Source organism: Canis lupus, chromosome 10 (assembly GCF_048164855.1).
Source record: "Canis lupus baileyi chromosome 10, mCanLup2.hap1, whole genome shotgun sequence".
NCBI lineage: Eukaryota > Metazoa > Chordata > Mammalia > Carnivora > Canidae > Canis > Canis lupus.
The window spans coordinates 13,750,830-13,867,205 of record NC_132847.1 but is presented as its reverse complement, the minus strand read 5'-3'; the positions used below and the strand labels follow the sequence as shown (position 1 = coordinate 13,867,205).

The 116,376-nt window shown below is 37.2% G+C and overlaps 1 protein-coding gene, 1 long non-coding RNA gene and 1 pseudogene across 3 annotated transcripts; 1 reads left to right on the top strand and 2 right to left on the bottom strand.

Moving 5' to 3' along the window:
• Window positions 1-5,882: 5,882 nt before the first annotated feature.
• Window positions 5,883-63,377, bottom strand: SNX2 (sorting nexin 2). Of its 2 annotated transcripts, none has more exons than XM_072840762.1 (15): window positions 63,217-63,377; window positions 40,155-40,272; window positions 35,244-35,407; window positions 33,656-33,722; window positions 33,371-33,414; window positions 31,877-32,018; window positions 26,795-26,873; window positions 18,667-18,742; window positions 17,420-17,533; window positions 17,072-17,165; window positions 15,677-15,882; window positions 9,260-9,403; window positions 7,964-8,044; window positions 7,776-7,847; window positions 5,883-6,040 (listed from the first exon to the last, which is right to left on the bottom strand). In XM_072840762.1, exons 1-15 carry the CDS (start codon window positions 63,322-63,324, stop codon window positions 5,990-5,992), a joined length of 1,560 nt encoding a protein of 519 aa, XP_072696863.1. In that variant the 5' UTR covers window positions 63,325-63,377; the 3' UTR covers window positions 5,883-5,989. The 2 variants fall into 2 exon arrangements, with proteins under 2 accessions (XP_072696863.1, XP_072696864.1); XM_072840763.1 differs by lacking the exon at window positions 63,217-63,377 and adding an exon at window positions 62,894-63,027.
• A 23,853-nt stretch (window positions 63,378-87,230) lies between these two features.
• LOC140640865 (ferritin light chain pseudogene) lies at window positions 87,231-88,000 on the bottom strand (annotated as a pseudogene).
• Window positions 88,001-101,314: 13,314 nt separating this feature from the next.
• On the top strand, window positions 101,315-106,476 carry LOC140640864 (uncharacterized). The gene is made up of 3 exons (XR_012037465.1): window positions 101,315-101,401; window positions 102,812-102,884; window positions 103,934-106,476. It is a non-coding gene; the product is annotated as an uncharacterized lncRNA (long non-coding RNA).
• The last annotated feature ends 9,900 nt before the right edge of the window (window positions 106,477-116,376 follow it).

Sequence of the window (116,376 nt, the reverse complement as noted above, 5' to 3'; positions counted from 1 at the left end):
TGTCCCTAGGCTTTTTTAAAGGTCTCTAGCTCATTTTCTGACAAGGCCCATTTGTAGTAGGGATAGTTCTGAACTTTTGTTGGCTGGATATAAACTGATTTTAACTGGAAGCCGTCAGTCCCCTCCACCACTTCTAACCCTCAGCCCCAGGGCTCCAAGAGCAGATCTCAAGGGCAGGGTTCCAAGAGGAAACCCTTCTAGTAAGCCCATTTATCTCATCAAGCATACACCCATTTTATTAAAGAATTCCCAGATACTGGTGAAATAACCAAAATGCAGATACTTCGTTCAGATGGAGATATTAAATACTGAGAAAACATTTACTGGATACATATTAGCGAATACTTATTAAGCACTTGCTAATGCTAAGAAATTCACATCAATTATCCTAATCCCCTTAAGGAGCACCCAAACAAGTACTATATATTACTTTCCATTTTACAGATATAGAAACGTTTTATAGAAAAATAATGGGCCCAAAGTCAATGACACAGACTTTTGAGCCAGGGTTTAAACTGGTGGGCTGACTGCTTAATTATGTACATCTTGGGGCTGTACCATACTAGATTCTACGAGAACTAACAAGGGCATAGTCATTCCTCAAGGGGCATGCAGACTAGTCAAAGCAGTAAGACCAGGCAACTATCAGCTATAATGCAACACAGCCATCAATAAGTACAGTCTGAAAGGCACAAGGTGTTACTAGAATCCTTCTAGTCAGGTTCTAAAAAGGATATATGGAAGATGTGGACTTTTAAAATCTGGCCTTAAAGTCTAAAGAATGAATAGGATTTCAACAATTGCTGGTAAAGGAGAAAAGGTTAACTCAGACAAGGTAACATCAACAAGAGCACTGACCCAGGAAAGCTTTGGAGCATGCTCACAAGACAGGGGCATCATGTGATGAAAGCAAAGGTAAAGGGTAGGATCAGGACAAGAAGTTTGAGACCAGATTTTGTATAATTTGGAACTTTATCTGTAGTCTGTAGGGAGGTCTACTGAGGATTTCTGTGCTTGCTACTGTGGTTAAGAATTCTTTAGAAAGGTAATTTTAGTAGCTGATAGAAGGACTGATGGAATGGAGGGATTGAAAGAATGCACTTCATAGGAGACTTAAGATAGTTCTGGCACATGGTCACAAGATCTAGACCCTGGGAGAGAAACAGTAGAAATGAGAAGGGAATACATTCCAGAGAGAATCAACTCAAGTTGGTCTTGGAAAAATAATGGTACCTAAGAAATGTAAAAGACAGCATAAAAAGTTTGTGTCTCAACCACTAGAGGCTGGGAAACATCTTAAACTGAAATTTAGAAACTAAGTTGTTTGAAAAGTCTACTGTGATGCATACAAATATTTATGTACACATACCAATGCACACACACTTCATATATATAGTGAGAATACCTGAAATAAAGATCTAGAAAATAGAAGTTAAAACCAAGAGGTAACTTGAGACTTGACTATGGAAGCAGTAGGCAATTTATTGTTTAGTTTTGTTAAATTTTGCCTGATTTTAGTTTTTATTAAACAGTTACATATATATATATATATATATATATATATATATATATGTAAATTTAAAATAGAACCTTCGTTTTCTCAAAGTACTCCCTTAAAGCAGTTTATCCCACTAACTGGCCTTAATTAAAAAAAAAAAAAAATCTGTGTATTTCACCTTAAATGGCTTAAATTACAAAGTTTCCATTTGATCCAGTTAATAAAAAAAAAAACAACTTTGAATTATTCAATCCTTTAAGTTTCTTTTTAAGCATGTGACAAGAGAAATGAAGATGAACATTTTTAATTCCTTCACATACGTTAAAAGATTAGACAGCAAGCTACAATTTTCCTGTTTTGTACAATCTTCTTAGTCATTTCTGAATTGACAGTTTGAAGAAATAAATCCTCTGTATCCCAAAGGACTTCCTAGAATTATATGTTAATGATTAGAACATGAATCTTGAAAAGCTTATCACGTATTTTCAAGGAAGAATGTTCACAGATGGTTAACAAAGAAAAAAAAATAGGAAAAACCAGTCCTTTTAAGCTCTAGACCTGCTCATCAGTAAGAGGAAGAAGTTGTACCTCACAGTCTTTAAGTGGCTTCTAGCAATACAGCGCTACAATTTATTCATAGTGGATACGGAGTATCCATCATCTGCAAAGAACTGTGCTACAAAGATTAGATTGTACCTGCACTTGAGAGCAACAGCTACTAGTCCCTTTTATTTCTCTTCAAATTCTTCACTGTTTGTGAGATGGTAAATAAACCAGCTGTTGGGACTTAGCCTCCATTTCCACAGGCATTGTTCAAACCTGCACTGTCCAGTACTACAAATATTAGCCATGTGTGACGATTAATCACTTAAAATGTGGATACAGTGTGAATGGAGAAGTGATAAAAGTGTAAAATACCCAATGGCTATCAAAGATTTAACATGAAAAGCAAAATGTAAAATACCACAATAATCCTTGATATACCGGATTACACGTTAAAGTAATAGACTGGGTTTAAACATTTAAATTAATTTTGTTTTTTATTCAGTAAAATTTGGCTATAGAAAAATCATGTAGGTGGTTCACATTACATTTGTATTGGTCTAAACTCTTAAGGACTGCATCCACAGATTACCAGGACCTCTCTTCATAGCCTTGGTTGTAAAAAGCATAATAGTCATCAAGTGTTCACATCCCTTTTCTTGCTAATTCTGTCTGGCCAATCATCTACCTTCATTATTATTTGAAACCGTATCCTTCACTGTGAGGGTTAGTGATATTTATCAGATTCTGGATTTTGGATAGGGAAGGAGATGTGATTCTGTTCAAAGCCTTTTTCCAACTTTGAAACAGACACAACATCACATGGAGAAATACAACACTTCCAGACTAATGAATAGGACATGAAAATGCCTCCAAACTCCCAAGTCAGTGACTAGACTCTTCACAAGTTCTCTTTCCTTCTCACTACGTTTAAAACAAGATAACTTTGTTCAGCCTATGTGTAGTTACTGTTACTGAATTTCTGCTGTCCATCCTTGATTCCTGTCAATCACAGAACTACTCAAGCAGGGAGCCACAACCAGAAAATTGAAGTAGCCATTAGCTTTATAACTAGTCATAAGGTTTAAGACAGAAAAATGGAAGTCGGGGCAGCCCCGGTGGCGCAGCAGTTTAGCGCCGCCTGCAGCCCAGGGTGTGATCCTGGAGACTGGGGATCAAGTCCCACTTTGGGCTCCCTGCATGGAGCCTGCTTCTCCCTCTGCCTGTGTCTCTGCCTTTCTCTCTCTGTGTGTCTCTCATGAATAAATAAAATCTAAAAAAAAAAAAAAAATATATATATATATATATATATATATAATACACATATATTAAAAAAAAGAAAAAGAAAAATGGAAGTCTTTATAATTCCCTTACACAATAAGAAGCATTTTTTAAAGGAATATAATCTTACTTCTCTATTTGTCTATATCATTCCTTCAGAAAAACCTGATTTTGTTGAGGCTTATTAAAAAAAACCACTCATGAAACAACTTGTACAAAGAATCTGTAAAACTTTACTAGATCTGGATAATAAAATATAGAGAAGAGCAACAATGAAACAAGGGTATTTTGAGGCCAGTATAAATATATATGCATGTATAAAACGAGCTAGATAGTTGAAAATAGCTTGTCAAAAAATACCATCAGGATAACACCCTTTTAGGTTTTAGAAATCCTCTTTTTACATACATTTCTGTTTTAGTCTTGTTTTATTAATAGGTGATTTTGATTAGAATTTGATTTTCTAATAGATTAATATTGATACTGAAATTTGATATTTTAAGCAAACTATTTTAAAGTGGAAAGGCACTTCAGGAATCAGTCTTATATCCTTGTTTTATAGATGAGTTTTATGTGATTAAGGCCAAAGTCACATAGCTAGGAAGTGACAAAGGAAGACTGAACCCATGTATGTTGACTCTAGGTTCAGCTTGTTCCCGTTTAGTCTTCTTTAACTGGTTTAAGAAAAATAAATTCAGATCTATACAAAAGACTATGTGATCAGCACTATTAATGCCCTGGTTCTATTTACTGGAGTGAAAGAATTTTAGTAATATGAATAGGAAATGTGAAGATTGATAGGTAGAGGTGGGCTGAGTGCTGAAGATACTAAAAAAAGGCTGGTAGCTATCCAGAGGCTCATATAATTTACTTGACATTTTTAACAGACTCTTTTTTTAGTGAAGGTTGTTAAGGAAAAAGAAATCTGGAGCGGGGTCTGGGTCTGTTACTCTCTTCGGTTTGATCAAGAATAAAAATATTTATTATTTTATTTGAAGGTACTGAATATTCTAATAAATGTACCACAGAAGAATGGAAGATTTTGACTTGAGTAAGTTATTAACCTATGTGTAAACTGTATCTTTGGAAGTAATCTAATTATGGGTAATAGTAAGACATCACTATAGATTTTGCTCAGTATTGATGGGGACCAAGATAGTAACTGATATATATTACTATGAATTGCTCATTTCTCAAAAGTTTCTAAGTTATCTCTAACAGAAGCAACAGGAGAAGTCCTATTTCTGCTTTTTAAGAGAACATATATTATTTTGCATCTTTCCAGATATTTTTTCCTGTTCAAGTCTTTCTTATTAACCTATTATGTGTCAGGTACTCTTCTGAGTTCTAGGTGTCTAAATATCAGTAATGCCTATAGTAGGCTTAAAACTCCAGCTAAAACAAGTGGAAGCAAACATATCCCGAGAATACTTTGATATATTAATTGTATCCAGTAAACTGCTAGAGAGGACTCAGTTACACATACACTTCTCTGGGAGATGTAGCTGGAAAGCTTAAGAGGACATCTTTAAGAACACTTTAAATACTGAAAACAACTCTCATACCAGTCACAACTTAAACTTTCGTCAGCATCAAGGATTAGGTAACAGCCATCTGAACAGGATACAGTATAGGTAAGAAGAGTGTCAAAGATAAATTTCATTTTACTTCAAATGTGCTTTACGTTATCCTTGGTTATTCATCAAATCATGGGGATTTTTAGCACAGTACCATTCTTTGTCAGTTACGATTACAGATGATCTTACCTTCAGTTTAAATTGAAAAACAAAGGAAAGGCAAAGAATAAATTAAATATATGCAAAGTCTAGGACTTTGAAGATAGAAGATGAGCAAAATCACAGGACTTGTAACAGAAGCACATTAATACATTTTTTCCTAATTCCTAAACTGGACACTGGTAATACGGATGGACTAAAACAAGCAAAGAAAATTATTCATTCTCTCTTTTAAAAAAGACAAGAGCATTCCCCAGAGTAGAATCAAAAGATAAATGTTCTTTGGTTTATGAGGACTTCAGAAGAGAACTTAACCTTCATTAAGTAATTTATAATGAAAGAGTTCAGCTTTTTCTGTCAACTAAAAAAAATTAATGGATCAGAGCATCACCTATGTACATCTAGAGGCAAAAATTTGTGATTAAAAATGGTTTTAAAAAGATCTCTAACATGTTTACATACCCAAATAATTTGTTACTAATATTTCACAAGGAATATCATTTTATTACTGTAATCACAAAATCATAATTTCTGTACAGGAATGTATAAGTGATCATTAATCAATGCATTGATAATTCACTTCATAAAGAGGGCGAACACACTACAGAATGTATTGTAAAGAAAAAAATATTGTAAAATTTTCTGGCCTTGCAGCGCACTTTTTAGTGCAAGTATTTAAGACACAATAGTGTTCAATTCAGCAAAGTATTGCAGAATGTCATGCCACAGTCCGCTTAATTCAAAGAGGGTCAGGACATGCAGCTTGTAATAAAATGTCAGAGTATATATATACATATATATGTATATAAAAAAACCACATGTAATCCATAAAATATAGAGTGGTTTATTTAGATGATTTTAAATGATTTCACTGTGGAATTCAGCATAACTGGAACAAACATCCAAGATCTTCATAACAGAAATCTTCTTGCTAGGCAATGGCTTTGGCTTCAGGCAGGAATGCCTCCCAGTATTTTATCAGCTGTGGATCATAACCAAAGATATTCTAATTATCTTTTTGCCATTTATATGCATTCATTCTGTATAGTCTTTATGAGTAGCTAACAATGATTAATATTTACTAAAGTCTAGTTCTAAGAGGAAAAATTTTAATTTCCCTACCTGAAGTCTGTCAATATAATTCATGTATAAATTACTTAAGATGTTAATTACTACTAGCTAATTCCAGTTTTTGAGGTAAATTTTTTAAAAACCTTAAAATTTAATTTTCTTTGTTTATGCAAAATTACATATAGAAACGGATTGTTAATGCAAATTAAATGAGACTATCTTAAGTAATAAACTGCAATGAACTTTTCCAATATAAAGTTATAACATATCCTAATTTCAGAAAATATTCACATTTTATGTTACTCTAGCCAAAAACCATGAAAAAAGGAGGAAGAAAACATTAGGCAAGAAATGGACATGTAGTCTTCTTTTGAGAGTGGAAGGAATTAACTGCCAGTGTTTCTTCTGTATTCCATAAAATTAATGAAAGTATAAACTAAAGTTACATTTAAAACAATTCCTTTAAAAACAAATTCATATAAATTATTTCATGAAGTATTTAAAGCCTATAATTTGAAGACATGTTATCTCTTTAAAAAAAAAAAAAAGAGGGGATCCCTGGGTGGCGCAGCGGTTTGGCGCCTGCCTTTGGCCCAGGGCGCGATCCTGGAGACCCGGGATCGAATCCCACGTCGGGCTCCCGGTGCATGGAGCCTGTTTCTCTCTCTGCCTGTGTCTCTGCCTCTCTCTCTCTCTGTGTGACTATCATAAGTAAAAAAATAAATAAATAAAAAAAAAAAAAAAAGATTTTATTTATTCATTAGAGACAGAGAGAGAGAGAGAGAGAGAGAGAGAGAGAGAGAGAGGCAGAGACACAGGCAGAGAGAAGCAGACTCTATACAGGGAGCCCGATACGGGACTCGATCCCAGGACCCCAGGATCACGCCCTGGATCGAAAGCAGACACTCAACCATTGAGCCAGACATGTCACCTCTTAATTAAAAAATCAATATATTTATTATATATTATATAATATTATATAACTTACATATATTATAAGTTCCTAACCCACATATTTTAAGACAAACTGAAAGAAACCCTTCTTTTTAAGACATTAAATAATTTGATTATTCAAATTATAAATATTTGAGAATAGACAAATATAAATAATTGAGGACATAAATATAAATATTAAAACATAGTATATTGTTATAGATTTTAATTAAAATCCATGGTCTTCTGTTTTCTAGTTAGGGAGACAAATGTCCCTGTGGGAAACAATCACCGCCAACCACATACAAAATAAAACAAAAATCAAAACAATACAAAACCCCCCACTAACCTTAAAAAAGCTAGTTCTGTTACAGAAGAGAATTTACTGTAAGAATTCACTCAAAGAGGTGTGATCACTAGAGAAATAAAACTAGGAAGACAGGAAAAGGGAAACACTGTTGAGCATGTTTCTCTTCACCTTAATCTGGGAAAAATGTATCTTAACTGGTATTCAGGAGTAGAGGCAAAAACCATCTGAGAAGTACCAATTTAACTACCATATTTTTCTTTGTGGTCACCAGTTTTCTCTACTCCATTTCTTACTCCTCCTTAAGTTTAAAAACTCCTACCGCTGACATCTTTAAAGTGAACCAAAAATAAGTTCTAGAAGAAGTCTGTAAGTTACAAAGTAAGTCATAAAACAGTTAGCTTACCTGTTGTTGTGTTTGTACTAATGATTCTAAGTACTTGATAATAACAGTTTTAAAATCTTTCACTCGTTCTTTCTGTAGTACAATACATGAAGAAGAAAGCCCATCAGTACAAAACTAAATCTGATTTTACTACAAAATCACAGCAAAAAATGACCATGGTGTTGGGAAAAGTATAAAATTACACTTACCTCAAATCTTCCCACTTCTTTTCGAATTGTTTTAGAAATCTGTTCAAAATCTCTTTCTCCTTGTTGTACTTTTGCCTCCCACTAACAAAAACAAACAAAAACACACACATTTTTAATTCCTGCAAGGAAAGTATTATAGAACTAGCTGTCACAATCACTCATTTAATTTAAAGTAACATCTGTAAAACCCGAGGAAGCTCAATATTCGCAAATATCAATTTAGGATCTCATTCAAACTTTTATCTAACTTTTCAGTACTAGAAACTCTTATCAGCTTAATTTGCACTAATATTTCATTGTCAGATATACTCAAGATTAGTATATTTTAGTATTTAATCAATTACAACCTCCATAGTTTAATTAAATACAACTAAGACAGTGAAAAGATTTTGAGTATAAAATTCACTGTCAAACAATTTAATAGTGTTGGGGTAGCTTTATCATTTCTTTTTGATATCATCAATTATTCCACAGTGAATCAACAACATTCTACCAAGTTCAAGAATACATGTTCACCACATTTATATGCCCATGGAAATACTTTAAGAAAACTGTTCAACAAACATTTAAAAACATTTTTTAATAGTATAATGTTTGAATTTTTAAAAATGTGGAATTACAGTCTACTGAAGACTTACTGGTAAACATTAAGTTCAGTACAGAAACAACAAAACATTATGATTAGTGATCAATGGAGCAGCTAAAATAAAATAACTGAAGACTTAAAGCAATGAAATGATATTTTCCCACTATGTAACCAAAACAGTGGTACATACTCTTCAAAGAGCAGGTACATTTACTTTTAGTAATATAAAGGTTGTCCTACCTCTTCAATTTCCTTATTGAAGCATGGCAAAAAAAGTGTATAAATTATAATAAACTTATACAAATTTACTAAAATACCATATATAGTACATATATATGGGGGATAATGTTGCTTAAAAAGCTAAATGTGGGGCAAGTCTATGCTCTAAAACTATTTTCAGACATAAAATAATTATTTGAAATCAAATTAACCATCTCAAAAGAACTGTGTAATTATTAATTAAAGGTTAATTTAAATCTTTTCCTTTTGTGCTTCTTTAACCATTCCATAATCATGTGAAACTAACAAAGGGCTCTGGAGATTTTAATGATGATCAAAATGTTGAAGTAAGTCTAACACAGTTCATAAAACTATGGAAAAATGGCTAGTGTTGATGGTTCAGAAAAAAACTTATGAAAAATTATGCATATATGAATGATTCATGGAAAATTTTGAGTAAAGCGATAAGTAAAGCATTTTATATTAATCACCTCTCTTATTTCATTTTTAGCTTGCTGTATTTTATCTGGTTTGTTAGCAACCATCATTTTTGCCTCAGTTTCACGTTTTTTGAGCAAAGTAATTTGAGCATCTTCCCATTTCTGCCAGCACTTCATTCGATGGTCAAACACACCCTATAAGTGAATGACATAATGCTAGTAAGTGACAACACTGATATAATTTCAAAATACCAGAAGTGCTGTGATACTGAAAACGAACACACACACACACACACAAAAAAACAAGTATTTTACACACTATTATCGTATATTGGCATAATGAAAATAAACATGTCAATACAGAAGAAAAACATCCATATTCATTTGCTTAAAAAAAAAGAAAAGCCCCTGGACAAATCAGAACAGTTCTGAATAAACCAACAGACAAAAACTACATACAAGATGGATTTCACTAGACTTCTGGGTTTTAGATTTGACTTATAATAAGATTTCTAACAGAGTTCTATGCTTTGAAGAAAGAGTTCTTTAAAAGGAAAAAAATCTGGTATCATAAGTTTTCCTACCAAATAGTATCAGAAGCAGATTTGAATGTTGAAAATAGGCCAGAAATTGCAAAAATAAAATGAGGAAAAACTTGTAAGACAACAGGAAGTGAAGAAAAATGTAGAAAAGAAGACCAACAGCAAAAACAAAGGCAAAGCAATTAAAAAGTAAAGGCATAACAATTCAAAAAAAAAAGAAAAAAAGGAGAAAGAATTCTATACAAAATCAACAGGGCAAATGGGCAGAGATGCACTTGTGTGCATACAAGTAGGTATATGTATGTGTCAATATAAACATAAATATATCTATAACAAACACACACACCACACCTATCTAGGAGGCAAGACCAAACAAAGTACTGGACAAGAAGACCACTATAGACCAAGTCAACCAAAACCACTAGTTGTTTCATGGGGTTTGTTTGGAAAAGCAAGAGCAGGTTGATGGAAGAAAGAAATGAAATATAAACATGAAAGTAATTAAAATCTCAGGAAAAAAGGGGATGGACAGGATGAAAGAAATCCAACAGTAATTCCTTTCCTAATCTGATGCTGGGGATATATTCATATTATGTTAGTATTTACTAACTGAACACATGAAATAAGTCTTAGTAAACTGGGTGAACCAGAAAGCACTAAACCAGAGTTATTTTCATTACTCCAAACAGAACTTTTTGGATCAAGAAACAGTAAATAAATACATGTTATAGGAACTTGCTGAACAGAAAAGTATGTAGATAATTTATTTTAAAAATGTGGGATTTTGGGGTGCCTGAGTGGCTCAGTTGGGTAAGCATCTGCTTTCAGCTCAGGTCATGATCCCAGGGTCCTGGGCTCCCCGCTCAGCAGGGAGTTTGCTTCTTCCTCTCTCTCTAATAAATAAATAAAATCTTTTTAAAAATGTAGGCTTTGGAACTAATCAAATTTGGATTCAAATATAGCTTTGTCATTCTATGATCCTGGGTAACTTAATTTCTTTTTTTTTTTTAATTTTTAATTTTTATTTATTTATGATAGTCACACAGAGAGAGACAGAGAGAGAGAGGCAGAGACACAGGCAGAGGGAGAAGCAGGCTCCATGCACCGGGAGCTCGACGTGGGATTCGATCCTGGGTCTCCAGGATCGTGCCCTGGGCCAAAGGCAGGCGCCAAACTGCTGCGCCACCCAGGGATCCCGGTAACTTAATTTCTATAAGCCATTGTTTTCCCAAATATAAAAGGAAGAAAATAAGATCTATATTAGTGGATTGGAAATAAAATGAAAAAATTTAGCGCAGTGACTGAACCTAGTGGATGTTTAACAATTAGTAAGTATTATTATGGATTACTTCTAAACATACACATATAAATTACGAGTTGATTAACTCTACATTTTTACTAAAAGTGCAAACAGTAACAACTCAGTAACATGGAAAAAATCATAATCAGACTGCATTCATATTACATATCCTTGCCCCTCATCCCTTACAAACAACACCAAAAAATAAGATTTTTTTTTTTTTTAAAGATTTTATTTATTTATTCATGATAGTCACAGAGAGAGAGAGAGGCAGAGACACAGGCAGAGGGAGAAGCAGGCTCCATGCACCGGGAGCCCGATGTGGGATTCGATCCCGGGTCTCCAGGATCGCGCCCTGGGCCAAAGGCAGGCGCCAAACCGCTGCGCCACCCAGGGATCCCAAAAAATAAGATTTATATTCCTAATCTTTAGGGGAAGAAAGCCATATCAGCTCCTTGTTTATAAACTCCACCGTTTAATAACAATTTAATTATTTAAAATATGTACCAGTACAGGGCAAAAGCTAGCCAAAATGCCCTTTAATTTCAATATTTGCTAAAGTTCTCAATACATATATAAATTTGGTTTTTTTGGGTGATAAACTAATTTGTCCCTGTCCAATTTATTATCTCATAAGATTCCAAAACCATCACATGTTTATTATGGCAAAGATGTAGGAGGTATAAAATAAAGGTAAGGGGGATCCCTGGGTGGCTCAGGGGTTTGGCGCCTGCCTTCAGCTCAGGGCATCATCCTAGAGACCCAGGATGGAGTCCCACATCGGGCTCCCCGCATGGAGCCTGCTTCTCCCTCAGCCTGTATCTCTGCCCCTCTCTCTCTCTCTGTTATCTCTCATGAATAAATAAATAAAATCTTAAAAAAAAATAAAGGTAAAACTACTAAAGTCAGGTTATTTCTGAAAGAAAAAAATCAATCTCAGCTCTGTAAGAAATAATTTTTTCCTCATTTGTTTTCCTACCCTTGGAACACAAAAAGGGAAAAAAGAATCAAAAGCATATTCCATCTAAAAATGCTACCCTAAAGATCAATTAAATCACAACTGTATGTTAAGATGCTAGCCTGCTCCAGTAGACCAGCCTCTCCTATAAGAGGGGCAGATTTACACTGATGATCCACTTTGGACTTCCATCCCTCTGCCAATTTATGTTATACATATGTATGCAAACTGGTTTAGCTTAGACAAGGCTGCAGTTGTGGAACATTTTTCCTGGCCCATCAAAACACTGCAATTGTAATTTTAATTAATATCACATTCCAATTTAGTGACTCTGGAAGTATGCTGCTCAGCTTCCTGGAGTTCTGAAAGGATGCTAATTACTTACAGTCGAACAATGAAGCTTTTCAACTCCTTGGGGAACCCACCTACTAACTGGTTGAAAAAATATTTGATATGTTTTATAAATTTAGATTCCCTGAGAAAATATTTTATCAAGTGCTAGTGCTAAACACATTGAAAACCTTTATCTCCAATCCCTGACCCTACTCTAGTGGTTCAAAAGGCCAATTTATGAGAATGCACGCAATGAGTTTACTATATAATATGTTAGGGAACAGTGCTACCCAAAATATGGAGTCCTAGATGTGAGAGGTCATGCACTGCACAAAGAAAGTAGGAGTTTCCTGGATATGAGGCCAGGCCTAGGTAATATTATAGATGGTTGAAATTCATCCTTCTTTAGGGCCCAAATTTCAATTGGTCATAGTTCCTTTCCCACTTTGGCTCTGTACTCTAATTCTCAAGTACTCTTAGTTTCAAATTTATCATCAGAAAACTATTTTTGGGAAGCCACGGTGGCACAATTGGCTAAGCATCTGACTCTTGGTTTCAGCTCAGCTCATGATCTCAGGGTCGTGAGATGGAGCCCTGCATCAGGATCTGCGCTCTGCAAGTAGTTGGCTAGAGTTTCTCTCTCTCTCTTTCTCTATTCCCACCCCCTCACTGTGCTTGGATGCACAAGCTCTCTCAAATAAACAAATACTTTTTTAAAAGGAAAGTATTTTCAATATGGATAAAAACAAAGGGCTAAGTAGTATTAAATAGCTATTAGGAATATATAAGAGAAAACACAAAAGAAAATTGGGCAAAGGACATGAAGAGTTCACACACACACAAAAAGAAATACTAACGGCTCATCATCCATACAGATGCTTAAATTCACACTAACTAAAGAAATTTATACAAAAAAATACCTTCATCATTGGGTGGGAGAAGAAGGAACAAGTATGCTGATGGGAGTATAAGAATAATAATCTCTTTGAACAGTAATATGAATATATTTTTTGAAATTTAAAAAATTCAGGTGGCCAGGTGACTCCACTTCTATGAATTTTATGTCCCAAGAGTTATTTTCAAAAACCAGTATTTACAACTAGACTGATTAAATAATTTAGGGTATTTTTATATGCTATCTAACAGAATACTATGCAAACATTAAAAAGAACATAACATATCTATATATGCTAACATGGATACCTCTCTAAAATATAATGGGTGAAAAAAGTAGGCAAAGAATAGTGCATATAATATGTTCCTTCGTCAAGAAGGAAGACATGGAGGGAAGGAGGAAGAAAGAGAAAGATGGGAAGAATAAAACAGAAAATCAGCTTCATACACGTGCACAGCTGATTCTGTAAAGACACACAAGAACGTAATAGCATAAGAAGTACTAAGTGGTCTTTGGTAGAGAAGAACTTAACCTTTTTGGGCTGTAAGACTGATGATGTCCAAGTATCACTTTTTCTAATACAAATGAATCAGTTTAAAAAAAAAACCAAACTGAATATCAAGATCATAAAAATTCCCTGTCATGCTACCCCCTAATATCTCAACTCCTTGGTGTGGCTGACCTCGGTCAGGTTTCAGCAGAAAACACAAAGCCAACGTGAAAGAGCTTCATCTACGTCAAGCTCTAACTTGAGCAAAGCTCTTTAAATCTCTTGAAATCAATGAATCACTAATTCAGTTCTTCCCAAAGTCTGTTCCATTTATGTAAAAAGATATTAAGTGGAAAAGAACTCCTGTTCCTATGAATTTGGAAGTCTCTGAATTAAACAAATTTAAATGTTTTATTTTATTTTTTTACTCATAGACAGTTCTGAGCATTTCAATGTTCCATGACTCTATAAAACAGGGATATTGTACAAAATATTATCTCCCAAACTCAGCTGGTTGTGATACCTCTTTCAGTGTCACTGTCATTCTGGGAAACATGAATCCAAGTACAATTTCTGAGAATGTAAAAATCCAGCAGGAAGATTTAAGTAGCATGAGGCCGGCCAGCCCACGTGAGAGCTCACCACCCAGGACACTAGCAGGCCGTTCCTGCCAGGGACTGTCCTCCCAGATTAGCTCTTCTCAGCTGGTACTCCTCCTCACAGATACTGCCCAGCTTCCCTTTGTGGACCCAGTTATTTTGCAAAGTGCTCTACTTTTTTACAGCAGCCCTCATGCTTGTGGGAATTCTGAAATGAGGTTGAGAGTGGGTGGGAGAGAAGCAGGAACCATTAATTGTGAACTGGATTTCTGTTTATCATAAGTTGCCTGATATATAATGAGTAACTGCTATATATATTAACTTCTTTAAATAATCAAAGAGAAAATTTAACTAAAGAAGGAATTTAAAGAGTAACACCTAAGAGCAGATACAGACAAAACTGGTAATTTTTCCAAACCCAAGATAGCAACATCTGAAGTACTAAGAATCCTCTAGCCATAATTGCCATGGTCAGCTTGAGAACAGGATCATAAAAGAATACGCAGTATACCAATGACTGTAGATGAATACTGATTTCATCATAGACTTTAGCTGAAAAAAATTTTGCTTAAGAAAGCAAAGAACAAGGTCTCATTAACTTTCAGTAAAAGATAAACTCCCAATTCTTCCGCCCTATGACAATTCTTGCTCATAACAATAACTGAAAAACACCCTAAGATCTTAAAGTACCTTCTGAAACACTGGATAGATAAAATAATACTTAGTTTAACTGTTGGAATACTGGAGATAACCTGTAGAATACCAACTGTCATTTGCTAACTTGATTACTTTCCTAACTATTCAGAAACTCAACTGTTTATCCTTAAACATTACCACTAGATAACACAATTTATTATCTAGTCTCGTTTGATCTATAAATAGTGACTACATATTTCAGTGTATGCACAGAATGTTTGCTTATAGTCCAAATGCAGGCTAAAAGCCACCATTAAACATACTCATGCAACCATCAGCTCTATTTTTGTTCTGCTTCTGTTATACCTTTACTAATGGGAACAGAGGCCAGGCTAGTTTCAGTTCATGTTAGATGAACAATAAATGCTACCAGTCGGTTGTAAACTTGTATATGTCAACACAGAAGTGAATGTGTGCTGGTTTTATCTTGTTTGGCACTTCTTAGAACTCTTAAAAACATTAATTTTATCTATTGTTCAAGTCATAGTGGAAGAAAATATTAGGCTATGAGTCATCATCTTGATGTCATTTTATATGGACTGGTAGAATAAAGAACTTACACTCTTAAATACATGCCTTCTAGCTAACCAAATTCTTCTAGAAGCAAACCACAGAAGTGAGATGATCTGAAGGAAGACTGCAAAATAAGGCTTACTTTCACTGCAGCAATAAGACGAATGTAGTCACTAAGTAGTTCTGAAAACATATAAAAGTCAGCAAAAGCTTGTTCTTGATGTAACTGGTCTATCTTCTCCTCCACCTCCGCAAGCTGAGACAAAGCTCTAGATAAAGCAGTATGGTCCTCAGAGTTACCTAACATGGCAGCACTTTTAGCAAAGGCAGCTGTGTTGGCCGAAAGTTCTGAAACAAAAAAAGGATTCATTTTTAGTATTCACTAGTAAAGTTTTTAAATATTGCAATGATTTTTCTACATTCCCTCTAAATTGTATCAATTCGTGTATCGCTCAAATAATTGTTTTAAAATAATTAATATAAAATCACCAGCCATTAAAATGCCTTTGGTATAAATGCCAATTGCTCAGAGCTCTACTGAAAGTTAAGAAGAACATTAAAGAAAAATTATGAAGAACCACTGCCTATATTCCCAGGGGAGGAACTATGTTTAATAATTTAATATAATAATCTGCCTCCTCTTTCTTCCTAAAGTGCTCATTGCTTTTGTGTATTCCTGCAGAAGATAAAAGATGTTTTTTTAATATGGAAAGCAATGAGAACACAATGACTTATACTACATTTTTTGGCCTTCAAAGATTTAAATGAAATGGAAAATATCTATAACTTTTAATGAATATATTATTTAGCTAATAAGAAAAAGCCAGGTAAAATACACACAATTCATAAAAACCTTATTCTTTTTTCTTTGCATACAATGCTTTAACTATGCTCAACTGAAATACCAAAATTTCTAAAAGAGATTTTTGAACAGTATCATTTCTGATACTTCGAATAAAGAAAAACAGATGTTTACAGAAATATATTGCCTAGAAACTGCTACATTACAAAAAACTCTCTAAGAACCATAAAGCTATTCCCTAAAAGATACAGTACAAATGGCAGTACAAATAGCTGTTATAAACTACTTTCAATAATGAATGTATTGGTTTATTTCCGTAACTGTTTTACTGAAACGGATTACTGGTAATGGCACATACTAAATGGCTTACTATGTATTTTAGAAACCTAACATTAAAATCCTTGTATTCTTAAAAAACACTAAAATTCTCATGATAGAATTAAAAAATTATAACTTAAATTTTCTGTCAATTTTTAACAAACCTCCTCCCTTCAGACTTTTAAATATGGTTGTTCAAAAATGAAGAAAATAACTCAAGAGATTTCTATGAAATACAGGTACACAATTTTTTAAAGATAAATTTCAAGTATCAAATTTTTAATGTTATTTTAATTATATCAGTTACCAATAAGACATCTTCATTCATTAAACTGTAATGTTCATTTTAATAAAATTTAAATAAAATAGTTGAATTAACTTATGGTGTTAAACAAATAAATAATAAGGCAAACAAACCTTTTCTATGACAGACCAAGGCTTCGACACTAGCATGAAGTTTCCTAAGTTGCTGATCCAGATTTTCAAATTGTTGCTGCTTTTCTTCAAACCACTAAGAAAAAAAATGAAAAATGGAGCTAATTTAGCAAGAACAAACCACTGTAAATTAGGTTACCAATAGCAAGGCACATTCCTTGTTTTAAAGCAACAAATTAGCCATGTATAACCATGGTAGTCAACTGATGTGGCTGAGAACTAAACTCAATAAGCAAATTAATATCCTATTTTCTACTTGTACAGCTTTAAAATGCAATTGTTGGGCTCATTAATTCATCTCATTATTCAAGTCGAAAAATCAGCTCTTACTGCATCCGATTCATTCATCTTGATTGTCATTTTGTTGACAGCGTCGGCAGCCTTGTTCACCATCCTCAATATTCCTGCTCCACTCAGAGCCTGTGTGTTAACTGCTCTAGGCAGCTGGAATTGAATGACAAATAAGGGCAAACAAACCGGTTAAAAGCCTGGAGGTTTAACTGGGCACAAAAGGGACTGCACACCCCCACGAAAAAAACGAAAAAAAAGAAAAAAAGGAGGTTGTATTTTCTTCACTCTCATACATTTCAATAGTGAGATCTAATTTCTCAAACACACTACTTGTACACTCTCAAAGGAAAACTTAAAAAATAGACTTTCCATTTGCTTTTCTTCTGCACGTTTACATTTAGATGGAACAACACTCTGTTTGTCAAAATATATTAAGAAATTGCCAGGTACCTTAACATTGGCCACCTGTTTGCTTGCAGAAATAAACTTGTTTATAAGGGAAGAAGAACAAAGTCTTAAGAAAAATCTCCTTATGCTGTTAAGACAGTGTGATTCCATATTTTTCAAAAATTCTGGATTCAAATAATTTTTTTTAAGTTCAAAGGGTAATAATTAAAACTCTAAACTGTTATGAGCCCCAAATGTACCAAACATCTCAAATAGAAAGAGTAGCACAGTTAGAATTTAAGCTCGTTTAAGCGACAAGTTTGCATTTCAGAACCTTGGTAAAAATATAGAATGTAGACATACAAACTGTGTTGAGTTGTCTCCAAAAGGAGGCCCAAATAAACTTATTTCAACACGATGCCTAAAGCAACAACTTAGGCACTGAAAGTCATTCTTTGAAATGTGGTTTAAAATTTTTGAAAAAGATACTGATCATTCCACAGTTATCAATGCAAAGAAGATCATTTGCTAGCAATTTATTTTTTATTTTTTTAAAGATTTTATTTATTTATTCATGAGAAACACAGAGAGAGAGAGGTAGAGACACAGGCAGAAGGAGAAGCAGTCTCCATGCAGGGAGCCCAACATGGGACTCGATCCCAGGTCTCCAGGATCAGGCCCTGGGCTGCAGGCGGCGCTAAACTGCTGCGCCACCCGGGCTGCCCAATTTGCTAGTACTTTAAATAATTAAAGCTAAACACTAAGCCAAAAAAATAATTTCATTCCATTTACTAATACAACTATTTACTGAACATATATTTTTATAAAAATTATTAAAATGACAAACACAAATAAGGAGAACATTAATAGCCTATAAAAATTTAAAGTAAAAATAATACCTCTGAACTTTCCAGGAATTGCCTTAAATCAGGATCCTGTAGTAAAGTTGGATGCTTCACTGTTCTTTGAAGATACCTAGATTTAAGAATAAAATTTATCCTTTATCAATACCATTTATTTTAAATCTTAATTCAACAGAAAAATAAAAATAAAGAATAATAAAAACTAGGTAAAATGATGTCCTCCCTTCATCTTCACTTTAATTATTTAGACTCATAGCAATGTTTAGACTCTTTAAAGCTTTTTATCTTTTATAAATTCATAATTATGTAAAAAAAATGGTAGGTCATGAAAGTAGGATCATGAAAGTAGGTCATAGGAGAGGTTAAATAACTTACCAAATCTCATACTGCAAAGTATTAGAGTTGTAAAAGGAAATATGAGTTTGGTGCATAATTTTATCTTTGGGTGGAGTCACCATGTTCCCAGCTATTATTTCAGAGTCCCAACACACATATCACTGTAAATATTCCAATCAACTATTTGTTGTTACTCCTATTACCAAAAAGGAGAAAAGTCTACCAGTTTTTCTTGTCAACAGATTTAAATGATCAAATCAGCTTTGATCCTTATTTGACACAGTAGCTAAATTTTCTTTAAAATTCTATTTTAAAAAAGATTTTGCTAAAAGTTAATATTTTCTTTTTTTTTTTAAAGATTATTTATTTATTTATGAGAGACACAGAAGAGAGAAGCAGAGACACAGGCAGAGGGAGACGTAGGCTCTATGCAGGAAGCCGACATGGGACTCGATCCCGGGGCCTCTAGGATCAGGCCCTGGGCCGAAGGCGGTGCTAAACTGCTGAGCCACCCAGGCTGCCCCATATTTTTCTTATATGACACCACATAAAATAAAAATGAGAAGTAAAGAGAAACACTATTATTAATCACTATTAGCCCAACTTCAGTTGTTTGCCTTTAGGAGAAAATAGGAAAGCCCAAATTTCCATCACTTATAAAAAATTAACAAGAAAAAAGGCCCACTATTTAATGATTCTTGATTACTTATCTAATCCCATTTTTCAAAAAACTGTACTTTGCTTATTGATTACATGTGTATTTTGATTATTTTACTGTATTTCAGTTAATATACCTTTATCCTATTTTTGCAGAATAAACGTAACCAGTAATTTCTTCTACCTCATTATAAGATTATAAAATATGCCTGAAGTTTCTTTTTTTAAGATTTTATTTATTTATTCATGAGCGACAGAGAGAGAGAGAGAGGCAGAGACACAGGCAGAGGGAGAAGCAGGCCCCATGCAGGGAGCCCGATGTGGGACTCGATCCCGGGTCTCCAGGATCATGCCTCGGGCTGCAGGCGGCGCCAAACCGCTGCGCCACCGGGGCTGCCCTGCCTAAAGTTTCTGAAAACAATGGTAACCTTTCATTAAGTTAAATTCTATTCAATGGTTAAGATGATTAATTTATCATGGCTTACATATTAACTTCTTTTTATGTATTTAAATAAATTAAACTTCAAGTCATTAGCCCACATAAGAAAACATTACCACAGAAATAGAGCATTTAATAGATGGTGCAAAACAACTACACTGTGGCTTAGGAAAATATATACTGCCTATATTACCAAGCTAAAAACAAGATGCAACACGAACTCTAAGTCTGTGTTAACAGACTTTCTTTAACTTTTAACACTAAGTCTGTGTTAAAGAAATGTTGGTATCTTCCCACTGGAATTGTACTTAACATTTTAACACTCATGTTCTCCAATACCGTCAGGCTGTGTACTGCCGAGAGCAGTTTGCATAAGTTGTTCATGAAAGACAAAACATGTCATACCCAAACTTCAAAACATCCCAGTACTTCAAACCTAAATGTATTTACCTAACACCACTTACATTTTTAAAAAAAATTTTTAAAAAATAATTTACTTCTTCATGAGAGACACACAGAGAGAAGCAGAGACAGACATAGGCAGAGGGAGAAGCAGGCTCCATGCAGGAAGCCCGATGTGGGACTCGATCCCGGAACTCTGGGATCCCAGGTGTCCCATACCACTTACATTCTGAACAACTTCCCAAAGTGAGTTCTGTAGAATACTAGTCTCATGCAATATTCTAGGAAAAAGGATGGTTCTACAACCAAAAAGTCTAAAATATATTGCATACATATTTCTGAGTCATAATGAACAGCAGCCTATTAAGCACTGTATGTTGTCCTGCAGGAAAGAAACCTGGTTTAACTTTGTTAAACCTTATGTTAACAAGACTCCACTGTCTACAGTCTACAGACTTTCCTTTTCTCACCCTACCACATACTAGGATTCGGAGGAATCATTCTGGAAAACAGTATTCTAGAAGAGAGTAAAACTTTACTTCTTAAGGCTTATACAGAAGTAAACAGCCATCAACCATTTCTTTAAAACTATTAAATTGGGATGCCTGAGTGGCTCAGTGATTGAGCGTCTGCTCAGGGTGTGATCCTGGAGTCCCAGGATCGAGTCCCACATCAGGTTCTTTGCGTGGAGCCTGCTTCTTCCTCTGCCTGTGTCTCTGTCTCTCTTTCTCTCTGTCATGAATAAATAAAATCTTAAAAAGAAATAAAAAAAATTAAATAAAACTACTAAATTTAGATAATGGTAAAATTATAAGCAGAAAACTAAAAGATTTTTTGTTCCATAGGATAATTATCTTTTAATGTTTTTTCTAAGAGTGTGAGTAGGTACACACACAAACTCACAGATACTTTGGTTTTCACAAAAATATAACAATTATGCTTGTAGTCGTGTATCCTTTTACGCACAACAGTATGTTACGGATACCTTTCTGTGGCATTAAATATTATTCTCTAATGCCATTTTTATTTACCACATGAAATTCTAGCATACATATGTAGTATATTTATTTTTTAATACTACAAAGACCACTACTTGCTTTCTTATCATTTGCAAAGTACTATCACATTCAATGGAATTTTATTCTTTAAATTGGTTGTACGTAATGTCTACTTTGCTTATCTCAATAGCACATTTTACTTTTTTTGTTTTTTAAGATTTTTATTTATTCATGACAGACACACAGAGAGAGAGAGACAGAGGCAGAGACACAGGCAGAGGGAGAAGCAGGCTCCACGCAGGGAGCCCGACGTGGGACTTGATCCTGGGTCTCCAGGATCACACCCTGGGACAAAGGTGGCACTAAACCGCTGAGCAACCGGGGCTGCCCTCAATAGCACATTTTAAATGAAAATTCCCTTTTGAGTAAGTGGTTTGTGTTTTTAAATCAGAAAATAAAGGAATGGATTTGCATTTTTCCTCCCTTCACATCAATCTTATTTTTCATTCTTTTCATTAGGTTTTTAATCTTAATTCCATTATAGTTAACATACAGTGTTATATTACTTTTGTGTACAATATAATGATTCGACAATTCTCTACATTGCTCAGTGCTCACCATGTTAAGTGTCCTCTTTAATTCCCACCACCTATTTTACCCATTCCCCACCAACCTCCCCTCTGTGAATCATCAGTTAGCATACAGTATAATAGTAGTTTTAGGTAGACAATTCAGTGATTCAATACTTCCATACTCATCAGGACAAGTACAATGCTTAATTCCCATCACCTATTTAACCCAACAGTCCACCACCACCCCCTCTGGTATCCATCAGTTTGTTCTCTATAGTTAAGAGTCTGTTTCTTGGTTTGTCTCTCCTCTCCCACCACGTTTGCTTGTTTGTTTTGTTTCTTAAATTCCACATGTAAGTGAAATCAAATAGTATTTGTCTTTCTCTGACTTATTTCACTTAGTGATATACTCTTCAGCTCTATCCATGTTGTTGCAAATGGCAAGATTTCATTCTCTTAATGACTGAGTAATAATCCATTTTACACCCACATCCAATCTTCTTTATCCTGGACACTTGAGCTACTTCCATAATTTGGCTTTTATAAATAATGCTGCAATAAACATAAGGGTGCATATACTCCTCTGAATTAGTGTTTTTTGTATTCTTTGGGTAAATATACTCAATAGTGTGATTCCTGAATCATAGGATAGTTCTTTTTTTAACTTTTTGAGGAACCTCCATACTATTTTCCAGGGTAGTTGTACCAGTTTGCATTCCACCTACAGTGTAAGAGGGCTCCTTTTTCTTCACATTCTTGTCCACACTTGTTTCTTGTGCTTTTGGATTTAGCCATACTGACAGGCGTGAGGGGATACCTCAATGTAATTTTAATCTGCAATTATCTGATGATGAGTAACGCTGTGAATATTTGTAAATATTCGCCAACTCAGTATTAAGGTCAGAGAGGTTACAGAGATATAAAGGATGGATGCAGAACAAAAAAAGGAAAAGAATACAGGAAGCAGACATGAAAAGGATCATGAGGAGAAAGAAACACTCGAAGGAAGAGAGAAAAGGAAGGCACAATGGAAATGGTGAAAAGTAGTATCACACTCAATGAGAGGTAGTTGTAGTTTTTCTGCACATTTGCTCTAAGGAAAGGCTGCTGATAAAGTTAGAAAAACCAGAGGATCCCTGGGTGGCTCAGCGGTTTAGCGCCTGCCTTCCGCCCAGGGCATGATCCTGGAGTCCCAGGATCAAGTCCCTCATCAGGCTCCCTGCATGCAGCCTGCTTCTCCCTCTGCATGTGTCTCTGCCTCTCTCTTACTCTCTCTCTCTTATGAATAAATAAATAAAATCTTAAAAAAGAAAAAAGAAAAAACACTGAAGGTTTTAAGCTCCTGTTTATTCATTTAAGATAAAGTAAAGCAGGTTATCCAAAATTCAGAGGAACAAAGTTAGGATTTCTCTTGCTTGAAACTCAAACATGTGCTAACAATGAGGGAGTAGAAAGGCAGAAAGCCTGAATCTTCGATGACATTCATTTGTTCATCCAGCAAATATTTAGTAAGTATTTACTACATGTCATTTTCTTAATGTGAAATTGTATTTTAGTAAGAGAAGGCTGATGATAAACTCTAAATATAATAAACACATAAATTATATACTATGGGAGAAGCCGGCAAAAGTTGTGGAAAAAAGAAAGGATAGAACAGTAGAGCAAATGCAATCAAGTACATAAGGTATTGTTGGTGGCAATTCAAATATAATAGGTAGAATGAAGCCAATCATCAGAATAGACTTCATTGGAAAGATACTTGAACATCTAAACTTGAAAGAGATGAGAGAATTAGCCATGCAGATACCTGGGAATAAAAGCTTTCTAGGCAGTGGGAGAGGCCAGTGGAAAAATCTTAAGGTGGAAAAATGCTAAGGATCTTTGAAGAGCAGCAAAACATCAGTGTGGCCTGGAACAAAGTGATCAAGGAGCATACAAGATCAAAGAGTAACAGAGTGAGCAGTGCATGTCATGTAAAGTTCTGTAGGCCATTATAAGGACTCTGGCTTTTACTGAGTGAAATGGGGAGAAAGGGACATGATCTGATGTAAAGGGATGACTCTGATTGCTATATTAAAAGAGTTGGAGGCTCAAGGATGGAAACAAAGAGGTCAATTAGGAGCTTACTGCAGTTAATTCCAGTATTTGGACTAGTATTGTAGTGGTGAGAAATGGTTGTATTACAGATATCGGAAAGAAGCAACATGATTTCTGAATGAAATGGATAATCCTAAATACTTCTTGATATGAGAGAGTAGACTAATTAACCTACGTTGTTTAGGCCAAGTCAGTCATGTTTTTGGGTACTTGGAGTGCATAATCCTGATATATTTTAAGATAAGGAAAAGTGTATTTAAGTAAAATAACTTGCCCAAAGTCACAGAGTGTATATTGTGTAGTGGATTCTAAATCTTTTTCATGACACTCTATACTTCTGTCTATATTTGCAGAACTGTATTCTTACCTATGAAACAAATTCAACATGGTCTTAAAGTAAAATGTGAAGCACTCTCAAGAAAATCTAGAGAGGGATCTTAGGGACACTCCTCCCAAAAGTAGTTTCAGCTTACTTTAGTGAGAGTGCTCAGGAGAGTATCTTTCTTAACCACTCTCTTTCTCTTCCTGTCTTTTAACACCAGATGTTCACCCTTTCATTCAAGACAGTCACCTAGATTTTCTGAGTGGAGCAAACAAATAAATAAATTGTTATCATAGTATATACAAAGAGAAATACTTCCTGACCCACCAGATTCAACGAGGCTGGGTATCTCACAGATAAGCCTGCCCTAATTTTTAAGCAATGCCACAGAAAAAACTCCCTTTATAAAAAGCATTCCAATTCCTCTGCTTCTAGACCTTTATACCTATATTTTCTTTAGTCATAATTTTTAATGCAAAATGAATTTCTCCCTCATATTATTACACTGTTTCTTCTTCTTTTTTTAATCTGCAAAGTCCACTAAGGTAGCATGTAACAAGTAACATTTATCACTAAAAAACCCGTTTTTAAATACCCAGTAGGTCAAGTCTCAGTATTTCCTTACAGCTCTCCTCAATGTTTCATACTGCATGATGTTATAGTAAGTACTATGCAATGCATTCAAGTTGCAAGAAAGGTGAATGTAGAATCAAATTATATGTCCTTGGTACAATAAATCTTCATTAAGTTCCTTATCAAGCATGCCATCTGAAATATTTCAAATTTACTCATAGAAAAATAGGACTTGAAAGGTTTCTCAAAGGGTCATGGTTACACTTTCAGGAAGAACTAAGCAGAATCAAAACAGAACATTATCTACCTTTACTCTTAAAAACATTGTCTATGACCTCTTTCACAACACAAACAATTCTAATGCCTAACCTAAACTTCTCTTGATGCAATTTAAATCCTTTTCCTGAGTAATTGCATTTCTCACAGACATAATCTCATCCTTTAAGTCCTCCCTAATATCAAGTTGCATATTTTTTAGCTTCCTTGCTGTAAATTGTTCAAATCTGACTTTTTTCTGTGGCATTTTCTTAAAATGTAAACAATTTATAACTAAAACCCAGAAATAAGGTGCTTTAAAAATAGTCTTTAAAAAAATGTGTACCTGAAAATAAATATACTATTACTTAAAATCTGTCCAACCTACCACAACCACTGGTCTTATGTCAAAAGAGAAAATAAAGAATAAGCAAATTCAATTAAGATAACAAACAAAATTCAATTAAAAAAAAAACAAAAAAATCCTAAGCAATTAGAACATTTATATGCCTAAGCGATTACCAACTTATGTTCTAAAACTTGGGTTTTAAGATAGTTTCAAATTTATTTTCTCAATTTTCAGCATAACAAGTAAGGAATAAATGTTGAGATTCTGGGCTTGGGTTCCTCCTATCCATTCCTCTTTTTGGTCTGCTACATTGAAGACAAGTCTTCAAAACTATAGGAAATGTGTCAAGTATTCTAAAGGAAAGCAGAGCAAATACATCAGACTTTAAGTATACAGTTAACTCAATAAATGACTAATACTACTCTGCACTCATGTCAAAATCAATTATACAAAAATAAAGGACGGCACGCAAACCTAATTTCTCATTGTATTTAATAATGTTTCTAACCAAGTAATAATTCAAAGGAAAAATTACCTTCAGTGAACTATAGCCAAATTATCCAACAAAGAACTTGAATATGGGTAGAATTTCCTAAGAACCTAAACAATACTAAATATTAAAAATCCAAATAATTTTATCAATCCTTTCTTCCCTTTCACAAGTTTCATGGTTATCTTTTTATAAGCTTGCCAGTTCCTTACTTCTCATGCAGATTACAGCTATGATACATAAATTATTTTTTTTAAGATTTTATTTTCAGTAATCTCTATACTCAAATCGGGCTCAAACTCACAACCCCAAGATCAAGAGTCACACACGTTACCAAGCCAGCCAGGCAGGCACCCCCATGATACATTAATTCTATCTTCAGCTAACTGATATCTTTATAGTCGTCTTATAGCATACAAAAATAGGTGTTATCCCATTAGACACATTATATGCTAAATATTGATCCACTTATGAGAATTAATAAAAGCAGACCACAGTATTGTATTGTTAAAAAAAGTATTTTCTTAAAGTTTAATGCATTCCTAGCAAAGAGTCATGAAATGGTACTAATGAAAAAATTAATCATTAAAATACAGTGTGCCATATAATGGAATTAGACTCCTATCACTAAAGTAAGAACATGAGAATAATAAAGCATAGCTGTTTAGAATTACCTTTCAAGAGCTGCTCTCCGTTTTTCTACAAATTCAGTGGATGATGAATCTTCTTTACCCACTTTGACCTTGGTCATGCCTTTGAAAAAAATTAAATGAGATTCATAATTTTATATTATTGTGAATATCTATTATAGTCATTTCAGCATAACTTAAAACATACTTCAAAAGGTTGAACTTGACCAAAAAAAGGCTCCTAAATTATCACCAGTTACCATACATCTGAGGAATTAACCCATGATATACTAACATTTCAACCAGATAAAGTAGAAGCTGAGCTCTGTCTGCAGTTTTCTCACCTCTGTTTGGGTTTCTCATCTGTCTGTGATACACTATACTCTTAGTAAATTAAAATGAGTTTGCATTTCAATATGCATAAAGAGATTCACATTAGCAAATTTAAGCTCAGTATTTTCATTTCTTATAAACAATACTTAAGGTTCTTCAGTTTGGGGACTAGAAAAATAAGTGTAAGCCATGAATTTGCTAAATATCTCCCCCAATGTAGAGTCGAAGAACATGTTGTTTATCATAGCTGGTTTGGTTATAGTTGAAACAAGTGCTTTCATAATTTATAAAATAAAAATCATTAATCATCTCTGTAATGGCAGTTTCAATTTTAATACTCATGTACCAGATTGCAGAGTGGTCTTTTTTTCCTTGTTCTTTTTCCTTCAACATCAATTCTGTAGAAATGAAGTACTGACATATCCTATGACAGGGATGAACCTTAAAAATATGCTAAGTGAGGGCTGTCTGGGTGGCTCAGTTGGTTAAGCATCTGCCTTTGGCTCAGGTCATGATCTCAGGGTCCTGGGATCAAACCCCGCATCCAACTCCCTGCTCAACAGGAAATTTGCTTCTCCCTCTCCTTCTGCCCCTCCCTCATGCTCGTTCTCTTTTTCTCTCAAATAAGATCTTAAAAAAAAAAAAAAAAGTATGCTAAGTGAAAGAAGTTTGTCACAAAGGCCCACTCATTATCTGATTCCCTTTATATAAAATGTCCAGAATAGGCACATCTACAGATAAAGAAAGTAAATTAGTGACTGCATAGGGCTGGGAGTTAAGGGAAATTAGAGGATGATAGCTAAGGGGTAATAAATAAAAAATATTCTAAAAGTGATTGTGGTGGTGTGAACACAATTCTGAATATACTAAAAGGCTTAAATATTACATTGAAATTGATACACTTTATATTTAAATAAGCTCTAAACTCAATATGGGGCTTGAATTCACCATCCTGAGATTAAGAGTTAATGCTCTAAAACAGAGCCAACCAGATGTCCTGAATTATATTCACTTTAAATGGATAAATTACATGACATGTGGATTATATCTCGACAAAGCCATTAGAAACAGGACTATGTAAAACCATGTAATTCTTATTCAGGCTGGTACATCTGGTAAATAAACATTGCACCTATGAATGTTTTGTTTAACATAATATTTCTGAAACACAAATTTGAAAAAGAAAACTCAAACACCTAAAATTATCTACCCTGAATGGACTACTAGAAGTGGAATGAATGTTAATTAGTTCACATATTGTTTCCCTGAAAATATCTTACCACTACGCAGTTCTTTGCATTTTTCTCTTTAAGGATCTTCTGCTCATGCTAACCAATACAGGCCCAAGCAGCAAATAAAAAACACTCTAATCCCTTAGCTCTTAAAACTTCACAACTTAGTTGTTATTGTTACTCTTTCCTAAAAGCTTAGTGAAATGTTTTTTATTTATTAATGAGAGAGAGAGAGAGATAGAGACAGGCAGAGGGAGAAGCAGGCTCCATGTGGGGAGCCAGGGACTCGATCTGGGGTCTCCAGGATCAGGCCCTGGGCTGAAGGCGGCGCTAAACCGCTGAGCCACCAGGGCTGCCCTGAAATGTTGTTTTTAAGTTAACTAATCTTATAAACGGGTAACAATTGTGGACTAATGAAAAGACTTCTCTTCCTTCAGGGCAGTTCCAACTTTTCAGCAAAGAAGACAAGTTACTATTCCTTTTCTGCTACCCCACCTTGAGCATTTATCACTTGAAAACTACTGCCTATGTAATTAATAAGGCCTCCCATATTTCAACAATTTCTTAGCCTATTCATTTTTCTTCAAAAAAAACTGATGGACAGTATGAAAAAATGACAGCTTCTCTATTTGGTTGGCTTTCAGGAGGTTCACAGACCAATTTGTTACCCACTTAGTAACTGTTCAGACTTTATGCATATATTCTGAAGAAACTGTTTCACTTGGTTTCACCTTACTATTTCACTATGTTTATTTTTCCCAATAATTTTTTTATTTTGATCTTTAAAAAAACCTGCATTACATGTAGTTGCCTCAAGTCCTTTCTAGAATAAAGTAGTATATAAATAATCTTAAAACAACTCAATCCACCTTAAATGTACATTAGATAAGTCTACAATAATGTAGCATTAGATTATTTTTAAAATTGGAAAGTTTTCTATTTTGAATACAAAATAAAAACAAACCATAACCATATTTTTAAAATCATACCAAAATTAGCAGACCAGAATAGTGATTAAAAGTGTAAGCTCTAGAGTAAGATGGCCTGCAAAGCCCAGCTCTGACTCTTACGAGCTGTATGGCGTGGGCTACGTTCTGTAACCTTGATGAACCTTAGCTTCCTTACCTATTAAATAAGGAAAACAATAAGCTAACGTCATAAAGCTACTGTGAGGATTAAATGAGAGAATGCACATAAATTATTTAGTACAGTACACTCTAAATAAATGTTAATTATCTCTATAATTTAATGGATAGTCTTACAATGTAAAGGGCTATCTATCTTGGTCATGTATATAGATAATGCAAACAAAACCGTGTGACTGTCCCCTAAAAACCCTTTGAAGGGGTTTTTTTTTTTTTTTGAAGGGTTTTTTTTGAAGGCTGTGAGGATCAGTATCAGAAAACGGTGCTCTTGGGATTTAGTTTCTCATTTCTACTTTAAATTTACACATGCTAAAAAAATAAAAATAAAAAAATTTACACATGCTATTTATTATACTGTAATAATCTGTGGAAGGTTGCAGATAATTAAGGCAAAATATTAGCCTGAAATATAATAAACTTGGGCATTAAAATTTACTTTTTTCAATTTTGAGGGGGGACACTCACTATTTAAGAACTAGATTAGCATGTTAGTCACCAAAATGAGAAAAATAGTTTTTTTCCTCTGATACATAAAAAGAGCTGCACAAAAAAGAAAAAAAAGATAGTAATAATTTGTGATGCGTGAGTTCCCTACACAGATAGTATGATGCCAAAAGCAAACGTCTTGAGGTAAGAGAAATAAGATTATTAACTAGGTTAGCAGTTTTCAAAGTATGGTCAGAATACCAGAAAGATTTCCGATACCCTTTTTGTACAAGTGTGGGGAAGTGTGCACCAAAGGCTACTTTCAGAATAATATTAAACTACTGTCTTTTTTACTCTTACTCTTTCATGAGAGCTCAGTGGAGTTTAACAAAGGTTATGTGGTATATTATATCACAAGAGACAGGATGCAGAAACACACATGAGAACATCGCTATTTTGTACTAAGCTAGAAGTTAGGGATTTGGAAAACTATAAAAACAAAAACAAAAAGGAAGCCACCATTATCACTAAACATTTTGTCTTACAAATACTGAGTTTATTGGCATTTCAATTTTTTAAAGTTTTTTTTTTACATTTAATTTCATTAATTTTTTTTTTTTTAAGGAAACTCTATGCTCAGTGTGGGGCTTGAGCTCACAACCCCAAGATCAAATCACAAGTCACCAACTAAAGCAGCCAGGCACCCCAAAAAAAATTTTTATAATTAAAAAAAACAGAGTATATAACAAATGCATTTAAATATATCAGGTTTCAAAATTATTAAAGATACTATTAGGTGCTTTTCAAAAAAAATGTCTAAAAACAGTAAAAGAAAAAATTAAAAAAAAAAAAAGAAAAAATTTAAAGAGTAGCAGAATTCATTTTTATATTTTCTGAATAATCTTACATATAAAGAAAAATAAATTATGGTAAATAACTCAACAAATGGGGAAAAAAACTAGAAAAATTTAAGAGAGGACAGATGTCTTTTAATGGGACAATGAAAGTTACCCTCTTTTGTAATTTTTTGTGTATTCTCTTTAAACATTTTAAAAGATTTATTTTCTTTATTTTAGGGAGAGAGAGCCTATACACATGCACAAGCTGGAGGTGGGACAGGAGAGGGGGAGAGAGAATCTCATGCAGACATCACGCTGAGCAGGGAGCCTGACTACAGGCTCTATCTCATGATCGTGAGATCATGATCTGAGTTGAAATCGAGTTAGATCCCTAACCAAATGAACCACCCAGGCACTTCCCTCATCCCTTTCTAAAGTAAGCTCTACACACAGTGTGGGGCTTGAATTCATGATCCTGAGATCAAGAGTCACATGCTCTATCAATTGAGCCAACCAGATGCTCCCTTCTGCATATTCTTAACTTTAGTACTTGTACAGGTAGAATTTTTATTTTAGAGATTTTATTTTTAAGCAATCAAGCTCTACATCCAATGTGGGGCTCCAATTTACAACCCCGAGATTGAGAGTTGCATGCTCAGGCATCTCATAGGCAGAAATGTTTTTAAACATTAAATTTAGGTATGAAATATATTAACATGATAGGTCTTATAAAATCTAGACTGGATGGAATCTTTTTTGGGACAATGAATAGCTGAAAGCCAAATACCTCCATCCCTTAGAAACATGTTAGTATGCTACTAACATAAAATATCTTTTGAGTGTTTCTCAGTAACATGACCCTTTCAACTGCTCTCAACTTGGCAAATCCTGATCCAGTATTTAACATTATATTATATAAATCAAATCTTAAATTGATCCTATATAAATCAAAGTTCTAAGATGTTAGAAAATAAAACTATTAGCTTATACATTCCTTAGTTGATGGGTGATTATCATAAAGGGAATATTTATTAAATTCAGTATTGCTAGACATTATGAGTTATCATGATAATGATCATGGTATCCTAATCTGTATAGTTAAAACTGAGCTAGAAACAGGAACAAGTTTTTAAAAAAATTATTCATACTTACCTACTATACTCTTTTCTGGAGCTGGTGGCACAATATAACCAACATGTAAATACTTGCTTGCTAACTTGCTATGCAAACCAAGAAAGTCACTGAATCTTCTTTTCACTGAAAATTCACTCTTACTGAACATGGAAAGAGAAGTCTACAAGTAAAGAAGAGGCATTTCAAATTCTGAATACTAAGCAATCTTTCAGAAGTTAGTATCACATATTACCATGAACATATACACATATATACACACATATACACATTGGTTTATTTTGCAAAAGAACGCACAGGAGCTAACTAATGTGGTAGACACATTTCTGATAAAAAAAAATCTACATTACACATTTTTGTTTTGTTTTTATAGAAACTTAAAAGGACAAAACGTTTCCTTGACGCGTCTCATCAACTCTAATTGCATTTATGTTAATGACTCTTAAATCTTTACCTCTGGCCCAGATGTCCTCTGAGCTTCAGTCTAATATATCAAAATGCCCAAGGGATACTTCTACTTAAATCTTGCTGCCACCTCAAATTCACCCAATCTCTTGCTGAAACATAATCTCCATGTGGGAAGGGCATTTGTCTGTATTGTTTCCTAATAAACCTTCTTGCTTGGAACAGAGCTGGACCCCATGTTAAGTGTTTAATAAAAATATGTTCAATGAAATAACAAATCTCATGCCAATCCAAACTGTGTTGCTTTTTCTCCGAGCTCACTCTGATAACCGTGGAAATACTCTAGTCAGTAACTTAGGCATCTCTCCTTCACTCCTTACATTCAAGCTCTACTGATTCTACCTCCTACACAATTCAAGAAGCCATTATTTTGGCTTCAGAATCAATTCCTGAGTAAAAAATATTATTTCTCGCAGACAGGATTGCTACAGATCCTCTCCCACTTTAAGATCTAAGGCCTACAACCCTTTAGGAATTCTGATGGAATTAACTGGAAATCCTGACCTCTACTTTGCACTCCCAACTTAGTAGTCAGATCTTTCTAAAACAAAAATCTAATTGTGTTATACTCTTGCTTGATCTCTTCAAATGCTCTCCATTATACCATTATACTCAGGATAAAGCCCAAATTCTTTAATGTGGCTGTTCATAACGTAGGGAGGCTACCGCCAAACAATTTTAAGTAGGCACCACTTTCTGCAGATCCTGGAAAGCACAATGCTTTCTTGACTCCTGGCCATTAAAAAAGCAAACCCCTTTGCTTGGAACGAGCAATCTTCTCCTTTCTCTGTGTCTCCAACCCCCCGTCACTTTCTCCTACCTTTGTCTATATTAAGTCCCTTCCTGCATACTTTCACAGAATATTTTACTTATACTTTGGAGAACATTACATTTAGAAAATGCTCTTAACTCAATGTAACTGCTTATTTGAAATCTTCAATGAATAGTAACCTTTGTAAAGACAGGAAATCCTTATACTTTATTTGCGGTTATAAACTCATACTACACATGGTGAGGGCTCACTATGTTTTTAAAGGAGCAAAGGCTCACCTTTGTTGTTACTCTATATGCCATGTAAGCATTCATGCCATCACCTATAAGAAAAGTCAAACAGTACTATTAAAATTAAGCTTAGCCACACACACAAAAGGTAGCTGTGAAGTAATATGCTGACCAACTTGATCGTGATGAACAATTCATAATGTGTACATATCTTAAAAATAAAGGTACCATTTTAACATTCAACACTGCACTTAATAAAGAAAAACAGCATATTAATAACCAAGGTACTTATCACAAAGAAGCAAATTTAAAATATTGTAAATACTGACTCACCAACTTTCTCTGGATCTGATACACCAATTTCTATATCAAAAACATCTCCATTTGCTTCTTCTTCAATCTAGAAAAGACAATTCTTTTCATCTTAAGACTCCAAATTACATCACTGTTATAACACTAATAACTTCAATTTTTACCATCTTTTATTAGAGTTGTCATAATAATTTAAAAAGCCACTCAGCATGGTTTCTGAAAAATAAAAGCTGTCATATTTCCTTGACTTTATTTATTTATTTATGTTATGTATTTATTCATGAGAGACAGAGAGAGAGAGAGAGAGAAAGAGAGAAAGAGAGAAAGAGAGAGAGAGAGAGAGAGAAAGAGAGAGAGAGAGGCAGAGACACAGGAAGAGGGAAAGGCAGGCTCCATGCAGGGAGCCTGACGTGGGACTCGATCCCAGGTCTCCAGGATTACGCCCTGGGCCAAAGGCGGCGCTAAACCGCTGAGTCACCTGGGCTGCCCTCCTTGACAATATTTAAACACACACACACACACACCAGGAAAAGGATCATTTGGAGAAGTTACAGAAAATCTTGTGTTCTCACAACTCCTCAGATTTGGTTTTCTGTAGGAATACTGTGGAATTGTTGTTCTCTAAACTGAGTCTTCAGATTCAGATAATTAAATACTGATACCTTAATTATTTTTTAATATGAGCACTTTTCAAAGTTGTATCTCTACTCTTTTCAACAGGAGGTAGCCATTACTTTTGCCAATAGAATCCTCCATATCTGTAAAAATAACCATACTGAGAATATCATGATTTCTCTGATAAGCTAGGAAACACATGCTCTTCTTGAAACCCATGAGAGCACTATAAAGCACACTAAGTAGGAAAAATGATTAGCTTGTAAGACTGCAGAGAAGCACTTTTTAATGCCTTTATAAATAAGCAATCCTAGGAGCAGCTCTGCAAGAAAGTCCTGTTACTCTCAAGAAAAGAACACAGAAATTGTTAAATCTGTAAACTATTTTAGAGTAATATTAATAGCTCAAGATTATCTAAAAGTTTTTCTAACCATAATCTTTTTTTCTCCAAAGCTGCCCTCTTGTACAGATTTTTAAGAAACTAAACCTTATTTGAACTATAACATAAACTAAGTAAATCCTAAGTATACAGCTCAGTAACTTTCACAAACACAATCATTATTCACAGGAAGGCCCTCTCGTGCTTCCTCTCCATTTACAACCCATCCTGTACCCTGCCAACATAACCACTAATATTTACTGCATGATTCATCAAATAAAATTACTCAAAATATCACTTAATTAAAGTTTTCAAAGAACTTTCATACATTTTTCTCACTAACACAGAAACGCTGAGAGTCATAAATAAACATCATGAGATCATAAATGATAAAATCTTTGACTTAAAAGGAAAGTAACATGCCCACGTCACTGGGTTAAAATGTGATAAAGATAAAATTAGAAGCCAAATCAGCTGACTTCTTTAGTCCAATACCTTTCCCTCAAAGTATCCAAAGGCTTTGATTAGAGATGACTAACAGGAGAGTGATTCTGTGGGGGAACAAAAAGCTTACTATTTACATATTAACTTAAGGGTACAAACATTTTCCCATACCTCCTCCCTGGATCTATCGAAGATCACAGGAGCAGACATACTCTTTGATTCAATTCTGGGAGCAATGAGTGTAGTAGGGGTCACAGGTGTGACTGCAGGAGAAGGTTCTGAAGACAGGATAGGTTCCCTTTCTGGACTATCCAGAGAAACTTCTTCTGTGGCTTCTAGATACAGATTAAACAAGTTAGTTAAGGATACTGATAACAAACTTCAATAGCCTCTATAGCAGTTAATGAATTATAAAAAATACTTTTATAATACCCACCAAAAAATCAAAATAATGTTACTTAAAAATCGTTGTTATAGTTTAATGAATCCTTCCTTAGTTGTTTATCAATACTTTAAAATCAACAGCTTGTTGATTTTAGGAAGAATTACAGTAAGTCAGCTTAATTATCTATACTAGTGGTAGGGATAAAGCTAGTAGAAAATCAATGATGTGGATAATTCCACATTCATTTGTGCTGGGTTTGTAATAGATCTTATGCTTGGGGTAACTTACCTTTCAATATCTTTTATTCAGGCTAACATTATGATTATTTTATACATACAAACAAATTTTATGACAACAGGCTGCCCAGAACTATCCCAGTTGGGATTAAAAATCTGTTATGCAAAATCCACAAAGTTAGTAATCTAAAGCAATTAACTGCTAAAGATTACTGAGTATTAGTTGAATACATAAACATGACGCGAAGCAAACAGCTGTTTAGGTTTTAATTTAAAATGCTCATCCACTTGAAAAATCTAAAATTAAACATATTTAAAACCAGATCAAATCAATAAACTGATTGTCTACAAGCTATTTAACATTGTGCTAAATGCAATGGAGAAACACAAAGAAATGTAAAATATCATACCTGCCCTCAGGGAGTTTATAATCTAATTGGGAAAACAAGACACAAGGATGTGGAATGTTAAATAATAATAAAAGACAAATAATAGCCAAGAGAACAATAAAAAGAATGTTATAAGACATTTAACTGCTATATGAACTACAAAACAAACTACCATTTGAGATGGGAGACAGTACTTTAGGCTGGGGATATCTGCAATACTTTATGAAATTGATTTGAGAGGATATGGATGGGTAGAGAAAAAATGGAGGAAGAATTCTAGGAAAACAAAACAATAGAACAAACAAAAAGCAAAATCAGAAAAATGAAAATTACAGTCAATGGCCATAATGAAAACCACGGTTCTGTGGGATTATAGAACTGTTAACAGTAAAAGAAAGGCAGGGCTATAAGGGAAACAGAATCAGACCAGTGGTTTCTAACCTGAGATTCTTAGATTCCCAGAGGTTTGGGAAGGTAGTAATGGCAGTCAGTGATCCATTTTAATACCTCAAAAAGTATAGCAGTAACAACATATTTACCTGAAATAAGGTAAATAATGTTAACATTTACATTTAAATGTAAACAGGGTAAACAGGTTAACATTTCATCAGTCTATTCTTACTGGTTTTCTCATATCAATGAGATCCTTACTTGACATAACTCTTTACATTTTTATATTAAACCAGAAATTTTTCCAACTGTGGTAACCAGAGAAGGAAAATAGACGACAGATGTAAAATAGAGAGACAACAAATGACCTCAATATAAAAAATTAAAAGCTTTCTGACTATTAAGACTGCTAGTATTTATTTGTTTTTTAAAGAAATGAAACCAATGAACAACATAAGAAAATAAGAAAGCAGTGAATCAAAGCTAGAAAGTGTGAGATTATCTACAAACAGGCAAAACAACAAGCAGCAAATAAAATCTAAAATTCTTGAGAAGAGGTACTGCTATTGGCAACACAACCAGAGAGACAAAAGGCTAAAGGCATATTAACTTTATTGATCTATCAGGACAGATATGGTAACTTTAGGTTTTCTATCACAATGTACTCAATAATAGCAGATTTTGTGTTCTTTGCAAAGACAAGTTGTTTCATAAATAATATGAAACCTCTATATAAGAAAAGCTAAATATGAACTAAGTGGCTAATCTGAAGGAGGAAAATGAAAATAAATGGGTAGAGATTTAGATTTAGCATACTAATATACAGTCTGCCTTAAAGTCTTCTCATGACTTTTAGCTAATACTACAAATTCACAAGTCTTAATTTAAACCAGACCTAAAGGTCCAGGAGATGCCTCAGACGTTTTAAGTACAAAGATGAACTTTTCCTGGGAAGAAATAATATACGGACAAGTATAAATCAATTATGTCAATGCCAGGGAAGAAATATTTCACTCATACTGTAGATGCTAGAGAATTTTTTAAACAAAGGAATATTCATGAAACTCACAATTTGGTTTTTTTTTTATTTGAAACTTACAATTTGTATTATTTGCTGAAATATTTAAGTGAAATAAGCTAAGGACCCTGCAGAAATAAGATTCAAATGTCCAAGACAATTTCCAACTTTAGCAATTTGCTTACCCTCACTTATTCCTCTATGATAGCTTGATGTTCAGCAAAGCTTAGTGAGAAGGATCTAACAAATGGAGGGGCTCTGTAGTCAACCATATTTGGTGAATGCACTCCAAGTAAACTAGTAACAGGAACATGTCACACTCCAACTCTTTCCGGTACCATGTTTGACAAAACAGTACCTGAAATGCTACCCAAAATGTATCAGTACTAATCTCTTCATGGTTTTAAAATCAAAATGGCTAGATCCCTAGAGAATTACTGATACTCTTTTCTCTAATATAGAAGTACATGTTCCTATTGCTTGACAACAGTCTTCATCATCCTGGAAACATATGCTGCTCTTTATTATGGTTTCCAATCATATTCCTCCATAAAAGGAGGAATGATATACCAGTTTAAAAGCATTAAAATAAGATGCAAGTGTACTATTAATGCATTCACATAAAAATGATCAAATTAGGTCTTAGAATATCTAATGATATCATTTTTTAAAATTTTATTTATTCATGAGACACACAGAGACAGAGAGAGAGAGGCAGAAACACAGGCAGAGGGAGAAGCAGGCTGCACGCAGGGAGCCCGACATGGGACTCGATCCCAGGTCTCCAGGATCACGCCCTGGGCTGAAGGCAGGGCTAAACTGCTGAGCCATCTGGGCTGCCCTAATGATATCATTTTGAAATGCAGCTGAGTTTAAGATAAAAGATGAACCATAAAGGGTGCCTGGGTCGCTCAGTCAGTTAAGTATCCGACTCCTGATTTCAGCTCAGGTCATCATCTCAGGATAAGATCAACCCTCCCCCTCCCCCACACACACCGCTGGAGTTTCTATGTTTGAAACAGAAACAGATGACTATATTTAGTCCCCGTCTCTCTCTCTTTTATGTTTTTTAAAGACTTTGAGAGAGAGAGCACCAAGTATGAGTGGGAGGAAGGGCAGAGGGAGAAAATCTTTAAGCAGATTCCCCGTGAGTGGGGAACCCAATACGGGGCTTGATCTCATGACCCTGAGATCAAGACCTGAGTTGAAACCAAGAGTTAGACATTTAACCGACTAAATCACCAATGTGCCACCCTCTCTCTCTTTTTCTAACAAATAACAGCGGTGACAATAATTGAATGACAATATTTAGTACAGATGCTAGGTAAATATGAGTAAGATTTTTCTCATCAAGCCAAGTAAGCAAATATTGTATAGTCCTCACTTGGCAAATCAATTAGTGTGCATACTGATAAAAAAAAATACAAAAAAAAAAAACAAAACAAAACAAAAAACCTTCACATAGTTCTGTTGTTAGTTTCTGCATACTCCTTCTGTATGAATTCTGAGACTTCACAAGGTGAAAAGCTCTTTTATAAAAAGAATAATCTGAAACTTCTATGTATAACTCTATACATACACACAATTTTAGATTGGTATCCATTACTCAGGAGAGAAAGGACTTCTATCATTTTCTAGTTTAACACATAAATGCCATAAAAAAACTTTTAAGAGCTGACTGGGAAAAAGTCCATAAAAGGAAACAAAACGGATTGTTACAACTTTGGTTAATTCTAAGCTGTTAGGTAGCAAATAAATAAATAAATAAGAAACATTATTGGTATTTATTAGTATGGTATTTTAAATTCTGACATGATAAAATACATGAATTCATCTGTAATAAACACTTCATAAAACTGATCAAACAGGAACTTGTAAGGACCTATGTGATAGAGAAGCATATCTTCAAAACAAAAAATATTTATACAAAAAATACAGAATGGTTCAAATATGCAACTACTATGAAACCTGAGGACACAATATTAAATTTTAACTCAATGAAAACCAGTTGAGGTGAATTAACAAAGGTTTACTACTTTAATTTTCTGTGTCATTAATTCTAAAAAATGATTTGCCTTTCAATATCCAAACATTAACTTTTACCTAAATTTAATGTTAAAACAGATGTAACTGTTTTGAAAAAAAATTCATTATTTTAAAGGTAGGACTATACCAAATCCTGCCCTGTAAAACAAATTTCTCAACCATCAATTTACTCACCCAGAAGTGAATCAAAATACAACAGGTGGTAAATACTGAAGTATTTTATTAAAACAGAAAGATTTTAAATGATTTTAAAATCCCGAGTTAATTTTGCTGTGACAACCTGTAAGTAACAAAGATTTTAAACGCTGATATTTTCCAAAGTATGAATGCCACAACCATTAGTTTTTTGAGTGTAAGTACTGATCAAAACATCAAATTATAATATGTGATTTATTTTCAAATGCTTAAAACCAGAAAGGATCATGGTTTGCTTCTCTCAACAAACTATATTTTTCACAAAGTGATCTAATTGGAAATTTCCTATCAAGTTGTTAACAAGAAGAACTACCACTAACTAATACCTTACACAAAATTTCAGTTTTGCTTTAGAGAATATCTTGTAACAGGATATATACTACAGTGGACTATTACTAAAAAAATAAAGATATTTATATATACCTGCAAAAAGATCTTCTCTGTCATCATCTAGCACCACCTCTGCAGGTTTGGGACCATTGGAGTTTGTACTAACATCTTCTGCAGGAAGACTAGCTGGTTCCGGAGATGATGGACTTGACTGTTAAAAATACCAATATTAGATAAAGGATTATCATGTTTAATTACGACTCTACACATCATAGAAATAGAACATTCTCTTGATAGAAAGGGAATAAAGAACAAGGACAGTTATTTATAGCTACTTTAAGGGAAGAATAAACCAAAACCACATTTTTACTCACTTTCCTTCTTAACAAGTCACTTAAGATTTAAAAAAAATCTTTTCCAGTCATCCCTTTAGATACACTAACTTGTCTTGTTGAGATAAAATTAACAAAGATTTAGTGTTTTACAGCCATATACAGTAACACTGTTTACTATACAATACTAAAAGAAATTCAGATTTGAAAACATGTTGTGTGTATAAGTTCAAGTATTCCTTTACTGTAAAAGTTTAATACTATTTGAATTAAAATACTATTATTCTAAAATTGTATGGTTTAAAACTAAAAATATGCCTTCTTCCCAAACATTGTATTTCAACTGAACTTAGGGACTGTTTTTGCACTTCTTAATTTTAAAGTATAACGACCAACATAATAGAAGCTACACTGTGAAGCTTTTAGCTTTATTACAGGTTTTCGTATAATAGTTAAAACCAATACTCTTTTTTTTAAAAAAAAGACATAAAAATGAACGTGTGTATGTCAAAAGCATACAGCTAGGTATTTTCGCAAACCAAACACACCTGTGTAACCAGCACCCAGATCTAGAAAGAGAACATATCAGCATGGATTAGTTTTCCCTGTTTTTGTTCATAAAACGGAATCATACAGAATATTCTTTTGTTTTTGTTCTTAATGTTATGTTTTAAGACACATCCATACTGTTGTTATAGTAATAAATTACACATTCTTGTTGCTGCAAAACATTCCATTTTAAATATACCTCAATCAATTCATTCTATTACTGATGGACATATGCGTAGTTATCAGTTTTGTGCCACTATCAATAATGTTGTATAAACTTCCTAATATATGTGTCTTTTAGTAAACATGTGAACAAATTTGTGTTTGGTATATATGAGTAGAACAGCTAAATGACAGGGTAGGTGAATATTCTGCTTTAGAAATCTAAAGTGGCTGCATATTTTGTGAAAAAATCAATTGCTCCACAACCTTGTCAACATTTTGATATATTTTATCTTTCTCATTTTAGCTATTATGGTGGTATAAAGTATATCTTATCGTGTTTGAATTTGCATTTCCCTGATGAACAATGATGCTCAGCAATTTTTCATGTTAAATGGCCTTTGAACATCCTCTTTGAAAAGGTTTAATTCATTTACAGAGAGAGAGCATGCATGCATAGGGTGGAGGGGCTGAGGAAGAGAGTATAATTATGAATATGCCTAAAAACTGGCCCCAAGTTTATCAATCACATTATCTATAATACTGAAGAATTTGAAATAACCTAAAGCATATCTACATAAAAAATGTAGCACAGTAGTCTCAAAAAACTAAAAATACAGGGGAACTTTCTCAATTTGAGAAAAAATAGCTACAAAAACCCTACATCAACATTTTTTTTAAAGTAAGCTCCACACCCAATGTGGGGCTTGAGCTCACAACCCTAAGATCAAGAGTTACATGCTCTACCCAATGAGGCAGCCGGGCACCTCCTAAATCAAACTTAATGGTGGGAAACTAGAAGCTTTCTCACTAAGAATAGGAACAAAACAAAGATGTTAACTCTTACCACTACTTTTCAACATTGTACTGGAAGTTCTAGCTAATGCAATAAGACAAGGAAAGGAAATAAAAGGCATAAAAATTGGGAAGGAAAAAATAAAACTGCCTTTGTTAACAGATGACATCAGTGTCTAAGTAGAAAATCCAAACAAAAAAGCCTCCCAGAACTAATATGCATTTACAGCAAAGCTGCAGCATATAAGATTAACATGCAGAACTTAAGTCACTTTCTTACATAGCATCACTGAAAAATAGAATTTGAAGTTAAAAACAGTAACATTCCCCCCAAAATGAAATACTTAGGTATACTCTCATAAAACATGTAATAAGATGTGTATGGGGAAAACTCCAAAACTCTGATGAATGAAATAAAAGACCCAATAAATGGAGAGATGTTCATGTTCATGAGTAGGAAGGCTAAATACTTTCAAGATGCCAGTTCTTCCCAACTTGATATAGAGATTCGATTTAATCTCAATCAAAATTGGAGACAGTTATTTTGTGGATATCAATAAAATAATCCTAAACTTTATAGAGAGAGGCAAAAAAAACAGAATAACCAAAAGAACACTGAATGAAAAGAACAAAATTGGAGGACTAAAGCTACTTGACTTCAAGCTTATAATAATCAATACATAATGTGGTATTGGTGGAAGAATAGAAAAATGGAAGAGAAAAGCCCCAAAATACATAAATATAATCAACTGATCTTTGAAGAATGAACAAAGAAGAGAATAGGGAAAAAAACAGTCTCTTCAGCAAATAGTGTTGGCTTAACTAGACATTCACATGCAAAATATGAATCTGCAGAGACCTTACACCCTTCACGAAAATCAACTCAAAATGGATTACATACCTAAATGTAAAGCACAAAAGTGTAAAATTCCTAGAAACAGGAGAAAATCTTGATGACCTTGGATTTGGCAGTGAGTTTTCAGATACAATAACAAATGCACGCTCCATTAAAGAATTGATAAACTTGGGCAGCCCGGGTGGCTCAAGCAGTTTAGCGCTGCCTTTGGCCCAGGGTGTGATCCCAGAGACCCAGGATCAGGTCCCACGTCGGGCTCCCTGCATGGAGCCTGCTTCTGCCTGTGTCTGTGCCTCTCTCTCTCTGTGTCTCTCATGAATAAATAAATAAAATCTTAAAAAAAAAAAAAAAAAAAGAATTGATAACTTCATTAAAATTAAAACTTTCTGTGAAAAATACTGTCAAGAGAATAAAAAAAAAGCCACAGTTTGGGAGAAAAATGAAAAGATGCCCCACACCATATATAGAGAAATGCAAATTAAAATAACAATGAGATAACACTATACCTCATGAAGGTGTATCTAATAGGTGTATACCTATTAGAATGATCAAAAATCTTTAACTCTGACAACACCAAATGCTGGCAAAAGGAACTCTCATTCACTTCTGGTGAGAATGCAAAATGGTACAGTTAATTTGGAAAACATTTTGGGAGTTTCTTTTAAGACTAAACATATTCTTGGGGCACCTGGGTGATTCAGTGGTTAAGTATCTGCCTCTGGCACAGGTCGTGATCCTGGGGTCCTGGGGTCGAATCCCACATCGGGCTCCCTACAGGGAGCCTGCTTCTCCCTCTACCTGTGTCTTTTCCTCTCTCTCTGTGTCTCTCTCATGAATAAATAAATAAAATCTTAAGGAAAAAAACACTAAACATATTTACCATATAGTTCAGCAATCACTCTCTTTAGTACTTATCCAGAAGAGCTGAAAACTTATGTACACACAAAAACCAGTACACGATGTTTACAGCAGCTATATTCATAACTACCAAAACGTGGAAACAACCAAGATGTCCCTTAGTAGGTTAATAAGTAAACTGGTGCTTCCAGTCAATAGAATGTTATTCAGCACTAAAAGGAAATGAACTATCTAGTGACGAAAACATACAGGGAAAACTCAAATGCATATTAGTAAGTGAAAGAATCCAGTATAAAAAGATTACTGGAAAAAAAAAAAAAAAAAGATTACTGGGATACCTTCATCTGCCTTCAGCTCAGGTCGTGAACCTGGGGTCCGGGGATCAAATCCTGCATCAGGCTCCCTGCAAGGAGCCTGCTTCTCCCTCTGCCTATGTCTCTGCCTCTGTGTGTCTCTCATGATAAGTAAATAAAATTTTTAAAAAGATTACTTATCGCATGATTCCAACTGTATGATAATCTGGAAAGTGCAAAACTATAAAGATGGTAAAAAGATCAGTACACTGGAAGGGAAGGAGGGATGAAGAGGTGGAAACACATGATTTCTGGACAGTGAAACGACTCTGTGTGATATTAGGGTGGATATACAACACGTCCTTACACACCTGTCCAAACCCACAGCATGCAAAGCTATAAACTATAAAATTTGATGATTACAATGTGTTAATGTAGATTCATCAATCATAACAAATGTACCATACCACTTCTGTGGACGAAGTTGACAATGAGGGATAACGCATATATAGGGGCAACATATGGGAAATCTCTGTACCTTCACTCAACTTTGCTGTAAGCTTAATACTGTTCTGAAAAATAAGTCTATTAAAAAAAATAATAAAGCAGAGTAGCACAGTAAAAGGCTTATGTCATTATATGGAAAAAGTGGGTACCTACACACGATTCAACTTTCTGATAATATTCATTAAAACTAAGATATACTTATATTGAATAAGATATAAGCACTAAAGTCTTATATACAACTTGTTCACTAAACTAGAGCAGTCAGTCACTTACTAAAAGCTGTAGGAACTTGTCTTTGCTCCTGCCTCCCCATGCCTCTTTAGGTTTCCTAGTAAGTGCAAGAGGTGTGCAATGAGGAAGTGATGGAAGGGAACAAGGATGACTTAATTGCCTAGAGCACAAGTTCTGGGTGATCAGAACTAGTTCTCCAATATATGCAACTGTAGACACATCAGCATTTTTAATAAATGTGTATTTGCCCCCCTACATCATCACCTAGTAGTGTGCTGGAAATTATCCTTATAAAAAGTTCCAAGGTTGTTGTGAATGCCTTAGTATTTAAAATCCCAAACAAGATTAAAGAAGCCCACTAGAGCCCCTTTCTCTCCCAGTGATTAACACTAAAAGCTCTGGATAGAATACACAAAACAAAATCCTAAAATTAAATGATGACAGGTAAACTGGAAAAGGAGACAAAAACGCAAGGGTGAATTTTATGATTTTTTTTTTTTTTTTGGTCCTTCTTTTCTCTTTCAGCTCCCTGAGAATGGCTCTAATTGTAGAACTATATACTATAGTGTGAATAGCAATGAGACCAAGAAAAACTTTTATCTTCTGATTGTCACACCAGGACTGCTGCTACCAAGAGAATGTAGGTGGAATTTTTTTTTCCCCTTTTCCTCCTCTCCCTATCCCATTTTCTTTCCCGACCCTGCCCTGAAGCCAAACCCAGTAGCTTATTAGGTGCAAGAAACCAGCAAGAATGAGAGCACTGACTTCTAAAATCCAAGAGAAAATTTACTTTTCTGGCCAGCTGAGTCAGGGAAACAGGACCTAGAAATCTGAATAGGAGGAGACAGACATCCTCCTTTGTATTTATTTTCTCTCCTTCCTTTTACCACTATTCTCTAAGTGACCCAAGCTGAGTGGAAGTGGGTGACAATGCAGCAGGTACAACTCTGACAGAAGACCAAGCTCCTGGGAAACAGACTTGGAAAACAGAGGTCACTGTGGGTTTCCCAAAGAACAGATTTGTTTTCTGTCCATTATAATAAAATGTCTTCTCTAGAACAAAGAAGAGGCACACTTATTGCCTATTTTAAGGATATGGGTTTTTCAGCTGTGACACAAACCGAAGACAGATGCAATATCAACCTCCCCTTCTCACCCCATCACATCACCCCATCAAGAGAGATAGAGAAAACTGGCACAAATGTGATATTCATGCGGCTTGCTATGCTTTGAATAAAAATGTTTAATCAACCATAAACCAGCAACCATAAAACATTTTCTAGATTAGAAAATAAAATTTCAGACTCTTTTCAGTTTCTGACAGAAAAAGCCAGTGAACGTGAAAAGAAAATATCCAATCTGAATAACAGAGAAGGAAAAAAACAAAACAAAACAAAACAAAAAGCAGAAACTCAGGAACCTGTGAGATAGTATTAAAAATTCTAACATTCATGTCACTGGAATTCTAGAAAGAAGCATGCAAAAATATTTCAACAAATGATAGATAAAAACATTCCAAATTCGTTGAAAGACATAAATTTACAGAATCAAGAACAAGCAAACTCCAAATGGACATTGTTGCTATAAACATTGGGGTGCCGGTGTCCTGCTGTTTCACTGCATCTGTATCTTTGGGGTAAATCCCCAGCAGTCCAATTGCTGGGTTCTAGGGCAGCTCTATTTTTAACTCTTTGAGGAATCTCCACACTGTTTTCCAGAGTGGCTGTACCAGTTCACATTCCCACCAACAGTGCAAGAGGGTTCCCCTTTCTCCACATCCTCTCCAACATTTGCTGTTTCCTGTCTGGTTAATTTTTCATCATTCTCACTGGTGTGAGGTGGTATCTCATTGTGGTTTTGATTTCTATTTCCCTGATAGCAAGTGATGCAGAGCATTTTCTCATGTGCTTCTTGGCCATGTGTATGTCTTCTTTGGTGAAATTTCTGTTCATGTCTTTTGCTCATTTCATTATTCGATTGTTTCTTTGCTCTTTAGTTTAATAAGTTCTTCATAGATCTTCGATACTAGCCCTTTATCTGATAGGTATATCTTCAAGATTTGCAAATATCTTCTCCCATTCTGTAGGTTGTCTTTTAGTTTTGTTGACTGTTTCTTTTGCTGTGCAGAAGCTTTTCATCTTGATGAAGTCCCAGTAGTTCATTTTTGCTTTTGTTTCTCTTGCCTTCATAGATGTATCTTGCAAGAAGTTGCTATGGCCAAGGTCAAAAAGGGTTTTGGCTGTGTTCTCCTCTAGGATTTTGATGGATTCTTGTCTCACATTTAGATCTTTCATCCATTTTGAGCTTATCTTTGTGTATGGTGTAAGAGAAGGGTCTAGTTTCATTCTTCTGCACGTGGCTGTCCAATTTTCCCAGCACCATTTATTGAAGAGACTGTCCTTTTTCCGCTGGATAGTCTTTCCTGCTTTTTAGCATATTAGTTGACCACAGAGTTGGGGGCCCATTTCTGGGTTCTCTATTCTGTTCCATTGATCTATGTGTCTGTTTTTCGTGCCAGTATCACACTGTCTTGATGATCACAGCTTTGTAGTACAACTTGAAATCCGGCATTGTGATGCCCTCGGGCTCTGGTTTTCTTTTTCAATATTCCCCTGGCTATTCGGGTTTCTTTCTGATTCCACCCAAATCTTAAGACGATTTGTTCCAACTCTCTGAAGAAAGCCCATCGTATTTTGATAGAGATTGCATTAAATGTGTAAATTGTCCTGGGTACCACTGACATTTTCACAATATTAATTCTTCCAATCCATGAGCATGGAATATTTTTCCATCTCTTTGTGTCTTCCTCAATTTCTTTCAGAAGTGTTCTATAGTTTTTAGGGTATAGATCCTTTACCTCTTTGCTTAGGTTTATTCCTAGGTATCTTATGCTTTTGGGTGCAATTGTAAATGGGATTGACTCTTTAATTTCTTTTTTCTTTTTTTTTCAGTTTCATTGTTAGTGTATAGAAATGCCACTGAATTCTGGGCATTGATTTTGTATACTGCCACACAGAGGAACTGCTGTATGAGTTCTAGCAATCTTGGGGTGGAGTCTTTTAGATTTTCTATGTACAGTATCATGTCACCTGCAAAGAGGGAGAGTTTGACTTCTTTGCCAATTTGAATGCCTTTTATTTCTTTTTGTTGCCTGATTGCTGAGGCTAAGACTTCTAGTACTATGTTAAATAGTAGTGGTGAAAGTTGACATCCCTGTCGTGTTCCTGATCTTCGGGAAAGGCTCCCAGTGTTTCCCCATTGAGAATATTTGCTGTGGTCTTTTCGTAGATGGCTTTTAAGATGTTGAGGAATGTTGCCTCTATCCCTACACTCTGAAGAGTTTTGATCAGGAATGGATACTGTATTTTGTCAAATGCTTTCTCTGTATCTATTGAGAGGATCATATGGTTCTTGTTTTTTCTCTTGTTGATATGATCTATCACATTGATTGCTTTACGAGGGCTGAACTAGCCTGGCATCCCGGGGATAAATCCCACTTGGTCATGGTGAATAATCTTAACGTACTGTTGGATCCTATTGGCTGGTATCTTGTTGAGAATGTTTACATCTGTGTTCATTAGGGATACTGGTCTATAATTCTCCTTTTTGGTGGGGTCTTTGGTTTTGGAATTAAGGTGATGCTGGCCTCATAAAACGAGTTTGGAAGTATTCCATGCCTTTCTATCTTTCAGAACACATTTAGCAGAATAGGTATTGTTTCTTCTTTAAATGTTTGATAAAATTCCCCTGGGAAGCCCTCTGGCCCTGGTCTTTTGTGTCTGGGGAGGTTTTGAATGACTGCTTCAATTTCCTCCTTAGTTATTGGCCTGTTCATGTTTTCTATTTCTTCCTGTTCCACTTTTGTTAGTTTGTGGTTTTCCAGAAATGTGTCCATTTCTTCCAGATTGCCTAATTTACTGGCATACAGGTGCTCATAATGTTTTAAAAATCATTTGTATTTCCTTGGTATTGGTTGTGATCGCTCCTTTTTCATTTGTGATTTTATTAATTTGAGTCTTTTCTCTTTTTAATAAGGCTGGCTGATGGTTTATCTTATGAACTCTTTCAAAAAACCAACTCCTGATTTTGTTGATCTATTCTACAGTTCTGGTCTCTATTTCATTGAGTTCTGCTCAAAACTTTATTAACTCTCTTCTTATGCTTGGTGTAGGTTTTATTTGCTGTTCTTTCTCCAGTTCCTTTGGGTGTGAGGTTAGCTTGTGTATTTGAGTTTTTTCTAATTTTTTGAGGGATGCTTGTATTGCAATGTATTTCCCTCTTAGGACTGCTTTTGCTGTATCTCAAAGATTTTGATTGGTTGTGTCTTCATTTTCATTAGTTTCCATAAATCTTTTTAATTCTTCTCTAATTTCCTAGTTGAGCCTTTCATCTTTTAGCAGGATGCTCTTTAACATCCACGTGTTTGAGTTTCTTCCAAATTTCTTCTTGTGATTGAGTTCAAGTTTCAAAGCATTATGGTCTGAAAATATGCAGTGGACAATCTCAGTCTTTTGTTATCGATCAAGACCTGATTTGTGACACAGTATGTGGTCTACTTTGGAGAGAGTTCCATGTGCACTTGAGAAGAATGTGTATTCAGTTGCTTTTGGATGTAAAGTTCTGTAAATATCTGTGAAATCCATCTGGTCCGGTGTACCATTTAGAGCTCTTGTTTTGGGACGCCTAGGTGGCTCAGCAGTTGAGTGTCTGCCTTTGACTCAGGGTGTAATTCCAGGACTGAGTCCCACATCAGACTCCTTGCAGTAAGCCTGCTTCTCCCTCTGCCTATGTCTCTGCCTCTCTCTGTGTCTCTCATGAATAAATAGATAAATCTTTTAAAAAAGAAAAAGCTGTTTCTTTGGAGATGTTCTGCTTAGAATATCTGTCATTTGCAGAAAGTGCCACATTGAAGTCTCCTACTATTAGCGTATTATTTTCTAGTATGTCTTTACTTTGGTTATTAATTGATTGATTTACTTGGCAGCTCCCACATTAGGGGCATAAATATTCATGATTGTTAGGTCCTCTTGTTGGATAGATCCTTTAAGTATGATATAGTGTCCCTCCTTCATCTCTTACTACAGTCTTTGGGATAAATTTTAATTTATCTGATATGAGGATTGCTACCTCAGCTTTCTTCTGAGACCATTTGAATGGCAAATAGTTCTCCAACCTTTCATTTTCAGGCTGTAGGTGTTCTTAGGTCTAAAATAAGTCTCTACTAGACAGCAAATAGAGGAGTCTTGCTTTTTTATCCAGTCGGGGATACCCTGCATCTTTTGATGGAATCATTAAGCCTATTCACGTTCAGAGTTACTATTGAAAGATATGAATTTAGTGTCATCATAATACCTATTCAGTCCATTTTTGTGGCTTATTTTTTTGGGCTTCCTCCTTCTTTTACAAGGTCCCTCTTAATATTTCTTGCAGAGCTGGTTTGGTGGTCATATATTCTTTCAGTTTCTTGGAAGCTCTTTATCTCTCCTTCTATGCTGAATAAGAGCCTTACCGGATAGAGTATTCTTGGCTGCATGTTCTTCTCATTTAGTATCCTGAATATATCCTACCAGCCCTTTCTGGCCTGCCAGGTCTCTGTGGAGAGGTCTGATGTTAATCTAATATTTCTCCCCATATAAGTTAGGGATCTCTTGTCTCTTGCTTGAAGGATTTTCTCTTTATCTTTGGAATTTGCAAGTTTCACTATTAAATGTCGAGGTGTTGAATGGTTTTTGATTTTTTTTTTTTGGGGGGGGGAACCTATCTCCTGGATTTGAATGCCTGTTTCCCTCTCCAAATTAGGGAAGGTCTCAGCTATGATTTGTTCAAATAGGCTTTCTGGTCCTCTGTCCCTCTTGGCGCCCTCTGTAACCCCAATTGTACATACATTTTTCCTTCTGAGGCTGTCATTTATTTCCCTTAACCTTTCCTCATGGTCTTTTCATTGTTTTTCTCTTTTTTCCTCAGCTTGCCATCAACTTGTCTTCTATGTCACTCACTCTTTCTCCTACCTCATTAACCCTCGTCATTAGAACCTCCAGTTTGGATTGCATCTTTTAATTGGTTTTTAATTTCAGCCTCATTAGATCTAAATTCTTCAGTCATGAAGTCTCTTGATTCCTTTATGCTTTTTTTTTTCCAAAGCCACCAGTAGCTTTATAATTGCGCTTAATTGGCTTTCTGACACCAAATTGTAATCCAAATTCTATACTCTGTGGCAGAGAGTATTGCTTCTGATGCTTTCTTTTGTGGTGAGTTCTTCTTTCTAGTCCTTTTTCTCAGTGAAGAGTGGCTGTATGAGTGGGCTGAGTCAAGAATATCAACCACGACCTAAGTAAATTTTACCCTAGATGATTCTGCTGAGGTCAGAGACCAGAAATTGAAACCAAAGATCAGAACGAAATAAAACAAAAGGACCACTAAAATGAAAAACAAATTTTAAAACAAAGTAGCAAAAAATAAAAGGCCAATAATTGTAAAGAAGAGGGGAAAAAAAGAAAACAATAAAAGAAAAAGAAAGAAAAGAAAAAAAGAAGGGGGACTAGGAGATGGTGGAGGGAGAATGTAGTCTACCTGAGGGATTCTAGAGGGTGATCCTCTTGTTTCTGAGTATATTAAGTTCTGTATGTTAGAAGATGCTCAGTCCCAAATTTCTGTAAAGCAGAAATACTTGTAGAGGGCCCCAAAATTGACCACCAAAACATAAATGAGATAAAATAGGGGGGCAGAATGCAAATGAGGAATCTCACAGAATGAACCAGCATGGTATACCACTTGGTTCTGGATGCATACTGGTCATGTTTTAGAAGGTATTCAACTTCCGCCATTGTAGAACAAAATGAGGCAGAGAAAAGAAAAAAAAAGCCACACACAAAAACCCGTATCTTGTGTATCTCCCAAAATTAAGTTGAGTATGTTGAAGGGAATCCAGAAGTGGAAAATATATCTAGGACCTTGTTAGAAGCAAAAACCCTTCTCTCTGTAGTGTTCCAGTTCATAGATTTTCAGGATGATTTGAAAGTTATCTAGGTAAGTTGGTGGGGCCCAGTGATTTGAGGACCCTACTCCTCTGCCATCTTGCCCTCCCCCCATAAAAGTCTTACTTTAAAGATACAGATAGTTAACAGTAAAAACGTTAAAAATAAAGAGACCATAAAGAGCAATAAAGAGACAAATCATATGATAAAAGGATCATCAATTTACCAAGAAACCATAACAATGTTATAAGTCTATGTTTCTAAGAACAGAGCATCACTCTGAAGGAAAAACCTAACAAAAAATATAAATAAAAAATTAAAAATCTACATTACATTTGGAGACTTCACCACTCTTCTCTCAGTAATAGAATAGATAAGTAACAAGGCAAAAAATTAAGAAAGCAAAAGCTGATTCTCTGAGAAGATCACAAGATGTCCTGTAGTAAGACTAAAATAAATGAATAAATAAGTAAACAAACAGAAGAGATAAACTATCAATATCAGGAATGAAAAGGCAGGGGCATCACCCACAGATGCCACAGACATGGTCACAGGATAATAGAGTATTTTCTTTTAAAGATTTTATTTATTTATTCACGAGAGACACACAGAGAGAGGCTAGGCAGAGGGAGAAGCAGGCTCCTCCTCATAGGGAGCCTGATGTAAGACTCCACCCCCGGACGAGAATCACAAACCAAAGGCAGATGCTTAACCGCTGAGCCACCCAGGCATCCCAGAATAATAGAGTATTATGAAAAACCTTATGCCCATAAATTTCACAATTTAGACTGAATGGACAAATTCCTTGAAAGACCCATACTACAGAAGTTCTACAAGAAATAACCCTGTATGTATTATGAATTTGAAGTTAAAAGTCTTTCAAAAACAAAACTACATGCTCAGATGATTTCACTAGTGAGTCCTATTAAGACATAAGACTAATTTTATACAACTTCAAGAATATAGAAGAGGAATAAACACTCTCCAATTCCTTTAATGAGACCAGTATTTCTTATACCAAAATTAAAGACATTACAAGTAAAAGAAAATACTACACAAATATCTATCATGACAATAATTGCCTAAACAAAATACTATCAAGCTGAATACAGCAACATATAAAAAGGTTAAGCACATTTATGATTCTATGGGCTTATTCTAGGAAAGCAAGGTTTATTCAGTGTTTTAAAATCAATCATTATAGGGATGCCTGGGTGGCTTGGTGGTTGAGCATCTACCTTTGGCTCAGGTCGTGATCCTGGAGTCCCCAGGAGGGAGCCTGCTTCTCCCTCTGCCTCTCTTTGTGTGTCACTCATGAATAAATAAAATCTTTTAAAGATAAAATAAAAACAAAAAGATAAAAATCAATCATTATAATCCACATTATAATTAACCTTAGAAGGTTACATAATCATCTTATTAAATGCAGAAAAGGAATTTGCTAACACCAGCCTTCAGTTGTGAATATAAAATTTCAGAAAACTAAGAATAAAACTCCTTTAATTTGATGAAAGAAATCTAGAAAAAAACTTAAGGGGCAACTTGCTGGCTCAGTCAATAGAATATGCAACTCTGAATCCTGAGGTTTTGAGTTCAAGTCCCATGTTGGTGGAGAGATTACTTAAAAAATAAAATGTTTAAAAAACAAAAAAACTTAACAGGTAACATCATATGTAAGAGAGAAAGAATATTACCCTCCTAAAGTTCACAAAAGGGAAAGTGATACCCACTTTTACTACTCCTATTCAATATTATACTAATGGTCCTAGCTATTACATTAAGGCATAGAGACTGGAAACAAAACTCCAAATCACAAACAGCATGATTATATACATGAAAATCCCATGGATGCTACAAAAAAACACTACTATACCTAATGAGTGCTTAGTACAGTTCCTGGATAGAGGGTCAACAGGCCACCAATAAATAAATGTAAAAGAAATTGTGGGATCCCTGGGTGGCGCAGCGGTTTGGCGCCTGCCTTTGGCCCAGGGCACAATCCTGGAGACCCGGGATCGAATCCCACGTCGGGCTCCCGGTGCATGGAGCCTGCTTCTCCCTCTGCCTGTGTCTCTGCCTCCCTCCCTCTCTCTCTCTCTCTCTCTCTGTGTGTGACTATCATAAATAAATAAAAATTAAAAAAAAAAAAAAGAAATCGTGAAATAAGTATAAGCCAACAAAATATGTGCTAGATTGGTACGCTGAAAACTACAAACAGTGATGAAAAAAATCAAGTAAATCAACAAAATGTAAAGAAACAGTAAATCTATGCCTTAAAGGCTCAACATGTTAAATCTCCCAAAATTAATCTATGGATTCATCACTATCCCAAATAAAAATCTCAGGTGGAAGTTTTGGTAGAAGTCAATCAATTGATCCTAAACTTATATGGAAAGGCAAAAGTAGAAGAGCCAAAACAATTTAGAAAAAAGTCAATGGACTCATACGACTAATTTCAAGACTCAGTTACAGTAAGACAGCATACAACTGGCAAAAGGAAACAGTAAATCCGTGAAATAGAATGGAGTCCAGAAATAGATGTATGCACATATGTATGGTTCAACTGATCTTTGAAAAAGATGCAAAGATAACTCATCAAGAAACATTTTAAATCAAGCCTTTTTTTTTTTTTAAGATTTTATTTATTCATGAGACACACACAGAAAGAGAAAGGCAGAGAGACACAGGCAGAGGCAGAAGCAGGCCCCATGCAGGGAGCCCAATGTGGGACTCAATCCCAGGACTCCAGGATCACACTCTGGTCAGAAGGCAGGCGATAAACCGCTGAGCCACCCAGGCGTCCCATAAGTTTAGCTTCTTAAACTTAGCACAGAGCATCTGAAATTCATTGATGATGTTGTATACACTGCAAAATACAATCAATCAAATTTGAAGTAACATTTACTGGACACTCCACTTATCAACATCTGACTATACATAACCTTTTGAAATGCAAACAAAACATTTACCACAAGGTCCATACTTTGAGCCATAAAATAAACCTTAACAATATGATTATTTTTCAATAATTGGTGCTGGAACAGCTGGGTATCCATATGCAAAATACCCCATATCGTGAACTTACATGTAAACTCAAAATGAATTGGAGGCATAAATGTTAAGTTGAAATTACACATGTCTAGGAGAAAGTGTAACTAAAACCTTTGTGACCTTGGGTTAGTGTTAGGAAAGGATTTCATATGTGACATCTAAAGTACTATTGATCACAACAACAAAAGGATAGCTCGAAAATAGCATAAAAAGAGAAGGCACGGACCGGGAAAAAATCTGCAAAACCACAACTGGCAAAGGATTTGTATCGAGAATTCATAAAGAATTCTCAAAACTTAATAAAGAGATCCAAATTTTTAAATGGGCAAAAGATGTGAAAGGACATCACCAAAGATGATTTTCAGATGGTGAATAAGCACATGAAAAGCCACTCAACATCACTATAACAGAATGTATATTGAAGCCACAATGAAATAACACTACAAACCGGTTAGAAGGGCTAAAAATCACTGGTGTGCTGGAAAATATTTAGCAAGAAGGTCTTTGAGAGGGAAGACTCATTTACAGCTTTTGCTCAATGCCTGCTGTGGCTATGTACCCCTCACTGAAAGTGGACTTGGAAGATATGTAAGTTACACTGTACAAATACAATAGACATATAACCTCAAGAGCACAGGAAATAATAAAATGCAGTAAGAGAATTCAGAAGTGACAAGTTTTTAATATTTATTACATTTTTTTAAATTTTTTTTTTTATTTATTTATGATAGTCACAGAGAGAGAGAGGCAGAGACACAGGCAGAGGGAGAAGCAGGCTCCATGCACCGGGAGCCCGACGTGGGATTTGATCCCGGGTCTCCAGGATCGCGCCCTGGGCCAAAGACAGGCACCAAACCGCTGCGCCACCCAGGGATCCCTATTTATTACATTTTTAAAAAAGATTTATTTATTTGAGAGAGAAAGGAGAGGCAGAATGAGAAAAGAGAATTAGTGAAGCAGACTCCCTGCTGAGTGCAGTCCAACACTGAGCTAGATCCCTGAATCCTGGAGATCATGACTTGAGCCAAAATCAAGAGTCGGCTGTTTAACTGCCTGAGCCACCCAGATGCCGCACCTTCATTTTCAATGTAATTCATTTAAATATGTTTGTGTAACTTAATTTTAACAATGGCTTTAAAAACCAGCTTACAAATTCCCAATTGAACAATATTTAACAATCACTTCTTTCAATCCAAAATAAACCAACCTAAAGCTCACCATTACCCAAAATCAAAACCGACATTAGCAAGAGCAGACAAGGTGTGGAGCAACCAGTATTCTCATTCATTGCTATGGTAATGTAACAAAACATCTCCTTTAGAAAAGGGTTTGGCAGTTTCTTTCTTAAGTCCCCCCCACCCCCACCCCGTCCTTTTCCTCCTTGCCTTCCTTCCTTTAAACCTTTTATAATTTTATTAGACTTCAAAGCAGGAATGAATAAAACTTGACCAGAGACTAAAATCTAGCTGCACAGAAGGTTCCCTGGGGCTAGCTTTTCAAGATTACAACATTCAATAATCATATAAAGCGTGACTCTGAATAAAGGTAAAGTTTCTGTATTAAAATGACTTTGATGATGCCAGGAAATACACTGACATGCTTCTGTATTGAAGCATCGTGTTTTTTAAAAAATGAAACCATAGCTTAACGATTCTCCGACTGGAATAACACTGTCCTAATGGGTAACACTGTCCTCAGTTGTATTAGTACTAGAGCCATTAACTCATGGGATGAAAAGCAAATGACTTCACTTCTTGTAAAGCGTTCTGGCAGAAGTACAGCAGTTTCTTACAAAGGCAAACATACTTCCCATACAACCCAGCAATCCTGCTTCTAAGTTTTCATCCAAAAGAAAACTGTGTTCATACAAAAACCTGCACGTAAATGTTTATATTAGCTTTATTCATTAATGCCAGCAGCTGGAAACAATGGAATGGCCCTTCAACAAACAACTGTGATATATACATACAATGAAATACTAAATTCAGCAATAAAAAAGTAATGAACTATTGATAATGTACAACATGAGTCTCAAACCATTCACACTAAAGAAGCTACACAAAAAGTTTTATACTGTATGATTCCATCTATATGATATTCTGAAAAAATACAAACTCTACACACATCAGTGGTTGCCAGAGATTAGGACTGGGAAGGGTTGGGGATTCCTGGGTGGCTCAGCGGTTTAGCGCCGCTTTCAGCCCAGAGCCTGACCCTGGAGACCCGAGATCGAGTCCCGCATTGGGCTTCCTGCATGGAGCCTGCTTCTCCTTCTGCCTGTGTCTCTGCCTCTCAATCTCTCTGTGACTCTCATGAATAAATAAATAAAATATTAAAAAAAAAAAAGGACTGGGAAGGGTTAACTATGTGAGAGAATTTTTTTTAGATGAAAGTGTTCTGTATCTTGATTGAAGTGGTAGTGAATTTTACTAAATTGAGGTTAATTTTGCCTCAAGTAAAAACTATCATCACAGAAAAAAAACCCATAGCAGTGCCATTTCATAGCAAAGTGGCTACTTGTAAAATTAACATCAAAAGCAAATTTTGTTCTTTTTAAGAAGAAAGTTGCAAAAAAAGTGATTAACTCTGCCTCAAGCAACTTCATATAATGACATTTTTTACAGGTACTAAAAGTAACTCATTCTCAAAAAACAGAATTTAATGGTTTTAAGGGAAAAGTGGTCAACTTGATCCTGCTTCATTAAATCTTTCTAGTAATTTTCAACGCTCACCCGCTTTAAACACTTGATGACAAAATGTCTTCTCCCTAACAGAGGTAACTCACACTGAAATTTTCAAAAAAATGAGTACTAAATTGGAGGTCTACCCAGAGATCAAAAAACAGAATTGAGAAAATTTCTACACTGTTACTACCTGTTGTATAGGCACAGCACATACTAATTTAGAAGCTTTGTAGCAATAGTCCCCTTGTCTTACTCTATTCTCTTGATAATTTCACCCACTTTCCAGATTTCAAAGATCATTTCTACGCCATCAAATCACTCAGTCTTCTATATCATTTTTGTGCCATGTGTATATTTCAATTACACATTGATCCCCTGGCATTGCAGGCAACTGTTCACACAGCTATGTTTATTATACTGACTCTCCTTGTTTCATACATGCCTTAGGACACGGACTTGATGTCCACAGCCTGGTTTAATGTAATCATTCAATAAATTTATGACAGATTCCTAAATCAACCTTCTTAGCCCATCCAGTATTTCTAACTACTTAATGTTCTTTTCATTGGTGTAAAGTAACCACAAATGAAACGAAACTTATAATTCCTGTGTCTAAGTAAGAATCACTCAAAGAGAGGGAGACATTTTAAGTCTCTAGATATCTAACTTTTCATCTACTGTTCCATCAATTCCTTTTCTCCTTTATTATTTGTGCTTTCTTTCTTGAGGTCTTTAACCTCAGACATAAAAAAAACCCTCCAACTCATCAACTTACCAGTAATACCTCCTTTTCAAATTTACCTCTTAGGCTGTGGCACATTAATCTTCCCAGGTGATCATGTTAACTGCCATAAAAATCTTTCATAGCTCTCACCCACTTAAATAACAAATTCCAAAGCCCTTCACAATCTCACCACATAGTAAACGTGTAACATCCTATATTCAACAACTCACACAGATTTTTTTATGGCTCCCTAGAATATGGACTGACTCTTGAGTGACCCTTGTTATTCTTTACTTTGAAATTTCATTACCCCTTCAAGGTCTCTCTTATATATTATGTCTTTAATGAGCTTCTCCCAGCCAAGAGAAGCATTTACTATTCATCTACTATGTGTCAGAAACATCGATAGGAAGGAGAATCTCCCCAGTGTTTCAATGGTATTTTCAGTGGAAACTGGTATATTTTCGGACCATAGAATCACAACCTGTACCAGAGTTTTCTGAACATCTCTTTCTTCTCCACTAGAAATTTTCTGTTCTTAAAGATTTGCAGTAATTTGCTATTTGCACTGATGATCACCTAAACAGTATGGCAAAGAGTAAATACCCAAGTATTTGGAGGGTGAAGTCAATGAAGTCAGATATCTTCTGAGCATAGGGTTAGAGAAAAGGAATTTTAAGACCATCTGGAAACTCAATATGAAATGCTCTATAATTTCTATCATGTGACACTTGGGAAAACTATGGTCCTCATCTTAACTTCAACTGACCCTTATATTTAAGTTTGGTATGAGAACCAGTGTGAACATCTATGGTCAACTGATTTTTCAACCAGGATGCCAAGACCACTCACATGGGGGAAAGAATAGTCTTTTCAACATATGGTGCTAGGACAATTGAACTGCCACGTGCAAAAGAATAAACCTCATGCCAAATTCAAAAATTAACTCAAAACAGATCAAAGACCTAAAAGAGCCAAAACCATAAAATTCTTAGAAGAAAAAATATATGTAAATCTTCACGACCTTGGATTTGGCAGGGAATTCTTAGATAGGACAGTGAAAGTATGAGCAACAAAATTTAAAAAATAAACTAGACTTCATCAAACAATTTTTAAACTTATTAAGGATGCCATCAAGAACATGGAAAGACAACCCAGAGAACGGGAGAAAACGTCTGCAAATCATATATCTGGTAAGGAACTCGCACCCAGAATACATAAAGAATTCTTATAACTCAGTAATAGACAATTCAATTAAACAATGAGCAAAGGATCTGAATAGACATTCCTAAGGAGACATACAAATGGCCAACAAGCCTATGAAAAGATACGCAACATCTTTAGTCAACAAGAAAATGAAATCAAAACCACACTTCAGGGCAGCCCGGGTGGTTCAATGGGCCTTCAGTTCAGGGCTTGATCTTGGAGACCCAGGATCCAGTCCCATGTCAGGCTCCCTGCATGGAGCCTCCTTCTCCCTCTGCCTGTGTCTCTGCCTGCCTCTCTCTCTCTCTCTCTGTGTGTCTCTCATGAATAAATAAAATCTTAAACACACACACACACACACACACATTCACACCCACTAAGATGAAGAGAACCAAAAAAAAAGTCACAATAACCGGTGTTGGTGACGATCTGAAGAAACTGGTACCTTCTTCATACATGGCTGGTGGAAATGTAAAATGGTGTGGCCACTTTAGGAAACCGGTCTGGCAATTATTCAAATGATTAAATGTAGAGTTACCATAGGACCCAGTAACTCTACCTGTACATAAATGTGTTTATTGCAGTATTATTCATAATAGCCAAAATATGGAAACAACCCATACATCCATCAACTGAGGAATGGATAAACAAAATATGGTATAGCCACTCAATGGAGCAATACTCCATTTCATTCCATTTTGTAAAAAGGAATGAAGTACAGACCTTGAAAACATGATGCAAGTGAAAGAAGCCAGTCATGAAAAACCAATTACAGGATTTTATTCATACAAAGTCTAGAACAGAGAAGTCTGTAAGAGATAGAAAGTTAATCAGTGGTTGTTGAAGGTTGGGGTGTGGGGGCAGGCGATGATAGTTAAAACATACAGGGTTTCTTTTTGAGGTAATGAAAATGTTCTAAAACTGTGGTGATGGTTGCATATATCTATAAATATATTAAAAACTATTAAGTTGTACACATTAAATGAGTGAAATTGCATGGTATGTGAATTATGCATCAATATAGCTGTTTAAAATAGAGAACAAGGGATATAATATAAATTTTCTGACTTTTTTTTATTAAAGATTTTATTTACTTGAGAGACTTGTTGGAGAAAGCAGACTTCCTGCTGAGCAGGGATTCCTAGGACCCTCAGATCAGGACCTGAACCAAAGACAGATGCTTAACGGACTGAGCCACCCAGGCATCCCTTTATTTATTTATTTATTTATTTATTTATTTATTTATTCATTTTCAAGGTGTTGTCTCCATGCTGTTTTAGTGTAAGCACCTTTTAAGCTTAGGGTTGTAGCATTTAAGGAAAAAGCAGTATCCCTAAACAATTTAAAGCCTTGCCTCTCAGGTACCAAAAAGAACGAGCTTTCACTGGATTCTTTCTCCTCATTCCATTCCCTGCCCCCTAATGCCAGCTTTCACCAATTTCTTGTTTCATAGTCAAAACAGAAACAAACAATAGGATTTTTAAATATGCTTTGTTTACTGAATTTGGCTTTATGTGATTATTCTTGATTGTGAATGGAAAAGAGTCTTATATTGTGTTAATAAAAATATACATATGCACTAAGCTTATGGTCATTACAAGCTTAACAAAGATGACAATGAAAATGTCTGTAATTTTATTTTCACCTATATGGATTTCAGTTGATTTTTCCCTCCAAATGCTCTCAAAGGAAAGTTTCTATATAAATAAATTTTTTTTTATAAATAAAATTTTTAAAACTGACTTACTTTTGCTTTAATTAAAAGACATTAAGTTATATGCCTTTCAATTTACAGCTTAGTAATAACTATTTAAAGCAGATAATCTGCATCAGAATCATTTGGGGCTTAGCAACACATTACTGTCTATGGACCAGAAGGAAAGTCATGAGGAGTTTATTAAAAATGCATAATAATAGACTTATCCCAGCCCTACAGAATCATAATTCGTACTTTAACAAGATTCCTAGGTAACTTATGTATAAAGTTTGAACGCCACTGTTCTAGAGCATTTATTACACATGCAGATTCCAGTAAGTTTGAAATGAGGCATCTGCATTTCAAACTAGAATCCCCCCAACACACTGCTGTTTGAGAAGCACTTTTGAAAACAGAAACAGAGTTCATGGAAAAAAAAAAAAAAATCCCTTCAGAACAGTTTGCTATACTGAAAAGCACTGTTGTATATCCTTCCTGTTATAGTTTGGAAACCAAAAGAAGATTCTGAATTTACAAATCTCAGTTATACCACCTTAAAGTCCTGAATGAATCTATAAAATAAGGGATGTACAATCAAAACCAACTTTACAACTTGCACAGTGCACTAACCAAGATTAAATTTATTCATACTCAAACTTCTGTAGACTTCTATTGAAAAAAAAAAAACCTTATGAAAAAGTCCCATCCAAATGAGAAATACAGATTATAGTTCTTTGTACTCAAATCTAAAAAACCTCAATTATGCAGAATGCTTAGTGTTCACAGTATTCTGGTTTACACTACTAGGTCAATAGTTTGTTTTGATCCTAGCTGGTGGAAAACCTTTGCAGCCCTCAAAGGAAATACAGGCCTTTGAATCCTGGATAGATATTCTCATTATTTTTAAGGAAAGCCTTACAGTACATTTAAAGAGTTAAAAAGATACTAAATCCAAAAGGTCAATTCGTTATGCAAGAGAATTCTTACTAATTCTCAGGAGATGCTATTTTGACAATGAATCAAGCAAACATTTACTAATTGGAAATGTTCAAGCCTGGGAGGTACACAAAGATGATCAAGGCACTATCCCTAGCCCCAAGAAGCATAGGATCTGAGGGGAGGCGGGGTCTGACTGGGAACCTGTATACACAATTTGCAGAGTATGGTCAGTGCGGAAAACGGTTCCCGGAAGTTTCCAAGAAATGAATTTCAGATGATGAGTATTTGAAAGTAATTTCCAATTGATCTGGTGTCGAGCTGCACGAACCAAGAAAGCTTACGGGGAAAAAAAAAAAAAAGCACTTTATAAGGAAATATAGCCCAAGGTAAACAATCTTCCGGGCAATTTGCTTACATTCTAATACACACACACACACACACACACACACACACAAAACCGGGCTAGGAGGTGTGCGCGCCCTCAACAAATGCAAAGCAATTCAAACCCGAAGTCGATCTAGGAGGCCAATGCAGTTAACAGTGTTTCCTTTTACAAAAACAGGAACACTCAACTTCAGAGATCGCTGACCATGCGAGAAAAGAGGAAAAAGGGAGTGAGGATCTGCTATTTCTCCGTGGTAACTTAAAAAAAAAAAAACACCTACCAGCACTTTCCTGGACTACTCCCTCCCAACTTTATATTTTATAAACACTCTTATTCTTAAAAAGTCTAGGAACTACAGAAGACAAAAACCAGTTCAATGCATCTAACAGTCCCCGAGCCCCTCCCTCCGGGGGAACTGGCTGTCGGCGCGGGGCCGCGACTGGGAGAGCGCTCCCCGGGGAGCCACGGCCACTCAACGCCCCGTTGCCTGCTCTCCCGTTCCAGGGGCACACCCTCCCTGGGGAAGGGAACCGCGAGCGCCTCTCCCAAGGGGCTGCGGAGGTCGCCGGGAGGGTGGTGGGGAGGCTCACCGGGACTCAGGGTAAGCCCCTCGGTGGTCTGGAGAGGAGGTGCAAGTGACACCGAGGAAGGCCAGCTGAGCGGGGAAGGGTGCTGGGATGCTCGGGCGAGGTCCCGGCCCCTGAGGCTCAGGTCGGCCCCCGGCGGCGGGCTGGTCTCCCCAGGAAGCCTCGCCGTCCAGGTACGTGAGGTGGGGCCCGCGTCACAGGTGTCGCCGGGACCAGGTCCCGCACACCCGGGGGGTGGGGAGGCACAAGTACGGCCAGGGGAAAGGCACCTAAGGGGAGACGCGCGGCGGCAGCGGAGCGCGGCACCCACGGCGGCGCGGTCTCACCTCTAAGGTGGACACAGTGCTGGTGAACAGGTCCTCTCCGTCCTCCAGCTCCTCAAAGTCGGTGGGCTTCGCGTCCCCCAGCGGAGGAGGCTCCCTCTCGGCCGCCATCTTCGCTCGTCCAGACGACTGCGCGAGCGGGGCCTCGCGGGCCTGTCACGTGAGCACGCACGGCAGGGCTGGCGCGCCGGCCGCCCCGCGCCCCGCCCCCGGCCCCGGGCCCGCCCCCGGCCCCGCCCCCGGCCCCGCCCCCGCGGGCCACCGCCCGTGGCCCCGCCCCCGGCCTCGTGACCGCGAGCGCCGCGCTCGGCTCCGCCCCTTTGCCTCTCCCTCCTTCCGCCCCGCGTCTGGGTCGCCGTCGCCTCTCGCCGCCCGCTTGCTGCTGCCCCGACCTGGGTGGGAGGCTCTTGGGCTCTTCTCACCCTCACCCTCGCAGCACGTCTAGGCCAAGCGATGTCTCTCGCTCTTGCCAGTTTTAAAGCTGGGAGGACCCCTGTTCGGATCTGCTCTAGGAAGTGGAAGGGTTTGGGGACCAGTCTTCGCGCTTGGATTATACACAGATCGAGGGCAAGATTGAGGATTGATGGAAAAGAGCCGGTCCAGGCTGTCCAACGGAACCTCCGAACGTGATGGAGATGTTCTTCTCGGCGCCCTTCAGCGGGGTAGCCAATGGCCACGTGTGACCACTGAGCCTTTCACGTGGCTATGATTGAGGAGCTGAGTGTTAAGATTTTATTTTACTCACATCTAAATAGCCTCCTGTGGCTACAGGCTGCCTGTTGGCCAGTGCAGCTCAAGATAACAAAAAAGCCCTGAATAATTTGTTGTCTGAGGTTTACCCCAATTTCATAATGAGCCACATAATATTTTTCCTCCATAAAGGAAAGGAAAGGCTGGGCAAATAACAGGAAAATCAGTAGATGATTGGTAAGAGCATCATACTCCCATTCCCTCTGCCAATTACTGACGCTTCATCATGGAACCATTCCTTGAAGACTTGGGAGCTTCAATTTCCTTAGCAGCAAAATGTTACTAATTCCCCACTCACTGCATTGCACGGGTTGATTCTCAGGATCATCTGAGAAACTATGTGAAAAATATTCTGAAAGCTAAAAAGTGCTATGCTAATGCAAGGTATGCTCATGGAAAATTAAAAGAGGGCATGGCAAAGAGCAACCTGAGGTTATAATTTTGCTGGAGGAATAAAAAGCTTTGATGGGCTTCTTTACAAATTTAGTACAAACTCTCAGCCTTCAGGAGCCCGGGGAATTATGCCTGGCTTCTACTGGCTTTGCGCAAAACTTAACTTAGCATCTCTGGACTTATTTTTTAAACTGCGTTGGAACGGGTTTTTCTGCTTGCTAGGATTTCTTTGACTCTTAAATGTCTAAATTTCTATGATGACCATCAAGAAGCATTCGCCCAAACCATGATTAACTTCAGTAAGTATACCAAGATTCAAAAGTTGCTTGCATCCGTTTGATGCATAAGCCAGTTGTCACTATCGTGCTACCATCATCATTGCTATCTAGAACCATTGCTATGTCCCTGTCTGGAAGAATCAGGTTGTTTAGGTGTATTCCCTGTCCTGCACCACACCAACGCACATGCAGTCTGGAGTCTGTCACCGATTAGACACTTCGACCTCTCTTGAAAGCTCACAGCGTTGAAGTGATTCTTTCCTGCATCCCTGATTTTTACCTGTGCCTCTGTTTATTGCTTACTACTCCCTATTTTCTGCTACAATCATTAATATTCCTAGCTAAATTTTTGTACTGCCTGTCTGAATTAGTTGAAATACAGGTCCAGGCACTGCTGACAGAGAACCACATTAAAAGTGGCTGTTCCGCAAAAGGAGGTATATGCAGAATAACCTCCAAAGGCTAAAGGGAGCATAAGACCAAAGAAAAAGGCCGGACAAGTCCAGCTTGACAAGAAATGGTTTTTTATTAAGGAGACTTACAGACAGCAGCATGTCTTCGGTGGCAGCAAGACGAGCAGATTCCTGCAATCCCACCTCCCATAAGACCTGCTTTTATAGCCCTAGAGGCTGGGCAATACTTGCTGGGGGACCACCCAGGAGGAGAATGTTTGAAAATAGGTGTGTATCATAACCATATCTCCAAAACAGATCAAGGACATTATGCCCTGAGGGTGTACTTAAGGGTGTGGTTAAACAAAAAGAAGAATATGGTGGGTGTTTGTGAGGCTGTACTTAAGAAGGCTTCAGGTCACAGAGGGGTCATCATGACAGATTTGTCCAAGATGGCATTAGTCTGGTTCACATAGCAGCTTTAAAAAATGTAGTTTAATTATCCCTCATATAGGACCATGAAGGCTCTATGAGATCATTCAAGGATTATAGGTTCCTTCTGTTGTTCTATCCTCCCTAGGATATAATCTCTTCCTCATGGTCCAAATTGGCTCACCACCACAGCCACTTTCCAGCTGACAGAAGAGGAGTAAAAGGGAAATGGAATGCTATCCCCTTCCCTTTAAGGACTGAGTCCAGAAGTTGCACACACTTCTGTCCACATCCCTTTGACCAGCTAATTAGTTACATGGCTATCCCTAGCTACAGGAGATGAGGAAAGGCAGTTGTTATTCCACTTCCTAAAAACTAGAGGTTCTCATACTCTGGAAGAAATGGAAATTATGGTAGAGAACCAGCAATCTCTGTTATAAAGCATTCATTCAGTCTTCATGGTAGCATAACTGCATTTCCTTCTGGGTAACCATTCCTTTCCCACACTCTGTTGGACGTCTCCTCCCAACTCAAGGGTGGAGGGCATGACCTATGGCTTAAACCCAATAGCACAGACTCCCTTAGTCCTAGTGATTGGTGGGAGAGCAGAATTGGCTGTTTTTCCCATAAACTCTCAGAAGCTTCGATTGTCTTTCTTTCCCTATTCAACCTGGATTCCATGAACCAGAACTATAAAAATTGTCTTATTTTTCTCAGTTTTTTTCGTTGGTTTTTTGCTCTTCTGTTTAATCTTCCCTGAAGTCCCAAATTCAACCAACAGCCTTTTTAATCTTGTATCTGTAGCACTAAGACCATTTGATATATAAACCCCAGGCTTGACTGAAAGTTCTGAAGTCCTTAATCTTCAACCCCAACTCCACACTGCCTAGATACCATTTTTGTTTCTTTGCCAAATCCTTCAACTGTTGTTTCCAGAAGAGGTTCTGAAAATTTATTTTCTCTTAAGCAGGTCAAGCTACTAGCACAGAAAGGACCCAGTCTGGCAGCACAACCCTAAGGATCATTTAAGAAATAGGCAAAGGGTGGCTCAGTGGTTGAGTGCTTGCCTTGAGCTCAGGTGGTGATCCCAGGGTCTTGGGATCGAGTCCCATATTGGGCTCCCCAGGGAGCCTGGTTCTCCCTCTGCCTATGTATCTGCCTTTTTCTCTGTGTTTCTCATGAATGAATAAATAAGTAAAATCTTAGAAGAAGAAGAAGAAGAAGAAGAAGAAGAAGAAGAAGAAGAAGAGGAAAGAAGAAGAAGAAGAAAGAAGAAGAAGAAAGAAGAAGAAGAAGAAGAAGAAGAAGAAGAAGAAGAAGGAAAGAAGAAGGCCGCAAAGGAAGAAGTGCTATAAAGGAAACTGAAAATTGGTGGTCAGAGAGACAGAAAGCAGTCCAAGAGAGAGGGTTACAAAGGAAATGAAAGGACAAAGTATGTGGCTGTATCAAATGCCTTGAGTATATTGATAAGGTATTGATTGAAAAGGGTAAATCAGGGCAGCCCAGGTGGCTCAGCGGTTTAGCGCCACGTTCGGCCCAGGGCGTGATCCTGGAGTCCCAGGATCGAGTCCCACGTCGGGCTCCCTGCATGGAGCCTGCTTCTCCCTCTGTGTCTCTGCCTCTCTCTCTCTTTCTCTCTCTCTCTGTCTCTCATGAATAAATAAATAACATTTAAAAAAAAAAAAAGAAAAGGGTGAATCATTACTGAGTACAAAAGAACCAATCTAGCAAACTGTGATGGTTACTTTTATACGTCAACTTGCTCAGACCATGGTGCTCAAATATTTGGTCAAACACTTTTCCAAATTTTCCATGAAGATGTCATTGGGATGAAATTAACATTTAAGTCAACAGACGTTGAGTAAAGCAGATTACTCTGTACAACATGGGTGGGCCTCATCCAATCAGTTGAAGGCCTTACTAGAACAAAGACTGGCCTCCCCTAAGCAAGAAGGAATTCTGCCACCAGACTGTCTTTGGACTTGGACGGCAACTTCTTGCATCTCCAGCCTGCTGGTCTGTCTATCTATCTATCTATCTATCTATCTATATTTATATTTATTTATTATTTATTTTTTTGGACTCACCAAATCTTCACAGTTCTGTAAGCCAATTCCTTAAAATAAATCTTTGTATGTATAATACATCCTGTTGGTTCTGTTTCTCTGGAGAATTGAGACAAATATACGAGGATAGACTATTCTTTCAAGACATATAAGTAGAAGGAAGGATAGAATAGGTCAGTAACTTGCCGAAGACACAGGTTTATTTTTTGTGTGTGTGTGTGTATGTTGTTTTATTTTAGGGAGATTTACACATGTTTATATATTAGGGAAAGAAGTGAAAGCAGAGCAAGAGGTTGAAAATATAGCATAGAGAGATACCATCAGAAAGGAAGAGATTTGAAAGTATACCGGCAGGAATGGGATAAAGAGCGAGAAGTAGGAATTTGCCTTAAAAAAATGTATACTTCTTCCTCTGAGAACAGAGAAAGGGAGGTATTAATTATTGTGTATAACAAACCATCCCAAATTTCATCAATGAAAACAAAACTGGGCACCTGAGTGGCTCAGTGTTTGGCTCAGGTTGTGATCTCAGGGTCCTTGGATCAAGTCACACATCAAAGTCCCTGTAGGCAGCCTGCCTCTGCCTCTGCTTGTATCTCTGCCTCTTTCTCTGTGTCTCTCATGAATAAATAAAATCTTAAAAAAAAAAAAAACCCGCATTTGTTATTTCTAATGAGGCAGCAAGGTAGTTCTGCTGGACCAGATTTGGTAAATCTTGCCTTAGGGACTGTTTGTATTACATCTGTGGTCTGCTGAGGGATTGACCAGGGGCTGGTAGGACAAGGCTTGTCTTGACTAGGACATTTCAGTTCTGTAGCTTGTACTGTCATCCTTCTAGACTGGGTTTCTTTTCAACGCTGTGGCAGGGTTCCAAATAAAGAAGGTGGAAACACACAAGAACTTTTCAAGCCTTCAGAAAAGTCCCATAGCCAAGCCTAGGGTCAGAATGGGAAGGGACTACAAAATTGCAGGGCAAAAGGTGTGGAAAAGAGAGGCCAATAATTTGGGCCGTTGATGCAATCGGTTTACCACAGGGTGGATACATTTCTAGGCTTATTTGTAAATACTACAGGGGCAGGAAATGGGAAAAAGCAAGAGCAATATGGTTTTTTTTTTTCTCTATGGGATAAGAGAGGTTAATTTCTAAGAGAAAAGAGGTCAGTATCCGCACAGGTAGCATGAGGAAATTGAAGAGTATTTTCAATAGATCTGTGAAGATTTGGAGAGAACATTTACCAGGGACATATAAGGAACTGGCACACAGTACTGGAAGCCTAAATGAGGTGGAGACCATATGTTTCTGGTGGCAATAATCCCAACATTTGTGTTATTTTCTCCTGTAGTCTAGCATTGGAGGTGTAGGAGTGGAGGTGGATGGTTGGATTGATTCAAGGTTAGATATTTTGAGAATGAGCTTGGTGGAGGGCTGAGGCAGAGAGAATTTTGAGGCCCCTTAAAAGAGAGTGTCCTTGGGGCACCTGGGTGACTCAGTCAGTGTCTGCCTTCGACTCAGGTCATCATCTCAAGGTCCTAAGATCTAGCTCGGCATCAAGCTCCCTGCTCAGTGGGAAGCCTGCTTCTCTGCTCACTCTGCTGCTCCCCCCTGCTTGTGCTCCCTTGCTTGCACTCTCTCTGGCTTTCAAATAAATAAATACAATCTTAAAAAAAGAGAGAGGGGGAGGGTTCCAGAAATAGGTGGTTTCCAATGACAAGGAGCAATAGCAGGTGATATGCATCTAAAGAGAGAAGCACTTTTTTCAAGGGTATTAAAAAGTTGTAGTATAAAAGTAATATTTAGAACCCAATATGAGCTATACTTTTGGCAAAAAGTAACCTATTACTCAGGGCAAGGAGGTCAACAGAATTTTCTGGGAAGAAATCAATGTTGTAAGAACATTTGTTTGCATGGGAATTGTGGCTGCAGGACCTTGGTGAAAAGAGAAAATCAGAAGCCGGATATGGATGGAAGCGTGTATAGGAGTGAGGCCAATAGATCAAGATCTGGAGAGAACTTATGCTTGGACTTAACTTCCGGTGAGTGAGGTGACATCTAGTGTAGCAGCTGGGAGCAAATATGATTCATTATGATCTTTGCAATTATATTGGGAAAAATAATCATTTGGTTGCTTACCCAAATAATCCTTTGGTTGCTTAACTTTCGCAGTTGTTTGGTGAAAATATTTAAGCTCCTTACTGAAAGATAATGAAAGACTTCACATTTGTTGGAGGAAGGAAGGAAGTTGATCAATCAAGCATGGCGTTCTCTTTCTCACAGATCACAAATGCAAACAACCTACCATTACTCAATGTGTCAGTGTTCCTTAACCTGTGAACTTTACTAATAGCTATGAAATGGATATATAGCTGTAACCCCTGTGTCTTGGTCCCTAAATGGCACCAAGTCCTAGATACTAAACCATCCTCTGAAAATAACTGTTTCTTCAATTGTATTTCCTGAACACCATAAAGGGAGACATGTAGATCATAACACTTAAAAGAACAAAAGCCCAGTATGTCTTCCTCTCCATTTTTCCCCTCGTACTACCTACTGACCCCATGCCTCTGACACCCCGGCAATACCCCCGCTAAACCCCTCACCTTATGTTTCTAGATGGTACTTTCCTACTGCTCACTTCCCTGGCCACTGCTACAGTCAGGGTTGGCTTCACAGCCGTGAGATGTATGCAGCCACACTGCATCTTGCGCTCAGAAGTGCCCCATTCTTAGTGTAATGCTTTGATGTCACTGTCTGCAAATTCTTAGCAATTTGGAACAAGGGGTCCTGCATTTTCAGTTTGCAATGGATCTTGCAAATTTTATAGCCAATTCTGACTCCAGTCTGCCAGTTATGACAGCACCAAGAGGATGTAGTGGGATTGGGTATCTCCTGTCCCGCAGGGCAGGGGAAGACTAGCTTGTGCTCCACCTCAATGCTTTTCTTTTTTTAAAAAATTTTTTAAAAAAGAATTTATTTATTTGTTTGTTTGTTTATTTATTTATTTATTTATTTATTCGAGAGACACAAAAAGAAAGGGACTGGGGGGTGGGGGGGAACACAGGCAGAGGGAGAAGCAGGCTACATGCAGGGAGCCTGACATGGGACTTGATCCCAGGTCTCCAGATTCAGGCCCTGGGCTGAAGGCGGCACTAAACCACTGAGCCACCCAGGCTGCCCTCAATGCTTTTCTTAAGAGAATTGATTAAGTGGCTTTGGTGGCTTCACCCTTGGCTCTCCACTCTCTTCTTCTGGGAACAACAAAGTGAATGCTGTAGACACTTAGATATTGATAATTCTTGTCCCATCAATACATTCTTTAGAGGATCATAAGTCAAGTTCAAAGACACATGGTTATAAGGTTAGCTTTCCAAGGACTGGTGCATGTGAAGAAAGGCTTAATGCAATTTTTTTGAAAAACAGAATGTTGGCAACAAAATAAGAGAATATTTAATATTTCCAAGAGATGTATTTATGAATACAGAACTTCTTGGGACAAAGTTATTTACTTGGGTGAGCTCAAATAGGAATGGAAACCATTAAACATGAAAGAAAGACATAGGGAATTAAGGTGGTATTGGAGGTCAGGTGAAGAAACTGGACCAAAATGAAAACAAAATAAAATGAAACTAAAAACCAGTTATTGCAACATCTTTTTTCCAGTTTTTTTGTAAAGCCTGTGTCCTACATCAGAGACTTTCTTGTTCCAAGGAAAGATTATATCTTTTTGTCCTTCATTGCCCTTGATACAGTACCTTACACATTGTGTTCTATCAATATTTGCTGTTTAATTGAAAATAAATATAAAATAGAAACAGCCAATTCTTTTAGATCAAAGGAAGCAAGCTGTCAGCCTGTGGGCTTGACTCAGATGGGTTTTATTTGGCCCACACTGTTTTTTGTTTGTTTGTTTGTTTTTTTACATTTCAGTGAATTGGCAATATTTAAAAATCAGGAATTTCATGTAAAAATCCAGATTTCTGGCTTGTCTTTAAAAAATTAAAAGATCTGGCTACGTATGGCCTAGGTTTCTATGGGTATATGCTCTCCAGGTCTCTGAAGTTTCCAGTTCACCCTGTTGCCCTCCCAACATAAACATTCCCACCTCCCTGCACCCTCCCCCCCCACCCAACAAGTGACTTGATCCCCCAAATCCAGCCCTATCCTATTGTTCCTTAGAAGTAAGCATTAGGTTTCATCAGGCATCATGGCAACCAAGGAGAATGTTTTCTCCTTCCTTAGAGCCAGGGTTGGCCATGTGACTAAAGTCTGGCCATCAAATTATTTAATGTCAACAGAGTTTTATGTACTACTTCTGGGAAATGTCTTAAAAGGATGAGACCTACTCTTCCCCCACTTTCTTCTTCTGTGGGTTGGAATTCAAAATTAATTGCTGGCACCCTGACAGACATCTTGGACCATAAAGTACACTTAGGTCCGGTATAGCAATGCAGTAGAGGGGACACCAGTCCTTGGCTCTGAGAATCTGCCTTGCCAGCCCAGAGATGTCTGCCTCCACCGTTTTCCATCAGACAAACACAACCATCTATCTTGTTGAAGCTACCATTGTTGGGGAATTTCTGTCACTCATAGCCAAACCCAACCCTAAATAATACAACTACAAATTATCTCTGATAAGCAGGAGTTTTCTATATTTTTACTCTTATGAAAAGTTAAATATCATGAAAAATCATAGTCTTTGGAAAGAAGGATGTATGCGGTAGAGCCCATGGTTTCAGAGCAGTGTACATTGCATGAATATAAATTGATTGATCCATATCTAAAACTACTCTGTGGTGGCAAAGTTTGCAGGCTTTGCATTTTCTGATTATTCTTTTCCTTCCAACTTCATCTATAAGATGAGGATAATAAAAATAGTAACTTCCTTAATAGTGTCTTCAAAAGATTAGATGAGATAATGCTCATAGCCAGAGAAATCTCATTCCTTAAATTCTAGGCAGATGAGGCAGGATGGTGGCCTGGAGGCAGTAAGGCATATGGAACTAAAGAGAGGCACATTTTATTTTCTGCTTACTCTGCTCTTCCCACATCAAGAAGTAGTACAAAGGGTGGGAGGAATAGTGAAGAAGTTTTCAGCAGACCATGAAAGAGCTATGTTGTTACTTCAAGCCAGCATATATATGATCTATTTAAAGTTAAGACTAATGAGAGAATCTCAAACCCTACCATTTTTATATCACACTTGAATCATCCCTAAAAGCAGTACATCTGATGTTGACATTTGAATGGGAATTATATTTTCTTTCAAAGCACCCTTAGTAGATGAGCAAATTCTCAAAAGAACCCTGAATTTACTGAGAAACTTAATTCCCTCTGTTAGAGTGAGCTTCTGGTCAGAGTAGTTCTCATGGAAAAGGAACACTGTACATACAGAACATAGACATTTATCCTTCTGTTATGGAACAATTTCCATACATTTGCATAATACTTTTTTTTTTGGGCGGGGGGGAACCATGTGCCAGCAAACTAGAATCAGAAGAAATTCCATCCATTTGGTAGGTTTTTATTTTAATAAAATTAAAAAATTTTTCCTTATGCCAATATCTAACCCCTTTCTAAAATAATCTCTAGTGAAGTCTAAAACTTTAAAAATATCTTTAGTTGAAAGTAAATATAGGGCTTAGGAAAAATAAAGAAGACAGTATCATTTTAAGGAAGTAATTTAAAAATGGTTTTATCTTGGCAAACAGAGCATAAATGGAAACTATTTGCATAGATGGAAAAAGAATATTATACATACAGTTAATATGTTATTTACAGAGCTAGATTGTGACACTATCGTTCATTATTCAGTGTCCAAAATGAGAACATCTTATTTTTCAGTGTGTTTTTATATTAAAATCATCATTTTACCAATGAAGAAGCAGGCTTCTATCATTCCCTGTTGCCCCACATTTATTTTTTATTCTTTTATTTTTTAAAGATTTTATTTATTTATTCATGAGAGACACACACAGAGAGAGAGAGAGAGAGAGGCAGAGACACAGACAGAGGGAGAAGCAGGCTCCACACAGGGAGCCTGATATGGGACTTGATCCCAGGTCTCCAGGATCACGCCCTGCACTGAAGGCGGTGCTAAACCGCTGAGCCATCGGGGCTGCCTTGTTGCCCCACATTTAAAGGAATATTCTAATTAAATTAAAAAGCTAAGACTTCTTTATATTAATAATGATATGATATTTCATGAATAAAATATACAAAATGACTCAGATTTTTAATCTGAGAAACCATTATTGTAATTAGTAAAGACTATGCTAATAATTTTTTTCTCACAGTTTTTAAGCTCCATGAAGATGTGATTATGGGGACATTCTTTTTTTATAGTTGTCTATTTATTTTTGTGTGGGTAGGATCCTTCAGGTAAATAGCTATTATTATTATTATTATTATTATTTATTATTATTATGAGGGGGGGGGGCATGGAAGTGGGGAGGGGCAGAAGGAGAAGGAAAGAGAATCTTAAGCAGACTTCTGAGCTCAGGGCCCCATGCAGGGCTGGATCTTACAACCCTGAGATCATGATCTGAGCTGGAATCAAGAGTCAGATGTTTTACCGACTAAGCCACCCAGGCACCCTGGTAAATAGCAATTATAATGAGCCTTTCTGTCTTTGATGCCAGATTCTCAAAGTATTTGAGGCCTTTAGATATCAAATGGTCTGATAAAACTAGATTAAAGATAGAAATTTAACTTTGGATACCAATGGTCTCTTTAAAGTGTTAGTGCATTATTGATTTTTTATTCTCCCTTTATCCATGATTTTGCTTTCTGCTGTTTCAGTTAACCTGAAGACAAACATGGGCTGAAAGCAGATGATCCTCCTTCTAACATAGTGTTAGAAGATCAGTAGTAGCCTAACACTTCGCTACAGTACCTGTGTCATTCCCCTCACTTTATCTCATCATGTGGGCAATTTAACGTCTTACATCACCACCTGCATTCAGCACAGAGTCTACTTGAGGATTCTGTCTCTCCCTATGCCTGTCTCCCCTCTCTCACACATGCACACACACACTCTCTCAAATAAGTAAATAAAAGATTTATAAAGAGAGGGAGAGAGAGAGAGAGAGAGAGAGAGAGAGAGAAAGAAAGAAAGGCAGAGGGAGAGGGAGAAGCAAACTCCCCGCTGAGCAGGGAGCCTGACTTGGGGCTTGACCCCAGGACCCTGAGATCATGACCTGAGCTGCAGGCAGATGCTTAACTGACTGAGCCACTCAGGAACCCCAATATATAAATCTTTAAAAAAATAAATAAAAGAATTGGAGGGTCCCGTTTGCCTGGCAGCCCCTTGTCTGAATGAATGCCTGGCTCCCATTGATATGATTGGGCATTCCTATCTCTGTCAATAAGAGGGCTATATCCAGCCAGCCCAATGGGAGGGATTACCCCTGATGACCACCTCCCTGGGACAGCATGATGCATTAGAGCGTACAGACTTCACGCTGCTAGTGTCACAGCCACCACTAGTTCATGTCAATCTTGTTTGTTGGGGCAAAGTCAAATGCAATTTTCCTGCAAGATTTGTTGACTGTATGAATGTCTTTACCCACTCATCTCCTTCACCAGCCTATGGTAGCTGGAGAAACTAACTCTTAGCTACATTTTGGCTAATGATCCTTTCCTTTCTCCCTCACTTGGTCATGAGAGCATGGGAGATGACAATCATTTTGTTTATGCTTTTTTCACTCTCTGTGGGACTATGTCTTTGTGTAAAAGTCAATTTATAGACAATAGTGATTCTCAAACTTGAGTGTGCAACAGAGTTCTCTGGAGGGCTTGACCAAATACAGATTTCTGGGATCCACCCACAGCATTTCTGATTCAAATGGTCTAAGGTGGGGCCAAGAATATGCTTTTCCAAAAACATTTCCATAATATTGATGCTTTGGTTTAGAATAGCACATTTTAAGAACCACTGCTCTAGAAGAAAAAAAGCCAATTTTGGCTCTATTTCTAGAACTAGAAAGTTAGTTCTTAAATCAGCTGTTACGTAGTTTTATGTCTTCCAGATCTTTGGGTATTTAAGTATCATTTTGTTTATTGTCATAAAATACATCAAATGGATTCCTTTGTGTTATTCAAATAAGTGCTCTTTGATAATGTTCAGATCCTAAGGCTCTGGATACAGACCTGGGTGCAGGGGGAGCAAACAGCCACTCTCAATGATTTGCCTCTCTCTTCATTGGCTTTCCATTTGGTTGCCTGCCTGCAGGGTGTAAGCTGAATTTTCTACAGCTACTTTCTACTTTATTTTTTTTTTTTTTAAGATTTTATTAATTTACTCACGAGAGACACACACACAGAGAGTCAGAGACACAGGCAGAGGGAAAAGCAGGCTCCATGCAGGGAGCCCGATGTGGGACTCAATCCCGGGTCTCCAGGATCACACCCTGGGCTGAAGGCAGCGCTAAACCACTGAGCCACCCGGGCTGCCCTACTTTATTTGTTTTTTAAGACTTATTTATTTGACAGAGAGAGAGGGCACATTCATGTGAGCTGGAAGGGGCAGAGGGACAGGGAGAAAGAAAATCCTCAGGTGGACTCCCTGCTGAGTATGGAGCCTGACCTGGGGATCTATGGAGGGATCGATGTGGGGCTTGATCCCCAGATCTGGAGATTATGACCTGAGCCTAAATCAAGAGTTGGCTGCTTAACCAACTGAGCCACCCAAGTGCTCTGCCACTTTCTTCTTTAAATAATGAAGGCCAGAGCAATTGCCTCCAGAAGGATAAGGTCAAAAAGAAAGGAAGAAGTAAAGGAAGGAAGGTGGCTGCAAAAGGAAGGAAAGAAGAATGAAGGAAAATGAGGAAAAAATGAAGGAAGGAAGGAAGGGACAGGGAAGAAAGGAACACAGAAAGCTTTAATGATTTTTTTAAAATGTTCTTAAAATAATATATTTACAGACTATCTGAAAGGAACTATATTGACATTTTATATATATATATATATATATATATATATATATATATATAAAACCACATGTACACACAGGTGTATTTCTCAGCCACAAAATGGATAAGATCTTGCTAGTTCTGAAAACGTGGATGGACCTATAGGGTATTATGCTAAGTGAAAAAAATCCAATGTAGAAAGACAAATACCATCTGATTTCACATATATGTGATTTCCAAAATACAAAACAAATGAACAAACAAAAGAAAATAAAAACAGGCTTATAGATACAGGAAACAAATTGTTGCTGGTTATCAGAGTAGAAAGGTGGGAGGGGGCAAATGAGGAGCATTAAGAGGCATGAACTTTCATTTCTAAAATAAATAAGTCATGGGAGGTAATGTATAGCATAGGGAATAGGTACAGCAGGTAATATTGTAATAACTGTATAGTGACAGATGGTACTTAGATTTATGAGGATTATTTTGTAATATTATGTATAAATATATTGAATCACTATGATGTACACCAGAAACCAACAGGATATTGTATGTGAATTATACTTCATTAAAAAAACACTTCATAATTTTAATGAATTTGTGTAAAGTCTTACTGAATTGATCCTTTATACTCAGGTAAGCATTTGTATGAGAATTACGAGTTCTCTGCTCTACTTCTAACTCCATCCTACCTGTTTGCTCCAAGGACCCTGTCATTTGTAAATTGCTCCATCCCTCTCCAATAAACAGCAGTGATTAGGCATTAGATTTTCCCCTGCTAATAGGGAACTTGAAAAATTGCTTTAGTTTCTACTCTGTAGAGTTTGGCTATACTATTGCTGGTTGTCAGTCATGTTGTCAGGCCTTCTAATTACTTCTGGGGAGATGACAGGATTGCTTGACTTCCTTGTGCTTGGGTTTCTAGGGCTCATGTTCATCCTTTGCCATTCCCCCAAGGAGAAATTCATCCTGAACACTTGCAAACCTGCTTTCGGGGATACTCTTGCCAGCCATTTCCTGGGGACTGGGCTCTGATCTACCCCTTCTGTGTAATGTATTTTTCTACTGACTTCCCTGGCTCTATGTGACTTTCCAGCTGCAAATCCCCACTGCAAACCCCCGAAGGTGTACTCTTATCGGATCTTATGTGATCACATCCTCTGCTCCCTACCTTACCATTATCTTCCCGATTACCTCCTTGCCTTGAGATCTGTGCCACCACTCCCAAACTACCAAGGTATTTTGGTAAGTAGATCATGATGCTGTGCCTAAATTGCCCATCAGATACCGATTTGGAAATAATCCCTGTAGCTTAAATTTAGAAATTCACAAGTACAAAGGAGAGCAAAAACAGGGGTGCCTGGTAGGCTCTGTTAGTAGCATATAGGACTCATGATCTCTGGGTTCTAAATTCGAGTCCCCACACTGGGGGTAGAGATTACTCAAAAAGTAAAAAAAAAAACAAAAAAACAAAACAAAAAAAAAACAAAGAAGAGCGAAAACATGAGACACATCAGATAGGTGAAGTTCACACAACAAACAGAAGCCATTGGGCGATTATGATCAGTTTTTGACAAGAGCATCTATTCAGATGTATAGAGAACAGTGCAGCAATGTATGAAACACAATGTTCTTGAGTTGCATCAGTGATGAAGATGAAAATGTTTACATTTATGCAAAATTTTGTCTATTCAAGTTAATGTTTCAATGACAAAGGGAAATTTCCAGCTGAGTGAGGAAAATCTACAATAATAAAGTGTACTCAGCTTCTGTTTCTATAACATCCTGTGTTCTTGATGAATTCTTTCTGTAGATAACAATCTACATTGCTTGCTTATTTGACTTTACAACTACTAGTTTGCAAGGGTAAACATGTGAGATAAACAGTCACATGGTTACAAGCTCTGAAAAATATAATCGTCTAGTGCCATTAGGTTTGTCAAGTGTTACAATAAAAAATAAAGACCAACTAACAGATATTGATGCAAAGGTAGAACCAGCTTCTTTATATAGGCCAATCCTTAACTAAATAAGCTTATTTATTCCCAAACAAAAGATTTATTTTTGACATGTGGAAATGAGGAAAGTATCACAATAAATCATTATATTTACATATAAATAATTTAAGATGATGTGGATGTGATCAATTAAATATAGAAGGCTACAATATATAGTAAGTACTTGGGATAAGCCAGTAAATACACTACGGTTCTTGCCCTCAAGAAATTTATAGGGGCGCCTGGCTGGCTCAGCAGGAAGAGCATTTGACTCTTGATTTTGGGTCATGAGTTTGAGCTCCACACTGGGTGCAGAGATGACTAAAAAAGATAATTAAACTTACTTAAAAAAAGAAATTTACAAAATGAAATTTACAATGTGTGAAGACTTAAAAGTTTGGAAATGCTGGGAAGTCAGCCTAATGAGATTAGGGGCTTGTTCAGGCAGGTTTTGGGTAAAGAAATGATGGTGAGGGTTGGGAAGAAAAGTCAGCAAAGGCTTTAAGGGTGACAGAGAGGGCTATGTTGGACATTAACTCTCACATAAACAGTAAAAGATACTTGATAAGCAGGCAAAAGTAAGTTAATATGTATTCATGTAAGAGTCATAAGACCTAGGGTTTATATCTAGGTGAGAGGAGGAATTTTGAAAGAGCCCAAAGGTCAACTTTTAAGATCAAAGAAGGAGCAGAGCCTTTCTGTGGCATTTCTTCACCTTGCTCTTGTCAGATAAAATCTGATCTTTTAGATTGGCAAGGTCAGTATGTACCTCCAAGGTTGTTCTGGAAGGGGATGATAATAAGCTGAAGGTATCCAGATATTTGCTAATCTCAGCACAGCAGTGATACACTTCATTTCCACTGGTCACATTCCACTGGTCAGAACTAGTTACACAGTCCCACTTAAGGTTAAGGAGGCTTGGAAATGCGGTTTTTGGAGAAATGAAATCCCTGGCTCCATCCTCTCACACTCTGGGAGCATCCTGGGTATTCTCTCCTCAAAATACCACTAAATTGTAGGCAAAACTGGACATCATGCAAATTTTACTTGGCCCATGGGGTGTTGGCCAGGACAGTATTGAAACTTTCTCAATTAGTTGTCAGTATTTTAAAATAGGGATTTTTACATTTTAAAAAAATCTGCATTTTGGGTTTCTCTTTAAAAAGTCAGATTATCTGGCAGTGCAAGGCCTATATTTCTGTATGGTAACAACTGGCTAGAACTGGATAGTGTCTACTTCCCTGTATGCCTCAATCTCATTTAAGTATCCCAAGTAGTACATCCAGTTAGGTTCACTGCTTTGGATTATCTGCTTTGGCACTGCCGGCATTTGAGTTTGTGATTCTAAAGCAGAAAGGCCAAATTATGGCCTCTTTTGGCTGGACATGGAGGAAAGCTTATTGTTTTGCCATATGTATTAGTTTGTTAGCACTGCTATAACAAAGTATCACACAGTACTCCAATTTCAGAAGCTTAGAAGTCTCAAATCAAGGTGTTGGTAGGGTTTGTCCTTTCTGCAGGCTGTGAGGGAAAAATCTATTCCAGGCCTTTCTCCCTGGCTTGCAGGTGGCCATCTTCATGTTCACATGGCATTCTCTGTGTATGTGTATCTTTGTGTCCAAATCTTCCCTTATTATAAGAAAACCAGGCATACCGAATTAGGCCCTTGCTTAATGAACTTGCTTTAACTCGTTAAAGAAGCTATCACCAAATAAGGTCACATTCTGAGGAAATGGGAGTTAAGACATCAGCATATGAATCTTGAGAGCATGCAATTCAATTGTAACACCATGTTCACTCACTAACTTCACATGCACCATTACACAAAGATAGAAAAAAAAAAAACAACCCTAAAAATGTTCTGAAGCAGAAAGCTGCTCAAAAGGGGGGGGGGGCGTATTTCACAGGACAGTTGAGATGCAATATCAAAATTAAATTATTTTCTGTGTAAGGAATGCCATGTTCTAGATTTTCACCCTCCAGTTGAAATGATCTATATGAAAGAAAAGAAAAAAATCTCTGTGTTCCATGGGAAAGGCTTTTTTTTTTTTTTTTGTATGTGAAGGGTCAGTGCAGAGGATGCTCTGTTCCTTGACAAAAGAAAAAAGCAAATGCAATACTATAGCTCTGCTCAATCTTGCATGAACTTTTCTTCTCTCTTGAGCAGAAAAATATGTTCCCCTTTGAGTAATTGTCTACCCACATCTCTTATCTCCAAAGTGGTTGTGAGGCAACACTTTCAGTGGGCTGTCAAGTCTGTCAGTAACAGGAATCCCCCCTACAGAGCAAGCTACAAAATGGCGCCAAAGTTGAAGTTGTGGTAAATTTAACTGTTTACTGAGGTTAAATGGAACAGTTCCTAACTGCCACTCACATTTTTGAAACTTATCTTACCAAAGTGTTCACTGACTTCTCTTTCTGGGTGAGGACAAGTTGCCAGGGACAGCCAAGACAGGCCGTGATGGTTCGAATGAAAGAGCTTTTAGCAGCCAGGGCACAATGAATGGCATGAAGCACCACACGCCCTTCCTCTTATGCAACCCTTCACTAATAACACACCTGGGCAAACGTGAAAATAAAAGGAAATATAGTAACACCAGTTCTCAAAATCGTCTATATATACTTGGGGGCTCAAAGAGCCAAACCCAAATGACCTGATTTAGATCCAAAGGGCTAATGCATCATCACTGAAACTGGGAAATGAGGCCCAATTTTTGCATCTTTGTGATGGCACGTAGCCACTTTAAAGAGATCAGTTGTTTGAGGACACATAATCAGAGTCCCATATAAAACACTATTTTTAAATCTTAAGTAAAATCAGAGGGTTATGAAGATAAACAAACAACCCCGATGGAAAAATTAGCAAAACATTCTGCTTACTTAGGCCAAAATTCAAAAGTCCTTGGAGTTTCTGAGACAAATCAAGAGCACTTGGTGCCAGAGCAGTCAAATGATTCATTTCCTCCCTCATGACATGAGAGGCTGATACCTTCTTTCATTAGCATTGGTTGAAAAAGAGGATCTGGGAAGCCTTCTCTGGCTTCTGAGGTGCTGAGTAGCAGCTGAATGCAGCTATAGCCTCATGTAACTCAGCAAAATGAGATACTCTACATGTTAGTCTTCTTAGGAACAATGTAGGAAACAATTCATCATCTCTTCTCCTAAGTAGAGCTGTCTTTAAAAAGCATGTGGCTACATCCTCCTTTGGCCCAAGCCTCTGCTCCTGGGGGCTTCCTAGTCCTCTGTCTTTCTGGAGTCACTTTTCCTTTAAGAGTAAAATAACATGGCTCAAGCCCCTAGTCCTGGCTGCCCAGAGGCACCCCCACCCAAGAAGCCTACTTGGGGAAGAAGCGTCCAGGGTGTTTCTGCATCTGCTCCCAAAGCTGTCTGCACCTATAGAGCCTCTTGGTTCCGTACATCACTCTTGGCTATCCCACTCTTCCCATTTTTGTACTTTAAATACAAGACTATCAGACTTCTGCTGGAAAGGCAATAGAGAGTAATTACAGCTCAGGCCATTAGCCATTCCTATTCTAAAATTCCTCAGCTATCTTCATCATATAAAATCTCTTGTACAGCTTTCTCTCCAGCCTCTGCCTGCCATCATAATGCTTGGGCCTCTGTCTTTTCTAGGTTATCCTCAATCCCCCACAATAGCTGCCACTAAGGCTCCAACAGCCAATTTTCTTGTTAATAGTGGCCATAAAAGTGGGCTTAGCTAGTTACTCATGGTTATGAAAAGAACTGTTCTGGAGGGGGGTGTCTCTGGTTCTAGACTTCAAACCCTAGCCAAAGTCTCTTGTTGATATGCAACTTCATCTAGATGAAAAATACAATCAAATTTGTTCTAGAAAGCAAATCCCAATGTATGTTTGTTTGCATAACAATGTTTCTTTAGTGGCAGGTGTTTTTTGTTTTGTTTTGTTTTTTGTTTTTTGTTTTTTTACCTCTGGGAAGATTTGGAATATAGAAATGAGGAAGCAGTTAATCCACATTATTAAGATATTTTTGTTAAGGAATAATCTTAATTAATAAGAGATTATTTATGTATTTATTTAGAGAGTGTGAGCAGGGGGCAAGGGAGAGGGAGAGGGAGAGAGAAAATCTCAAGCAGACTGTGTGATGACCATGGAGCCTGTTGCAGTGCTTGATCTCATGACTCTGAGATCATGACCTGACCTGAAATCAAACATCAGATGCTTAACCGACTGAGCCACCCAGGTGCCACAGGAATAATCTATATTTAGATATTTACAATGTTTCAGATAATTTGACCTGTTAGGAGGGCCCTGTGATTCCAATTTAACACAAGTGTATAACTGCTTTATATTTGTGATTTTAAGTAAAAATCTTATGAAATTCTCAGACCAATTAAGAGAATTTAAGATTTATCTTCTCTATATATTTAACTCCTTTGATTTATAAGATTCAATTAAGGAACATAGGGTTTCTTTGCAGTGATGTAGATGTTTAAATATTGATTGTGATGATGGTTGCACAACACTGTGAATAAAATAAAGCCACGGAATTATATACTTCCGTATATGTGTATACTTTTAAGTAGGCTTCGTGGGCATGGAGCCCAACGTGGGGCTCATGACTCTGAGACCAAGAGTTGGACACTTAGCCTACTGAGCCACATAGGTACCCCTGAATTATATACTTTCAATTGTAGGTTTTAAATGGGAGAATTGCATGGCAGCAATGTCCACAATAGCCAAACTGTGGAAGGAGCCCCGATGTTCTCAGCCATCAGAAAGGACAAATACCCACCATTTGCTTCGATGTGAATGGAACTGGAGGGTATTATGCTGAGTGAAATAAGTCAATCGGAGAAAGATAATCATCATATGGTTTCACTCATATGTGGAATACAAGAAATAATTAAAGGGATTATAAGGGAAAGGAGGGAAACTGAGTGGGGAAAATTAGAGAGGGAGACAAATCATGAGAGATTCCTAACTCTGGGAAACGAACAAAGGGCTGCAGAAGGGGAGGGGGGTGAGGGATGGGGTAACTGGGTGATAAACATTAATGAGGGCATGTGATGTGATGAACACTGAGTATTATGCTATATGTTGGCAAATTGAATTTAAATAAAATATTTAAATAAAAAAATAAATGGGAGAATTGTATGGCATGTGAATCATTAACAGAGCTGTTAAAAGAATCATTTGAGGGATGCCTGGGTGACTCAGCCATTGAGCCTCTGCCTTTGGCTCAGGGTGTGATCCTGGGGTCCTGGGATCGAGTCCCATATTGGGCTCCCTATGGGGAGCCTGCTTCTCCCTCTGCTTATGTCTCTGCCTCTCTCTGTGTGTCTCTCATGAATAAATAAATAAAATCTTAAAAAAGAATCATTTGAGTTATTGAGATGGTTGGTTTGTGAGTCAACTGTAACACTGAAAAATAAAATAAATACAGCACTGAAAAATTCAATGTAAGAATATTTAAGAGCATTACATGCAGTTGTAAAAGCCACCCTCAAAAGATATTAAGATTGTTCTTACTTTTAAAATTAGAGATTCAGTTATAAGCCTTGTGAAAATAAATCTAGACACAAGAAACACACAACATGTATGCACTGTTTTGTTTTTTAATACTTTATTTATTTATTCATGAGACACACAGAGAGAGAGGCAGAGAGAGGCAGAGAGACACAGGCAAAGGGTGAAGCAGGCTCCATGCAGGGAGCCAGACACAGGACTCCATCCTGGGTTCCCAGGATCACGCCCTGGGCCAAAGGTGGCGCTAAAATGCTGAGCCACCTGGGCTGCCCTGTATGCACTGTTTTTGTTATTTAACTAAATTAACAGTTACTTTATCCATATAAACAGTTTCCAAATATGTTCAAAGGAAGAAATCCAGTGGAGAGGCAGCGTCATTCACTCCAACAAAATGTGCCAGCAATTCACATGTTTAAAATAAACAATGATTTTGAGTCTAAATACTATTAGCCCAGGTCACTTGATTTACAACCATGGTGATAAATAAATGAGTTTTTAGAAAACACTAACTATGGCTCTGGTCCTGTGCTGATGTGTTCGTGTATATCATCTCTGTGCTTTTCTTAGAAACTGATGGCATGTGATTTATTTGAGAGCTCTCTTTCTCCAAATCCCCCTCTCTAGATTGTTCCAATGTAGAGATGGACAAAGAAGGGCCTCTTGGGACATTGTCAGATACAGTGATGGGAAGATGCAGAGATGCCCTGCAGGTTCCATTGTGTCCTCACTGTCCTTACTGTCCTAAATCCCTGCATCCCAGCTGTGGCCCCAGGCTCACCACATGATGTGTAGTTGTGGACTAAACAGCCCATGGTTTGGACAGGAAAGTTTCCCCTTCTTTCGCCACCTTACTCACAAATCACGTTCCCCAAAGGTATGGCTTGGGGATCCAGTCAGTGTAGTTTGGATTACTCACCACCCCGCGAGGACCAGCATCTGGAGGGTTCCACCCAAGGTACTGCATATTGGAAAATAGATAACTTTTCGTAAAGGCAAGCAGACTTTGGGTAGGGCTAATGAGAGGGGTTCCAGTCTTCTGAACTTCCCTGCCTGGGCATCGGACATGTGGCTGAAGCATCTTACAGGGTTCCGCCCCGCTACCATCTAACTGCAGATGCATGAGCAACTCTAAGCAAGAGCAGCAGAACTGCCTCATTGAGACTAGACAGGCCAAAGAATTGTGTTTAAGCTGTTAAATTTTAGAGGGCTCTGGAGCAATACATAAGTGAAAAATCTGGGTGCAACTGGATTTTTCTGGATATGGCATCACCGGGGCCGCACACTTGAGAGCACCTGCTACTCTGACCTGGATGGAAATACTTCAGAGTGGAGGGGGCATTTCTCATCCCATAGATCTGAATGCATGTCTCTCACTCTGCTAATTACTGTAGCTGCTAGTGCGTTCCCTTTACTTTTGTATTCTTTACCTGGGGCGGAGGGGGTGGGGTGGTGCGGCTCAGTGTCTTTGAGAACCACAACCACTTTTCTGAGTCCCTGTCTTTGGACGTGTTTCAGGATGAACATATTTTGAATTTTAGACTGTTTGCTTTCTTTCTTGCATGGAATTGTAAATATTTCATTGGTAGCAGTTAATATTCTTTTCCAGCTTTCTTAAAAAGATAAGTTATTTTCTCTCTGTATAATTATGTTCTTTTCCAAGATAACTTCTTTTGGAGAAGAAGATAGTTTCCTGTAGTTAATCTGCCTTCTTGATACAGTTCTGTTTATCCATTTATATTTTCCCCAAAGTTTTGTGATCTAATACATTGATTTTCTGCCATATTCAACTTGCTTTTAACTGCCTATGTTTGTAGACATAATAGCATCAGTGCTTAGAAGACCAGACTCTGAGTCAGACTACTTTGGATTGAATTCAGGGTGAACCACGTAGTAGTTAGATATACTCTCACTAGTGTGTATCTTGGCTGAGATATTTAACTTCCATCAAATCCTTTTCATACCCTGGGGAGAAAATAGAGAAAGTAGCAATGCCTAACCTATGGGAACATTGAAAGTATTAAATGAAAAAAAAAAAAAATCAGCTGGCACATGGGAAGCACTTGATAAGCGGTTGATGGTATTATAGGGAAACTTTATTAATAATAAAGGGAGAAGTTAAAATCACCAACCCTGATTTTAATTTATCAAGTAGGTGCATGTTCATAAATGAAATCCTGGAAAACAAGTGGGAAAAAAAAAACCTATATTATATAGGTTTTTCACTCTATATTATATCACCTAGAGAAAATCACTGTTCACATTTTGATGTCATTTATATGCATGTGTAACAAAACGTTATTGTGATTTCCATACTACATTTTTTATATTTAACATTATACCCTGACCATTTCTACAAAGAAATAAATATTATTCCACACAATTATGTCTAATGGCTACATGATACTGTAATAATAACCATCATAATTCCTTTTCTTTTTTCTTTTTCATTTTCTTTTGCAAACATGAATTTAGCTTTTGTTTAAAATCTTTAATGCATACTAATTGTCTCAGGATCAAATTTACCTTTTTTTAAAATTTTAATTCCAGTATAGTTAACATACAGTGTTATGTTAATTTCAGATGTACAGTACAGTGATTCAACAATTTTTTAAAAGATTTTTATTCATTTATTCATGAGAGACACAGAGAGAGGCAGACACATAGGCAGAGGGAGAAGCAGGGTTCCTGCGGGGAACTCAGTGCAGGACTTGACCCCAGGGCCCCGGGATCATGCCAGGCCTGAGACAAAGGCACTCAACCACTGAGCCACCCAGGTGCCCCTGATTCAAGAATTGTATACCTTACTCAGAGGTCATCATGATGACCATGATTATCTTTCGTGATTACCTATATAGACACACAATAAGTCTCTTTAACCAGGTCCCCGATTTTGGATATTTAAGCTATATCCAATTTTCCCCTCTTAGAGACTACTGTGCATAAGTTCACATAGTGAACTTGTTTGCTCCCATGTGTGACTATTTTTTCAGGATAAATTCTGAGAAACTGGATTATTTTAAAACTATCAAAAACTTGTATCACGTATTTTTCAAGTTGTTACCTATTGTTGAAATGTCTCTCATAGGAAGTATATCTTTACTTGTTTTTTTTTTTTTTTTTTTTTTTTTTTTTGCTGCAAAAAGCTTTATTGTCTCCATTTGGTCCACGTTTTGGGAAAGGGCTCCAGAATGGTTAAAAAGCTGCCTAGTGGCTGCATGGGAAAAGGTTCAGGCACAAGCCCTGGCACCGGAGGTGGGGGGTGGGGGGTTGCCCTAGGAGCCCCTCAAAGGCTGCTGGTCTCCAGGGGCTCCTAGTCGTGCTTGAGAGTGAGCCTTTCGAAAAGATACTCGCCCAGCCCAGCCCGGGGGTGGCCAGCTGCGGAGGTTAGTCAGGTGGTCGCCCGTCTTCTTGATGAGTTTTACCTCCTCATCTAGGACGTGGTTGTCCAGGAAGTCACAGAGATGGGGATCCGCGCGGGCAGGACCCAGGGCATGCAGATCCAGAAGGGCCTGGTTCCGGCTCTTCTCCAGAAGCAGGGCGGCTTCCGTGGCGTCCAGGGTCTTCCCCCACTCATCTTGGGCCGGTTTCTGCACGTCCTGGAAGAGGGCGCGGCCGCCGCGCTGGTTTTGCATCTTCAAGAAACGCCCCGCGCCCTCGCCCTCGCGCTTCTCCTCAGCCAACTCGCGGAAGAAGGGGCCCCCACCCTCCAGAGCCGCATCGTCACGGTCGAAATAGAAGCCCAGAGAGAGGCAGGTGTAGGAGGCCCGCAGGTGCATGTCGGCCAGGCGGTTGACGGCGGCCTCCACCTCGGTAGAAGAATTCTGACGAATCTGGGAGCTCATGGTTGATCCTGGACAAGGAATTAAATTCAAACTTGGGTGTTCGCTGCCGGTGGCAGAAGATGGCCAGGAAGATGGCCCCGAAGGTTGCGACTGGAAAAAAGGTTGGAGGGTGGCCGTTGGCTGGTAGAAGGGGCGTCCCTGGGTCTGTTCCGTCCAAACACTGTTGAAGCAAGAGACAGATCCGCAGGACCGCCGAAAGCACCTATATCTTTACTTGTAATAGCATTCAAGTTCCAGGACAGGAATTTTGGTCTGTATTACAACTGTATCCTACGCGTATAGAATAGTGTGAATGAAAAAAAAAATGGTTTTCAGTAAAGGAAACAAAAAATATTTTGAGTACATTTCAATGTGGACTAATATGAGTGAGATGATTTTGAAGACCTCTGCCAATAATATAGAACTTGACTGAAAAAAATAAATAAATAAAAGAAGGGGTATGGCTATCCAGGAGGCAGTCAACAGCATCTGCTGCACAAGTAAAAACATAGCTTTCCAGTCTTGAATTATCATGCACATGTTACTTCCAGTTAAATTTGTAGCAATATTCTTGATTGCTGTATTAGAATTTAGGAGGATAATTGTTTCTGGTATAGTTAAATGCTATTACAAGAAACCAAATAAGCATATATTAAACATTAGAATGCTTTCAGCTTTCAGTTGTAGTTTTCTTAAAACACACAAATACGTGCACACAAACACACAGTTCTGGCCCTTGAGACTTGAGGAGAAGCCTGCCTGGTGTGTAATGGGAAATTCTGAGAAATTCTTCCTTCATCTTAAAAAGAGTCTCAGGGAAGAAAAGAGACTTTGCTTTCTTTTTCCTGTCTCTGAACATTGTATTCATTTCTCAAATTATCCATGGTGGGGAGGTTAGTCTGAGGATGAGGCTGATGGGCCAAGGAGGCAAAACAGAGATATGGAAAGAATCCATCCCTGGAAATGTCACTGAGCTGCCAACTTTAACCCTCCTGAAACCACCCTATCTCATGACCATTTATCACGTAAGAATCAATTTTCCTGTTGTTTTGGATGTTCAAGACAAGGCTTTCTGTTCCTAGAAGCTGAAAGCATTCTAATTAATACAATATACCACAGACATCATTCCACGTATTTTGGAGTAAGTCATGTGTGTAGTAAGTACACTTGCAGGCATTTGATAATTCTTAGTGCCTGTATTTTAATGACAAGAGAGGTATATAGGTACATATTTAGCATATATGGTATATATGCAGTTAAAACATTTATAAAACACTTATGATATGCCAGGGTTTAGCTTCAACGTTGGGAACTCAAAAATAAAGAAAACAGAGCTTTTACCCTCTGGGAGAAAAACATGATTGTTTCACAGTAATTTTTGTTTTTATCATGTGTTTCCAGGAATGAAAAAATGAGCTCTGTTTAATATATGTTTATATGGTTTCTTTCTTTAAGATCTTCAAAGGATCATACAAAAATTATGCTATTTTAAAGCCCTAGTAAGAGAACTAAGAACATATGTGAAAGGCTCAAGGAAAGATCCTCACTTATGAAAATTGCTATATTTATATGTATTTTCTGTAGTTGTGTATGAGAACTCTGCTTTTGAAAATACCAAAGGTTTGGGATTCATAGCACTTCCCACTGGAAAGGTAAATTTGTATATTAATGTCCTAATAAATTTTTAGCACATATTTTATGAGAAAGGTGAAATATTATAATATTTTTGACAGCTAATCAATAAGGCAGGCATTTAGTTTTACTACTTTCTGGGTTATTAGGCTTTGAGTGAAAGCAATATAACTAGTTAAAGGAGGTATCCATTTAATAAAAGGCATGTAAAATGCTAATTGGTCTTTAAGATATATGCCATGTTCCTAGTGGCCCTCTCCTATTTCCTTAGCTTGACATTTAAAAAATTAAGTCCCAAAGTCCTCAGGTACCTTTCTCCTTTCTTCATTGATCTTCCTTAATACCTGTCACTGACCAACATTTAAACACAACACCTAAATCATGCACATGCAGTTATAAGGCTCAAAGAGTAATGTAACAAGTAATAAGATAAAGCTGCAAGACCCTACTTGACATTGTATTTCTATGAGGGGGCTGTTTTCCAGGGACCGAGGCTGCACCATGAGGCCCAGTCCATGAATTTGTACCTCTTAGTACTTCACCTCAAGGCATGCAACTGTGGGATTGGAGGGTGCGATTGCTCTGAGTTCACTGCACCATTTCCATATTTCCCACCTAGGGAAGTGCACTGGCACCTTCAGGTCCCCATGCCAGCTAGCCAACAACATTTCAGAAGCTCTTTCAGAGCCTTACTCTTGGATTTTTCTCCTGATCTAAGAAAAGAGATCCTCTTAGTGGAGGATCCTTACCTTTTAGGTTGGTTCCCGGTTTTTGAGAGAGAATCTCAGGGATCACTAGAGTCATCACAAACTGTCATTCCCCCTACAGGTCTGCCTGGGATCTCTACTCAACATTCCATCCAACTGTTTTGAGATAGGTTAGTAGACCTTGCGGGTGTGCATTGTGTCTATACAATGTAATTAATAATTAATTTGTGAAAGGTGCTCTGGGGAATACAAAGGAAAGAAGGAGACCCAGTTGCTGCTTTCACTGGGAGTGCTGCATAGCTTCCATATTCCATTCTAGGTTCTGTAGACATACTCTTCCCTAGCTTGACTTCTGTCCCAGGAAGCACACCAGTAGAGACTCCATCAACGAGTTCCTGTGGCTCCTGGCTTCTGGTTGGAGTCAGCTAATGGGTTGTTTTGACATGAAATTAGAGGAGGGGAAGAGAATGAAGTCAGCTATTTATGATCCTGGTGACCTCCCTGTGAAGTCACCTTACAAGTTGGCCAACACAGAAAGTCATGGCTCATCTTAAGAAGATCTACTGGCCACGGCTCTCCCTCCTTCTGATAACCACTTCCTCCCTTTGTGCCTAAGGGGGTAACGGAGCTCTTAAACTAGCCCAGATTCACAGACTATTTCTTGCGGTTCTGTATCCCACCCAGGGCCACGGAACAAGTTCACTGTGAATTATCCCTGTTTGTGTGTGCGTGTGTATGTGTGTGCGCAAGCGTGTGCACTGTTCAGTTAGTGTTGGGACCCTGGCTGTAGTAATGGGCTTGTAAGGCATACATACAGAGATTCATAAAGAGATTAGTTGTATTGCAGATTAACTGATAAAAAAGGATTTTATAAAAAGGAGTAATTCATGCTACCACTGGGTAATGGAAGAGGTTTTGTTTCTTGTTTTGTGGGTTTTTTTTTGTTTTGTTTTGTTTTGTTTTGTTTTTTAGGGATAGGCTTTGAACAAGGTGCAGGGGAAAAGGAAGCTCTGATCTGCATTTCTCAGGATCGTGCCTGAGCAGAGGTCTCCCTATACTATGCTCATTTTGAAAGAGAGTGGAAGGTGAGACAAAATTTTCAAGGTAGTCATCAATAGCTGCTGAGTATATTTATCAAGTGCCTAATTTAATGGGAGAAATTTGGTGATAAGCAATCCTTTTCCCATTAACAAAGCTTATCTTCACTATTCCATACGTTGCCTGAAAGAGATTACAAAACATGTTTTTGTTCCTTCACTATTTTCTATAAATTTGTTCCTAAGGAATAGAAAATGAGAATAAATTATAGCTCGTTAGTTCTTAGCTGTCCCACTTTTAAGCTTATAAGTTTATCATGGATACCTCTAATTCTCATTTGCTTTAGTTAGAAAATCTATATGTGATTGTCCTAGGTACAAAGAGTCATAATTAAAGATCTATTAAAATGTGCATCAGAATGCTTCTATAATTCACTTATTCAACAAATATTCACAGAGGGTCTACTATGTGGCAGGCGCTCTTCTGGGCCCTAGTCATAGAGCAATGGACAAAGATCCCTGTCCTTATGAAGATCACATTTTTGTAGGGCTAGACTGACAGTAGAGAAAACAAAGAAGTAAAATATAAAGAAAGTTAATGCCATAGAGAAGAATAGCTCAGGGAGAAAGATAGTGAGTATTGGAGGTAGGGTCACAATTTTAGACTGTGTGATCCTGGAAAGGGTGGTAGCTTTGTAATGTGTAATTTGAGTGGGCTGAATGATGTTTCCCTTCCCCGTATGTTTCTTGTGTAATATTTGTTGGGAGGAAGTAAAGCAGCCACTATTTGTTGTTTATGCTCGAAAGGTCAGGACAGGTACTTCTGTAGCTTATGTAAAGTGTAGCTCATCTACTGGCTCACTTTATTAATAAGGGGCAGTGACCAGGCCACCAACTGCCCTACCTTCCCCTGTGTGTGCTTCAACTTCTCTGACTCCTAGGCCATCTGAATGTTTAGTTCTGGAATGGAGGAGGCTAAGTCCTTTAGTCGTGAGGATATCCATATCAGCAAGTTGGAGGCAGTGAGAACAGATATGGGTTCCAGTGTGTCCTGCTGGATTCCAGCTTCTCCTTGTTTTTCCCAGCTTTAAATCTGTCCTTCTGCCCTACACTCTGAGCTGTAGACTTCCAGCTCCAGCATCAGATTTGAAGAAAATAAACATGTCCAAGTCTGCTAGCCTTACCTATCCTATTACTTCAATGAGTAAAGCAAAGATGACAAGAAAAGCTAAGCGCTGAAAGCAAGCCCAACCATCAGTATTATTGCTCCCCATTAGGTTCTTTGTGAGTTCACAGAAACATTGCATGGGCTACAACAATAAAAATCATTCCCTTTGTCACAATAGATACCACACAAAAGAACAAAAGGCAAGGAGTATATAATGATGGCAAAAGAACTACTGTTAGGTAAGAGGAAGAACTTTGGACAGGGCGTGTAGAATTGTGATAAAGTATAGCTCAAAATTCTAAATTCCCAAGATTTTTCAACAAGGTAGATAACTATTGGTCTAATAGAGTAATATTTAAATCTATCCTCAGTAATTTCTAGCTCTGTGACTCTTCACATGTCCTTATATGGCACCAAAATAATTTGTTGATTCAATGCCAATAAATCAAACTCATCATTTTATCTTATACATCCACAATTTAAAAAAAAAGAAAGAAAATAGCCTCACAGAGACTGTTAACGAGCTCTCACAATTGCATAAAGTCAAGTTTTTTTTAATAATAAATAAATTTTTTATTGGTGTTCAATTTGCCAACATACAGAATAACACCCAGTGCTCATCCCGTCAAGTGCCCCCCTCAGTGCCCGCCACCCAGTCACCCCCACCCCCCACCCTCCTCAAAGTCAATCTTTATAACAAATCTTTCTCATTCTCTGTCTATATAAAATCTACCTATCTATCTCCATATGATTCTGCTCCTTTGATTGAATCCTGTCTGGAACAGAAGGCCTAACTTAGAAGGTGATATCTTAGAAAGATCAAATGGTGGTGAGGGAGCAAGCTACATAGATATCTGGCATAAGAGCATTTCAGGCAGAACAGAAAAGGCCCTGAAGCAGCAACATGACCAGTGTGGTTAAAGGAGCAGCAAGGAAGCCAGTGAGGTGGCATTTCAGTAGGGTCGGGGAGAGGAGCTGGAGCAGAGTTCAGAGAGGCAAAGGTGAAGGTGGGGGGCAATCTTACACAGTGTAAGGCCACACAGGTCACTAATTGTGTTGGCTTTTACTTTGAGATAGGGAGCTATTGGATGGTTCTGGGGCAGAGGAACAATATTTGGCTGAAACTTTAGCAGGATGCCTCTAGCAGCTGCATAGACAATCAGCTGTAAGAGAGGAGTGGAAGGAAGCAAGGGGACCAGTTATAAAGCTATTGGAGAATTCAGGCAAGAAATAAGGATGGCTTGGAGTCATGTTGAGCATTTGTGGTGGTAAGAACAAGTGTGAGATCTTCAATATGATTTGGAGAAAGAATTGATAGGACTTACTGTGGATTCCATGAAGAATGCAAGTTAAAAAAAGTGAAGGGCAATTCCAAGGGCTGAGGCCTGAGCAGCTAGGTGAATATAAGATGGGGGAATGATCATGGAGGAAGGTTTGTGGGAGAAAATTGAGGACTCAGTTCTACATATAATTTTGAGACATCTGTACTACATTTGAGTGGATGGTCTGGAGTTCAGCCGAGGAAATATGCAGGCTGGAGAAAGAAATTTGTGAGACATTACAATGGAATTTAAACCATGGTGTAGACTGAGAAGCTGGTGCCCTTGATAAGGACTGTTTGGGTGGAGTCATGGGGATCAAAGCTTACCTGGTATGTGTCCAAGAGAAAATAGGACAAGAAAAATGGAAGATAGCAAATCTAGGCAATGCTCTTGAGTCTTCCTGTCATCAATATCAATTTATAACCACAGCCAAAGTATACTTAATACACCACCAAACATTTGTATCTTACAGACACTTTCATTAAAGAATCAATGATGACATTTTATTTAATTTTCGTTCATATCTCTGTTTTTCCCACTAGCCAACCAGCTCCAAGACAAGAGAATCTGTTTTTCCCATCTTTCTATTCTTACCAAGCATAATGAATGAAGTAGACATTTACTGAATTATAACCTCTCATTAACTGTTCTTCTGAGTTAAATGCTTTGTCTAACTCTGCACAGTTCTTGGGAATATTTAAGCATTAAACTGGGCATGGTTTTCATATGATCATAGCAGTCCAAGAAGATATTAGCATCTAGGGATTTAGTGGAAGGCCTGTTCATTTTTAAAATAAATGTTTTGCTAGCCACAGATGGAAAGTAGGTAATGGCTCTTTTTAAAGAACTATATGCTTTTTTATATCAGAGTAAGGGAGCAGAGGAATAGTCAAAGATGAATTCAGAAAGGGAGGCTAGATTGTATAATCTTTTTTCAAAGTAAGGTTTTGGGATTCCTGCGATTATATATTTAACCTATTCGTATCTTGATTTAGTACAGGAAAATAAGTATTACTTACATTTCTGAGAAATTATTGACTTCATTTAAGGCTTAAAATTTCAAGAGGCACAAAGATAACTAAATAGTGTAGCACTCTGAGGAACTTAGAAAAATGGGTAACAATTATTAGAAGAGAGATCCACATGAGGGTCTGTGAGTAAGATGGATAGAGAACACTGAAGAAACACAAAACCTGGAATGAGGGGAATATGAAGACATTAAAGGGCCAAAGAAATAGAATTAGTGTTGCTGTAATAGATATAGAGGTATCTAACACAGAAAATATTTGTTGTAATTGTGAGCACTTCAGTGCCAGGTATTGAGGATGCTGACCGTGTCCTCTTAAATTTATATGTGGTAGCCCTAAACCCTATTGTGACTGTATTTAGAGAGAGGCCTTTGAGAGGGCCTTTTAGTAAGGTTAAAGTAAGTCATAAATGTAGGTTCTTCTCTGATGGGAATAGTGTTTTGACAAAAAGAAGATGATACACTACATGGGTATAAGAACACAGCAAGAAGGCTGTTCTCTGTAAGCCAGGAAAGAGTGTTCACTAGAAACCAGATCCTACTGACACCTTGATCTTGGACTCTTCAGCCTCCAGAGCTGGGAGAAAACAGATTTCTGTTGTTTAAGCCCATTACCCAGTGTATGGTATTTTGTTATGGCAGCCCAAGCAAACTTAGACAGGGGACAATGGTTAAAAATGGAAAGAAATACAGTATTATTTTATTAGTAGATGAAAAAATACCTAGAACCCTTAGAAGGGAATGCGTACATTATGCCAGGTACATTTGGTTTCATTTAATCCTTAGAAATAGTCTTTGAGATAAGTATCATGATTTCAATTTTAGGGAGACCAGAGAAATTAAGTAAGTTATTCAATGTCACACAGCCAGGAAGTAGAGAAGTCAGGCTTCATTCATATTTGTCTTCATTTAATATTGAAGGCCAACTATTTCATTTATTCTTCGAATAGTATTTAAGTTTCTACTATGTGGCAGGAACTAAAATGGATAAGATATGATCCTGACCTGTTCCCTGCTGTTAAGAGGCTTATAACTTGAGGTTCTAGGGACTGGACTGGGATGCTATTCTGATATCCTGAAAGCCTGGGCCAGAAATGGGGAGGGAACACCCCAGAGACAGAGATGAAAACATCTAGTGGTTCAGATTTGAAGTGAAAGGTTAGATGAAGAGTCTGAAAAATTTTGATATATTTGAGGGCAGTACTTCTCAAACCATACCGTGGATACAAATCAATGGGGCAATGTGTTCAAACAGTTTCTGGGACAAACCCAGGTGGCTCAGCTGGTTAAGCATCTGACTCCTGATTTTGGCTCAGGTCATGATATTGGGGTCCTGGGACCAAGCCCCTGAGTTGGGCCTTGCACTAAGCAAGGGGTCTACTTGAGATTCTCTCTCTTTTTCTCTCTCCCTCCGCCCTGCCCTTGGCTCCTGCTCTCTCTCTCTCTGCAGTTTCTGATGTAGGAGGAATGGCGTGGGGCCTGAAAGTCTGCATATCTAACACACACCCAGTTGTTATAGAAGGGTGTTGATCCCTGGACCACACTGGAAGGGTCAAGAGATACGGAACAGAAGTGATATTTGTTTCATGGGGTGCTCCACCTGTCAGTTCAGGAAGAAGCCAGAACAAGACAGTCGTTCTGCATGAGCACACATATTCAATGAGCTCACTAATAGGTTAGGTAACATAAGAAAAGATGTTCTTTTCCTGAATTATTCCTCATTGAATGCCATGTTTTAATTAAGTCAGGTTTTATGATTCATTTCCAAGTGATCAGTTTGACAGAATTTTAAATTTTACAATGAATGTGTTTCACTTTTTTTTTTAACAGGTCCAGGTTTTCACTCCTTTATTCAAAATCATTATGACATCCCTATGTAGAGGTTATAGAAAGAAATTAAACAAATTCCCTGAACAAAAGCATCGTAGACACAATGAAGTGTTTTTCATAGGTTCTGAACAGTTAGTTGGTCACACAATTAGCTTTATTTCAGTTATGGAAACTGAGCCTTGCTCCCTTTCTTCTTTCTTTCTCCATCCCTTGATCCTAGATTTATTGAGATATAACTGACTACCTTTCTTCTTAACCACCATCTCCAATGACAAACCATATTTGAGGCTGACCAACAAGATGGTTGCTTTTCTGAGCCATGAATACTTAGGCAACTCCAATCTGTTTGGGGATAAAATACAACCTTTTAGCAGAAAAGTTTTGATAAAGCCATTTCTGTGGTGATTTCACAGTGAGTCTTTCCACTTTCTTGGACAATGCTATAGATTCTTCCTCAAGAATTTAGAGTTTCGAATTGCTAATATTTCTATCCAGGGAAGGCCAGAGAAGCTATAAACATTTTAAACAACCTTCTAAAATCACTATAACTGAGCCCTTATCTTCAAGTCACACACAAATACTGTTTGTTTGTTTGTTTATTTTTAAGTAGGCTCCAGGCCCAGTGTAGAGCCCAGCATGGAGCTTGAACTCATGACCCTGAGATCAAGACCTGAGCTGAGATCAAGAGTTGGATACTTGGCAGACTGAGCCACCCAAGCACTCCTACAAATACTTTTTAAATACAAGGAAAAAATAGTTATAAGAAATTCATGTCTGTCTTAGACTTCTTTCATGACACCTAATTTATCTTCCTGAAAATTATCATTTGGTATTTACAGAGTGGCTTTCTCCAAGTTTCTCAATACCAATCACACACTTACAAATATTGTCCCAACACCTTGATAGAGATCGAAAGGAAGAGTAAAAGCAACCCTTGCCCTGAAAATGCCCTTGAAAACAAATCTTAAACTGCTAACAGAACAAAAACTTTTATAAAGGTTAGAGAAATTTGAGCTGAAATGATAAGAGATTTACTTGAAGGCAAAAATAAAGGATCATCCCAGTGACGGAAGTGACACAGGAAACAGTGGTGATTGGACAGGAAGCAACTGTGGATTAGAAAGTAGGATGTGGCTCCAAACCAGTGCAGGACTTTTTTTCCCCTTCCTTTCTGGTTGTACTGCCACTTCCCTAGAAGAAACCATGATCATCAATCATGAAATGCAGGCATTTGCACTGACTGCAGATTGACATCCCTGCCCCTCCTCCCACCTTCCCTCACATTCCTGGTCTACCTTCTCACTGCGCCAGACTCCAAGGTCATGGAAGTGCAGAGCCAAAAATGCAGACCCATCCTCTGTCCCTTAGCTCAGTGAAAAGTCCTGCAGTGCCTCTTTGGGTACGTCCAGATGCTAACTGCTGTCACTAATCCCCAGAACTCTAGTGGCTCAAAGCTCTGGAGTTTTTTCAAGCATATTCAAAATGAACTCTCCTAAACTCATTTGCCAGAGTCAACAATTTTCAACTTTTTGGCCAATCTTGTTTCATTTGTCCCTCAACTTTTTGTTACTTTTTGTTGGATTACTTTGAAACAAATCCTAGATACCAAATCATTTCAAATACTTCCACATGCAACCATAAGAAATAAGGACATTGGGCAGCCTGGGTGGCTCAGTAGTTTAGCACCGCCTTCAGCCCAGGGTGTGATCCCAGAGACCCGGGATCCAGTCCCACGTTGGGCTCCCTACATGGAGCCTGCTTCTCCCTCTGCCTGTGTCTCTGCCTCTCTCTCTCTCTCTGTGTGTCTCTCATGACTAAATAAATAAAAATCTTAAAAAAAAAAAAAAAAGAAATAAGGGCATTAAATGCACCCACTCATGATGCCATTACCTTAACAATGATTCTTTAATACCATCTAATACCTACTCCTTGAAATTTTTACAACTGTGGGGGAAAAGGTCTTTTTACAATCGATATACTTGGATCATTCATTACATTTGGTTGCTGCAGCTCTTAAATCTCTTTTTGTCTGTAACTATTCCTCCATACCACTGGCTAGCTGAAGAAATCAGATCTTGGTCTTTATATTGTTCCACATTCTGGAATTGACCGTGTCCCTGTTGCATTGATTTGTTCCTCTCCCCATTCTTCACCTCTCCCTTATTTCTCCTAAATTGGCAGTTAGACCTAAATGTTTGATTAGATTCTGGAATAGTTTTATGGGAGAGAGGACAAGAATACTTCATAGGATTGCTTCCCATTTGTGGTAGCAGACCTCCAAGATGGCCCCCAATGGCCCATATGCTTCCTCATATTTGTGCCCTGTGTATTCTCATTTCCTCCCCCAGGAAAGAGTAGGATTGACTTGTGAAACACTAGGGCATGGCCAAAATGATGATATGTGACTTATAAGGCTAAGTCATAAAAGACCTTATAGCTGCTTCCTCTCTCTTTCCTGGGTCACTATGTCTCAGAGAAGCCAGATGTCAAGGCAGATACAAAGTGGCCCTATGGAGAAGGCCTCACGCTCCTGCCCCAACCATGAGAGTGAGCCATCTTGGAAGTGGATCCTCCAGTCCTAGTCAAGCAAGCCCTCAGATGCCTATAGCTAACATCTTGACTGCAACCTCAAGATTCCTTGAGCTAGAACTGCCCATAAAAATCACCCCTGAATTCCTGAGCAGAGACATTGTGTAAGATGATAAATGTTTGGTATCGTTTTGAGCCACTAGACTTTGGAGTAGCATATTATATAGCAATAGAAAAAAATTATGAATGTATCACATCCTGTTTACCTGACATACTTTTAATGATCAATCAATAGGTTCAGGTGTTGTCAGCCTGACCCTTCCATTATAAAGTTCTCTCTTTTTAAAGATTTTATCTTTGGGACACCTGGGTGGCTCAGTGGTTAAGCATCCGCCTTTGGCTCAGGGCATGATCCTGGAGTCCCAGGATTGAGTCCTGCATCGGGCTCCCTGCATGGAACCTGCTTCTCCCTCTGCCTGTGTCTCTGCCTCTCTGTGTCTCTCATGAATAAATAAATAAAATCTTTTAAAAAAATAAAGATTTTATCTTTTTAAGTAATCTCTATCCTCAAAGTAGGGCTCAAACACATGGCCCGAAGATCAAGAGTTTCAGGTTCTACTGACTGAACTAGCCCAGTTCCACCATCATAAAGTTCTCTGTGAATATTTTGCCTTATAGTGTTAATAGCCATTGCTGCTCACTTACTAGATTTAATCTTTTTTTTTTTTTAAGATTTTTTTTATTCATTCATGAGAGACATAGAGAGAGGCAGAGACACAGGCAGAGGGAGAAGCAGGGTCCATGCAGGGATCCTGACGCTAGACTCAATCTCAGGACCTGGGTATCACACCCTGTGCAGAAGGCAGATGCTCAACCACTGAGTCACCCAGAAGTCCCTAGATTTATTCTTTTATTGGGCTTCCATATATCTTTCACATTTATTAACTGGGATTCTTCTATAAAGATATAAAGAACAACATCCCCTTACCAACCACAGGAAAGCACTACAATACTGCTTGTACAGGAAAAGTGTGATTAAACTCTGTTTAGAAGGTTCTTAATGACAAATGTAGAAAAATCACTAAAAAAGTAACTGATATTTAAAAGTGCTCAAAAGCATGATAGTTTTATGTTGGCTAAGTTAAGCAATACTTCAAAATTTTTAATTCTTTTAAAAAAAGATTTTATTTTTAAGTAATCTCTACAACCAACACGGAGCTTGAACTCACAACCTCGAGATAAAGATTTGCATGATCTACTACCTGAACCAGCCAGGCGTTGCTCAAATTTTTCATTTTTATGTTATTTTGACATTTCCTTCACTGATTGGCCCAAGTGAATTAAATATCAGTGTTTTCAAGTCAGAACATTTTAAATATAAATGTCATGGGGATGAGGTGAGGAAGATTTATGACACGATGCTAAGTAACTAGTCTGTTCTGTTTTTCAAGAGTGTAACTGGATGCTTCAGTGTCAGGTGGTAAATGAGATGTGAAATTTGGAGAAAATGACCCTGTGTTTTAGTTGCCAGTGAGTGCTGACTTTAACTGGAGGAACAGGTCTAATATGACTACCAGCATTTTCTGTTCCATTCAGCTTTAAAGAGTCTCCTGGGCTAAGTATTTTGCAAAGCAGCAAACATTACTGCCTATGTAGTTCTTATTATAATCACTTTAACACGATTTTATGTAATCACTTCTGGGCTATAAAGCAGGGCAATTCCCAATGCTTTATAAGGTCATCTTAAATTATGACTAAAAGTATATACAATAATTGTCTACAATTCCAGAAATTATTCCCCAGCCAGATCTGGTTATGAGGATGGATTTTTCCCCCCTCTTTTCAAATACATCACCTGTCACATATTATATTTTCTAAATAGCGAATCTGTTAAACTATTTTATTTCTTAGGATCAGGAATAGTTAAATGCCACCATTTTGCTTTAAATGGTTTTCAATCATTTCCTCAGGGAAAGCTTTTATAGACATTAAGATTTTATTTCAGATTTTGTGAAAACCCACTGTTTGGGGAAAGGAAACTCTGAGTTCTCACATTTAAATGTTAATGTTAGAAGTGTGTATCCTTAACTCATGCTTAGCTTTGATCAGTTACCATTGTCATTAACTTACTTTTAGGTTTTACCTTCGATTCAATTAAGTTCCACTTTCTAAACGTTAATTGAATGTTTATGCTCATAAGACATAAGCTATTAAGGTTACCAATGTGAAAAAGTGAGGCTATAGTGCCTAGTATTCATCCAAAATGGCCAGTAAATTTCATTTCATGAGCAATTTTTATTATTGAAGGTTTCTGGGAGTGCTATATGGAGAAGTCTATGACCATGACGTTCAAGATCAGTCACATCAAATTGATATCTTCCACGGTCTAGAAGGTGGGAATTGGTGGTAAAATTGCAAATTTTAACCTAAAAATTATGAGAAAATTTAGGAAAAAGAATAATTATTTCTTAATTCTTTCAAAGAGAAAGTAGCTAAGCTTTAGGCTGTGGAAAAGCAGAATTTAGATATCAAAGAAAAAAGAAGGGAAGGAACTTCCTAGGCATTAGGAATCTGGAGTATCAAGGTATATAGGTAAGCAATCTAGAACAGCTAATTGGTGAGGCTGAAGCAAAATTTGCATGAACAAATATGGAAGACAAGCCTGGAAAGAACAGTGACTTAGGAATGAAGTCAACATCTCATTAGGTATCAAAGTGATTGGGCTTGATATCTTTTATACTTATATATCAGATTATGGAGTCTGTGAGACTAAATGACTGTATTTCTTACTTTAAAAAATATAAGCAAGATTTGAAATGTCTTTTACTAACATAACAATATTATCATAGTGGACAGTTGCTGTTGCCCAACATACATTCCCATTCTTTCTGGTATCTTAAATTTCCACTGAAATCATTCCCCTCTGCTCAGCTATTATTTGTTCTGGAGCAATAGTTTCCCCTGTTTTAGGAGAAAACCAATTTGTATGTCCAATCCTCTGGCCAACTAATTGTGATGGGCATCTAACCCAATCAGAGCCAAGGAGACAAGACATTGGCAAGTCTTCTGAGACAGAAGAGTTTTCACTCCTCCACAGAATTTGGTCATGCAGGGATGGAAGGCTTGATACTGCTGCAGCCATCTTGGTTCTGAAAAGAGAGTCTCAAGACAAAGCCAACACACAGAGGAGGACAGAGTTGAGATTTGAAGATGAATTGAGTGCATAGAACATTGTATGAGCCCCTAGATCAAGTTATACCTGAAGCTTGGGTAATCCTTGAGCCTGCAGATAGATGAACCAACAAATTCCGTTTATTAATTAAGCGAGTTAGTGTTGGATTTTCCATCATTTGCACCAGAGAGAGTCCTAGCTTATAGAATGATATTAAATCATCACAGTTTGAAGTTCTTTTTGGAGTCCAAGAAAAGTTATTTCTGTGGTTTACATGTGCCCTTGTTAATTTGCTCCTGAGACTATATTGATGAGCAACCTCCAGGGAAACAGAGACCAGTTACCCTGTCACCCAGTGACTTTTACATTTTTGTATATTGATAGGTTTATGTAAGTGTTCTTGGAATGCTGGTTCATTTTTTACTTTCTTAGTGTAGCCTGGTTGCAAATCTTCTTTTTGTTTGATTGTTGATGGACACTGTGTCAATTCACCCTCATTTAGTCAAATTGCTGTCAGAGCACAAAAGGTTCAACTAAGACTCAGTTTGCAGGGAGACAAGTTCATGTTTCATCCATCTTTGAGCAATATTTATAAACATTCAAGGACCATGTTTATCTTTTTAACAAATAGCATCAAGTAACACTTTGCATTTCACCGGCCATCTCTTCTGATTCATTGTCAAACTTTTGGGAGTATCACAAAGGTAAGAATGTGTGAGTCAAACTGCTCATATATCCTGAAGTTGTCTATGGTTCTAATGGGCCTGTATTTGAGTTTCTCTGGCATTTGAAACTGCTCTCTCTGGTTTCATTCTGGAGAAATTGATTTTCTTTATATCATGCAATACTTTATTTTTTTTTCATGCAAATACTTTAAAAACCTTAAGAGATGGTCTTAACAAGTGAGGGAGAATGAAGGGAAATTATTTTATCATTCAATCATCACTTTATTTTGAACATTTTTGGGGAAGAGTTACATGAAAATTTCTGTCAAAGAATTTTAGTGGTCTCAGCTCTGTTCTGAAAAATTTTAGCTTTTCTTATTTGGTACTATAACGACCATTAAAGAGAATTTTTTTAAAGCTGAAAAAACAGCTTTATTATAAAACTTAATCACTAAATCTATATTCAGGGTAACTATTTTCACTACTGCTAATTTAAAAGGGCATTTATGCTCCACTGAAAAATGAGATTTAAACCTAGAAATTTAAATCTATAAAGCATCTTCAAAGAGGTTTTAAAAAAGGCCTAGGCATTCATAAAAATGTTCAATCACCTAGGAAGAAACCATCCGTTTTTCTCTTATGTACATTTTTTTTTTTTTTTTTGAGAGAGAGAGAGAGAGTATAAGAACTGGGAGGAGAGGGGCAGAGGGACAAGGAGAGAATTACCACAAAATAATGACTGTTTTAAAAGTTAATATTACATGTGAGAGTGAGGTGCCTGGGTGGCTCAGTCAGTTAAGCATCTGACTTGATTTTGGCTGTGATTTTGGCTCGATTTGGCTCGATTTTGGTTGTGATTTCAGACTCGTGAGATCAAGCCCCACATTGGGCTTGGTCCTCAGCATGCAGTCTGCTGGAGATTCTCTCTCTCTCTGCCCCTCCCACACATTCTCTCTCCCTCTAAATAAACAAATAAAATCTTTAACATAAATAAGTAAAATACTCATTGTTTTGAAGAAATGATGTTTAGATTTAGATGTGTTCACGCTGAAGTAATAATGTATCTTCAAACCTCCTCCTGGAAAAAGAAAGAGAAGTGGTGGTTGTCACTACTGAGAATGAGGACAGAGAAAAGGCCACACTGTATTTGGCACAAGGAGAGCCCTTCAGTCCTCTGGGACAGCAGATATTGAGAGTGACAGGAAGGTAAGTAATGTCTGGTGAGTCTGGAGGAGGAAAATGCTGCCAAAATTTTGGCAGTAGAGGTGTTTAATAATTCTCAGAGAGAAACATGTAATGCCAGGGCCAGGCAAGTGAACTTCTTAAGACACTTGGACAGATTATTTAATCACCCTAAGCCTTAATTTTCTTGTTACGTATATCTATTACTGAGTAGCAGACTAGCCCAACACGCAGGGGTTTAAAACAATAATAATTCGCTTTGCTGACAAAAAGGCAATTTGGGAAAGGCTCTGTATTTGTTTCCTATTGCTGTTGTAAAAATGACCATAAACTCAGTGATCTGAAACAACAAAAGTGGACTCTCTTTCAGTTTTGTAGGTTAGAAATCCAACATAGTTCTTTCTCGTTGGGCTGAAATCAGGTGTGGGCAGGGCTACATTCCTTTCTGGAAGCTCTATGTCTTTGCCTTTTCTACCTTTGAGAGGCTGCCTGTGTTTCTTGGCTCATGGCACCTTTGTCTCTTCAAAGTCAGCCAGCATTCTCCCACAGAATCATTCTGATCTCTGTTTTCTTTTCTATTTTAAGGATCCTTGTGATTGCATTGGATCCACTAATATAATCCGGGATAAATCTCTCTAGCCCAAGGTTAGCTGATTAGTGATCTTAAGTCCATCTGTAACTTTAATTCCCCTTCGCCATGTAATGTAACATATTCTCAGGTTCTGAGGCTTAGCATATAGACACCTTCCCATTATTGTGCTTACCACATGCTCAGGGAAGATGATGGCTCATCTCAACTCCACACAGCATTAGCTGGGACTGCTGGACTGGGTCTGGAGGATCCACTTCCAGGACAACTCAGACCATCTGTTTGTGGGCATCTCCACAGGGCAGCTGTAACATCCTCACAATACTATGCTTACTTTATGGGAGCTATGATTCCAAAGGACAGGAAGTGGAGGCTGCTCACCAATTAATGCCTGGGTCGGGAAATTGACAGAGGGTCACTTCTGTCATATTCAGTTGGTCCAAGTCCTCACATTGCCCATCTAGATTCAAGGGGAAGAGTCACAGACCCTCAGCTCATAAAGGGAGGAGTGTCAAAGAATTTGTCACCACCTCTAACTCTCCACATTCCTTACTGATAAAATCGAGATAATCTTTACTTGCAGTATTGCTATAATAGAAAGGCTATGTCTAAGGTGGCTAATCACGTTCCTACTACACATATAACAATAAGTGGGGGAAAAAAAACTCTTGGAGATGTCTGTGGATATCTGGATATATATGAACACCTGAATGCCATAGTTCTTATTATTTGTGGGTGTGGATTTGTATCAAGATCTCTTTGCAAACCTGATGAAAGTTGTGATCATTCTCCCCAGAAAAATGTGCACAGGCACTTTGAATGCCCTGGAAGACCATTTCAAGGAGTTTCCATATTAGGTGAAGATCCTTAGCGCATAGAGACATAGAGTGACGATAGATGAAAATACTGCAGGACAAAGGGGCATGTGATGTGGGGCATAATTTGGATATATTTCCTTTTTAGATCTGGGGCCGGAGAGTTTTCATATCTGCTTCCAAGACAGCCTGCTTTGCTTTCTTCATTAAGCCAAAGATGTGCAGAAAAGATGTTCCACTGAAAGTATTCAAAGTGCCTTCATGTGTTGTCTAATTCTTTTTCCTGCTCTTATAAAGGAAACACTATTCGATAGCAATCACCTAAGAAAGGAAGGGCTGAGTGTTTCCGTCATTCTTCCATTGTATTTTAATTTTTTCTTTTACTTTTTCACTTCCACTCTGGTATCATGTGTATATGAATCATTGCACATTTATGCAATTAATCATTAATTGTTTCAATAGTATTTTCTATTTTAAAAAGCATTACATATTCCAACTAATCAAAATCACAGTTACTCCTGAGAATTTAAACAACATGGAGATAAAATAAAGAAGGAGAGGTCTTAAGATGCTTTATATAATGCATGGGCATAACCATGGCTAATGGTCTGGAAGACATCCTTCCAGACTTATGTTTATATATACATAAAACAAAAATGGGACCATATATTGTGGATACCATGCAGCTGTTTCCTTTGTTCCCTTAATATATCAGACATATCTTTTAAGATTTTATTTACTTATTTATTTTAGATAGAGTGCATGTGCATGCACACACGAGTGGGGAGACGGGCAGAGGGAAAGGGGGAAGGACAAGCAGGCTCCTCGCTATCTGACATCTTTCCCCTTTACCTAATTTATCCTCATGCTAGTTTCCCTGGAAGATGCCACTAGGAAATGCCCTCTTGTCATTTATTTCTTTTTACCCTGCCATAGTCTGCAGAGGGTTGCTGCTATGAAAAGAGCTCTGAGAGGGGCTCCCAACTGGCTCCATTGGTAGAGCACATGACTCCTGCTCTTGATATTGTGAGCTTGAGCCTCATGTTGGGCATAGTGTTTTCAAGAAAAAGAAAGAAAGAAAGAAAGAAAGAAAGAAAGAAAGAAAGAAAGAAAGAAAGAAAGAAAGAAAGAAAGAAAGAAAGAAAGAAGAAAGAAAGAAAAAGAAAGAAAAGAAAGACAAAGAAAGAAAGAAGAAAGAAAGAAAGAAAGAAAGAAAGAAAGAAAGAAAGAAAGAAAGAAAGAAGAAAGAAGAAAGGAAGGAAAGAAAGAAAGAAAGAAAGAAAGAAAGAAAGAAAGAAAGAAAGAAAGAAAGAAACAAACATAGGTCTGAGAGCCCAGAGATTTGAGATTGAATTTAAATCTGCCACTCAGTGTGTGACTCTGGGTGATTTCCTTACTGCTCTGGACTCCTTTCCTCATGTGAAACGACATAAATAGATTAGATGGCCCCTGAAGCTCATCTCTACTTGGATTCCTTGACTCTCTCATGTCCTGAGCCCTGCACCAGGGACTTTGCAGGCTGTCCTTACACCGAGTCCATAAAGTACATAACAGAATCCCCATTTCTGACAGAGAGTGACGGTAGGGACATGTAAGAACTCTGTAAAATAACAAAAAGGAAACAGGAAATTTTGCAGATCTCATTAGCTTTACTAACTGGCACCTAGCAAGTAGAGGGATGCTCCAGAGAGAGAGAGGGAATGGAAAAAGGAAATTATTAGTGAAGAATCCATTGTTTTAAATGAGGTCTCTGGCCTAAGGGGAATGGAAGGGGTCTATCAGTATGTTTCCTAGTGCTGACCAGGAAAATCCCACACTGACTGGTTAAAAGTCATTGGTGGGTGGGGGGAGGGTGTTGAAACTGCAGTTGGGTTAGGTATTAAGTCTTGGTTTATTGACTTGGAGTCTTCACCTAAATGAGGCCATTTTGGTTTTCTTTTCAGCCATTCCACATCAAGAAGGGAGCCTGGCATGATCAGAATGAAGCTGAGCCAGAAGAAGAGTTGGAGATTCTGAACTCCAGAAGCAGCTTTACCTAAACTGAAAGCCTGGAGTTCACCAGTGCTTGAGAGTGAATGGTTCTAGTTCACAGGTGTTTCTTCACTTCTGCGTCCCCAACTCCTGTGTGTAGATGGAAAAGATTTTTATTCTCCTCAAAGCTGGTAACACAGAGAGGCTAAGGGGCCTTTACAAAGTTATACAGATAGGAAGTGGTATTAGAATTAATTATCGTTTAGCAAAAAACCAACACCAGGCCTTTGGACCGAATTGTGATCATTTTCATAATTCGTATTGCACTACTTGATTTCCCTGTGCCAATTTCCCAGTTACTCTATGGAAAAGGGAGCTTAGAAATAAAAAGCATTGGAAAGAAAATATTTTTGGAAACCAATATACAATATTTGCATAGACTGTTACAGTTTACATTTTTAAAATTCAGTTAAAATTCTATTTTACTGCCATTCTTTTTATGTATTGCCTCTACGTCTTTTACTAATAGTACATTTAGGAAACTGGCAATAAGAGGATGCTTTGAAATGGCAGTGGACTGTTAGTCAGGCAAACATTTGTCATGAGAATAAGAAAGGCATCTTTTCCCGATACAGTGAATATCTAGTTTAAATTCTGTTTGTGAGCCACTGGCAGGCCCGCATCCCTAGAGGATCATCTTGTTCTATGGGTATTTAAGGTAGACACAGATCATAGGATTTAAACAAACTCCCTAGGTAAGCGGAACTTAATGTTTTCTATTGCAAGGCTTTCAAAAGCAGCCTCTCACCTTAATTTAATTTCCATCGTCACATTTCAAAAGATCACTTCCCTACCCTATAAAAACACAGGAGTGTCCCATCTAATAGCACTATCAAATGGCAATGTTGCTTACTCATCATCCCAAAGTGTCCCTTCTGGGCATTATAGTGAGATTTGCTTAGAAATAGGCAAATGATCTCTCAAGTCTCTGAAGACCTAGTCCATCTTTATGTATCAACATTGCACCCACTCAGACTCGGTTTTATTATCTCACTTTTTAAACTTGTACTTTTGTCCCAACCAGTCTTGGTTTCAGTTACACATTTGGCTCAGCTCCGTTAATTAGCTCTGGGGAGGCTCACACAGAGTTATCAGCCCTGCTCACCTTCCCTCCCCTCCCCTTCAGTCCCCACCCCCTAGCCACCAGTCATATCAGAGGCTCTTTGCTTGCCCTGGGCTTCATGCTACTTCCTCTAATCTTATCAAATACTCTGATTTCCAAGTAAGTTTTTTTTCCCTAATTCTCTGCCCTTCTTATACCAGAAAGAATTTTTTAAAAAACTTTTTGCCTCCTTAAAAGGGAGAACTGGCTGTTTTCCCAAATAATTCCTTTTTTTCTTCTTCCTTAAAAAAATTTTTTTAGAAGATTTTAGAATTTTAGAAGATTTTATTTATTTGACAGAGATAGCCACACACATGCACAGAAGTCAGGGACAGGGGCAGGCAAAGGGAGAAGGGGAGGGAGAAGCAGAGTCTCCATTGAGCAGGAAGCCTGACTCGAGGCTCCATCCCAGGACACAGAAATCATGACTTGATCAAAGACAAACACTTAACCAACTGAGCCACTCAGATGCCCCTGCCCAAGTAATTTTTTAAAAAAATTCCAGCTTTATTGAGGTATAATTGATATGGCATTGTGTAAGTTTTAAGGTATACAATGTAATGATTATACATATATAATCAATAAGATAATATTAAAAGATATATATAAATATTATTTAGATAAATATATATTTATATTTATAAATATTTATATATATAAAATAAAAATGTTTACCATGATAAGTTTAACACACCTTTCATCTTCCATAATTATTATTTACTTGTTGTTATGGTAAAACATTAAAGCTCTCCTCCCATAGCAACTTTCAAGTGTACTATATAATACTCTATCATCACCATGTTGTACATTAGATCCCCTAAATTTGTTCATCTCATAACTGGGAGGTTGTACTTTTTGATGAACATCTCCCATTTTCCCCACCCATTAGCCACTGGCCACCACCATTCTACTCTCTATTTCTATGAGTTCAATGATTTTAGATTCCACATGTAAGTGAGATCATATAGTCTCTGTCTTATTTTAGGATAATGACCTCAAGGTCCATCCATCTTGCAAAGAGCAGGATGTCCTTCTTTGTTTATGGCTGAATAATATTCCATCATGTTTGGATATGTGTGTGTGTATATCACATCTTCTTTATCCATTCATCTACTGATGGACACTTAGGTTGCTTCCTCTCTTGGCTATCATAAATAATGCTACAATGAACATGACAGTGCAGATATCTCTTTAAGACTGTGATTCCATTTCCTTAGATGTATACTCAGAAGTGGGACTGCTGGATCATATGATAGTTCTACTTGTAATGTTTTTGAGGAAACTTCTTACTATTATCCACAGTGGCTGTACCAGTTTACATTCCTACCAATAGTGCACCAGGGTTCCCTTCTCTCCACATTCACTCCAACACTTGTTGTCTCTTGTCTTTTTGAAGGTAACCATTCTGAGAGGTATAGTTGATATCTAATTGTGGTTTTGATTTATATTTCCCCCATGACTAGTGATGTTTTCATATACTTGGTGATTTGTATATCTTCTTTGAAAAATACCTATTCAGAGCCTCTGCCCCTGTTAAAATCAGATTATTATTATTATTATTATCTGCTATAGAGTTATATGACTTCTTTATAGATATTGGATATTAACTCGTTATGGAATAAATGGTTCCCAAATATTTTTTCCCATTCTATGTGTTGCTTTTTCCTACTGTTGATTGTTTCTTTTGCTTTACAGAAGCTATTTAATTTGATGTAGTCCTACTTGTTGCTTTTTGCTTTTCTGGCCTCATGCTTTTGGTGTCAGAACCAAAAACTTATTGCTAGGACCACTGTCATGGAGTTGTCCTCTCTGCTTTCTTCTAGGAGTTTACGGTTTCAGGTCTTATGCTTAAGTACTTAATGCATTTCAAGTTAATTTTTGTGAGTGGTGTGAAATTGGGGTCCAATCTCATTCTTTTGCATGTGCATATCTAGTTTTCTCAACACCATTATTGAAGAGACTATCCTTTCCTCATTGACTATTCTTGGCTCCCTTGTCATTTATTAGTTGGCCATCTATGCACAGGTTTATTCCTGGGCTCTTCGTTCTGTTCTATTGATCTATGTGTCTTTTTATGTTGGTATCACACTGTTGTGATTGCTATTACTTTGTGCTATAGTTTAGAATCAGGAAGTTGATGCAACCAGCTTTGTTATTTCTTAAGATTATTTTGGCTATTCAGGGTCTTTTGTGGTTCCATATGAATTTTAGGATTCCTTGTTCTGTTTCTATGAAAACTGCCATTGGAATTTTGATAGGGACTGCACTGAACTTTTATATAGTTTTGGGTTGTATGGACATCTTAACAGTTTTAATTCTTCCAATCCACAAACATGGCATATATTTCCATTTATTTGTGTCTCTCAATTTCTTTCATTAGAATTTTATACTTTTCAGTACACACATCTTTCACCTTCTTGATTAAATTTATTCCTAAGTATTTTGCTATTTTTGGTGCTATTGCAAATGGCATTGTTTAACTTCTTTCTTTTTCAGATAGTTCACTGTTAGTGTATAAAAACACAACGGATTCTTCTTTCTCACATTGCACCCTGTGTAAGCTGACCATACCTAACATGGCAGCTCCATGATGTCAAGGACAGTTCCCTTCTATTTTGTTGCCTTTAATGTGTGATTTAACATGTGACTTCCATGTTTTTGTACAAGATGACTTCTCTAGCTCTTGCCACAATGTCATGTCCCAGTCATTGGAAAGAAGCAAAAGGAGAGTTGGAGAGCATGACCCATTTCAACCAGGGAGTTATAAATGTCACTTTTACTTGGCCAGAACTTCACTACACTGTCATGCCTAGCTTTAAAGGAACTTGGAAAGTCTAGTTACATACCCCACTAACATTTTGGGACTCAACCAACTAAGAAAAGGAGAATGAATATTGGAAAGAGCTAGCAATTTTGGCCATATTACTTGAATCTAAATCATATTTCTTTAAAAAAGTCTGATGTCTGTAACCCTCCAGTAATAAGTTATGTTGGCTCCTCACTTTTCTTCAGTGGGTCTGAAATATTTTATCCCCCCAAAACTAGCTAGCACTTTGGAACTCTCTGAATGTTGAAAATGATCTCTTTAAAAGAGGGCTTTTGTTACTTTCTACCAAGAATCACATCATTCAATATTTTGTTGAAATGGTAGATGGAATCCTCCAGTCTCCCAAGGAAACTTTATTTCTTGATGTATGAGGAACTATATTAACAAGGAAGCCAGAAGTTAGCTGGGAGAATTACAACCAAGTTTGCTCTAGCCAAAGTTTGTAATGGTCCTGTAATACTGAAAAAAAAAAAAAAAAAACACTTGTCAAATAACTTACTTTTTGGCAAGAACCTCTGTATAACTCAGGGTTCTCCAGAGAAACAGAATCAAACAGATTATACATATAAATTTATTATCATTAATTGGCTCATGCAATTATAGAGGTGGAGGAGTCCTTATAATATGTCATCTGCAAATTGGAGAACCAAGAAGCTCGTGGTGTAATTCAGTCCAAGTCTGAAGGCCTAAGAACCAGGAGCATGGATGTCTGAGGGCAGAAGATGGATATACCTCAAGCAAAGAAAGAAAATTCATACTTTCTCTGCCTTTTTATTCTTTGTGGGCCCTCCATGGACTGGATGGTGCCCACTCATACCAGTGAGAATGATCTTTTTCACTCTGACTACTGATTTGAATGCTAATCTCTTCCAGAAACACCCTCAGGAACACACTCAGAAAGAATGTTTTTCCAGTTATCTGATCATCCCTTAGCCGAGTTAAGTTGACATGGCTAAAATTAACCATCACAATATTTAAGTATTACAACCACAAAGAGACTTAAAAATAAGAAAAAGCTAGGACTGATGCTAGAGTTAGAAATAGTCTAATTAACTCTCCTCCTTTCCATGCAAACAGAAAATGGTTATTTGGAGAAATAGCTGAATCTAGGGCTGGAGCAGGGAAAGTACAAGATCAGCTTGAACATCCTGTGGGGCCAGAAAGTAAGGAAATGGTAAAAAGTGATATGGAGTCATGTCAAAAGGATACAGGAGTCAATAGGAGGAAGTCCCCAATGACCACATCTGGGACAATTGAGCAAAAAAAATTTTTTTAAGTAATTAATTATAATCCATAAGATAAAATAAATATTCATGGGTCTCTATAGATAGAAGTAAGTAATTAAATAACTAAATGGGAGAGAGTGGGCAGTTCTTCCTTAAAATAAAATTCCAAGTAATAAAGGCAGAAGCAATGATGGAAGAAGAGAACTGTCATATAGCAAACATTTTGTAATGATTATTATGGGCAAGAAACATTAATGAACACTAATATCAGAATGTTTGCTGAGAGATGGGATATTTGCATGGGCTTAAAATATCTCTCCATAAAATACTTACTAGTTACAGTGCGAAGGGAGAACTTAGTAGACTTGACCTTAACCAAGAGATCAAAGTGAACATCATTAGTCATGAGATGTGTAATATATTATATTCCTCCAGATAAGGAGAACTGACCTTGACTCTGTGGTATTCTTGCCAAAAATGCATAACCGGAATTTAATCATGAGGAAAGAGACACACAAAAATTAAAAGACATTCTATAAATAACTAGCCAGTACTCTTAAAAAATGTCAAGATCAAGACAGACAAGGAATGGCTACAGAAATATCTGGACTGGAGGAGACAAATGAGAGTCAACTACCAAACACAGCATGATACCTTGGATTGGACCCTGGATCAGAAAATCAATCTTAATGGGGCAGCTGGTGAAATTTGAATAAGTACTGTAGAATAGTTAATAATATAAATCAATGTTAATTTCCTGGTTTTGATAATTATAGTATGATTATATAATATATTAACATTTGGAGAAGCTGGTGGAAGCTTGGTATACATGTAGTCTTTGTACTATTTTTGTCTAAGTATGAAATTATCTTAAAATAAAAAAAATTTAAAGGAAGTAAATGTGGGAGGGGGTGGCTTAGCTCGAGTGTCCGACTCTCAATTTTGGCTCAAGTCATGATCTCAGGGTTGTGAGACTTGAGCCCTGCATTGGGCTCCATGCTGGGTGTGGATTCTGCTTAAGATTTCTCTCTCTCCCTCTCCCTCTGCCACCCTCTTCTCTAAAAAATAAATAAATAAAGTAAATAAAAGGAAGCAAATGGTGATAAAAGTCTTGGGAGGTGATCACAGGTATGGGGTAGGTTCTTCTTCCCTTCGAGGGTTATTGAGTTGAACTTCGAAAGCATTCTAATCTGTATCCTTTTTGAGCCAAATTTATACGTCATCAACTTCTTATTCACTCTTTTCTGGATCTTCATTTCTCTTGATTCTGTATTATAGTTTAGCAACTCTGCGGTATTCCATATTTAGCAATATTGGGATGGGATATTGATTTGTATCCGATATCCTTTCCTGACAAAGCATGGCCATTTATTTAACTTTTGGCGGTAGTTTATGGGAATCTATGCTTCTAGAGGTCTACGAATGTGACTTTTTGAGATTCAGTCTCCAGATCATGACAGAATAGAACATTTAACTGTCATTAAAGTTTTCTTTGAAAAAGCTTGTATTATCTGCAACGCCCCCCACCCCTGTGCCCTTTAGATTATCTCAATTTACATGACGTTTCCTTTTGATTTTTTGTTTTCTACTTTTCTTATCATTGCCAGAATCTTGATTCCTGTACAGTGCAGGAAACATTTGAATCTGGCATGTCAGACATTATTGGAGCCATGTGGCCAGTGCTAGGGTGGCTGCATTGAAAGCTTATTTGTATGTAGGCTGACAAGCTTCTCTGGGGAAAAAAAACTTATGGGTGTGTCTCATCTCTAATCATGTAGGACTAGAACCTGTTGTAGATTACTTACCATTTGATCTAATATCTCTTACTTTAAAACAATCTATGAGAATTTTCCTTGCATCCAGGGGTTTTTCTGTTACCTCCCTTTTTCCATTTACTATGGGATAGTGCTATTACATCTATACATTTTATATGTATTATCTTTAATCTTTTGAGGCATTAGTATATTCCTTTTTCAGTTGAGAAAAAGGAGGTTCAAAGATTACACAACACCCAGAAAAATATCACTTTGAACTTCATCTACAAAATGTAAGGTTTGTGATTATTCCAGAATGTTATGATTCCCAAATGTTCAGATAACACCAGGGAATCTCTGATGGATTCTAGCTGGCTTTTACACTCTGATACATGTAAGTAGCATAAATATCTACTTCTGGCCAATCACATAGAAAGTTCTGTTCCCTCTGGAATCAGATTTCTTTGAAAACCAATCAAAAGGAAACAAAACAAGAATAAAGTATACTCAGGAGCTTTTTTTTTTAATAAATTAAATTTTTTTTTATTGGTGTTCAATTTGCCAACATATAGAATAACCCCCAGTGCTCATCCCATCAAGTGCCCCCTTCAGTGCCCGTCACCCAGTCACCCCCACTCCCCGCCCACCTCCCCTTCCACCACCCCTACTTTGTTTCTCAGAGTTAGGAGTCTCTCATGTTCTGTCTCCCTTTCTGATATTTCCCACTCATTTTTCCTCAGGAGCTTTTTTAAAAGAAAAGGATAATTGATTAATTTCTATTAGGTCTGTGGCCTAATTCTTGGTCAGGCCTTTTGGAATTACTTCAGGCCTTAAGTGTAAGCTGATTTTCATATCTCTAAAAAAGTTCTATGGAGCTATTTCTAGATCTCAGTATCCTCACTGGCATCCCCAAAACTGTATATTTTCAATTTCTCCATACTGCCTATGAGAGATCAAACTTCAAAACAGTCACTTACATTACAAACTAACAAAGTTTTACTTCCCCTACATCTAATTTTAAAAGAAGTTTGGCTTGATAGGGTAAGCCTGATAATGTAAGGAATTAAAGACTTACATAAGTTACATCTGTAGGGGTAAAACATTTTCTATCTAGAAATAGTCTTCCCATGCTGGTATTTTGAGTTAGTGTGCCACATGAAATATAGATATTTAAGGACTTATATTTTGTTAAGTAATTGTTTCTTCTACTTTTTGTATAGCATCATTTCATTTATTCAATCTCAGTGAATCCCACAAGGGCATTACAAAAAAAAGCACTTAAGGCAAAGAGGGATCTCAAAATAATTTGAGGCTGAAACTAATTCTTGGGCACCTGGCTGGCTCAGTCAGTAGAACATTTGATTCTTGATCTTGGGGTCCTGAGTTCAAGCTGGGCCACACTGGGCAGGGAGTCTACTTAATTTTAAAAAAAGAAAAAGAAAAAAAAGAAGAAAAAAAAAGAAACTGATTCTTGTCTAGAAGTTCATTTACTAGCAATGTAATGACAGTTCTACATTTTAAACAATAAAATATGATCATATAATAGAGAACATAATTACACAGTATTTTCTTTAAATTATGCATATATTCTCTGTTCTTATTTTCTAACCCATGGCAAGAAGGCTGGAATTATATATTTCCTCTAAGGAAGGAGGGGTTGAACATTGCTTAGAGTGACATAAGAAGCAAATAGTGTTTGTATAGAATAGCAAATTCAAGATATCTCAAATCTATAGCACTGACTCTAGAAATTCAGATACTTTGTTTTTATGTAAGTAAATTTCTTTTATCAGTTGGTGATCTATAATTTAAAAAAAGGGACTGTTAACTCCTACTACCATATATATTCACCATATACTTGGCTCTTTATGCCTTTGCTTCATTTCTGACATTGGCCAAAACCATAAACATTGTTAATACCACCTGACTGGATCTTTAGAAGCTGGAGTCATAGTACTTAGGAGTTAGAGTATCCTGAGCCCTTTTCAGCAAAATATACTACAGA

What these genes read in the sequence shown, in the direction of transcription:
- SNX2 (XM_072840762.1), bottom strand. Translation starts at nt 63,324, where the DNA reads ATGGCGGCCGAGAGGGAGCCTCCTCCGCTGGGGGACGCGAAGCCCACC. An exon ending in CTTGGTCTGTCATAGAAAAG is followed by an intron (nt 15,883 to 17,071) that starts GTTTGTTTGCCT and finishes TTTTTGTTTCAG; the next exon opens with AACTTTCGGCCAACACAGCT. An exon ending in CTAAAAATGAAATAAGAGAG is followed by an intron (nt 8,045 to 9,259) that starts GTGATTAATATA and finishes TGTTTTTGTTAG; the next exon opens with TGGGAGGCAAAAGTACAACA.